The sequence below is a fragment of the Balaenoptera musculus genome, chromosome 14 (assembly GCF_009873245.2).
Source record: "Balaenoptera musculus isolate JJ_BM4_2016_0621 chromosome 14, mBalMus1.pri.v3, whole genome shotgun sequence".
Lineage (NCBI taxonomy): Eukaryota > Metazoa > Chordata > Mammalia > Artiodactyla > Balaenopteridae > Balaenoptera > Balaenoptera musculus.
In genome coordinates this window covers 15,214,329-15,336,224 of record NC_045798.1, presented here as the reverse complement: position 1 = coordinate 15,336,224, position 121,896 = coordinate 15,214,329, and the positions used below count along the sequence as shown (strand labels likewise).

The window sequence follows — 121,896 nt, the reverse complement described above, 5'->3', positions numbered from 1 at the left end:
TGAAGGATAATGTCTTTTCTCTTATATGACCACCTGCAGTTTTTAGGGTCGATGCGTCTCGATGTCTTCAATGAACTCTCAAATGGTTGAGCAAAATTACATATAAGTATGAAGAGACAGCTAATAAAATGTGACAAAATATTAGCAATTGATGACAGGCATATGGACATTTATTATACTTTACTATTCTTGCAACTTTTCTTGAGGTTCAAACTTTTGAAAAATAAAAAGCTGAGAGGAAGTGTGTCATTGCAAGGTTTGAGCAGGCTGACGAGGGCGCCGGGCCCCTTTAAGATGGCCCTGTGCCTTACGTCCCGCCCCCAGGCCCCGCCCACCCGGAAGGGCTTGGCCCAAGCCCCGCCCCTCCACCGCCTACGGCCTTTTCTTTCCAGCCCCGGCCCGGCCCGCCGCAGCGGAGTGCAGTCACGTGAGCCGGGCTGCGGCGCCCCGCTCCGCACCGTCATGGTGGACCCGATGTATGGAGCCCCGGGCGGCCGCCTAGCCCGGGCGCTGACGCGGGCGCTGGCGCTGGCCCTGGTGCTGGCCCTGCTGGTCGGGCTGTTCCTGAGCGGCCTGACCGGCGCAATCCCGACCCCGAGGGGTCACCGGGGACCGGGAAGGCCGGTCCCACCCGCCTCCCGCTGCCGTTCGGCGCTCCTGGACCCTGAGACGGGCCAGCTGCGCCTGGTGGATGGCCGCCACCCTGACGCCGTGGCCTGGGCCAACCTTACCAACGCCATCCGCGAGACCGGGTAAGGGTTGGCCCGGTCTCGCGCGGACCAGCCGGGGGAGGGAGTTGCGTGGGCGCCGGACCTCGCCTGCCCCTAGGACCGGCCTCTTGCCGGTGACAGAGTCCCATCCTTGTCTCCCTGGGGGTCAGTGTCCCACCTCTGAGGCTGCTGCACCGTAGTTGGGTGGGGCTGATGCAGCATCCCTCAGCTCATGGGGACCAGTCCTTTGCCTTCAGCCAGGGATGACAGTACCTCTGTCTCCCTAGTGATACAGTAACTCTTATCCCCACGTAGGCCGGCACTCCCCCTCAACCCTCATCTCACCCCCATGACCAGAGGGGTGGTAATGGCTCTCCAGGAGAAATTCTCACTTCCTTGGTTTTAGCTTACCCCGTGGGTGCCAGCCCCCCTGCCTTCTTTCCAGAACCAGAGCAGCAGGACTGAGCTTGGATTCCAGGCCAGTCTGAAAACAGAGGATCCCTAAATTCACAAAGACCCAGACTGTATCATTGCTTGGCCTCTGCTCCTTGCTTCCCTCCTCTCTCCTGGTCCAGGGGGAAGTCACTTGGCCAGATACTTAGTATGGGGCCAAGCACTCCATCTTTGGCAGTCACCGTCACTATCCTTATCACTGGGACCCAGGCTGTCATTCTGTTGTATGGCTCTTACCTAACTCCTCTGCCTGTCTGGGCTCTCATTTCCCCATCTGTGGCTTGGATTTTGATGATGTGCTCTGGCTGGGAAGTTGGGTGGTGTCCCTCTCAGGCCTTGTACCAGGGCTGGTGCCCATTCATTCATTCACTCACCTGGTGCTCTTGGCTATGGGGACACAGAGCTGAGGGGGTCCCCATTCAGTCAGGGAGACAGTGCCAGGAGGGAAAATCCTGGGTGTGGGGAACATCTGCCTCAAAGCCTTGTCAGCAAGGCCCAGACCCTGGAGCCATGCTGTGTTGGGGAATCTTGGGGAACCCTGTGTCCCCCACTCCCCCCCCCCACCTGCACTGTCCCATCCTGGGGTCATCCCAGTGCTTAGAATACGTTACCCCCTCCAGCAGGCACGGCTTCTCCCACTGCTGCCCCCATCCATTTTGCTGGCTTGCATTCATTTCTGCAGGTGTTGGGGAGACATAGGACACTGTGGACACCCCCGTTCTGGTGCTTTGTGGCACTTGGGAGTGTATTAGATAGACAGACCAGAGATTGTGGGGAGAGGATTTGCTGCAGACCCAGGAGCTGGGTGCGGCTAATCTGGGAAGGCTCCCAGGGAGAGGAAGCCACAGAGTGGGCTGGCATCTGTAGAGGGAATCAGAACTCTGTGGCGACTTGACTCTGGAATCTGGTGACCCAGTCTCTGCTGACTCATATGTTTTGGGCCCCCGCTTAGCAGAGCTAAGAGAGATGACAATCTCTGGATGCTAGGGAGGGGGCACAGAGGTAAGGCTCAGCATGGGGAGGGGGCTTTGGCCCCAGCAGTTCCCCGCTAGACTGTGTTGCTGTGAATTATGGAAAACAGAGAAGTGGGGAGAGGGCTCCCCTGCTTGTGCTGGATGGAAAGTTCTTCCAGGCTCAGCTCTGGCGCTGTGTGACCTTGGGCAAATCACTTCATCTCTCTGAACCTGTTTCCTTCCCTGAAGGTGGGCCTTGAAGGGAAATTTGGGGAATCACAGAAAGCACCTCTGTTTATTTACTAAAGGAAGGAGTGAATGAAAGAGAAAGGAGCGTGTGTCTTCTGCCCCCATTTAGCAGGTGGGGAAACTGAGAAGTGAGCCCTGGTCTCTTCCACACTTCTTGCTCTCACTTCACTGTTCCAGCATCTTTTCTGTCCAGTCTGCCCCTTTCCCTGTGGGTTTGACAGCACTTGGGACTATGATGTAGGGAAAACTGTATGGGAAGCCCCCATTTTATAAGCAGGGAAACGGAGGCCCTCAAAGACACCCTCTTGAGAACTCAAGAGTGAGATGTAAGAAAGACATCTGGGGTGTCCTGGCCCCCGAGCAGTAAAACCGCTGATTTGCAGGTGACTGTCTTATTTTTTGGAGGGTGGAAATCATGGTTTGACTCTTCTGTTCACCTAGAATTGGGATCCTTCTTCCTTTCTGGCTCCCAGATTTCACCAGATCCTGGGATTGTCAGGATAACTTGCACGTCTCCTTCCCCCATAATCTTTCCGCTTACTTGTGCTGTATCTGACTCTGGACTGACACTCCCCATGGAGCCTGAAACATTTAGATTTAATGCTAGGGGATCAGAGATGCACCCAGAGGCAGCGCCTGCGCCAGCCTGGCTCTGGTCTTGGTCCTGGGGAGGCCGAACCCTCCAACCTTACCTTTTCCTCCTTTTCTGACCTGATGCCCCCCAACCTGCTGATTGACCTAAATAGCCTTCGAGTTGGGAGAGGAAGTGAATACCAATAAGAGGGAACTAACCTATTAGGAAACTGGGAAACATCCCAAATCTACCACCCAGCAGGCAGAAACCCAGCCCAGTAAAATGGATAAATACCACCCAACTGTTTCTTTTTTTTTTTCTTTTTTCCTTTATCTATTTTTTTTGTATTTTATTTTATTTATTTTTTTATACAGCAGGTTCTTATTAGTCATCCATTTTATACACATCAGTGTATACATGTCAATCCCAATCTCCCAATTCATCACACCACCACCCCCACCCCCCGCTGCTTTCCCCCCTTGGTGTCCATACGTTTGTTCTTTACATCTGTGTCTCTATTTCTGCCCTGCAAACCGGTTCATCGGTACCATTTTTCTAGGTTCCACATGTATGCGTTAATATACGATATTTGTTTTTCTCTTTCTGACTTACTTCGCTCTGTATGACAGTCTCTAGATCCATCCACGTCTCTACAAATGACCCAATTTCATTTCTTTTTATGGCTGAGTAATATTCCATTGTATATATGTACCACATCTTCTTTATCCAGTCGTCTGTCGATGGGCATTTAGGTTGCTTCCATGACCTGGCTGTTGTAAATAGTGCTGCAATGAACATTGGGGTGCGTGTGTCTTTTTGAACTATGGTTTTCTGTGGGTATATGCCCCGTAGTGGGATTGCTGGGTCATATGGTAGTTCTATTTTTAGTTTTTTAAGGAACCTCCATACTGTTCTCCATAGTGGCTATATCAATTTACATTCCCACCAACAGTGCAAGAGGGTTCCCTTTTCTCCACACCCTCTCCAGCATTTGTTGTTTGTAGATTTTCTGATGATGCCCATTCTAACTGGTGTGAGGTGATACTTCATTGTAGTTTTGATTTGCATTTCTCTAATCATTAGTGATGTTGAGCAGCTTTTCATGTGCTTCTTGGCCATCTGTATGTCTTCTTTGGAGAAATGTCTATTTAGGTCTTCTGCCCATTTTTAGATTGGGTTGTTTGTTTTTTTAATACTGAGCTGCATGAGCTGTTTATATATTTTGGAGATTAATCATTTGTCCGTTGATTTGTTTGCAAATATTTTCTCCCATTCTGAGGGTTGTCTTTTCGTCTTGTTTATGGTTTCCTTTGCTGTGCAAAAGCTTTGAAGTTTCATTAGGTCCCATTTGTTTATTTTTGTTTTTATTTCCATTACTCTAGGAGGTGGATCAAAAAATATCTTGCTGTGATTTATGTCAAAGGGTGTTCTTCCTATGTTTTCCTCTAAGAGTTTTATAGTGTCCAGTCTTACATTTAGGTCTCTAATCCATTTTAAGTTTATTTTTGTGTATGGTGTTAGGGAGTGTTCTAATTTCATTCTTTTACATGTAGCTGTCCAGTTTTCCCAGCACCACTTATTAAAGAGACTGTCTTTTCTCCATTGTATATCCTTGCCTCCTTTGTCATAAACTAGTTGACCATAGGTGTGTGGGTTTATCTCTGGGCTTTCTATCTTGTTCCATTGATCTATATTTCTGTTGTTGTGCCAGTACCATATTGTCTTGATGACTGTAGCTTTGTAGTATAGTCTGAAGTCAGGGGGTCTGATTCCTCTAGGTCCGCTTTTTTCCCCTCAAGACTGCTTTGGCTATTCGGGGTCTTTTGTGTCTCCATACAAATTTAGGATTTTTTGTTCTAGTTCTGTAAAAAATGCCATTGGTAATTTGATAGGGATTGCATTGAATCTGTAGATTGCTTTGGGTAGTATAGTCATTTTCACAATGTTGATTCTTCCAATCCAAGAACATGGTATATCTCTCCATCTGTTGGTATCATCTTTAATTTCTTTCATCAGTGTCTTATAGTTTTCTGCATACAGGTCTTTTGTCTCCCTAGGTAGGTTTATTCCTAGGTATTTTATTCTTTTTGTTGCAATGGTAAATGGGAGTGTTTCCTTAATTTCTCTTTCAGATTTTTCATCATTAGTATATAGGAATGGAGGAGATTTCTGTGCATTAATTTTGTATCCTGCAACTTTACCAAATTCATTGATTAGCTCTAATAGTTTTCTGGTGGCATCTTTAGGATTCTCTATGTATAGTATCGTGTCATCTGCAAACAGTGACAGTTTTACTTGTTCTTTTCCAATTTGTATTCCTTTTATTTCTTTTTCTTCTCTGATTGCCGTGGCTAGGACTTCCAAAACTATTTTGAATAATAGTGGTGAGAGTGGACATCCTTGTCTTGTTCCTGATCTTAGAGGAAATGCTTTCAATTTTTCACCATTGAGAATGATGTTTGCTGTGGGTTTGTTGTATATGACGTTTATTATGTTGAGGTAGGTTCCCTCTATGCCCACTTTCTGGAGAGTTTTTATCGGAAATGGATGTTGAATTTTATCAAAAGCTTTCTCTGCATCTGTTGAGATGATCATATGGTTTTTCTCCTTCAGTTTGTTAATATGGTGTATCACATTGATTGATTTGCGTATATTGAAGAATCCTTGCGTCCCTGGGATAAATCCCACTTGATCATGGTGTATGATCCTTTTAATGTGTTGTTGGATTCTGTTTGCTAGTATTTTGTTGGGGATTTTTGCATCTATATTCATCATTGATATTAGTCTGTAATTTTCTTTTTTTGTAGTGTCTTTGTCTGGTTTTGGAATCAGGGTGATGGTGGCCTCATGGAATGAGTTTGGGAGTGTTCCTTCCTCTGCAATTTTTTGGAAGAGTTTGAGAAGGATGGGTGTTAGCTCTTCTCTTCTCTCTTTAATTAAAAAAAAAAATTTTATGGGAGTATAGTTGATTTACAATGTTGTATTAGTTTCAGGTGTACAGCAAAGTGAATCAGTTATACATATATCTACATTTTTTTTTTTTTTTTAGATTCTTCTCCCACGTAGGCCATTACAGAGTATTGAGTAGAGTTCCCTGTGCTATAGAGCAGGTTCTTATTAGTTATCCAACTGTTTCTTTGAAAAGTCACAAAAGATAAACTTACACCATCAAGAATGGAAGAGGAGTGATAGCCGCAGATGCGGTGGTACATCCCGCATAGTAGCGGGTGTCCAGGGCACACTGTACACTGAAGGGACAATGAAGGTGAGGGGAGATTTGTGACCCGCTGCTCATCTCACAAGAATGGTCTGGCTTTTCCCAAACGTGGCCTCTTCATTAGATCCTGGAGTCATCTCAGAGGTATTAGCTGCCCCTGACATAAAACCACAGTGTGGCCCATACACTTTCCAGAAATAAAAAAAGTCTGGGGAAATAGATTCAGTGCAGCCGACTTTTTATTTTTGCCAAGCAATGTTTTTGCCATTAAAAACAAACCACAACAATATTTATTGATCTCTGCCCATTTCATCTAATAAAAGATCAGCTATTTTAGAACCAAACAAGCAGGAAGGACATGATCTCTGAATCACGAACAGTCTAATGGGGACATTTTGCTTTAGAAACACATTCTTTCCAGTGGTTTGTTGTTTTGTTTTGTTTTGGCCAGGGACTGGGGTAGAGTCTCCCAAAGTTGTCAGCCAGCACAGCAGTGAGGGATTCCAGAAGCCCTTTGCTGATGTCCAAGCCTTCCCGTTTTACAGATGGGGAAGCTGAGGCTGGGAGAGAGTGGAGGTGTGGTATGACGCAGGGTTTCATGTTTAACATCAGAGAGATCTAGGTTCAGATCTCTGCCCGGACACTTCCTACAGGTGGCTGTCGGCAGCTGCCTCACCCCGAAGAAAATCATTTGATTAGGGCTTAGGGCCCGAGGCAGCAGAGGGATCCTCAGAGATCAGCCAGAGGGGCTCTAGCACTGAAATTCCCTCATGAATGGGAATCTCTCTCTTTCCAGGGTATTCTGGAAAGATAGGCAGACACCTACGTAGCCAGGTTTTCTGAGAACTCAAGCAAAGTGCACAAACCCCATCCAAACCGAATCACCCCAGTTGCCCTTTGGAATAAGGCGGATCAGAGAGGAATGCAGAAGGCACTCTCTCCGACAAGGGCAGTGACTAATTCCATATTTACAGTACTGTGGCCTGGCTGGGGGGCGGGGTTCGGGGGGGAATTGTCACTCTCCACTCATCCTTTTCCTTTCTGTCCAGCTTGAAAGAGTCACACTGCTCTCTTTTAAATCTTTGTAACTGTTGCACAAGTACTTAACTTTCCATGGTAAAAAAATTCTAGCAGTTTAGAAAGGTGAGGTGGAATGTGGAAGGTAAATTGCGCTCCCCACTCTTTCTTTTTATATATAACCACTGTTCTTTCTTCTAGAATTTTCTATGCATAAACAGGCCTAAACATACATACATACATACATGTGTATACATACTGGTATGTGTGTGTGTGTAATGTTTTTGTACATGGGGTTATCCTGAGTCCACTGTTTGTCCTTCTCTAATCTTATTTTTTTTAAAAAAACTTTGTGTCTGACATCTCATCAGCACATGGCAGTCTGCCACATGGTTCTAGAAGCCCACCACATATATGGATAGATTATTGTATCAGGCCCCTAACACTGGATGTTTTGGGAGGGTCCTGTTTTCCTCAGCTCTAGTCAAAAATGCTGCTGTGAGCTCTATTTACAATAGCCAGGACATGGAAGCAACCGAAGTGTCCATCAACAGATGAATGGATAAAGAAGATGTGGCACATATATACAATGGAATATTACTCAGCCATAAAAAGAAACGAAACTGAGTTATTTGTAGTGAGGTGGATGGACCTAGAGTCTGTCATACAGAGTGAAGTAAGTCAGAAAGAGAAAAACAAATACTGTATGCTAACACATATATATGGAATCTAAAAAAAAAAAAAAAAAGGTCATGAAGAACCTAGGGGCAAGATGGGAATAAAGATGCAGACCTACTAGAGAATGGACTTGAGGATACGGGGAGGGGGAAGGGTAAACTGGGACGAAGTGAGAGAGTGGCATGGACATATATACACTACCAAACGTAACATAGATAGCTAGTGGGAAGCAGCCGCATAGCACAGGGAGATCAGCTCGGTGCTTTGTGACCACCTAGAGGGGTGGGATAGGGAGGGTGGGAGGGAGGGAGATGCAAGAGGGAAGAGATATGGGGACATATGTATATGTATAACTGATTCACTTTGTTATAAAGCAGAAACTAACACACCATTGTAAAGCAATTATACTCTAATAAAGATGTTAAAAAAAAAAAAATGCTGCTGTGAACAAGGACGCTGATACATATCCGTGGCGGCTGTGTGAGCACCGGTCACGGGGTGAGTTCCTGGCTGCGGCCTGTCTTCAGGGCCTCAGCACTGTGGCCTTGACTGAGCCTGCTCCCTGCAGAAGGAGAGCTTTCAAGCAGGCGCTGTCTGGAAGAAGGCCACTGGCCTCTCAGTTATAACCAGGACTTGGCATCTGAACAGCCTTTTTGGTTTTATGTAAGTTGTGTATGTTCTCCCTTGATTCCCCCGCTTTTTTTTTTTTTTATCACGAGGGGAACTACATTCTGTACCCTGTTTTAAATTTCTTCCCATCACCAAGTCTACTGGATTGCTCCAAACCTCCCCTCTCAGGTTCATGATGAGACACATATTTAGTGAGTATAAAACGTGAGTTCTCTTCTGGCACCTGCCATGGCAACCCTCTGAAGTGGGAATCGCTTTGCCCATTTTACAGGTGAGGAAACTGAGGCCCAGAGAGGTTAAGCAATTTGCCCAAAGGTACACAGTTGATAAGAGAGAGACCTGGGGATTCAGACGATGCCTGAGGGACCCAAAATCCCAGACTCTCTTTGTCCTCCACTCTCCTTGAAATTTAAGACCTTTATTCTAGTCTCTTCTGTTTTTCTGTCCATATCTGTGATTATATGTGAGTCATTAGCCGGAAGTTCGTGGCTCTTAGATTTGTTTGATAAGAGCTAACTCCTTCACCTTCAAGGACAAAACAATCCCCCACAAAACTCAGTTAAGGTAGAGGCTCAGGGCACATCATGCGCTGTGATGTTAGTCTCAGCTCTGTTGGGCAAGTGACTTCACCTCTCTGAGCCTCAGGTCCCACAACTGTAAATTGGGAGAATCAAACTCATGTCATAGGGTCTTTGGGAGAATTTAGAGAGAAAAGTAGACATGTGATGTGCTTAGCACTGGGGGCTATTGTTATCCACCGTAGCAGGGCCTCATTACTAGTCCCCACAGCTCCATTTTATCTTGTAGCTCAAATTCTTTGCTTTGGAACTCTCAGAGCTCAGGCTTCCTTCTTTTACTTTCCCTCTCCTCCCCCCCCACCCCCCTTCTCCCTGCAAGCTCTTACTTAAACTTCAAAACGCAGAGCAGCTGTCACCTCTTCTGTGAAGCCTTCCTAGATTTTACTCAGTAGCAGCAGGAGCGTACCTTCTCACGGTACTTTATTCCTTTTCTCGTCATAGCAGTTACATATATTCATTCTTGTATACCCTTGGCGTCTGGCACCCAGTAGGTGCTCAAAGAAGCTTGATTGCCAAAACTATTGGGTGTGAGTATTTTGATAGTCATTTCCTCTCCTGTGTCTTCTCTAGGGCAGAGCTGTGCCTGTCCTGGAGCTCTTTGGTGACTTTTTAGCCAAATTCCTGTGAGACAGTCCTGGCTGAGCCTGGCTCTCCGTGTTGTGTAGCCTCTTCAAGGTCTCATTAGTGTCTTCTGTTGCCCTCATTTTCTTAATAGAAGTTGCCTTCACAAGTGTTTTCCTTAGTTACAGAAGTCACCTGGGTGAATATTCTTTGTGTCCTTGGAGCAAGGATGAAATCCAGAACCATAAAGGAAGGACTGATAGGACAAAACTGAAAACTACCATATGGCAAAAACAAAAGCAAAAATCTATTAAAATACAGGTATTTTCAATATTAGTGACAAGCCAAGGGCTAATATGTATATAGAGAATTTCACCAATCAATAAGAAAAGGTGATGGGAATTCCCTGGTGGTCTAGTGGTTAGGATTTGGTGCTTTCACAGCCGTGGCCAAGGTTCAATCCCTGGTTGGGGAACTGAGATCCCGCAAGCCACGGTGCAGCCGAAAAATAATAATAATAATATGATGAAAAAAACCACGGTAGAGAAAAATGAGTAAAGGACATGAACCAAAGAACTATAAATGACCAATAAGAAATAAGAAAATGTATGTAACTTAACTCATTAAAGGATTATAATTACGTGATTGAATTTTTCAACTGTCACCTTAGTAAGGATGAAAAAGATTGATTTTAAGCAGGGAAGTGCACAGACAGGAGTTTGTACGTTGTAGAAATGCAGTATATATCCCAGGCATCACCTGGGAGCTAGTTAGAAATACAGAGTCTTGGGCTTTACCCCAGACCTCCTGATCAGAATCTGCTTCCTGGGAGCCAGCCTGCCTGGAATTGAATCCTAGCTTTGCCCTTTCTTAGCTCTGTGACCTTTGGTATGTGTATCAGTTAGTATTGGGCAACAGTGTTGTGTAGTAACAAACTGCCCCCAAACTCAGCGGCTTGAAATGACAACCGTTTATGCCCGTGGATCCTTGGAGCAGTTGGGGCAGCTCTGCTTCATGCTATAGTTCTGCAGACCTGGTCAGCAACATGTGTCTCTCATATTCTTGGGACCAGCGAGCTGGCCGGGCATGTTTCTCTCGTGGCCATAGCAGGGACACAAGTGGAAACACGGGAGGCCCTTTGAAGGCTAATCTCATAACTGACACAAGTCACTTCCACCGCATTCCATCGGCCAGAGCAAGTCATATGACATGACTGAGCCCAAATCAAGGGGACAGGGAAGGACATTTGGCCAGTGGTGGGAGGGATGTAAAGCCACACAGCAAAAGGCAGGGACATGGGGGGAAGAGGCTGCGATGCCATCTACCACAGCAGGTACATAACTCTGTGCTTGAACTTCCTCCCCTCCTGTACGATGGAGACAAGAACGGTGCCTGCCTTGCAGGACTGTGGGATTGTCATGAGGACTAGTACATGAGTTAATAGATATGGAAGTGACTAGAACAGTGCCTGGCTCAGAAGAAACCCTCAGTAGATATTAGCTGGTATTATCGTGGGGGAGGGGCGGAGAATGAAGGTTAGTACAGCCCTGGGGGAGGCTGTTTGTCAGTATCTATTAAAATTAAAAATACATGTGCCCTTTGACCTAGCAGTTCCTGTTTTAGGGATTTAGCCTGACACGTGCACAGAGACAGACTGACAGACATTCACGTGAATGGCAGTTCATCACTGCGTTGTTTTCTATGGTTTAAAACTGCAGACAGGTGCACGCCGAGCTGAGGGCCCATTTCACGCTCGCCCTCTCACTGACCAAGTGTCCCCTCTCCTCCCCCTGCAGGTGGGCCTTTCTGGAGCTGCACACGAACAACCACTACAACGATAGCCTGCAGGCCTACGCAGCGGGCGTGGTGGAGGCCGCCGTGTCCGAGGAGGTAAGGGCCAGATGCGGGACCCTGGGGTTCCCCCCGCCCATCAAGTGTGTTCCCCAGGGAGCTTTGGAGGGTTCTGAGGTATGTGTAGAGGGGGCTCTCCCACCCCCAGCCTTCCATCTAGTTGGGGAGAAAAGACTCACATGTATTTGTTAAAAATTTACACTGGGTGCTATTTGATGCATGTAAAAAATACACAACACATTCCAAGTTACGAAGCTTAGTAATAAAATGAACACCCAAACTAAACCCTGGACTGTTACTGAAACCACTGAAGCCCCCTCTCAACTCCGTTCCCCTGCGTCTCCTACCCCAGAGACACCCACCACACTACATGTGGTGGCTGTCATTCCCTTTCATTCATTCATTCATTCATTCATTCATTTATATTGAGATAGAATTCACATGCCATAAAATTCACCATTTTATAATGTACAGTTCAGTGGGTTTTAGTATATTCACAAGATTGCACGACCACCACCACTGTCTAATTCCAGAACCTTCTCATCAGCCCAGAAAGAAACCCCATACCTGTTAGCAGTCACCTCCCTTTTTCCCCACTCCACCCAGCCCCTGGCAATCGCTAATCTACTTTCTGTCTCTACGGATTTGCTTATTCTGAACAGTTCCTATGAAAGGAATCATCCAATATGTGGTCTTTTGTGGCTGGCTTCTTTAACTTGTCTCCAGGGTTCCTCCACATTCTAGTGTATGTTAGTACTTTATTCCTTTTTATGGCCGAATAATATTGCATTGTAGGGATAGACTATTTTATTTATCCTTTCATCAGTGGGTGGACATTTGAGTTATTTCCACTCCCTTCCTTTGGTTAAACTAGTTTTACTACATGTGATGAAACCTTAAACAACATATCATTTTGCTTTACCTGCTTTTGGGCTTTTTAAAAGTGATGATCACAGATTTCAGAAGGCAGACCGCATCAGGAGTGGGTGAGGCCGTGGTGGGCTGGCCATGCTCCCACACTGTGTGTGAAGGTGTGGCACCCACGTTGGAATGTAATTTGGCATTAACGTGTAGAGTTGAATACACACACGCCTTAGGACCCAGGGGCCCCACTCCTTCGGTGTGTATCCTAGAGGTGACCCAAGGGGTTCAAAGCAGCCCCGAGGCAAACACGCTCAAACGCCACCGGTGGGTGCACGGGTAACCGGATTGCAGTACTGTCACACAGTGCAGGATCATAGAGCAGTGAAAATGAACGAGCAGAGTGGATGGGTGTGAGATGCATGGTGGTGAGAGGGACAGAGCACATCACAGGAGACGGTGTACAGTGTGACAGCGTTTAATAAACTCCCTCTCCTCATTCTGACACCCAGCTGCAGTTTGAGATGCCCTCCTGGGACCTCGATGTCTGGGGAGGTGTCAGACACTGGGTCAGGCCACGCTGTTTTGGGTGCTTGGTGGTATCTGAGACAAGATTCCATCTCTCAACGGCCCCGTAGCCTGAGCCAGGAACACTGAGGCAAGGCCCGAAGTGGTTCTCACGTGAGGAACCCCAGACACACGTGCCAGGGGCTTTGCCCACGTTACCTCTCTGAGCTTGCACACCAGCCCCCGAGGGAGGCTCTCCGTCTGTTGGGGTGACGGGGACGATGGGCTCATATGGTCTTTCACCCCCCAGCAGGCTGGCCCAGCTTGTTCATGTGATGTCGGGGCGGGGAGGTGGGGAAGGCCTCTTGAGGGCTGGTGGAACTGGCACAGGATTCTCTTGCCGGGTTCACTGCGGTGTCCTCAGTGCTCAGGACAGGACATAGTAGGTGCTCAAAAAAAAAAAAAAAGGTAGTTGAGTGACTGAATACATGTATAGATGGGGGGGGGGGTCCCCAGTAACAGAGGAGGCGTAATCTAGGGCAGACTGTGAGTGCTGAAGGCTTTCAGAGGAGGGAGGCATCCAGAGGCATTGGGCCCTGGTGGGGGTGAGAGCTGGCTGGGTGAGAGAAGCCAGCGTGAGCAAAGGTGCAGAGGTGTCCTCACCAGAGCTCCTCGACTCTTTGGAGACCTGGATAGGGGTGAGGACTCTGAGCCCGAGTGGGGGCCAGTGGGGTCCTCAGGGAAGAGCACAGCCCCGCTGCCCCGCCCCTGTCCTCGCCCACCCCACAGCTCATCTATATGCACTGGATGAACACGGTGGTGAATTACTGCGGCCCCTTCGAGTACGAAGTCAGTTACTGCGAGAGGCTCAAGAAATTCCTGGAGGCCAACCTGGAGTGGATGCAGAAGGAGATGGAGTTGAACAATGGCTCTGCTTACTGGCACCAGGTGGGCGTGGCCCCCATGCTCAGAGGGCTGGGGCAGCAGGCTGGGTCTGCTTTGGGGACCTGCTACCACTGCGGCTGCTACTGTTCCAGCTGGCCAACCTATCTGTCCCCTGCTCCTCCTAGCCAGCCGTTTCTCCCTTCCTCCCTCCCTCCCTCATCCATCCACCCATCTACCTACCCATCCTCCCATCCATCTACTCATCCATCCACAGATCCTTCCAGTCTTCCCTCCCTCCCTCCCTCCATGTCCATCCTTCCCTTTCTCCCTCCCATACAGCCATCTATCCATCCACCCACCCACCCCTCCATCCATCTACCCGTTCATCCATCCATCTATTCATCCATCCATCCATCCATCTAGCTTTTCAGCACATTCGTCCACCCACAAGTCTATCCATCTTTCACTCTCTTCTTCCCATTTATTCATCTGTCACCAACCTGCCCATCTTAGCCTAGTTGTCAGATATTCTATCCACCCGCCTTGTTGATATACCCCATTTGGTTGCCTGTCTCTCTCTCTGTTCATCATCTACCTGTCTGTCCATCTACCCTCCCATCTACCTGCCTAGCCATCTTTCTGATGGACCACGTTCCCTGCTTCATTCCTCCTCTTCCTTCTGGCCAGAGCCTAGGCACCTCTCAGTCTGTCCATCTGTTGGTCCATCCCCTCTGCTCTGTCTCTGCTGCTCGTACATCTCACCAGGGGCTGCCCAGTTCTCCAGGGTGATGCCCACACTCCTTAATGTGGCCTCAACACCCCCCTGCACCCTCTCCCTCCCCAGCCTCGTCTACTGACCTTCTTGATCTGTGCTCCAGCCTCCCTGGCCTCCTCCCATTTCCTTGAACAAGATGTTACCTCTTCACTCAGGGCTTTAAAATGTGCTGTTCCTTCTGCCTGGAACACTTTTCCTTCTCCCCCCTCTGCCTGGCTCACCCCCACCACTCCTCACCTCCACGTCCCCTCTGTGCACTTCTTCGTAGCACTCTTGTGAGGCATTCAGGTTCTGTCTTCAACTGGACTTGGGCCCCATGAGGACAAGGCAAGGACCACATCTGCCTTGTCCACTGTGGTATCCCCAGTACCTAGCACAGGGGCTGGCACATAGTAGGTGCTTTATAAGTGAAGGTTTGTTGAGTATTTACAGATGAAGGAGTGAATCCCTCTGGTCCCGTCCATCTGCTCCAGCACCTGCCTGAACATCTGTCCTTCTTTTCACTCTCCTGTCCATCTAGATGATTGCCTTTCTCTCTCTCCTTCTCTCGTTTAACTCGGTAGCCACCATCCATCCATCCATCCATCCATCCATCCATCTGTCCTTTTGTCCATCCATCTTACGGATGCTTGCTAAGTACCTGGTGTATGCCCAGCACAGGCCAGGGCCCGGTGGGGGACACAGTGATATACTCCATGGTTACAGAACAATGACAGTGACAGTGGGGAGAAGTCAGCCACGAGACAAGTGCGCTGAGCCAGCAGCACAGCCAGTACAACTCAGAACAGGGAGCAGTCAACAGTGGGCCAAGGCAGGCTGGGAGGCTTCCTGGAGGAGGTGGGTTTGAGTTGGGTTCTTAAGTGGGGTGATTTGGGGTTGCCACAGGATGGAGACATATAGTTAAATGATGGCAGGAGGGTGCTTGGCATGGAGGGGTGGGTGGTGGTTAAGGGGGGGGTCGGGGTTGGCTGGAGCCTGGAGGGTGCACCTGAGCCTCCCTTGCTGGAGCCCCTCCCATTGCAGAAGGCATGAGCCTGGGGGAGAGGCCTCACACTCCCTCTGCCCCCTGCCCCCTGCCCCCTCCCCCTCCCCCTAGGTGCGGCTGACCCTCCTGCAGCTGAAAGGCCTAGAGGACAGCTATGAAGGCAGTGTGACCTTTCCAACTGGGAAGTTCACCATCAAACCCTTGGGGTTCCTGTAAGTGCCACCCCCAGAGTGGACAGGGCAGGGGAAAGTGCCACACACCTTATAGTCAGACAGACCTGGGTTCCAATACCAGCCCTGCCACTTCCTGGCTACATGGCCTCGGACCGGTCGCCCAACCTCCCAGTGCCTCAGCTTCCTCTTCTGTGAAATGGGTATGTAATGGCACTCCCAGCAGGCGTGGTAACCCTCCGGCACTCTGACCCTCCTCAGCCTGTTGCAGATCTCTGGGGACCTCGAAGACTTAGAGCTGGCCCTGAATAAGACCAAGACCAAGCATGCTATGGGCTCTGGCTCCTGCTCCGCCCTCATCAAGCTGCTGCCTGGCCAGAGTGACCTCCTGGTCGCCCACAACACCTGGCACTCCTACCAGTACATGCTGCGCATCATGAAAAAGTACTGGTTCCAGTTCAGAGAAGGGCCCCAAGGTGGGTAGATGTGGGTGGGTCTGTGTGTGAGCATGTATGTGGGTACACAGTGGGCATAGTACTGGGAGGTGTGGGCCTCAGCCCCGTATACACTGGGGTCACCATAAGGCCACTCTAAGAGTTCATGTTATTTTTAACATGTTTATTTCCTTTTAATTTTTATCTCACAAGGCGTATCAGTAAGCTACTGCTGCGTAACAAATCACCCCAAATTTAAAACAACAAAGGTTTAAAACATAGCCATTTATTTTTGCTCACGTGTCCGTGGGTCTGCTGGGTGGTTTTGTTATTCTGGGACAAGCCTGCTGATCGTGGCCGGGCTCACTGATGCTTCTGTAGTCAGCTGGGGTGAGCTGGCTGACCTAGAATGGCCTCGTCTGCACGTCTGGGGGTTGGCTGTCAGCTAGGATGATGTGACAGCTGGGCTACATGGTCTTTCATCCTCCCACAGGCTAGCTCAGGTTTGTTCATGTGACATCTGGGCAGGGAAGTGTGGAAGGCCTCTCGAGGGCTGATTGAAACTGGCACAGCATTCTGTTGCTCAAAGTAAGTCAAGTGACCCGTGCAGATTCAAGAAGTCGGGAAATAGACCCGACCATGTGATGTAAGGAACTGCAGAGTCACATTGCAGATGACGTGGATACAAGCATGGGGAGAGTTACAGCCATTTTTGCAAACAGCTACACAGGAATGGATGAATACGTTCTTCCTGTCAAATGTGAAAACCTTGCCCCTAAGGCCCAAGTGCCGGATAGTGTGCCCGTCATTCCTGGCCCCAGTGTTAGTCTAGAGGTAGCCACTGCCAGATGTTTGCAGTGCCTCCTTCTTGGCCAAACTTAAAAAAATTAATGTTGCCAGGAGGTGGCGAGAGGGTGGGGAAATGTATACCCTCATTCACTGCTAACGGGAGTGGGAGCTGGCACGGCCACTTTGAAGAGGAGCCCAGCTGGCGTCTAACAAAATTTAAAATCTGTCTTGCCTGTGATCCAGCAACTCTCTGGCTCATATCTGTCCCTGGAGAAACATTTCTGTTTCTGCAAGGGGATTGTGTACGTGGATGTCAGCTGCATTAGTGGTCTGGAAACAACCTAATGCCCATTAATTTAAATTTAAACTTCTAAATTGACATTTGTACAGAAAAGTGTGCTCATCATAAGTGACCAGCTGGAATTTTTGCACGTTGAACACACACCTGTGTGTGTAATATCCAGACAGAGAAACAACATTCCCAGCCCCCAGAAGCTTCCTTCCTGTCCCTTTCCAGGCACTGTCCCCAGCCCGTAGTGACTTCTCACAGCCTGGATTAGGTTTGATGGATTTGGAATGTTTTGCGAATAGAATCATGCGGCATGGGCTTGTTTGCATCTGGCTTCTTTCACTCAGTGTAACGTCTGTGAGTTTCATCCACGTTGTCCTCTGTAGCTGCAGATCTGTCGTTCCCATTGCTGTGTATCCACTATCGTCTTAATATCTGAAAAACCTATATAAGTCATACACGTATGTTATAGAAAATTGGAAAATGCGGCAAAACACACATGCACACAATGAAAGTCACTGGAACACCCCACATCCCACAAGAGATCATTTCTGCAAACACTTGGTTATGTTTTTTTAGACTTTTAAAAAACGTACCTCACTTTTCCATTTGTTTTAACTTATCAATATTTTTATTATACTATTTATATGTAAATTCACCCTCACTGCCACAGATTCCAGCAATAGAGATGAAGAAATACATCTCCCTTGATACCTTCGTCCCAAATTCCAGATCTCTCCTAAGAGGAAAGCACTGATGCCATTTTGGTTTGGATCTATCTAGATTTTGGGGGATGCATTTATATGTGTGTATATATGGACCTTTTTAAAATTAATAGACTTTATTTCTTAGAAAAATTTTACATTGACATAAATTGAGTAGACAGTACCGAGCGTTCCCATATATCACCCTTCCCACTTTCCCCTGTTACTAGCCTCTTGCATTAGTGTGGTTCATTTGTTACAATTGATGAACCAATATTGATACATTATTGTCAACTGAAGTCCATGGTTTACATTTGAGTTCACTCTTTGTAGAGTTTTATGGATTTTTGATGAACGCTCAATGACATGTATCCGCCATTACAGTATTCTACAGAATAGTTGCACAGCCCTAAAAAGTTTGCTTTCTGGGTTTTTAAAAAAAACATAAATGAGATCATGCTACATGGATTGTTTGCCACTTGTTCCTCTTGTTCCACAGCCGGCCTTGGAGAGCGTTTGATATTGCCATGTTCGGTCCACCTTTTAACAGCTGGACGTTAAATTTTAATTAGTCCCCAGTTGAGGATATGGGCCATTTCCAAGTCTTTGCTCTTCCTCCCTTCCTCCCTTCCTTCCTTCCTTCCTTCCTTCCCTCCTTCCTTCCTTCCTCCCTCCCTCCCTCCCTCCCTTCCTTCTTTCTTTTTAAAAAATATTTATTTCTTTATTTGGCTACACCATGAGGCTTGTGGGATGTGGGATCTTAGTTCCCCGACCAGGGACCGAACCTGGGCGGCCCTCACCAGTGAGAGCAGGGAGTCCCAACCACTGGACTGCCAGGGAATTCCCAGGTCTTTGCTGTTTCAAACAGTACTACAGCAAGCAAGTGGGCCCCCAGATGTGTTTCCTGGTGGAAACGCTGGGTTAAAAGATGAGTATAATTAAAATTTTAGTTTCTAGATAGATAACAGCCAAATTGCCTCAAAAAATGGTTGGGCCAATTTACACTTCCACCGCCATTCTGTGAATATGTTGTCTTTCCCCACAGCCTTGCTAGCACTGGGTATTATGGTTCATTTCAAATTTTTTTGCCATTCTGCTGGGTGATAAATGATGTCCTGGACGAAGTTTGTTCTGTTTTTTTTTTTTTAATTCACTTTATTGATGGATAGCTTAAATACACATTTAGAGCATATAATTTGATGGGTTTGGACAAACATCTGCAGTCATGTAAACACCAGTCCATGAAGATATAGAACATTTCCGTCACCCTAGAAAGTTCCCTGCGACCTTTGCAGTTAGCTTCCCCGCCTCTCCCCAGGCAACCGCTCTTCTGATTTTTTTCCCATGAGGTTAGATTTGCCTGTTCTAGAACTTCATATAAACCTGCACTAACTTTTAAAAATTTTCGAAGGGAACTCCCTGGCGGTCCAGTGGTTAGGACTCTGCCCTTCCACTGCAGGGGGCACAGGTTTGATCCCTGGTCAGGGAACTGAGATCCTGCATGCCTCACGGTGCAGCCAAAAAAAATCGTTTTTTCTAGTTTTATTTATTTATTTATTTATTTAATTGAGGTGAAATTCACATAACATAAAATTAACTATTTTCAAGTGAACAATTCAGTGGCATTTAGTGCATTCACAGTGGTGTGCAACTGCCACCTCAGTCTAGTTCCAAAACGTTTTCATCACCAAGAGAGGAAACCCTGTACCCACTGAGTAATCACTCCCTTTTCCCCCTCCTCCCAGCCCCTGGCAACCACCAATCTACTTTCTATCTCTGTAGATTTACCTGTTCTGGACATCCCATAAAAATGGAAACATACAATGGTGGTTTTCTTACGACTGGCTTCTTTCACTCAGCGTCATAATTTCAAGGCTTCTCCATGTCGTAGCAGGTGTCAGCACTTCATTCCTTTTTCTGACTGCCTAATATTTCACCGCATGGAGATACTACAGTTTGTTTATCTATCCATCTATTGATGGATATTTGGGTTATATCTTTTTGTATTCTACACTTACTTTTAATAATTAAAAAAACAAATTACTCAAGTCATACATGTTCACTGTAGAAAGTTAGAAAATAGAGCACAAAGAAGGAATAAAAATCACTTGTAACCCGCCCTGCCACCAGCCCCTGAAAAACCACCATTGGTGTTGGTTGTTTTCCCTTCCAGTTTTAGCTGTTCATTGATGGCTTTGCCCTTTTTACTTTTATCTATTTATTAGTTATATAGAAATAGCTCCTTTGGTCCATCCCCTCATCCCTAGGGGCCCTCATCCCTACCCCAGAACACTTTGTACCAGAAGTCCATCCCTTGACAAGTGCTGGTCTGGTTACGCAGTAACCTTGATTGTAGGCCTGCTGGGTACCCACTGTTATGCTAGAAACTACCTCCACGATCTTATAAATTAAATCTTTACAACTGCCCTGTGTGAGATGAAGGATTATTATTCCCAGTTTGCAGATAAGGAAACTGAGGCTCAGAAAGGCTAAGTAACTTGACATAAATCAAACAGTTGATAAGGGCCTGAACCGGGATTCTGCCCAGGTCTCCTCCCCACAAAGCCTGTGCTCTCATATGATCCATCCATCTCACTTCCAGGAAATAAAATCTTGAGGAAGTGTCTGCACTCCTATGTTCATTGCAGTATTCACAATAGCTGAGATATGGAAACAACCTAAATGTCCATCGCCAGACAAATGGATAAAGAAAATGTACACGTACACACACACACACACACATACACACACACACACACAAAATGGAGTATTATTCAACTGAAAAAAGCAGGAAATCCTGCCATTTGCGACAACATGGGTGAACCTGGAGGCCATTATGCTAAGTGAAATAAGTCATAGAAAGACAAATACTGTATGATCTCACTTTCATGTGGAATCTAAAAAAGTTGAACTCGAGGGAATTCCCTGGCGGTCCAGTGGTTAGGACTCAGCTTTCACTGCTGTGGGCCCGGGTTCAATCCCTGGTTGGAGAATTAAGATCCCGCAAGCTGCGTGGTATGGCCAAAAAAAAAAAATGTTGAACTGATATAAGCAGAGAGTAGAATGGTGGTTGCAGGGGGCTGGGGGGAGGGGGAAATGGGGAGATGCTGGTCAGAGAGTACCATCTCCCAGTTAGAAGACAAATGAATTCTGGAGTCTAAAGCACTGCATGGTGACTGTAGTTAACAACGCCGTATTGTGTACTTGAATCTTGCCAAGAGAGTAGAACTTCAGTGTTTTCACCACACACACAGCAGAGGTAACTACGTGAAGTGATGGATGTGTAAATTAGCTTGACCGTGGCCATCCTTTCACGGTGTCTACGTCTATCCAAACATCACAGTGTGCACCTTAAACACAGACAATTTTTATTTGTCAATTATACCTCAGTAAAGCAGGAGATAAACCCTCCCCCCACCCCCCCAAAAAAACCAGAGAAACAAACTCCATGCTCTCAGACTTCTGGGTATCTGCTCTGTGAATTATCTTTTTCACAATAGGTTTTTGCAATTAAAAAAAAAAAAGGAAAGCCAAAAAAAGGTACAGTAATCAAAAAAATTATATATATATATGTATATATATATATATTGCTACTAGCTTTTACACAAATGGCCTGGTTTGCTGACTCTCAGAAAGACTGGAGTAGGGGCTTCCTCTGAAGCCTGCCGTTCCACCTGGAGGCTCCCAGGTCTTGCTGGGAGGGGGGAGTGGGGTTCTCCGTATGCGCTTGTCTGACCAGGCCCCCTCCCCGCCCCCCCCCCCGCCCCCCGGGCTCACTCTCCCGCCTGCAGAGCAATCTACCCGGGCTCCCGGCAACAGGGTGACCTTCTCATCCTACCCTGGTACCATTTTCTCCTGTGATGACTTCTACATCCTGGGCAGCGGGCTGGTGAGTCATCCTCTGGTGTCACTTTTCTCCCCGGGGGCAGCTTCGCACCCAGCAGCTTAGGCACAGCAGGGGGACGCAGACAACCCCCATTCCCCCATCACCACCACCCCAGGGCTGAGGCTGTCCTCCACCAGGAAGCGCTTGTAAAATGTCGCTCCCCAGGTCACGCCCGGGCCTCCAGACCCTGCAGCCGGCCTGGGACTCTGCATTGTCCTGCAGCTCCTCAGGAATCCCTGGTTTGGGCCCTTTTGAAATATCCGTGGCCTCAGTGACCTCATTTTGTGTTTATGTATTTAGGACAAGCCATCTCTCTCCCTACCATGACTCTGCTCTTTCTCGTTCAGCCTTCCCTCTTGCTTTCCACAAAACCCCCTCTAAACCTGGCTGGGTTTTCTGAATAAATGTTGTTTACAATGTGTTGTTTTTATCGGTTTTCCTGGCTGGGCTCCAAACTCATTTAGAAATCTGTTCCTGGCACCCCTAGACGACACAGCAAGCCCTGTAGTCGCCAGGGTAACACTGCAGAGGAGAAAAAACATCACTTAAAAAAAAAAATCCTAGATGCAGAAGACGCCAGTTCCTGGGGAGGGGAGAGGAAGGGGCTCTTTTTCTTCTATTACTTTGTGAGAGGAGCGTGGGATTTAGTTCCCTTAAATGTGGGAAGAAGCATGAGAGGGGCCAGGCAGTGGGTGAGGGGACCCCCTTGCTGCGGTCTGGGGTGGGGAAAGCAGGAGTGAAGCCTGGGGAAGGACAGTTGAAATAGTTTGATCCAGTTACGAAAAGTGTCCGGGAAGGAAATTTACCTCCATCTGGGTTCTTAACTGTTTTTGTGCCACAGACTCCTTTGGCAGTTTGGGGCCGTGAACCCCTTCTCACAATAATGCTTTTAAATGCACAAGCCAACATATATGGGATTATAAAGGAAACCAGTTATATCGACATGCATTTATTGAAATATTATATAAGTAAACTTTTAATGTAATATACAAGTATACCTCGTTTTATTGAACTTAGCAGATATTGCAGTTTTTACAAATTGAAGGTTTGTAACAACCCTGCATTGGGCAAGTCTGTCAGCGCCATTTTTCTAACATTTGCTCATTTTGTGTCTCTGTGTCACATTCTGGTAATTCTCACAATATTTTAAGGTTTTCATTATTATTATATTCATTATGGTCATCTGTGGTCAGTGATCTTTGATGTGACTATTGTAATTGGTTTTTTGTTTTGTATTTTTTTTTCTATTTTTAAATTAAGGTATGTACGTTGGTTTTTAAGACATAATACTATTGCACACTTAATAGACTATAGTATAGTGGAAACATAACTCTTACATGCACTGGGAAATGAAAAAATCCATGTGACTTGCTTTCTTGTGGTATTCGCTTTATTGCAGTGGTCCGGAACAGAACCCACAATATCTCGGGTCCGCCTGTATGTGCTGCTTTATTAGCACGTTAAATAAGAAACTCCAGGGACTTCCCTGGTGGTCCAGTGGTTAAGATTCCGTGCTCCCCAGGCAGGGGGCACGGGTTCGATCCCTGGTCGGGGAACTAAGATCCCTCATGCCACAAGGTGTGGCCAAAAAAAAAAGAGAAAGAAACTCCAGTCTCAGGTGGGCTACCTGCCATAATTTAGATGTATGAGGAGCGTAAACGATATCTTGAGATGTGTGCAGTCCTGTCCTATGGTGGGAAAACATCCGTGATTTCTGTTGGTGACGATCTCAGGTACCGCTAATAACATTGTCATGTGTCACCTCATTAGCAATGGAAGGAGATGCTGCATTTCGGTTAGACATTAGTGGAGATAAAGATGTAATGTTTCCCCGCCCAAGTCTGCAGACTCCCTGAGCACTGTCCCAGGTTGAGAACAGCCCCTGGCGCAGAGAGAGGAAACTGCCCTCCAGGGCTTCTGAGGCCATGCGGGTCTGAATCCTGGCGATGACGTGGGACACTAGAGGGATGAGGAGGGTGCAGTGTGAAGGGAGTAGAGAAGCTCTTCCTACCTGGGCATCGCTATTGAGAGGCTTGCTTTGCAGATTCCTCTTTGAAACATCATATTGATGGCTACTGCTATCTCGTAGTTGTTTTCCAGCTTCGTATAAAAAAGGAAGCATGCTAATATCCTGCTGTAGGGGAGCAAGCCCCGATTTAAGAGTTGGAAATCTGAGGATCAAATCTTGGCCCAGCCACGTAGCGGCCATGACCTTTTGGCAAGTCTTTTAGCTTCTCCAGGCCTCAGTTCACCTTTCAAGAAGAAGGGGGCTTAATAGCCGTGCTGTGTTTTCCCCCGGAGGGCTGTAAGAGTTCATGGAGACTGTAGCAGTCCACCAGGCTACCAACCCCAAGCCTCCCAGCTTTCCCTGCGGAACTACAGGGAAGGGGTAGAGATGGGATGCTGTCTCTCGGGAAAGAGTTGACCCACTTGGTAGGGGGAGTGGGTCCCGTAGGAGCAGCACCCTGGGCTCTCTTAGGGGCTGTTCCCCAGGGCAAAGGTGGATGCATGATCTTGATCATGACCCGCCCTCAATGCTCATCCAAAGAACTAGTGAGGAACATGCACCTAAGCCAGGACATGAAGTTTTAAAAAACTAGTCAACAAATTTGAACCACGATTGATGCAGCGCTGCCACTTGGTGGCACCACGCCCCGGTTGTGAGTTAGGGGGCCCTTTCGTGCAGCGCCCCCTTGGCTCTCCCACAGGTGGCCCTGGAGACCACCATCGGCAACCGGAACTCGGCCCTGTGGAAGTACGTGCAGCCTGAGGGCTGTGTGCTGGAGTGGTTGCGAAATGTTGTGGCCAATCGCCTGGCCTTGGACGGGGACTCCTGGGCCGATATCTTCAAGAGGTTCAACAGTGGCACGTGAGTGGGCTTCTGGCACTGTGGCCGTCCCACCCAACCCCCCCCACTAATGCTCAGACGCTGGGAGACCTGACGTGGCACCAGGGCCACACACCCCACACCCTCTGCAGAGCCCTCTCCTTGTTTTATATGTGGGGAAACTGAGGCACGGGGAAGGAAAGGATTTGCCCCCCTCTTGCAGGCTCCTCCACCCAGGGAAAGGCTCCCAGAGGAAGGACAGGAAGACACTTGGAACTTGAGAGCTCTGGGGACAGTGGAGAGGGCCATCTGAGGAGATGGACATGGGTGGATGGGGGCCCCATGAGCCAGAGACATGGGAACTGGATAGGGCAGGGTCTTAGAACATTGCGCAGAATTGACCTTTGTTCCAGTAAGCACTAGGGAGCCATAGAGTCTTCTGGAGCAGGTAAGCAGCATGATGAGAGAAAAGTCTGAGGACGCCTGCTCAAGCTGCAGCGTCCGGGTGACGGTCGGATGGCCGGACGCGCCCAGACCACCCCGGGCCCCATGATTCCTGACTGTGTGTGGCCCTGGGGGCAGGGGGAGGCTGGGGCAGTGACCCCAGGGTCTGTTCAGCCCTCCTTCCTTGGGCACGGCAGGTACAACAACCAGTGGATGATCGTGGACTACAAGGCATTTGTCCCCGGCGGGCCCAGCCCTGGGAGAAGGGTGCTCACCATTCTGGAGCAGCTCCCGTGAGTACCCGGAAAGGGGCAGGGCATTCCAGCAGAGGGAACTGCCGAGGCAGAGGCCTGGAGGCAGCTGAATCGTGTGCGGGAGGGGAAACATCAGGAAGGCAATCCTGGAGGAGAAGGCAGCTCCTGACTGGGGCTAAAGATTGGGGACATAATCTAACCCCAGGCAGTGGGGAGCCATTGAGGGTCCTTGAGCAGGGCAGCGCCCACAGGAGCCCCCTTTCTCACCACTCCTGCCCCGTGTCCCTTCCCGGTCGCAGGGGCATGGTGGTGGTGGCCGACAGGACCTCGGAACTCTACCAGAAGACCTACTGGGCCAGCTACAATATCCCGTATGTCCCCCCTTCCTGGTATTCCCCACCCTTTGCTCAGCTCTCCGTGCTGGGGAGGGGTGCTTCCCAGGTGATTCTTTAACTCCACAAAGAAACCCACCCTACCCACTTTTCTCCAGGAAAGCCCTGATGGTTTTAGGGTACAGTTGTGAGGTCGGCATCCGTTCGGCCTCCCAGTCTGCACCCACCCACCGCAGGGTGGTAGGGGGCGGCCTGGCTCAGGTGCCGACCCCTGCCGTGGCTCTCCAGCTGGAGCTGCTTTAACTGGGCTACACAGCCAGCACCTCTTGACCCTCACTGTGCTTTACCTGGGTTATCCCCTTTGATCCGTGCAGCCACCGTGCATGGTAGCCACGGCTCCTATTCCCATTTCACAGATGATGAAACTGAGGCCTTGAGAAAGTACCTAACTCTCCCAAGGTTCCATAGGTGGCCAACAGTGAAGTCAGAATTTGAACCCGTGCCTCTTGGACCCCAGAGCCCTAGCTTGGCCACCCCACCAAGCCACCCCACAGCACAAACAAAAGACATGATTGTTGCTATCCCGACTGTCGTGGTTGTTGGTGTTAATGTCCTGGCACGACCGCCCCCTTCACCTCCCTGGCCACGGTCACGGCCGGGTGAAGTCAGTGGGGGTCGTGAGTGACCATCCTCGTTCCCAGCAGGTCCTTTGAGTCTGTGTTCAACACCAGTGGGCTGCCGGCCCTGGTGGCCCACTTTGGGGACTGGTTCTCCTACGACGGGAGCCCCCGGGCCCAGATCTTCCGGCGGAACCAGTCACTGGTACACGACCTGAACTCCATGATCCGGCTTATGAGGTACGCGAGGGACCATGAGCCCAGAGTCATGTGGTGGGGCTTTATTGTAACTCATTTCAACCTCCCAACAAGCCCGGGGGGGCGGCAGGGGGGTGGTGCAACTGTGTAGCAGCCAGGACAGCAGGACCGAGGCAGCGCTCAGCTGAGCCCTCTTGCTGTCCTCATGTCATGGGTGAGGATGACGAACAGCTGTGGAGTGACCGCCCTGTGCTGGGCTCCGTGCTTGGCACTGGGAAACGGGCACAGAACGTGTCCCCACTGTCCTTGGGGAGCACCCTGTCCTTTGGGGGATGCAGAAATCCATCCCGTATTCACACTGATGTGGACGTGTAACTAGGACCAGGAAATGGTCCTGGAGTCTGAGCTCCAGGAAATGCTATGAAGGGACAAAACGGGGTCTCTAGCCTGGCCTGGGATGGGGGCCCAGAGGGATTCCCGGAGGGAGGGAGGGGTGGCAGAGCCGAGGCTGAGTGAGGCCTGTGGAGTGACCAGCTGAAGGGGGAGGTGGTGACTGAAGCCCAGGCGGCGGCAGGGAGCCGGGCACGTTGCAAGCAGGCGGCTGGGTGAGGGGCTGCCGCTAGCAGTCTGGCCTCCCCCACTCCCCGCACCACTGATGTCTCCTCTCTTTCCGCATCCAGGTACAACGACTTCCTGCATGACCCCCTGTCACTGTGCAAAGCTTGCAACCCCAAGCCCAACGGGGAGAATGCCATCTCGGCCCGCTCTGACCTCAACCCAGCCAATGGCTCCTACCCCTTCCAGGCCCTGCACCAGCGCTCCCATGGGGGCATCGACGTGAAGGTGCCGGGCCTGGGGCTGTGGATGGGGTCAGAGTTGGGGCGGGGAGCAGCAGAGCCGCGCAGGTGGGGACAACTCAACGACCTGCCCTCCCCTCTACCCCCAGGTGACCAGCGCGGCACTGGCCAAGGCCCTGCGCCTCCTGGCGGCCAGCGGCCCCACGTGGGACCAGTTGCCCCCCTTCCGGTGGAGCACGTCGCCCTTCAGCAGCCTGCTGCGCATGGGCCAGCCCGACCTCTGGAAGTTCTCACCCATCGAGGTCTGGTGGGACTGAGGCTCCGTCTCTGCTCTGCTGCGTCTGCCCCTGCTGACCCCAGCGGGGCCACCCGACTGGCTGCCACCCTGCCCCCCTGGCTGTCCCCCCGCCCCGGTCCCCCGTGTGAGCATTGCCCCCCGCGCTGTGCCCACGTTGGGGACCTGGGTCGGCCAGGTTCACTCTCGTCTGGGTGGCCTCCTGGGTGGGGAACGGAACCCGATGGGACCCAGGACTGACTCTGTCCCCCTAAGTGGGTGATGCCATCCCTGTCTCCCTCGGCCTCTCTGCGTCTCTCTCTCTCTCCCTGCTTTTCTCTCTCTTCCAGCCTTGGGCCCCCTCCTCGTGCCGCCCCTTCCTGAGGGCAGGAGCCGGATCCTGGGACCGGGTTCTGGGGCCCCTAGGGGGGCCGGCAGGAGAGGCCTGTTCCAGTGCCTGCTTCCCAGCGCTGTTCCTGCCGGTGGCTCTGGAGCTTCAGCCCCCGAGACCCGGGCGTTGCCTCCGGTTGGCATCTCTCCTCCCAACCCCCGACCCCAGCCCCACTCTGCTCCGTTGGGAAGTAGCTCCCCTGTTTCTCCTCCTGGAGAGCCTCCTTGAGGACAGAAACTTGAAACCAAACAAGAACCAAAGTTTCTGGCCACTTGTGGCTGGAAGGGCCCGAGTGTCCTTCTCTCTCCGGGGGCAGGCAGGAGTGTCAGCCCCCTGCTCCAGCCTCGGCCCGTGCCCCCCCAAACCCAGGCCTGCCCCTGGCCTCAGGGCAGTGCCCACAGGTCCCCTGCTGCAGGAACCAAATCGCAGGCTGTGCCGCCATTAAAAAGAGAGGCCATGGCCCCTGTGCTGTGCTTCTTGGGGCAGTGGGGAAGGCTGGGTCGGCGCCCTCTCTCTTCTCAGGTTCGGGTTCTGACCATTCACCTATGCATCTCCTGTCCATCCTTCTGTCTGCCCATCTATACATTCATTCACCTGCCAACCCGCCCACCCCTCGTCCATCTACCCATTCATCCATCCATCCATATCTATCCGACCATCCGTCTATCCATATGTTTATTGAACACCTACTTTGTTCTGGGTCCTGTTCTAGGGCTCTCTTAACCACCAAGACCTTCCCAAATCCTACTGGGGGTTGAGGTGGGGGACAGATCAACACAACACAGAGTCCCTCCCCACCTGATCTTACCCAAAACCTACAGTGGAGATTTGCACAATGCGATGTGCTTAGGGAGAGGAAAGCACACAACCTGGGAGTCCGAGGCCTGGGCTTGAATCCTGTCTCCACCTCTTACTAGTTATGGAACTTAATCTCGCTGAGCCTCGGTTACCTCATCTATAAAATAGGTAACCATGTGAGCAGCATTTCCCCGTGCATGTGTGTGCACGTTTGGTGGGGGGAGGGTGAGGATTTGCTGCAAAGGTGGCTGTGACGTAGCCCACACGGGGCCTCACACACTCAACGTTCATTCATTAGCGAGAATTTATCGAATGCTTAGAACCTGCCAGGCAGTGTTATAAGGTCCTGGGGATACCTCAAAACAACAGGTATCCCCCCCCCCCAAAAAAAAAATCCCTGCTCTTGTGACGTTTACATTGGGGAGGTAGATAGATAGTGAAAATAGACATACAGTGTGTAAGATGCTGGTAAATGCTCTGGAGAAACTAAAGCACAGTTGAGGGCTGGGGATGGATTTGCTATTTTTTTTTTGACCTCGCTGTGTGGCTTGTGGGATCTTAGTTCCCTGACCAGGGATCTAACCTGTGCCCCCTGCAGTGGAAGCATGGAGTCTTAACCACTGGACCACCAGGGAAGTTTGCTTTTTCTCACCATAGCTTTACAATTCTTGTTATCTGGGAATTGACAACTTGTGGTTCTAAAAATTAACTTTTCTGCCGGTACATTTCCCAGCTCCCTTAAGAGTGTTGTCTTTCCCAGGTCTCTTGAGCTCACAACAGCCCTGTTAGGTGGGGTAGGCCGGGATGTTCACATGTGGTTAAAAGATGAGGATGCAGACTTGGAGAAGGGAAGTGACGTGCCTGAAATCTCAAGTCTTGGGCCCTTCAGAACTAGGACGGGGCCCCAGGTCTGCAGACTCTCCCATGGGACACAGCTCTCCCTCCCCATCTCCTTGTGATGGCGCAGGCCCCAGCAGAACAAAGGTCACCACCCCCCACCACTGTGCGCCAGCCACTGGGTCTTCCCAACCACTCTTGAGGCTGAGGCTTTTATGAGACCCATTTGGCAGATGAGCAATCAGAGGCTCAGGCTGGTGGAACTCAAACAGGGCCACTCTGTAGGAAGGGGCAACTCTTGTCTCTTCCCTAGAATGATTCTGGTCCCTCTTTCTGCTTTTCAGGAGTTAAGGGTAGGTGTGAAGCTAAGGTGACTGAACAGAGAATGGGGGGTCATATAGATGGTCCCCCACTGGAGCTTCAGCTGATCCAGTAAAGGCAGGACCCACCTTTGCAGGGGCAGCTTGAAAGGCAGTTTCCCTCAGCATCTTTGCACTGGGAGTTTCCCACAATCCTCAGCTTCAAGATGGCAGCCGCAGGCTCATCTGTGACTTCTGCCCTCCCCTGCAGTACAAGGGTCTGTCCAGCTGGTCGGCCCTGGCCCACAGCAGCTCCTCCTTTAGTGGGCAGAGATGTCTGCCTCCCTTCTTTGGGGGTTTTGTGCCTGATTCAGGTGGGACAGTGGAAGCTGGAGACTCCTGTTCTGGGCATGTTTCCCTGAACTGAATGCCGTTTTAGGCCCTGTCCCCCTGGGAACAATTCTGGGGCCAAGGGGCTGATGATTTCCCATCCCTGCCTGCCCTTTCCTGCTGTCCTCTCTCCTGGGTTTTTAAAGTACATGTGCTGTCCCTCCTGGCTGGAAATCAGCACGTAGGCCTGTCGCTGGGATGGGTTTTCCCTGAATTTCACAGCACCTGCTCTTGGTCAAGGTGGGTGGGGGACTGCAAGCCCACGTGGATCTGTGTGGTATCCCGAAGGGTTAGGTTGGTTCTCAAACTTCACTTTGAACTTGGGGATCCACTAGTGTCCCAGGGGCTGCTATAGGCAGTGCAGGGATGTTCTTGAGTGGCTACAGGGGGCTCCTTTCAGGACCTCCAGGCAGCCCCGGCAGTTCCTCTTCTGTCTGGTTTATCGGCTGGCTTCAGTAATGTGCTGTCCTTGGAAGAGAGGGTTTGTGTTTGAGAGGGTTTGCTTGACGTTGACCAGAGATGGATGTCCAGTGTCAGTTTACACACTCCCACGAATGGGGGGCTCACTACTCCGCTCCCAGTGGTTCTGTGATAAAATCATTCTGTTATCAGGAAGGACTTCCGATCAGAATGAGGTTGGACTCTTCGGCCTCCACTGGAGGCCCGCATCCCATCCCAAACCCCTCGTGTTCAGCACAGCTCCCCCTCGCCTTCTCCCTGCCTTGCAGGGATGCCCCCTCCCGGCACACAAGCCCAGCAGGAGTTGGGATCCTGGCCTCCAAGTGGGAGCCCAGGGTTCCCAGGGGTGGAGGATGGAACGGTGCTCAGTGCTGAGAACTGGGGGCGACAGCAGGCACGGTGGGGTGGAAGGGAGCGAGGGAGGAAGACAGCCATGATGGAGAAACTCAAAGGAGCTTCATTTCAATAAATAATGCTTTTCTTCTTCAGTGAAAGTTTGCACATTAGAAAAGTGAGTAAGGATGGACTTTGGGCTTTCTGCGAGGAGAGACAAGATGGTTCTTCCACCCTGGACTGTGGCCCTGTCCACCTTCCCAGGGAGAAAGCCTGGGTCGGGGACATCTCATCTTGAGGAGGCCCCGCTGCTGTCCCTCCTGCCCACCCTGCTCTGGGTACCAGGTCTATTCCATGTGGGCGGTTGCCACCCTAGCAGGGGTGGATAAGAGCGGGGCGCGGGGAGGGACCACAGAGCAGTCACCCAGATGCCAAAGAGTTCAGTTCACAGCCTTGCCGGCTGCTTCCCTTCCGGGCCCTCCGCACAGTGTTCGCGTGAGAATGAGGTTACCGGCTGGCCCGGGCCACAGGCTCCCAGCAGACACAAGAATAATATTTAACAACAAGTCACTGGATGAAACTCCAGCCCTTCCAGGGGTCTCCCGGGTAGGGGGAGGCGTCCTCACTGGGGCAGCCCGCTCTTCATGCCCAGCTGTTTCTTGAGCGCTGGCAGCTGGGCCAGGCTGATGTTGCTGCCCCCACAAACGATGACCACGAGGGAGGACAGTGGGGTGCAGAGCTTCCCCTCTCCTTGCAGCTTCTGAACCACGTTGCTGTAGATGGCAGCCAGGGCTGCCCCACAGGCGGGCTCCACCAGGATCTTCTCATCATCTGCCAGAGGAGGGGGATGGTGAGGGTAGAGCCAGAGTTCCGCAGGGTGCAAGGGAACAGTTGGGCCACTGGTAAAGCATGAGCCAATCAGCTCTCAGCCCTGGGCACAGACTCTGGTCCTGGACCAACCCCACCCCGCCATCATTACCCTACATTGAACTTCCAAGGTCTGAGCCAGGGCTGAGTTTCATCGTCAGTGCTAACACTGATAAAATGATTGTAATTTCCTGAGCACCGTGTGGAGGATTCTGAGGAATCATCTGAGCAAGAGTGCCAGGGTTGATTAGCCAAACTAACTGTGAGTGTAGGAGAATTAAGTGGCAGCTTAAGTGTGTGTGTGTGTGTGTGTGTGTGTGTGTCATCCCTGTCCCAGGATGAACCCAGTAAGAGTCCAACTTAGTTACAGACCCACCTCTGAATCCAACACTGAGGCCCATAATTTCCTTTTCTTACACTGGCTACCAGGAAACTCAGAGCCAACATTTTAGATACTCCGTTATTTTTCCTTGCTGTTATGTTATCAGACTTACTTCTTCATTTGTCCCTTTGGTCTTTCTATTTTTACCACCACATTGCATTAACTTCCATTAATGGGAAATTCCAGGGAGGGACGGGAGACAGAACTGTGAATGGGAGCCCTTGGCACGCCAAGTGGACAGCCACTTAGGTCCTGAATCAGCAGGTTGGGTCTTGAAAGGACTTGGCACATACCCACAAACTTCTCAACAGCGGCCACAGCCTCCTGGTCCGAGACAACTTCAGAGAAAATGGGGTGTTCCTGAAACACCTTCATAGCCTGTGCTGTCACAGTGGTCACGCCCAGGGCTTTGGCAACACTGGAGAGGCAAGGATGGAGAAGGGGGGGAAGAGATAGGAGAGAGGAGGGAGGCAGAGCACGTGACTACCTTCTGGCCAATGAGAGGTAAATGGAAATATCGTGTCTTTAAAGGGAGGGGGCATAGCTTCTGCCCTGACTTCTTCCTGCTAGGTGGAGTATGGGTGTGATAGCGGGCACTTAAGCAGCTATTTTGGGCCATAAGTCTACATGATAAGGATTATGGAGAACAAACTCAAGGATCCTGGGCCCCTGGCTTCGTGGAGTTGCCCCTGGACTGCCTACCTCCAGATTTTTTTTTATATATGAGAGGAAATAAAGTTCAATTTTGTTTAAGCCATTGTTATTTTGGGCTCCTGTATAATGTGGCCAAACCTAATCCTAATCAAACACCATCTGTCAAAGGTTTGGGGCTGGGATAAGAACTCCTTGGGAGCAGGAGCTGTGTTTATTCACCACTGTCTCCCCAGGATCAGCCAGTGTCTTGCACATATTAGGGGCTTAGTAAATGGTTGGTAAATTAGTGAGGTGTGTAAAACCCTGCCACAGAGGACACCAATTAATGATTAATATTAGACTTTTCATGCAAGGAAGTGTGATGTTCATGGTACAGAGTCACACAGACTTGGGTTTGGTCCCAGCCATACCACTCACTGGCTGTGTGACTCTGGGCAAGTGACCAAAGCCTCAGTTTCTTCACCTATAAAATGGGACTGGCATCGGGATCTGCCTCACAGCCAGCACCGAGGGGGGAGCTCCCCAACGTTCACGGAACATAGTGGCAGCACCCCTGCCTACTTACCTGGTAATCTGGGGCAGGGTGACAAGCTTGCCGGCCTTGGTGGAAGCGTGGAAGCTGTTGGCTCCGATGGTCTCCATGGTGATGATGGGCACGTCCCCCCAGCCCACCTCCACCAGCCCCTGGGCCACTCCGCACAGCAGGCCTCCACCCCCCACCGCCAGCACGATGGCCCCCGGCTTTGTGCTCATCGTCTCCTTCAGCTCCTTCACGATAGAAGAGTGGCCTTCCCTGGAGGAGGTGGGGAGGCGGGGCAGGTCAGTGCTGGGCTTCCTGGAGACCCCAGGCAGTCCTGAAGATGCCACTTACCCTCTGTATTTGCCCTCATCCCAGGCGGCTGATGGGCCTCGGGGCTGGTCCCCTCGTCCCCGACTCCACCCTGATTTCCAGCTGCATCTCTACCGGAGGGCTTTCTCTGGCCACTGGAGCACTATGACTGTGGCAGCTGGCGGTGCCAGGAGATGAAACGCCCTGGGAGCAGCCCCCAACCAACTATGGGGATTAACAATTACGGGAGCTGATGCACAGACGCCCCAGCATCAGCTTCTGCAGGTGCGGTAACTCTGGTTCATGTTCCACGCTGGCTTCCAGGGACCCCCGAGGGATTAAGCTCCAGCTGCCCACAGTGGTCACTGGCCCATCAGCGCTCTTTATTGGCTTCCCTCCTCACTCCTCTAATGAGTCACCTCCCAAGCCAACTGCTTTCCCTGAAATCTTTGTCTCGGTGTCTGATTCCGGGGGACCCAATCACACACACCTGTGTATCTGAGCCCACGTGTTCGCTCATGGTCAAGGAGAATGGGCCTTGGTGCACGTGTGTGCGGGCACCAGCTGCCATGCCTGTGTGTGTGCTTCTACATGGTGATGTGCACACACGTGTACACCGCTGTGTGTGATGGTGTGCTTCATGGCAGGTGTCTACTCAGTGGCGTAGCGGGGTGGTCACTACCCACCCCGGGTGACCCTGGGCTCCACGTACCAGATGAGGGGGTCGTCAAAGGGAGGGACGTAGATCCAGCCTGAGTTGTTTTTTGGCAGGGCCTTGGCCACCCTGACAGCCTCATCCAATGTCTGCAAGATCACAGAGGAGGCGGGAGGGGTGAGGGGCTGGGGGACCTGGCCCTGCTACCAGGTGCCCTCCATGGCCCCTGCCCCAGGTTGGCACTCACCTCACCCACCACCTTGACCATGGCGCCCTCATTCTTGAGCCGCTGGATGGTGAGGGCAGGCGTGGTGCTGGGCACGACGATCGTGGCGGGGATGCCCAGCTTCCTGGCCGCATAGGCAGCTGCCATGCCTGCGTTGCCTGCTGCCAGGGGTCGGGGGCGGATAGTGTTAGTGGGACTCCCTGACCTCCAGGCTCTGAACCCTCCCTGGGTGACCGCTGGCCTCCAGCTGGAATTCTAAATTGGGACTTCTGCAGATATTTGCAACGGCTCATTGCTGGGGAAACCAGGGCCCAGAGAGGTGGAGCCCCTGGCCCCAGGACACACAGCGGAGGACAGGAGGAGGCATGCAGGCCACTTACCCGAGGAACAGACAAAATGTTCACAGCCTCGCTCAGCCCACTGTAGAGACAAAGAGGGAGGGGATCAGGCTGTACATCTTCCCTCCCCAAAGAGACTGGCTCAGGGAAGGGTGAAGGAGAGGCAGGCCACTGATGGCTCTGGGATCAGTCCACAAGGGGACCCTCTGGACTGGCACCCCTTAACCAGAGGAGGCGTTAATAGTGGGTGCTCAGGCATTGCGGGGAGGTTGCAGGGCCTAGCCTGTAGCTCCTAGGATTTCACACCGCACTGGGCCTGGCCTGTCCAGAAGGAGGACCTGCCGCGCTCTCCCGGATGATGCAGAGCCCGTGCTGTACCGTCTTGCAGAGGTGTCCGATGCCCCGGATCTTGAAGGAGCCGGAGGGCTGGGCACTGTCCATCTTGAGATAGACGGTGGTGCCAGCCACTTTGGACAGGGTCATGCTGTCACGGACGGGGGTCTTCACGTGCAGGGGTTCTCCTGACATCATTGCTGGGAGAAAGGAAGGAAACCCAGAGGGTCAGGGGAGCTGGCCCTGGTGGCAGCTGCTGCCATTCAGTAGGCAGTGTGGCTGGGAGGGACCCTGTCCCTAACTTCCCAGGAGGCCAAGGACAAGGCCCAGATTATAGCAACATGGAGACCTGAGTTCAGATCTCAACTCGGCCACATACTTGACATGGGACAAGGAATCTCCCTTCAGCCTCAGCTGTCTCATCTGTAAAATGGGCATAAGGGTCATCTGCCCCCCCCCACCTTGCCCACCCCAAGACACACATATGCTATGCTGGGAAGCTACAAACATCAGAAATAACATCCAGGGAATTCCCTGGCGGTCCAGGGGTTAGTACTCCTCGCTCTCACTGTCGAGGGCCTGAGTTCGATCCCTGGTCGGGGAACTAAGATCCCACAAGCTGCATGGCGTGGCGAAAAAGAAAAAAAAAAAAAAAAAAAGAAATAATATCCAGACTTTGTAGCTTTTGAAGAGCACGAGGTGGAAATAGATTTGCAGGTGCTGATTCAGAATGAGCCACAAGATGGCTAAGTGGCTGAAACAGGGGCGGGATATCAGGTCTAGTCTGTGCAAAAAATGCAGGGACACACGCACACACACACAATCCACATGCTCCTGTGTGCACAGAACATCTCAGGAAACACACAAGAAACCAGTGAGGGTGGGGGCCTCTGAGGAGAACTGACACTTGGCATCCCCTTATGTACAATTTGAATGTTTTGCCATGTGCGTATATATTACTTATTTAAATATGCATTTAAAAAAATTTTTATTTTAAAATTTATTTATTTATTTATTTTTGGCTGCATTGGGTCTTCGTTGCTGCATGTGGGCTTTCTCTAGTTGCGGCGAGCCAGGGCTACTCTTCATTGTGGTGCGCGGGGCTTCTTATTATGGTGGCTTCTCTTGTTGTGGAGCACGGGCTCTAGGGCACGTGGGCTTCAGTAGTTGTGGCACGTGGGCTCAGTAGTTGTGGCTCGTGGGCTCTAGAGCGCAGGCTCAGTAGTTGTGGTGCACGGGCTTAGTTGCTCCGTGGCATGTGGGATCTTCCCAGACCAGGGATCGAACCCATGTCCCCTGCATTGGCAGGTGGATTCTTAACCACTGCGCCACCAGGGAAGTCCAAAATATGCATTTTAAAAAAAACTAACCTTCGGAAAGCCCTGTACCCAGTTAGGGGAAGCTTTTTATTATTGTTATTTTTTATAATAATTATTATATTATTTAATAATCACTTCTAAAGTGATTACCATGTGCCAGGCACTGTCTTCAGTTTTACAGATATTAACTCACTTAATCCTTTTAACAGTCCTAGGAGGTGTCATTATTCTCCAGTTCTCCTGGTGAGGAAACGGACTCTGTTTTTCAGGTTGACCACGTGTACCTCTTATGATGTGACATTGACGCTTTTCTAGATGGGAGGTGGGGTAGGGTCTATGCTTCCTCCTCTTGAACTGGGTCGGGGGTGGGAGGGGCGCTGTGGCTGCAGTGGAAGTGACACTATGTGACCTCCAAGCAGTGATGTGCTGGTGAATATTTAACTATGGCCTCTCCAAAGGAAAAGAAAGTCCTGATTTCTAGTGTGTGGCTCTAGCCCAGCGTGGCTCTCAAGGCTGGTCCATGTAAGGTGACCCAGCTTCCACCTGGTTGGTAAGCTCCCTGTCCTAACCCAGACGCCATGATGGGCGCAAGCCCAGGCCGCACGCGGAGGCCACAGGTAGGTGCCCTGCCCGACAGTTCCAGCTGAGATTCCAGCTGATGGCCAGACATGGGGTCTGACTTAGGGATGACTCTAGCCCAGCTACCATCATCACACTGCAGCCCCCAGGTGAGACCCAAGTGGGAAGTACCTGGCTGAGTCCAATCAAGCCCCAGAGTCATGACAGGTAAAGAATGTCTACTGTTGTTTTCAGTCACTCACCTTGGGGCAGTTTGTCACACAGCAATAGAGACTGGAGTATTGACTTGCCCAAGGTCACACAACTAGGGAGTAGGGGAGGCAGGATTTTTATTTTTTATTTTTGGCCGTGCCGCGTGGCTTGTGGGATCTTAGTTCCCCAACCAGGGAATGAACCTGTGCCTACGGCTGTGAAAGCATGGAATCGTAACCACTGGACTGCCAGAGAATTCCCAAGTCGGGGAGACAGGATTTGAACCAGGCAGTCTAGGCCCAGAGCCAGGCTCTCTCCAGGACACATGGGTGTGGCTCAGGCTCCCCTGTCTGCACGGATTCAGGGTGACTGAGAAACTAAGGTGGCCCAGAGTCTGACCACACCCCCGCATACACATGCAGGCTTTCCATCCTGCCTCTCCTGCTGAGTCACAGGGGAAACTGATTCTCCCCAACTTGATCGGAGCCAGAATTGATCAGCGGGTGGTTGAACAGCCTATCTGCTCCTCCCCTCCCCCCGACCCCAGAAGGCCAGGCAAGGGTGGCTACCCTCGCTCATCCCCCCACTACATTTCCAGTGACTCCACTGGTCCAGCCCCTGGACCTGGGTACTCCTGGCCCAGGCATCCCCCCTCCCGGAATGGTCCAGATATGCCTGGCTTGGAAGAAAAGTGGGGGATGGCGTTCCTGACCACCCCAGCAGCCTTAGCACCCCCCAAATATGGGCCTCCCATGTCTGTCTGAATTAACTGACATTCAGGGCCTGGGTTGGGGGGGTCCAAACACACACCACCTCTCCCCTAGATCTGCTGAATAAAAGTCAGAGACAGGAGGCACTCCAAAACAGGGGCATCCCCACATCTGCTTGAATTAACTTTTAGCTCCTGGAGGTTATTCCTCAAACAATGGCACTCCTGTTCTGGCTGACTGGACCTTAAGGTCTTATGCAGGTCTTATGCAGGGAGCCAAGTCCTGGCCTCAGGGAGCCCTCCTGGTTGGGACGGGGGGAGGCACCCACCCCTTTCAAGTGGATTTGGAACAACCCCCCCCAACCCGTCTCCCATTGTGCCATCGGATGCCCTCAGGTGAGGGGGCAGGGTCCCTCCAGCACAGTGCCCTGTGGAAAGGGGACATCTGTAAACTGCACTGGGCAGCCATTCCCACCTGCTAAGGAAGGTAAGACTTCAAAAAAGGAGGCTGAGCCAGGCGCGGAGGAGGGAGAGGGCGCGGGAAGCTGCAGTCTGCCTACCTGTCACCTGGCAGTCAGAAGTTACAGTCTCACGTGACTCACAGTAAGAGCTCAATAAAAATGAACTATTATTATACACGGACTGAACAGTTTAAGTGCACTATCTCATTTCACCCTCACAACAACCTTAAGAGGAAGGTTCTGTTATTATTACCCCCACTTTACAGATGAGGAAACTGAGGCCCAGAGCTGGCAGTGAACCTAGACAGTCTGGCTTCAAGGCATGGGTTTTTATGCTCAACTGACTCTACCTCCCCCTCTTCCCCTGGGAAAACCCAGGCTGGCCGCAGGCACTCCAGTCGCAGGGATGGAGCTGAGGATGGATGGGGCCGCTTACCGGGCAAAGGCGATGAGCTGGCGGCTGGACAAATCGTGTGAGAAAGGGAGGGATATATTGGAGATGGTCTTGATGGGTAGACGGCCCACGGACAGATGAAGTGCCGAACAGGTAGAGAGTATCTTCAGAATTGTCCCGGGGCTAACGGGTCCAGGCTTTATCCCCCCGGGCGCCTCCGGGCAGCCAATGGGGCCCCAGGACAGGCCACACCCCCGCCAGGCCCCGCCCCCTGGCCCAAGGCCGGGGGCTTCCAGGAGGGGAACCGGCAGCTAGCTGCGCCTCTCTGGCAGCTGCTTCTGTCATTTTTCCAGTCCCGCTAGCCACCTCCCCTTCCCCACCCACAACCTCACTTGCAAATGAGGACAAACACCTACTTCCCTAGGGCTTTTAGGAGGCTGCTGGAGGAGGGTGTGTGATAAAGCACTTAAAGTCGCTAGCGCGTGCTTGGCACTTAGTAGGCACCCAAGAAACTAACAGTGGAGGAAGTGGATACTATAATTATCCCCATCTTACAGAAAGGGAAACTGAGGCACACAGTAAGAGGGATGAACTGGCACTTGAACGCAGCAGTCTGACTCCCAAAACTGCAGTCTAAACACAGTTTTTTAAATTGCCGTCCCCTGTCATCCTTTATGACTCCTTTGTCCTAAAGGGGCAGACAGCCTTACGGGTAAGACCCAGGAGGGTCAGGGTTCAAATCCTGGCTCTGCCATTTACTGGGCTGCGTGGCCCTAGGCAAGTCACTTTGCCTCCTGGGGACCCTGCTCATCTGTAAAATGGGGATGATAAGGGTACCTCCCTCCTAGGATTAGATGACATGATAGCGTATGTATGTATGGAATTGAGTGTGAGTGTTCAGTAAGTGCTGGCAGCCGTCACCATCATCCTCACCATCATCTTCATCATCACAGAAGTGGAGGGTCTTGCCTCCCTGCCCCATGCCAAGCCTCGGCTCTGTCGCTGGCTGTCTGCAGGGGTCTGTATCCCCACAGGGGTGGTGCGCATGCGCGCGCGCGTGCGCGCGCGCGCGCGCACACACACACACACACACACACACACACACACACAGTCGGCTTTCTCCCTGGCCCCTTCAACAAAGGTTTCTTGTCCAACTGGCCAGGACGAGAATATCGATGAGACAGAGGGCAGAGAGGGCACAAACAGCCCACACAACCATCCCCCTCCATGCGACAAGCTGTCCCCTCTTGCTGGCCCCCTCTGACTTTCCACAGGCCATCCCGAGCCCCCCTTCCTAGTGGGACATCCACAGGTGTGTGTTGGGGATCCAGGGTGGCAGAGCTGAAGGGATGTGGGCATCAGGAAGCTCACGCGTAGCCGCAGCCTCCCGGGGTGCATCTGAGTGTATACAGCTGGCGCTCACTTTGCCCGAGCATCTGCTTGTGCCTGATTCCATGTCAAGTGTTTCCTATGTGGGTTTTCACTTAACCCTCAGATAACTAGGTGAGTGGGCATTTTGAATCTCACGTCACCTGTAAGGGAACAGGCTCAGAGATGAAGTAAAACTGCCCAAGGTCACCCAGGAGGCAGGGATGAAATGAGTCGACTGAAATAAAACCTCACAAGGTGAGAGCTGTGAGTTTCAGTTTTATTTGGGAACTTACTGAGGACAGTAGCCCTGCGGGGGGGAGACATCCTCTCAGATCGCTCTAAGGAGCTGCTCCAAAGAGGTGGGGAGGGGGGAGGTCAGTACATATAAGATTTGGTGAAGGGGGTACATGCAATCCAGCAAACATCTCGGTACAACGTTGCTGCTAGTCGCCAGGAGCAGACATCTCCGTTAATGATTTTAGTGCTTTTCTAGGTATGAGAAGATACAAGAAATTGGGTTCCTAAAAATTTTTCCTGAAAACATCCAACTGTCTGAAGGCCTGTTCTGCCAGTTTTCCCAGAGCACAGAGTGCCTCGTTCCTGATCGCAGCCCTGAACCCCTTTTGGGCAGGGTGTGTTGAAGGTCAGAGATTGCAGTGGCTAGCGACTTCATTCTTGTAGAACCAGGTGACGAGTGACATTTTTTAGTCGTCAGATGCAAAGTCAGGAATTCTGAGTCCTTCGTGGATACAAGGCTGATGGAGGGGTTGGAGGTGGGGGTCAGGGAGGGCATCTGGCCCAGCCTGGTCACAGTCAGAAGTCCCAGATTTAGGCTCTTGATGCTACCTCCACATGAGGAAGGCAGCTATTTTAAGTGCTCGATTCAGCTCCATTCCAGTGGAGCAGCACCCTGACTTGGTGGTGGGAAGCTGCAAGTGGTGGAAACAAGACGATTAATTCTTTCTTTTGACCTCTATGTATTGTTCCATTTATTTCGACAAGAATGGATCACGGCTGTGATTTGAAAAACACCAAATTAAGAAAATCAATCATATAAGAACCAACAAGAGAGAAAAAGACAAAATATATATCGTTTTTGATATCCTGTCTGGGCATTTAAAAAAAAAAAGGAACTTTACTGGGACTTCCCATGCTTCCAATGCAGGGGGCATGGGTTCCATCCCTGGTTGGGGAACTAAGATTCCACATACCATACTGCACAGTGCAGCCAAAAAAAAAAAAAAGTAACTTTACTGAGATATAATTCACAAGGCGTACAATTCACCCGTTTACAGAGTATCAGCTTTAGAACATTTTCATCATCGCACAAAGAAACCCCCTACCCAATAACAATCACTGCTCCTTTCCCCCCCTCCCTCCAGCCCCTGGCAACCACCAGTCTGCTTTCTGTCTTTATGGATTCTTCTATTCTGGACATTTCATATAAATGGGATCATATACTATGTGGCCTTTTGTGTCTGGCTTCTTTCACTGAGTATTCTGTCTTCAGGGTTCAACCACATTGTAGCATGTGTCAGTGCTTCGTTCCTTTTTATTGTTATTTATTATTTATTTATTTTAATTAAAAAAAAAATTCAAGACCCATTTATTCTCTAGTTCTGCCCACATGGAGACACCCTCCTTGAAAAGGCGTTGAATCCTTCCTTTCACTTTAACACCTTGTGCTGAAAACACGTGTTCCGAGGTTTCAACTACGAAATCCACATTCTTAAAGCACTAATTCTTAAATCTCATCTAGACTTCTCCCCTTGGATGGGGGGAGATGACCAAACACAGTGAAGAACAGCTCAGGACTGTGGGCTCTGCTCGCCCAGAAGACCTTGTAGCTTCCCTGACCACCCGGCTGGAGCCAGGATTAGGGCCCTTAGAAAAGGGGCCATCGCCATCGCCCCCAACTCCTGTCCTCTTCACTAGGCTGGCTGTCACCTCTAGTTTCCCTGGAGTTCGGGGATTCCAGACGGTCTCCGTTCACACTTCTGTATCCCGCCTGCTGCCTCAGCACTGCTGAGCCACACCAAGGGGGAAGAGCACACAGAACTGCTTTTCAGCACACCAGCGGTCCACGCCAAAGTTAAGCCTGCACGTTCTTTTTCATCAGAGGACATTCGCAAGGCCATGACTTCCCCCGGCTCCCCACTGCCCTTGCCAGCAGACTGGACATGCGTGGCCGCAGTGCTGAGTCGGGCACACCCCCTGGCTCCACTCAGGCGCGCTCTCCTGGAGGACTGCGGGCGGTGCCCTGGGCGCATCAGCAGGATCTGTCCTGAAGCCAGTCCTAGAGTGACAAGAGCCACACCTGCAGGTCTGTTCCACTGACCAGCCGCACAGGACCGAGCTGGGCCCATGGACCTTGGTCTGGACTGTGTTGGCTGGTCATTCTTGCCTAGGTTCACAGGCCAACAGCCCGTGTCCTTCCTTTCCTGCTCATCACCGCACCAGCGGCTCACTCCTACCTGCTGCCGTCACACGCCTGGCAACCTCGTGTTCCGGGGCCAGCCAAGAACTGAGACCCCAGCAGGCCCCTAGTTCCCAGCAGGCAAACTCCCCATTAAACTACCGCTGCCTAGCGGTGTTCTCGAGGCTTCAGAGCCGGGAGAGTGCAGAGAGCAGAGCAAGCCGCGGCGCCCCCAGCCCCAGACCCGCGATCCTCCGCGGAGGCACCGGAACCTCGCCGCACCCCCCACCCCCAACACAAGCGACCTCTGCGCCCGGCTTTCCCGCGGACCCGGGCGCACCTCCGACCACCGTGACCCAGGACAGAGGCGTGGGGCGCGGGGCTCGGCCGGCGGCGGGCGCTGGCGTGGGCGGGGACCTGGGTTCCGGCCCCGCCGCCCGGAAAGCTTCGTTCCTTTTTATGTCTTTATAATATTCCATTGTATGGATAGACCACATTTTTGTTATCCATTCAGCAGTTGATGGACATTTGCAGTCTGGGCATATCTTCATTTTTAAAAAATGTAAAAAAATATGTACATGTGTGGGTATATGTGTGGTTCTGTGTCCCATCACATGGATGGAAACCCGAGACCCTAACAGGGCAGGGGGCTCACCCATGGTCACCCTGGAGAGCAAATGGAGCAGAACCAGGTAGAGTGGCGGTGTGATGGGGACATTGTGACCAGTCAGCTGCTGGAGGGTCTTAGAGGGAGGCTGGCCGCTGTCATTGTACAGACCTCAGCCAGATCAGTTCATGCCCATGACTCTAGCATCCAAGGCGTGTCCGTTTCCAGATAGCAAGTGAGTCAGTTTCCTGACAGGACCAAGTTCAAATCCAACTTTTGCCATGAACTTGCTTTAACTGATAGTAGTATCCACCCCTTAGATTTGTTGTGAGGATTTAATGACTTAATTGATGTAAAGTTGTAAGGACAGTGCCCAGCATATAGCGGGCTCTTAATAGGTGATGGCTATTTTCTTTTTCTGGTACTCAAGAGGGCATTTTCATCCCTAACTCTATGTAATAGGGAACCAGGGCTTTCCTTTCCCATCTAATCCTCCCTTGAAAGGTCTTGAGAAACAGGGGAGGAAACTGAAAGTCCCCTTCCCCCATTTCACAGATGGGCAAACTGAGGCCTGGACCTATCCAATGTAGGGAGGTGAGGGCAGAGCCGGTAGTCCCAGGAGGAGGGTGGGAGTCTGGCTGTGGAATCTTGGGCAAGTTGCCTCTCTCACCTCTGCCTGCTGGCTCTGTTGCATCACACCCAGATCAGTGTTTCCTTGGCTGTGGGAAGTGGGGATGATGACGACTGTCTTCACAACCCTGAGGAGGAACAGACCGCTCTCAGTTCTGTTTCCCCTCCCTGGTAGGTGCAGCCAAGCCCCAGAGTCTCCTGATTAGTTAAGGTCTCTGGCTCCTGAGTCCATCAGACTTGGGCTGAAACTGACATCCATCTGTGTGACTTTGGGGTGGTCCCCTAACTTCCCTAAGCCTCAGTTTCCTGCCCCAAGAAATGGAAATGATGGTACCTCCTGGGTATTGCAAGACAGAGATAGTGGCAGCCCAGTGTCAGGCACCGGGTAAGGGCTGAAAGAACAGTAGCTGCTATTATGATTATCTTTGGTAGTGTTATTATTGTCCAGGACTTTCCCACCCCTCTGGTCCCCTTTTCCTGAGTCCTCCCTCCAAGCCTGGCTCCTCATTCATGTTTGTTCCCCATCAAGTCTGGGTTGGAGCCTCTTTGAGTTTCTGCAGCCTGGCAGCACCTGGAGACTCGCCCCAGAGGACCATGAGCAGCCTGAGGGCAGGTCTGTACTAACTTGTTCCCCGCTGGATTTCCCACTCTCCCCTCCATTCACTCAACGTCCTATACTGCACGGGACCGCACCCTCCACCCCCTAACAAAGAATCATCTTGCCCCAAATGTCAGGAGTGCTGAGGTTGAAAAATTCTGTTTAAGAGTAATATGGAATGAGACTCTATCCTCCCTTGTTCTATCTTCTTTACTGCTATTAATATGACCAAGTGAATTAATTAACCTCATGTGGGTGAAATGTGCTTTATCTTAAAAACTGTTGTTCAGGGAATTCCCTGGCAGTCCAGTGGTTAGGACTCTGTGCTTCCATGGCCGGGGGCCCGGGTTCGATCCCTGGTCCGGGAACAAAACTGTGGTTCTATGTCCAAATGCTACTCAATCAACCCCCAGAGAAGTTAAAAGATTTTTTTTCTTGGTGCGATTAATACAATCCAATCACGCCTCCCTTGTTTTGGATTTAATGCATTTTTTTTTTTTTTTTTTTAAATTTATTTATTTATTTATTTATTTTTGCTGTGTTGGGTCTTCGTTTCTGTGCGAGGGCTTTCTCTAGTTGTGGCGAGCGGGGGCCACTCTTCATCGCGGTGTGCGGGCCTCTCACTATCGCGGCCTCTCTTGTTGCGGAGCACAGGCTTTGGACGTGCAGGCTCAGTAGTTGTGGCTCACGGGCCCAGTTGCTCCACGGCATGTGGGATCTTCCCAGACCAGGGTTCGAACCCGTGTCCCCTGCATTAGCAGGCAGATTCTCAACCACTGTGCCACCAGGGAAGCCCGGATTTAATGCATTTAACCTCTGCGGCCCTGGCTGTACTACTGGACAGCTAGCCCTCTTTATTTTCCTTCACCTGGCTTCAACCCATCATTCAATTTGGCCAAGACCTTTTGGAACCCTCCTCGGGCCATTTGACGGTGCTGTCTGTGGTGGTGCTGCCTGGCTTTGCGTCATCCCCAAACATGGCAAACAGCCTGTTGGTGGGCCCTGTGGCTAAAACTGGCCACAGCGGGGCTTCCCCCTTGGGATTATCATCACCCATCAATCAACGTGTGAGGAGTTGACTGGGTCCAAATGGCCTAATGAGGGATTTTGTTCAAAGTTGACCAGAAAACCAAGATATTTGCAGCAGGTTTCAGTCTCAGAACACAAACCCCATGTGCAAGAAATGAAGACTTTTTTTTTTTTTTTTTTTATGCTATTCTTGTCTGCTTACATTCTTTTTTTTAATGTATGTATGTATGTATGTATGGCTGTGTTGGGTCTTCGTTTCTGTGCAAGGGCTTTCTCTAGTTGTGGCGAGCTGGGGCCACTCTTCATCGCGGTGCGCGGGCCTCTCATTGCCAAGCACAGGCTCCAGACGCGCAGGCTCAGTAATTGTGGCTCACGGGCCGAGTTGCTCCGCGGCATGTGGGATCTTCCCAGACCAGGGCTCGAACCCGTGTCCCCTGCATTGGCAGGCAGATTCTCAACCACTGCGCCACCAGGGAAGCCCCAAATGAAGACTTTTTAATTTTCCTCTAACTCGGCTTAATTTTTGTTTCAAGCAGATAAATAATTGGAGGCAATGAGGGGTTTTCCCTTCCCCCTCCCCACCAGGGGTGGCAGTGACATTCCAGGGCTGAGTCAACACAAGGTGAGGTGGGGATGCTGTCTGGTCCTCACTTGTCTGACCCCCGCCCCAGCTTGCTGGGGGGCCCTTCCTCATTCCCAGCCACGTGAATCCTTGTCCCATAGTCTGGGGGCCACGGGCAACCATTCCAGAGAAAGGTTGGAGACTCAAGGTATCTTCACTCCCCTCCCTGTTTTGGCCACTGCCTTAAACTTTCTCTTATCTCCATTCCTTGAGGCAAAGTGCACGCCCCCTCTTCCAGCAGTGGAGTGTGGAGTAGCCGCCTATCAACTGTAAATCTGCAGGAAAGTTTGAGTAAGTCGTTAAACTTTGGTAGCTTGAAACTATCCGCTGGGGGACTATTGATACCATGAAAATCAACAAATGTTACAAATGAGGACTCCTTCCTTCTTTCCTTCCTTCCTTCTTTCTTTTCCTTTCTCTTCCTTTTTCTCTCTCTTTCTCTGTTTCTCTCTGATCTGTCTCTTTGTCTCTCAATGTCTCTCTTTGTCTTTGTCTCTCTGTGTCTGTCTCTCTGTTACTCTCTGTCTCTCACTGACTGTCTCCTAACCAGGGGAGGAAAGTGAGGGGGAGGGAGTGATAAGTTAATATTCTCAAAATATTATTCTTCCATCATACATGACTCTGCTATGCATTTCCCCTGATTATGCAGAAACATAACTATGGCAAAAGGGAAAAAATTGTTACTGCTGATCCCAGACTGGCTCCTGTTCATTGCCCCCTCTTTATTTATTTATTTATTTTATTTTTTATTAAAAAAAAATTTTTTTTTAAATTATTTATTTATTTATGGCTGTGTTGGGTCTTCGTTTCTGTGCGAGGGCTTTCTCTAGTTGTGGCAAGCGGGGGCCACTCCTCATCGCGGTGCGCGGGCCTCTCACTGTCGCGGCCTCTCTTGTTGCGGAGCACAGGCTCCAGACGCGCAGGCTCAGTAGTTGTGGCTCACGGGCCTAGTTGCTCCGCGGCATGTGGGGTCCTCCCAGACCAGGGCTCGAACCTGTGTCCTCTGCATTGGCAGGCAGATTCTCAACCACTGCGCCACCAGGGAAGCCCCTGCCCCCTCTTTATTTAATGGTTGTAGTCAATATCTTTTCCAGCTTTTTCTCTGTCATCGGCTAGCTTCTCAACATCTGCATCCAAGCAGTGGGTTTGTTTCTCCCTCCATTTTAAAACATAGGACTTTAGTCAGTTAAGCTCGCTTTGAATGAGAATGAAAAAGAAAAAAAAGCACCTCATTATTTAAGCACCCTCTGAGGAGAAGCTTTCTGCAAAGCAAAGAATCCTCTTGTAAGAAATATTGTTATTTTCCGCTACTTTTGCAGGTTTGGGTATAGGGACTTAAAAAAAAGACTTTTTATTTTAGAATAGTTTTAGATTTACAGAAATGGAAGTCTAAAACTGCGTAGATAGTACAGAGTGTTCCTATATACCCCACACCCAGTTTCCCCTATTATTAATTTACATTAACACGGTACATTGGTCACAATTACTGAACCACTATCGATACATTATTATTCACTGAAGTCCATATCTTACTGAGTTCCTTAGTTTCTCCCTGACGTCATTTTTCGGTTCCAGGATCCCATCCAGGACGGCACGTTACATTGACCCATCCTGTCTCCTTCGGTTCTTCTTGGCTGTGACAGTTTCTCAGACTTCCCTTGTTTTGGATGACCTTGACAGATTTGAACAGACCTGTCGTGGATTTTATGTTTTTTCTCATGAGTGGAAGGACGGGGGTTATAGGATTTGGGGAGGAAGACCATGGAGGCGATGTTTCATCCCATCTCATTAAGACCAGGCCAACTACCAACATGACTCATCACTGTGGATGCTGACCTTGATCACCTGGCCCAGGTGCTGGTTGTCAGGTGTCCCCACTGTAACGTTCCTCTTTCTTCCAGGTGTGGAGTTTTGTTGAGTTGCGTCCATCTGTATGGTTCACAGATCCCATATTTACACGGGGGACTTCCTGTCCTTGTTTTGTGATTGCCCTTCTGTCTGCATGTCACTTGGATCTGTCTGTCTCAGTGGGGGAATCATTACACAAAGCCGAAGGACAGACTAACACGCTTCCCCCTCCCCTGGTGACAATACGCCTCTCATGTTGGGTCCACACTGTCTCCTAGACAGATCCTCTAGCTCATGCTGTCCAGTATGGTAGCCCTTGGCCACCTCTGGTTATTTACATTAAAGTAAAATTTTTATTGAAGTACAGTTGATTTACAATATTGTGTTAATTTCTGTTGTACAGCAAAGTGATTCAGTTATACATATATATACATTCTTTTTCATATTCTTTTCCATTATGGTTTATCACAGGATATTGAATATAGTTCCCTGTGCTATACAGTAGGACCTTGTTGTTTATCCATCCTAAGGTTATTTACATTTAGATTAATCAAAATTAAACAAAAGTTACAATTCAGTTCCTCAGTTGCACAATCACGATTCAAGAGCTCGGTAGGCATGGGTGGTGAGTGGCTACCATATTGCACAGCGAAGATTACGGACCATTTTCATTGTCATGTTTCCATGATGGCCCCCGCCTCCTTGCCCCACTCTGCCCTCATCCCCACCTCTCCCATTTCCCCAGGACAAATGATGTTATCAGTATTGTTTTCCATGAACCTACAGGTATTGATGCAATCATAGACTGGTGTATCAGGAACTTTTGGTTATTGTTGTCTTTTTAAAAGCAACATTGTTTGTTTAAAAAAAAAGTCATTACACCCCTGTTTGTTGAAAGCATCCTAAGAAGTTGTTTGGAAAATCTGGGATTTTTGAAGAATGCACTAATCATTCCATCTCTAGACTGCTGTTCTAATCTACAGATCCTGGACTTGAGCTGCAGCATCTAGATTTCCGGTCTCCAGCCACCCTGCTCACTTCAGACTGGCCCCCACTGCCAATCCTAATTGGCAAGAGCCAGTTCCTTAATATCTACCCTGCTGCTACTGTCTGTCTTGAATTCAGTGTGTTTTATATACTGACCGACTCCTCGGTCTCAGGTCTGAAGTCACAGGGAGCTTCTATCAGTAACCGAGGACCACTCAGTTCAGTCCTGGGTTTTTCCTCCAATCGCATGGCTTGTCCCTTTACTTGTGCTACTAAATGTATAAAAGTATATCGAGTTGTACCACCTCCTAGATTCCCTAATGGTTTAATATATTGTGCAATATTTAATACACTGCACCCTTAAAGCCATCTATCCATTTATCTTTATTTCAAAAATCTGAACATAGGGCCAGAACTGTTCCCCTTTTTCCTCTGGACCCCATTTTCCCCATCCACAATAAGGATGGCTTAGATGGCCCTGACAGATTCTTTCAGCTCAGATATCATGGCTGTGAATTTGTAAGTCTCTTGGGACAAGAACATCCATGTTGGATGTGGGATCCCTCAATGATTGGTCCCGTGGGCTACTTGCTGGGCACGTCACTTAAACTTTCTGTGCCTCAGCTTCTCCCTTAATAACTGACTCCTTTCCTTTTCAGGGCAAGAGGAGAGAGGGAGAGTTCCTCTGCACAGGGTTTCAAACTCAAAGAACTCCAGGAAACAGGCAGGAGCCTTCTGGGTGTTAGGGATGCAATAGTGAAAGATGGGTACAGTGGCAAATAGAACTATCCCTCACGGGATAGTTCTACAGAGGACAGAGTGAATCAGCTCCAGCCAGCAAAAACGTGGCCCCCTAGTTTGAGACCCTCTCTGCTCTAGAATGATTTATCATCTTGGCAAGGGTCTGAGACATTAGCTAAGATGTATTGGGTATTAGAAGATCCAGGGCAAATCCCAGCTGGGTTACTCACTAGCTAGACTGGCTGCTTGACTGCATGAACCCCAGTTCTTTTACCTGTTAATGGAACTGAACCTCTGTGGCTTGGAAAGTGTATGACGCAGAGTCCAGGGTTAAACCTGCAAATTCAGAGAGCCAATTACCTGTGTCCAAGACTCCATCCCTCCTCTTTACGCAGTTCCCTCGCCCTGGGAACAAGAAGGCCAGCTTGGGGTGAGGATGGTGAAATGAAGCTTAATGAATAATCCGGGAGACTGGCCAGGGTGTTTGGCAGCCTGAGGTGTCAGGGACACGGGCTGGCTAACAAATGTGGATCTGGGAGGGAATGGGTCAGTGACTTGGACCCCTCTCCAGCCTCATCTGCTCTCTGATGCAGCCACTCTGGCTTCCCCACTCCATCCTCTTCCAGGTCAGGAGCTCTGGGTCTAAGCCCTGGCTCTGCCCCTGCTGTGTGACCTCAGGAAAATGACTTGGCCTTTCTGAGCCAAATCTGATTCCACAATGTGGAGTTCATTACAATACTTACCTCCCCCAGGGTGTTGTAAGCGTCCTGTGATAGAACTATGTCATGTTCCCAAACTTCAGACATTCATGTGCTGCCTTTGCAATTTTTGCCACACTGTTGTGTCACATCTTTTATAATACTGATAAAGCAACACTAGCAGTGACAGCAGCAAACACAGAGTACTTCCTACTGTTCTAAATAGTTTACATCTGTTAACTTTTTTTTGTTTTTTTGTTTTTGGCCGCACTGTGCAACATGGGGGATGGTTCTCTGACCAGGGATCGAACCCGTGCCCCGTGCATTGGGAGCGCAGAGTCTTAACCACTGGACCACCAGGGAAGTCCCCATCTGTTAACTCTTTTGATCCTCACATCAACTCCACTAGGGAAGCAGTATTTTTTTTTCCTACCCGCCAAATGGAAATTCAGTATTCTAATCAAAACTTCAAAGTCTTCCTCCCATACTGCTTTAATGTAAGGAAAAATAGCTTTTAATTTAATTTAATTTTTGGACAGGAAAGTAGTATTTATTGGTGGGCATGAGTAAGGAGAGGACAGCGCCAAGGCTCTCATGAATGCAGGACCTGCCATTTGTCCAGGGGGCCACGATGAGGGATGTATTCGACCCCACAGCCATCCGGGATGAGCCACTTTTCTGCCACCATGTTTTCAAATTCATCTGCTTAAACTTAGTAAATCCCCACTTCTTGGAGATGTGAATCTTCTGGAGGCCAGGGAACTTGAACTCAGCCCGTGTAGGGCCTCAATCACATGCTCCTTGTTCTGCAGCTCGGTGCGGATGAACATTACGACTTGGCCAATGTGGACCCTGGCCACTGTGCCCTGGGGCTTTCCAAAGGCACCGCGCATACCTGTCTGGAGCCTAGATTGGGGACTGCATGCCAGACATGAATGTCCACCGGAAAGGGTTGTCTCCAAGGCCCCTTAGGGTAACCCATACAGGCAACAGGCTGCATACACTACTGGGGAAATAGTATTTTATCCCCATATTACACTTGAGGAACCAAGGCACAGAGAGGTTAAATAACTTACCCAAGCCACAGCCAGTAAGTGCAAAGCTGGTATTTGTACTAGAGCCTGGCTTCAGGGTCTATGTTCTAATTGTTACTGCCTCTTCATGCCAGAAACTTACTGCTACTATTTAATATTGAAAAAAGAAAAAAAACTCCATTTTTAAACTTTAATACCTGCCTTAGCTTCTTCCTAAGCAATAACATCCATAAAATTATGTATATTATTTTATATGCACACACAGAGGATATAAATACCCAACTGTTAAAAAACCTTTGGGAATCTCTCATCAACACAAAAGGGCTGGCATACAGTAGGCATGCAATAAATGCAGCTGTCATGCTTCTTGTCCAAACCTGAACTGTATGCTAAGGCCCCACTCCTCCAGGAAGCCCTCCTTGATCACACCCCACCCTCAGCTGCCCTATGGGGACCTTCTGCTCTCTGTTCTCCTAGGGGGTGTTAGCGTTGTCACTGAATTAGTGACTTCCTCTCCCCTCCAGGCTGGGGGCCACCTCAGGGCATGAACTGGGTTTTATCACCTCTGTGTCCCCAGTGCCCAGACCAGGACAGGACACCTGACAAGGATGGTGTTTGTTTAATGTGAGGATGGGGATGAAACTGCTAAAGTCCTCATCAAGGATCATGACCAAGCAGTTCCACTTGACCCCAAGTGGCCAGGAGTTAATCATCAAACCCGGGGAGGTCACAAGCAGGTCAAGAAGGGCACAGACCATCTGGGCTGCCAGGTGCTTCCTGGACCTCACTTCCCATTTGATATATAGGGAAACTGAGGCCCCCCAAATGGATGTGACCAGCTCAGATTCACCCAGTGAGATGCTGATAGAGACAAGACATGAATGTGATCACGTCATTCCCCTGCCTAAAGCCTTCCATGGCTGCCTAGTGCCCCTGGGTGAGGTCCAGACTCTGGATTGGCACAGGCATCCTGTGGACTCTGGTCCTTGCCCACCTCCCCAGCCCCAAACCCACCTGCTGTCCCATCCTTGCCTTTTCTGTTCCAGTCCTCTTGCACATGTCTCCGTTCCTGGAACACCCCATGTTTTTCAGTTTCAGACCTTTGCTTTCCCTGTTCCCGATTCCTGGCTCCTCTCAGTCTCCTCTTCCAGGAAGCCTTCCCAGCCCTCAAGGGCCAGGTGAGGTACCTGCTCTGGGCACCTGCAGCCCTGCCCCACCTCTTTCTCCCAACATCTGATAGCATTGATCAGAGCTGCTCTTCAGTGGTATCTTGGGGCTTCTTGAGGGCAGGGGACATGTTGTCTTGCTTGAGGCTAAAGGTCCCAGGACTTGACACATAGTTGTTGTCCAATAAATATTCTTTGAATGAATGAATCGGTTGTCAGAGTCATTCATTTGAACAATAAATAATTGTTTGGGTCCCAATGTTGGGTATAAAATATCAGAGGTGAGGAGCAGCTTCAGAAGAAAACATGCCTTTCTCATGTGACAGATAATAATTGTTTCTTTATCCTTGTTTTCTCGTCTCAGACCTAAGTTGACCTTGACAGTGGTCCAGGGGAAGTGGCTTGGCATTCGGGACAAGCACTGGACTTGGAGGTGTCTGTGTCACAACAAAGGTGGTCCAGGGTGAGAGTTAAAGGGTGCCCCTCGCTGGCTGGGTGGCCTTGGCCGAGTGAGTCCCCCTCTCTGGGCCTCAGTTTCTTCATCTGTGAAATGGGACCAGGTAATCACATGTCTCGGACAGCAAACCGGGAGGCAGTGAAGGCTGATCTTGTCCCCTTTCTCCTCCAGTGGGGAGCTGTCCCTTTAACACAGGAGGAGGGGTCAAGGCCACAGGAAGCTGCAGGAAGCTGGCAGAGCCAGTGCCCAGGCACGCTGGTGGGCAGCAGGCTGGGGCTGAGCTGGTCTGGGGACTGTTGAGAAGGAAGGTAAGGGGTTCTGGGGCCCAAATAGAGCCCTGGGGCTCTGTGTACATTTGTGAATGTGAGTAGAGGCTAGTCTGGAAAGTTCTGGGGCCAAGTCCCAGCTGAGTGGACAGAAAGTGGGAGGGTGAGATGGTCCGAAGTCCTCCCAGGAACATGGGTTCAGCTCAGGGTGCTTGTGGCCCGTCTGCCTTGGAGTAGAAGGCTAGGGGTCTGGGACCCTGAGGATCGGGGGGCACGTCCTGATCCCAGGGGGGTGGGGCTGACATTCTGCCAGCCAAGGGGTGGCTGAGGGTTCCCAGCCCTGGCACCAGAGATTTGACTGTTGAGCGTCACCCAGGTGGCCTCTGGGGAAAAGCGTGAGGGACAAGGGAGGTGGAAAAGGTATTCAGTTGGTCTTTACCCCAATTCATAGATGTAGCAGGTGTCCTCCTGGGCATCTGGGCTCGATAAGGCTGTTGGAAACTTGGGGTTCATTTATTTGACTGATGCCTGCTGTCCTCTTCTGGGCAGTCGGTATAACCAAGAGGGCTGGGGGAGCCTGGGGACTGAGGCAGGAGCATTTAGCTCCTAAGGACAACTGGCAGTTAGGTGCTAAATGCTCACACCTTTAATGATAATAATGCTAATATAAAAGAGAAAGTAAAGCATGGTGGGTAAGAACACAGATGCCAAAGTGCACTGTCTGAGTTTGAATCCTGGCCATGCCATTTCTAGCTGTGTGATCTTGGACAAGTTACTTAACCTCTCTGGGCCTCAGTTTCATTGTCTATAAAGTGCAGTTAATAATTGAACCTATCTCAGGGTCGTTGTAATGATTATATGAGATAAAATATAAGGTGGTTGGTATAGTGCCTGGCTCAAAGTAAGTCCCATATAATTATTAGCTATTATTATATGTGAAGCAGAGTTGATGCCTTTACTTTATGGTCTCACTTAATCATCACAATGATCCTGTGATGCACAAGCTCTTCTCCCAGTTTGTTGTGTGGCTGGTTCCTTTTCATTTTTCAGGTCTCAGTTTTAATGGTCACCTCCTCCAAAAGGCCTTTCCTGACCTCCTGACCCAAAGTAGGTCCCCTGTTCTTCTCTTCAAGACTCCATATATGCCTGTTTCCCTTTTAGCAGTTCTCACCATTTCTGATTATTTTGTTTGTCTATACAGTTATTTGTTGCATGTCGATCCCCTTCTGAGATTATAAGTCACCTCCAGGAGTAGATGTCTGTCTGGTTCACCATGGTATCCCCAGTTCCTAGGTCAGGGCCTACACCTTGTAATCATTCTAGAGTAACAGTGAGCCTACCAGCACTGTTAGAAGACCCCAGTGAGATAACGCCTCCAAAAGACTCAGTCAATTTCTGGTAATTGGATTCAACAAAGGATAGCTATTATTATTATTATTAATCTGCACCAAAACCTGTGAGTTGGGATGTTATTATTCCCATTTTACAGAAGGGGAAATAGGCACACAGAGGTTGAGACACTTGTCTGGGTCACACAGCCAAGAAGTCATAGCTAGTTTCTAACTTTGGTCTCTGATTGACCCCAAAGCTCACATGCTTGGGCTCTGGGGCTGAGGTGAGGCCCAGGGCTGGGTATGCGGGATTTGTGTGACCCATGGGCTACCCTCCCCCAGTGCCATGCCCTGCTTAAGAATTGTCCTGGATGGAACTGGGTGGAGGTGGTTCAGGCTTTGCCATGCATGGGGAACCCCAGGGCCATCCCAACAAAGGCCCAGAGTCAAATCCAGGGACAGGAGACCTGGAAACCTCTGAAGGGGGGAGCCCAGCTCTTGACTAAGCAGGGGTGACAAGAAGCTTGGGCTTGTGGTGGGCGGGGGAGGGCGCAGCGCTCCTCCTAGTGGCAAATAATGGAACTGCAGCCCCACTATTGGGCGGCCCAATGCCTTTCTGCTCCAGAAAAAAAAAAAGGGGGGGAGGCGGTGGGAGGGCACAGCGTTTGCTCCTTAAAAAAAATCCTTCTAATTTTCTCCCTTCTAATTTCCTCCCTCTCTGCTTCTCGCCCTTACACACTGGTTCATTCACTCACTCAGTCATCCGCACTTTGGCTTAAAACCTCCCAGCGGCTTCCCATAGCAAGTAGAATTAGAATAATATCCCAACTCTTCACCGTGGGCTGGAACGCCCTCCCCTGCATCCCTGACCACCTCTCCTTGCTCGCCTCCTACTCTCACCTCCACCAGTCCCTTCTCTCAGCACCAGGAACGCTCTGAGTTCATTTCCCTCGAGGCGGTGGTTCTACCTGCTGTTCCCTCTGCAGAACGCTTTTCCCTTGCTTCTCTTCTTGTCATTCATCTCAAAGTTCCCCCTGTGAGAACTTGCAGGTCAACAGAAAAGTAAGTTACCTCTCAACCAACCAAAAATGCACAGCTCCGATCTGCCTCCCAATTCAAGCTGTTAAAAACTCTAAACCATCGCCAAAAGCAAGACGGGTGGTTTATTACATTTAATGAGATGACTGGAAATTTGAACACTTAGCAGATATTTGATGATATTAAGAAATCATTTTAATATTTTTAGACGTGATAATGGCATTGTGATTGCATTTTAAAAAATAAACATCAGTGAGGTATAATTTCCATAAAATAAAATTAGCTTACTCAAGGTTAGAATTTGAAGAGTTTGGACAAATGTATACTGTTCTGAAACTGTGGCTACAATGTTTAAAAAGAGTTCTTTGCTTTTAGAGCTACATGCTGAAATATTTACAGAAGAAATAATATGGGAGGAAAGTTATAATAATAATAAAGGGGGAAGAAATAATAATACAGGAAGGAGGATTAGGCGTAGATATGGAGAAAACAAGGCAGGCCGTGCGTTGATGATTGTTGAAACTAAGTGATGGCTACACGGGAGCTTCGTCAGACAGTTCTTGACACTTTTGCTGTGTTTAAAATTTCCATAATACAAGTTTAAAAAAAAGTTTCTTTCCTGGGAGACGTCTTTGCTGACCACCCTTGCTAAAATAATACCCTCCCCTCTAGGTCACTCCTGTTTGAAATTCTGTGATTCTGTCTCCCCAGCTAGACCATGAGCTCCGGCAAAGCAGGGGCTGCCTCTGACGTGTCCCCTCCTGGGTCCCAAAACCTGGAACTGCCTGGCACATAGTAGGTGCCTCAGTAATGTCTTTTGAATAAATGAATGAATAATGAATGATGAATGAATGAATTCTCCCACTCTCATTCATTTATCACCACTATTGGCCACGTTCTCCATCCCCAGCGCCACAGTTACAGAAGAAAAGGGCCCCTAGTCCAAACGTCCTTGTCCAGCTGGTGAAACTGAGGCCCAGAGAGGCCCAGACACTTCCCTGGAGCCTCACAGCTTGGCAGCCATAGGGCACTAAGGGAGCCAAGCGGAGGAGCTTCTCCCTCTCCCCGTCCCCTGTTCTGGTCACAGGGACTCTTGGCTGGAGCTGCCGGGGCTAGGACGTTTGTGCCCTCCTGCAGGCCCTCTAGGTGGTTGCTGGGATGGAGCGCCCTCTGGCGGAGTGTGCCAAGGGTGAGCACTTCCACATCGTCACACCTCTGCTGGAGAGCTGGGCACTGTCCCAGGTGGTGGGCATGCCTGTCTTCCTCAAGTATGAGAATGTGCAGCCGACTGGCTCCTTCAAGATCCGTGGCATTGGACATTTCTGCCAGGAGGTGAGGGTGTGTGGGCAGGAGGGGAGAGTGAGGTTGTACAGATGGAAGGGGACAGCTGTGGGCAGGACGAGGGGTGGGGAGAGTTGCAGTGGGAGGGTCTAACTCCATCCCACACATGCCTCCATGACACCTGCTTGGGTCAGCCCTCACCCACATACCTTGTCTTCCCAGGTGGCCAAAAAGGGATGCAGACACCTGGTGTGCTCCTCAGGTGAGCCCACCCCTTTCTACTTCATGAGGGTCCTCAGGGCTGGGTTGGGGGAGGAGGAGCCGGCTGGAGCAGCAGTAGATGTCCAGGGCTTGGCCTCTTTTTTTTTTTAAATAAATTTATTTATTTATTTGTTTGTTTTATTGTGGCTGCACGTGGGCTTTCTCTAGTTGCGGCGAGCGGGGGCTACTTTTTGTTGTGGTGCGCGGGCTTCTCATTGCGGTGGCTTCTCTTGTCGCAGAGCATGGGCTCTAGGCGCCCAGGCTCCCGTAGTTGTGGCACGTGGGCCTCAGTAGTTGCAGTACGTGGGCTCAGTAGTTGCGGCTCGCGGGCTCTAGAGCACAGTCTCAGTAGTTGTGGCGCACGGGCTTAGCTGCTCTGCGGCATGTGGGATCTTCCCGAACCAGGGCTCGAACCCATGTCCCCTGCATTGGCAGGCGGATTCTTAACCACTGCGCCATCAGGGAAGTCCTTGGCCTCTTCTTAAAGGTCCAGTCTCATCAAGGTCATGGTCAGATGGCTGCTTTGTATGTCCTTTCCCAGCCCCCTTCCCATCATTCAAGCCTCCTGGTAGTAAGTGATAAAAACCCAATCATACGGGTTTAAGTTACAGGCTCCAAGAATTGAAGAATTCTTGGGATAATTGGCTTTCAGGCACAGCTGGATCCAGGAGCTCTCCTCTGTACCTCTCCTTTTCTTGGCTTGTCTTTCCTCTGTACTAACTTTACTCTCATATAGACCACATGGTAACAAGATGGCCATCAGGAGTTTTAGGCTTGCCTCCTACCATCCTACCAACCCTGGTGAAAAGGGAGTACCCTTTCCCAATGGCCTCATCAATCCATGAATTGGTCTTTTTGGCCCAGCTTGTCCCATGTACTCATCCCTGAACCAATCATGGTTCAGGTGATTGCGTTCTCTGATTGGCTCCACATAGATCACGTGTCCACCTCTGGGGCCAATGGTGGGGCATATAAGTGTCGGGAAGGAGTGACTCCCAAAGGGGAATGGAGGGGGTGGGAGAACAGTGTGTCAACAGGCTAATGCAAATGCCCACAGCACCCCCTTCTCCTGCCTCCACAGGGGGTAACGCGGGCATCGCTGCTGCTTACGCTGCTCGGAAGCTGGGCATCCCAGCCACCATTGTGCTCCCCGAGGGCACCTCTCCGCAGGTGGTGAGGAGGCTGCATGGGGAGGGGGCCGAAGTTCAGCTGACTGGAAAGGTAAAGACCTCAAGACGGGGAAACCAGCTGAAGGGGGCCGTTCCCCCTTTACTCCCACCTCACCCCCAAGAGATCATGTTTCCTTTTCCTTTCTGTGAACTATGCCTGGGACCCAGTCATCCCCGAGGATGGCTGAGCTGAGGGGTGAGTGAGATGTGTTGTATATTAAGGGCTGGGATCTGTCAACTTGCCTCTCCCCACCTTGAGAAGACTTTTCCTGTGTGAACCCAAGAGAAGCGGGAAGCTGGTGGTTACCAGGAGTGTATCTGTCTCCCTGCGTCCTCACTAACACTTGGTACTATCCACTTTAAATTTTTGCCATTCAATAAGACAAAAAGTGTAAAAAAAGATGATGACAGCATCATCCCCCATTCTGAGGCCACCCCGAAATGAAAGGATATTCATCTGATAAGGATATCATTGGTTCACTTTGTTACCCAAGAAACAGAGACCCAAACATGTCATCCTTCTCCCCTGCTGGGAAGAAGAAGAAAAAAAAATCCATCCATCCATCCATCCATCCATCATCCCTGGAAAACAGGCTTTTAAAAACCATCAAAGTTAAAACTAAAAGCCATATCATGGTACCCAAACTGTATACTTAGTGTATACAGTTTCCTTCCTTCCTGCCTGCTTTTCTGTCTCCCTTTCTCCTTCCTTCCTTCATATATTCATCCATTCATTCGTTCACTCACTCACTCATTCATTCATTCATTCAACATCCTTCTGTCCATCACCCTTTCTCCCTCCCTCTGCCTTCTTTCCCACCCCTCCATCCATCCATCATCCATCCAACAGATATTCATTGAGCACATACTATGTGCCTGCTCTATGTTAGGCAGTGCTAAGAATACAGAGGTAATAAGACGTGGTCTCTACTCTTACAAAGCTCCAAGTATTGTTGGGGAGACTCGCAGGTAACCAGGTGATGAGAATAGAACACGATGGGTCCTGCCTGGATTGTAGAAAGCACATGGCATCCATTGTCCACTTGGAAGCCTCTGCCTTTGTCCCAGGAGGCTGCTGGGTCCACACCAGCTCTGGTCTCACCGTCAGGGGTCTCCTCAGCCCACTGGCCCCTGGAGCCATCCAGGAGACCTCAGGCTCTGCTCCAACCTCCATAGCCGTCTGACTCCTGTCTTCTGAGGGCCTCGGTTTCTCTTTAGGTCTGGGACGAGGCCAATCTGAGGGCGCAAGAGTTGGCCAAGAAGGACGGCTGGGTGAACATCCACCCGTTTGACCACCCCCTGATATGGTAAGGCTGGTGCCCTTCTCCCCATGGAACTCAGCACTGAGAGACCCTCATTGAGTCAGGGTCCTCCCACTGGACAGAGGGGAAACTGAGGCCCAAAGAGGAGAAGAGGCTTGGAAGCCAGGCACATGGAGGTCCAGACCCCACCTCTGCCACTTGTGATTTGTGTGACTCTGCAAAGCATCTCACCACCCATGCCTCAGTTTCCACGTGTGTAAAATGGAAATGCTAATAATAAATCCCCTTGACTGAGTGTGTACTTTGGGACACATTTAATCCGTTTAGTCTTCCCCAAAGCCCTAGAGATGGTTTTTCTAATGCCCATTTTACAGGTGAGGAAACTGAGGCACAGAGAGGTCAAGCTACTTGCTGAAGATCACACAGCTAGTAAGTGGCAGAGACCTTGAGTCCCAGGCCCAGGACTCGAGTTGGGCTGGTTCCAAGTGTTACTCTGGTCTCCTCTTAACCAGACACAAGAACGCTGCCTCTTTCCAGCGTTGTGGAATGGATTAAATGGATTGAGCATGTGCCTGGGAGGTTGATGAAAGGGGGAAAGAATGAGTGAATGAATAAACTGAGTGGATGAAAGCTGAGTGAACTGTGGCAGGGTCTCCCTCCACGTGCCATGGGTGGGGAGGTGGATGGCGACGCGGGGAGTTTGTGTGGATGTGAGCCTGTGGGGCTGGGGCCTCCCTCACCCCTGCTCCTCTCTCCTGCTCCCTCATCCTGCAGGGAAGGCCACGGGAGCCTGGTGCGGGAGCTGAAGGCAGTGCTGGGGACCCCACCGGGTGCCCTGGTGCTGGCAGTGGGGGGCGGAGGCCTCCTGGCCGGGGTGTCGGCTGGTCTGGCAGAGGTGGGCTGGCAGCACGTGCCCATAATTGCCATGGAGACGCAAGGGGCACACAGTTTCAATGCGGCCATCAAGGCAGGCAGGCTGGTGACACTGCCGGACATCACCAGGTAGGCATAGGCTGGGGGCATTTGTGGGGCGCTAAGCTGCCCTAGGACCTCCCAGTCCCACTTAGTGGAAGCGGGGCACTCAAGGGGGGGGCGGTCACCTTTTTTTTTAATTAAAAAAAGATTTTTTTTTTGCCACACCATGGCATGCGGGATCTTAGTTCCCAAACCAGGGATCGAACCCAGGACCCCTGCAGTGGAAGCACAGAGTCTTAACCACTGGACCACCAGGGAAGTCCCCTCAAGGGGGTCTCCTTAATCCTGCATGGCTGATCTATAGGACTTTTCATTCCTCGCTTAAACCCATCAGTGTGTTCCCCAAGCTCTCAGGCCCAAATCAGACTCCTCCCCATTCCACTTCCGCCACTGGCCTGTCTTCCTGTCCCTTGAATGGGTCATGTTCTTTCCTCCCTCCGCGCCTTTGCACGGGCTGTGTCCTCTGCCCAGAAGTCCTAGGGTTCCCTCTTCTTCTTTTGGCTGTTTTCTCTCCCCCTCAGAGAGATTCTCCCCTCAACCCTGTCATCGGAGGTTCCCCTCCCAAGTTCTCCCTCATAGTGTCTACCTACAGTGGGTATTTATTTACTTGTTCTTGTGTTTCCTTACTCACTGCTGTCTCCCCTCCCAGACTTGGTGCTTGGTAACAGCAATAACAATAATCGCAACCAACGCTTCTGTAGAACTCACTATCTGTCAGGCTCTATTCTAAGCACTTGAAATGTTTTAACTCATTCTCTACGACAACGTCGTGAGCCAGCTATTGTTATTATCCCAGTTTTTCAGATGAGGAAACTGAGGCTCAGGGAGGTGAAGTGACTTTTCCAAGGTCACACAGCTAGTTTAGAGCCAAGGTTTGAAACCAGGCAGCCTGGCACCAGAGTCCATACTCTGGGCCACTTAGGGCTCAGAGCCAGTTCTTATGAGCTCAGCAAAGCCTCTCCCGGGCCTGAAACACTGCCCAGCTCAGGAAAATACCAGCAGGTAGGTGATCCCAAGCACGGAGGTAAAGAGCATGGACTCTGGAGCCAGACTACCTGAATTTGAACCCACATTCTGCTATTGACTAGCTGTGTGGCCTTGAGCAAGTTACTCAACCTCTGTGAACTTCAGTTTCCTAACCTATAAAATGGAACTCATAAATTTCTAACTCCAAGGGAGAGCATAAGGATTAAAACAGAAAATCCAGGGACTTCCCTGGCGGTTCAGTGGTTACAACTCCGTGCTGCCACTGCAGGGGGCGCAGGTTCGATCCCTGGTTGGGGAGCTAAGATCCCACATGCTGCACGGCGCAGCCAAACAAACAAACCCCTTGTCAGAAAATCCAAGCATCCAGCACCTTGTAAACATTCAATGAATATTAGCTATAGTATAGACATGGCAAATGTTTATTAATGAATAAAATGAAAAAAAGATCATTTTCTAGGCTTGGCTTTCTGGGGTCTGTGCAAGAACAACACAATCATGGCTGTAGAGTCAGAGGGGGTGATGTGCATTCATCAGCCATTCTTGGGACACACAATTTTTGAGTGCTTCCTCTGAGCCAGGCGCTGCTTGAGATTCTTGAAATGCTGGGCCCCCGGCCCATTGCAGGATGGGCGGGGGGCCCGGGGCTGGGGAGGGCTGGCGCTGTGCGGGGAGGAGACTTGATTCCCCAGCTCCTCTCCGCACCCCTGCCCTCCCTGCCCCACCTGCCCGCTCCTACAGTGTAGCCAAGTGCCTGGGTGCCAGGACGGTGGCTGCACAGGCCCTGGCGTGTACGAAGGAGTTCAAGGTCTTCTCTGAGGTGGTGGAGGATTCTGAGGCCGTGAGCGCCGTGCAGCGGTTCCTGGGTGAGTAAGCACTGCCCCCCACCCAGGCTCAGAAACTGGCAAAGTCCCTGGATCCCCTGGAGAGAGTGTGCTCCCTCTTGTCTGTATCCTCAGTGCCTATCGCAGGGCAGGGTATACAGTAATCATATAGTAAGTGCACGTTGAGTGGATGGAAAGGGTGGGGGTGAAGAAGGGGTGTGTCCTGCTGTCTCTAGCCTCCGGACTTCTGTACCCACTCTTCTTCCCTCTGCCTGCCCATCCTGGCCCTCCTCCCTATTGGTTTCGTGTAACTAAGGGCTACTCAGCTATCATGACACCTCCTCCAGGAAGTCCCCTCTGATCTCTCACCCCGACCCCACCTGGGTTGAAGACTTCCTATGCACCAATCCCAATAGTCTCATAACTGCCAGATTCTTATCCAACTACATCACTAGACTGTGAACTCTATGAGGGCGGGGGCTGGTGTGTCTCATTCATTGTTGTGTCCCCAGGGCCTTCCTAGCACTGGGCCTGGCAGGGAGGGGGTGCTCAATAAATATTTGTTGAGTGAATGGATGAGTGTATGAGTGAGTGGAAAGGTGGATAATGAATAGGTGGATGGGTGGGTGGATAGACGGATGGATTGATGGGCAGTGGATTGACAAATGACGTGGATGAAATGGATGGAAGGATGGGTGGACACATTGATTAATGGACACATTGATGGATGGACAGACAGACAGTCAAATGATGGATAGGGGCTGAATGGATGGATGGATGAATGGATGGATGGATGGATGGATGGATAAAACAATGATTGATAGATACACTGATAGATGGACAGACAGTCTAATGATGGATAGAGGGAGGGCTGGGTGGATGGCTAGATGAAAGGCAGACGGATGGAGGGATAATGGTCAGATTGATGGATGGAGAGAGAGTCAGACAAATGATGGATTGTGAGATGGATGCCTGGATGGCTGGCTTCATGGAACTGCGGTGCCCAGAGCCTGCTGAGCCCTAACTGGTTTTTCCTCCCTTTCCTCGCCTCCACCCCCGTTCCCCTACTCTGGGCAGATGATGAGCGAACGTTGGTGGAGCCTGCCTGCGGGGCAGCCTTAGCTGTCATCTACTCAGGCCTCCTGGGGAGGCTCCAGGCTGAGGGCCGCCTGCACCCTTCCCCGGCCTCGGTCGTGGTCATCGTGTGTGGAGGCAACAACATTGACAGTGGAGAGCTACAGGCTCTGAAAGCCCAGCTGGGCCAGGGCTGAGGGAACCTGGTTTAGGAGGGCCGGCTGGGCCCCAGTGATCCCCAAGAGGCTCCTGGACACCCCTGGAGGGGGTTGCTGGCTGAGGGGCCTCTGTGCTCATGGATGGCAGTGGCAGCTGCCCTGTGTTGCTACGCTGGCTGCCTCCTACAGGAAGCCCTCCTGAACTGCTCCCTTTGGCTTCCCTGCAGCTCTGGCCAATAAACCCTTTCTGAGTTGGGCCTGTAACTCCAGCAGGTCCATTTTTTCCACCTCCATGAACTCAGAGAAGGCACACAGCAACCTGATGCCAGCACTCTGATGAAGCGACTCTTTTCACATCACACGGCTTGTGCAACAAAGCCAAGAATTCAGAACTCCGGTTCCTAAGGGAATCTGGCCATGCTGAGCTTCTAACTGGGCTTCCCTTACCTGGCAGACCTGCTCAGGAAGGGGAGGGGGACATTCTGTCACTTCTCAGGCCTGGGCTGGTAGGACAATATTGCCAGTCTTTATCAAGTGCTTGTCATGTGCCAGAAATGCTTCTAAGAACTTTCTATTCATTGTCCTCTTTAACGTTCACAAAGGCACTATGAAGTAGAAACCATTATTATCGTCCCTGTTCTACAGATGGGGACACTGAGGCATGGAAAGGTGACATAACTCGCTCGAGGTCACACAGGCTGGAATGTAGCCCAGCCAGTTTCAAACCCTGTGATTTTCGACATGACTCTGTATTTCTTGGACCTCCACCTTCTTTGTGTGGTGGGACATTGGAGAAGGAGGTAGGGCCTCCAGGTCGGTCTGGACACACCTGTGGGTCACAAGGAGGGTGGACACTGGTCCTGAAACTGGACACCTGCAGCCCCTGGAAAGGATCTCTTCGGAAACCGAGAGAAAAATTAGAATCCTTTGTGGCCACCAGGGGGCAGCAAATTGTCTCCAATGGGGAAGCCCCCGGCTCCAGGCAGGTGAGACCTGCCCCAGGGTCTTCCTTGACTCTACCCAGCCGGGGGGTGCTGAGGTCCCAGAGGCGAATGGGCCCACACAGTCTTGGCATGGGGGGAGCCCTATCCAACCCCTCCCAGTGCTGCAGGAAACAAGGCTCAGAGAGGGTGGGGGCCACCCTGTAGACATCGACCTCGGTTGCCAAGGTTGTCCCTCCAGAAGCCTCCAGGACCCAGCTCTATGTCCTTGTGGGTTCCTAGAATAGACACTGAGTGCTCCAGAGCGGGACACAGCCAGGCTTGAGCCTGAACTTTGTTCCTACTCACTACTCCAGTGACCTTGAGTAAATGATGCTCTGGTTCAGTACCTCAGTGTTCTAATCAGTAAAATGGTTTGTTTGAAGATTACTACTAGGACCCGGCATAGGTATAGTCCTTCAATAATTGCTAGTTCTTACCACCTCCTGAGTGTTCCTCCTGCAACAATGAGGGGTGTGGAGGAACTAGTAGTTATTCTTGTGTTGAGCACCTACTGTGTGCTTCGGGTCTTAGCAGTCATTTCATTTAATCCTGCAATAACCTATGTGGTAGATAGTATTATAATCTTCATTTTTGCAAATGAGGAAACCGAGGCACAGAGCAGTCAAGCACTTACTCCGAGTCACACAGCTGAACTGGAATGCTACTATGTAAACACCTGGGCTTGTGCCTCTAACCACGACTGCTCTCCTACCTCCTTTCCTTTGCTTAAGCCATGCCCCCTGCATGCCATGCCCTCTACGATTCTAAATCCTACACATTCTTCGAAGGCCAGTGTAAGGGCAGCCTCCTCCCTGAAGCCCCTGGGATTGCTTCAGCCAGAGACCATCTCCCCAACCCCGCACTCCTCCAGGTGAGCGGCAGAGCCCGTCTCCACTCCAGGTGCTCTGTCTCCCACTCCGGCTCCTGTCCTTGGCTGCACTCATGGGAGACTTGTCAGCTGCCGTTTGCTCCTCTCCTGGTCTCGGCAAGCTTGAGATAAGAACCCGAGGGGCCTGTTGACCCTGTCCAGATAACACACGTCAATTACCTTGGAGGAGCCCTTCCTGGCTGGCACCCAAGGAATGCCAAGGGCAGGGCAGAGGCACAGGGCGAGAGCAGGACGTGGACGGTTGAAGCTGAGGTGATGGTGTTATGACCTGATGTAGCAGGCTGGGCACTGGGGCTGAGAAACTATTGCCATTCTGCCTTTGCCCTCCTGGACCACTCAGTGGGGGAAGTGGGGAGCCTACAAGGAGGGTCCTGGGAGCAGGAGATTTTCTATATTGGTCCAGGGCTCTGTGGAGAGCACTGAACACTGGGTCACCAGGTGTGTGTACCTGCCTGAGATACACCCAGCTTCCCCATCCCAGCTGGGGCCCCTCTCCTGGGAGGGGGGCCCTTTGGTTCCCTGTGGGTTCTGTCGGCCGAGGTTCCCTCTGTCTTCTCATCAGCGGGACTCTAAAACCCCTGCCTCCATCTAGTCCTTCACTCCAGCCTTAAGCCAAGGTGATGGTTGAAATCCAGCCTTTGGTTGGCAAAGGAGGTGTTTTTACCCCAGAGCTGGCCCCAGGCATGGCAGGGGCATGGGAAGGCGGACCAGGGTCATGCCGCTGCTGCCCCCCTTTCTCCAGCCTGGGCAAGAGCCCAGTACAAAGCGGGTACGTGCTCCAGTACCTTCAGAGAAGGGTCTGACCCTCAGTTGTGGACACGATGGCTCAGACTGGCTTTATATCTCAAGTCATCTGTGCATGGCTGTGTGCTTTTGTAATTGTAGGCATGCATGTATGTTTGTGTCCATGTGTGGGAGAGTGCATGCACTCGTGTATTTATGAGGCAACACTTGCAATTCATTGAAGGGTTTCCCTCAAACTGTGTAGAGCTTCACATTTTTGCACTTGGGACTTATAATCCAGTCACTAGCCAGGCATCAAACTTAGATGTATACGATGAAGCAGGTCAGGGGCTAGACATTAGGGAGTGGTGGGGATTGGAGCAAACTGGAAAGCTCATATTCTGCCTAAAGGAGGTGGCCACTGCTCAAGTTTATCCAATAGCAGGTCCAGCAGAACAGATCTCCCAATTTCTTAGTGTTAGCTCAAATTCAAAGCAATTTAGGAAACGCCATGTGGTCTGTTTGCCTGCATATTTATAAAAAGGTCCTGCAGGAAAGGAGGAGGAACATGTGACCCCAACCTCAGCCAATCCAAGCACTGTATTTTGTCTGGCCATGGTGACTGGTTCAAGGGCAGGCCCAGGAGCCAAACTTTCCAATCAGAGCAGCTCTCAGGATGTGAGCTGGGGATTGTTTGGCAAATTCTGGAGACATGTTTGATTGCCACAACTGGGTTGGGGGAGCGTGCCCCCGGCACTTAGTGGATGAGGTCCAGGGAAGCTGCCCGACACCCTACAATGCACAGCATGGCCCCCACGGCAAGGAGTAACTGGACCTTAGAGTAGTAGAGCCGAGGTTGGGAAACCCTGTGTTAGGCAAATCTCATCTCTTCTGGGCCTTGTTTTTGCGGGGGTGGGGAGGTGTCTCTGGATTATTTCTATTTGTGTATTCCTGGGAGATGGCATGCTGTTTTTAATTGTTATCACTTTATCAAGCAACTACTCAGTGCCTGGGAGGATTCCCTGTCTTACACATGAAGAAAGGGATGCTGAGAGAGAGGTAGAGCCCAGACCCACTCCAGAGTCAAGGACCCTATTTACCATAACAGCCAGAGTAGCCAGGGGTTCCACAGTGGAGGAAAGGAGGCAGGTAGAAGCACGGCCCGCCCCCTGTAGGACCTGGTTCGCTGAGCTGTGATGACGGGCAGGTAGTGAACCCAATGAGGCAACGCATCTCACCAAGTCCCTAAACCCACTGGACTGCTTTTTTAAAAAAAATATTTATTTGTTTTTTTATTTATTTGGCAAGCCGGGTCTTAGCTGCGGCTTGCCAGCTCCTTAGTTGTGGCAGGCAGGCTCCTTAATTGTGGCATGTGAACTCTTAGTTGTGGCATGTGGGATCTACTTCCCTGACCAGGGATTGAACCCGGGCCCCCTGCATTGGGAGCGTGGAGTCTTAACCACTGTGCCACCAGGGAAGTCCCTGGACTGCTTTGAAGAAGAAACTTCTGGAAAATTTAAATGATCCCACCAACACCTCACCAGGATAGTGGCTGAATTTACGGAATCCATTTACGGAAGCTCTTTATATGAAGGTGGGGTTATTGATCCTAGTTTATAGCAGAAGAAACAGGTTTAGAGAAGCAGCTCCAGGAGCCTCCAGTCACACAGTGGGTTGATCTGTTCCTTAAGTGTCTTAATCTTTTGGTTAGTTGAGATAGGCTGGTTAAAGAAAGCTTCTTTGAAAAGGTGACACTTGAGCTGAGGACTGAAGGGAATGAAGGAGTATGTGGGGGTGTATGGGGGAAGAGCAGAGGGAACAGCATGTGCAAAGGTCCTGAGGTGGGAACCTGTGAGGAGGCCACTGTGACTGCAGAGGGAAAGGCAAGGGAGAGAAAGTAGATGACGGTGGAAGATGGACAGAGAGGCAAGGAGTGTGCATGGGTGGAGGGAAGGGGCACCAGATCATGAAGAGCCTTGCAGGCTGTGGTCAGTACTTTGGTTTTTACTCTGAGGATGATGGAGAGCCCTAGGAGAGTGGAGCATGAGACCATATCCCTGCCTCCCGTCTCCCTCCGCTCTGTCCCCAGCCTCGATCTTCTTCTCCTGTCCTGAGAAACCTTTGCACACGACTGGTGCTCACCCCACTGCCGACTCGAATCTCCTGGATCAGGTGGGTGCAGCCATGCCCCCCAGCTGCTGAGTGTTGGCTGCTGACGGCCCACAGCTGCCCCCTTCTCCAGAGAACAGCCAGTGGGAGCCACTGTGTTTAGAGATGCAGCCTGTCTTGCAACCTCAGGGTGGGGGCAGCTCTGTGGTCCCATCCACAGAGCAGAACTCCCCATGGGATCAGGCTGAGACCCGCCTCCGCCTGAGCCCTCCCCTCCTCCTGTTCACCTCCCATCCCCTTCTACTCGCGATAAATCACGTGCCAAGAACCCCCATCTCAGGCTCTGCTGGTGGAAAACCCAACCTAAATGGACCCTCTCCCCCTGTCCCCATCCCACTGGCTTCTCTCTTCCCCAGTGTTTGTGCTTTTAAAACTCCACCAAAAATGTCACGTGCAGGTTTCTTGCCTGGTTTCCAAACTCCCTGATAAATTCCACTGGCTGGGCAACCCCAGGAGAGATTTCTGGAGCAAGGAACCCCATAAATCACCCTGCTGCCATTCCGGCGTGGGCAATATCTTATGTAAAAAGGTGTTTCCTGGGAGCGCCACGGGCAGGAGAATCCTATTACAAGCCGCCCCATTAATTATAAAGAGTCAAGTCGACCCTTTGCTGTGATTTTTTATCTTAAGTCCGAAAACTGATTACCTTCACCAATCCTTCCCCTTCCAAAAAAACCCTAAAGAATAAAATAAATGTTTGAAGAATAAATACCAAAGTTTCTCCTTTTAGGGGAGAACCAGCAGAGAGACAGAGAGAGAGAGAGAGGGAGAGAGAAAGTGGTGGGAAAGGGTCTTTTTTTTTCCTTTTAAGGTAAAAGTCATTGAGCACTCAGCCTGTGCAGGGCATATTCAATTCTCCGGACTCCTTCACCACAGGAAGTGGGTGCTATAATTCGTCCCATGTTACAGATGAGGGAAACTGAGGCTTGCCTGAAGTTACATGCTAGCCCTTTCTTCTGAGGTGGTAAGGTGGGCAGAGAATGGGCCAGGCTGGGTATTTGAAGACTTGGGTTCGAATCCCACCTCCGCTTCTTACTAGCTAGGACCCTGAGCAGATGAATTAACCTCTCTGAGCCTCAAAATTCTTCTCCTGCAAAATGAGGAATAAAAGCATCCCGGGAAGGCTTCCAGGGAGAAGACATGCGACAGCAAACACAGAGGGCAGAAGCTGGGCATGTCCCTTGCCTGGGTGACTAACAGCCTTCCCACTGGCCTTCCTGCCACCAGTTTTGAGGCTGCCCTCACTCCCATCCCCAATCTATTTCGCACTCAGCAGCCAGAATAGTTTTTTTTTGTTTTTTTTTCTGGGTTTTTTTCAGCCGCACCGTGCAGCATGTGGGATCTTAGTTCCCCAACCAGGGATCGAACACATGCCCCCTGCAGTGGAAGCTCAGAGTCCTAACCACTGGACCACCAGAATAGTCTTAAACAAGCCCAAGGCAGAGCGTCACCCCTTCTGCTGAAACCCTCCCGTGCCCCTGGCTGCATTTCAGATAAAGGTCTGATCCCTCACCTAGGCCCACAGGGCCCCGTGTCATCTGGCTTTTGCGGACCTTTGGGGTCTCAGCCCCTCCTTCTTTCCCCCAGCCCCAGACTCCCTGAATTGCAGGCACACCAGCGTTTTTCTCTTCCTAGAACTCACCAAGCTTGATCCTGTCTCAGGGCCATTATCAGCGCTGTTCCCTTTGCCTGCCACACCCTTCCAGAGCTCAGCAAGGTTGGCAACTTCTCATTCAGGACTCGGCTCAAGTGTCACCTCCTCAGAGAGGCCCTCCTGACCCATTGCCTGCCACTCAGGGCCAGGACTAGGGTGAGGCGAGCAAGGTACTCACTTTGGGAGGAAAATGTAAGGGGTGCCACAAAACTCGAAATCAATTTAAAAAAAAAAAGAAAAAAACCTCAGAAATCAAGAAAAAGATTGTAATAAAACAACTTTAAAATGAAAATTAATGCAACAGAGATTCATGGTGAAAAACATAGGGGCATTTTACATAAAGATAGGATCTCACCTTGCACTTGGATGTCTCATCTCCCCTGAATGGCAGATCCGTCAGATCCTGTCTTTATTTAAAATGTTGCCGTTTTGTTCATTACGGATTATTTTGCATTAATTTTGAGTTTTCAAAAATATTATATAGAAGTACGATTTATCTTGATTTCTAAGTTTTTGGTGTGCACCTCCTTTAAATTTTGCACCCAACATGAGTACCCCACTTGCCTCACCCTAGACCAGCCTGGCTGACTGCCTGTTTTAACACCCAGTTATTCCCAATCTCACCACCTTCTTTTCTTACCACTATTTGGAATGACCAATTATTTTTTCCCTTGGTTACTGTCTGTCTCCCCCACTAAAATATCAGCTCAGTGAGGGCTGGGATCAAGTCTGTCCTATTCACATCTGTACCCCAGAGCCCAGAAGAGTGCCCAGTGCATACTATTTCAACAAATATTTGCTGAATGACCTAGTGAATGAATGAATGAATGAAGAACAGATTCAGGAAGGCAGGTAGAGGTCTGGACAACTTGATTGCAGGGTCTTCAGTCCACCTCCCATCCCCATTTTTCAGACGAGGAGGCTGAGGTCCAGAGAGGGTAAGTAACCTAATCATAGTCACACAGCACAGCCACATCAAAGCTGGTCCAAAACTGAAAATCCCATGGGACTGTGAGTTCATCAGAGAGAAGTCTCCAGTGACCTGGAGTGGCCTTTAGGGACCAGCTCTCTCTGAGTGAACACATTCCTGAAATATCATCCCCAGACCCATCTTGCCACCTAGGGTTGTGCCAGATCCATGCATCATCTTTACTATTACCTAATTCACAAGTTTCTTGAAACCTTAAATGCTGTTTAGAAAGAGAACAGTTATCACCACTCTAAATGGAGAAACAGTATCACTTCCCAGAATTAGATACATGTAGCAATATATAAAAGGATAAACAAAACGATGCCATTACATCCTAGCTAGCTTCTGTCCTGCGGAGACTCCAAGCCTGCCTGCGTAAGCCAGGGTTAGCAAGCTAGCACCAGAGACTCTCCCTAAAACAATCAGAAGGGCTGACAAAGAACTGAAAAGACAGTGACTTGTTCATGAGGCATCAGGCACCTGTGAAAAATGCCTGGTTCCTCCCGTGGGTCCGTGTCCCACACTGTTGGTTAAATAATAGCGTGGCAGCATCGCACAATGATACTGATTTTGGTCTCAGGGACCCGTAAAGGCATGTGAGGCAAACTCTTCCTCCAGCAATTTCTGCCATTGAGAAGCAGCAACAGCCCGAGAGCCTGCAGCAGGTATGAGCAGAGGTTCCCAAGCTCTCCGTTAGGTACCAGGTACCTCCCTTCCCCCCAGTCCCTGGCAACCACCAATCTGCTTTCTGTCTCTATGGACTTACCTGTTCTGGACATTTCATACAAATGGAATCAGACAATATATGGTCCTTTTGCAACTGGCTTCTTTCACTTAGCATCATGTTTTCAAGGTTCACCCATGTCTTAACCTATACCAGTACTTCATTCCTTTTTATGGCTGAATAATATTCCATGTAGGGACATGCCGCATTTTCTCTTTTCATCCGTTGGTGGTACATTTCTTTTTAAAGAGATTGCCAGGGAATTCCCTGGCAGTCTAGTGGTTAGGACTCCACGCTCTCACTGCCGAGGGCCCAGGTTCAATCCTTGGTCAGAGAACTAAGATCCCATATCCCACAAGCCACGCAGTGTGGCCAAAAAATAAAAAGAAACAGATTGCCAAATTATTCTTCATTAGACCTTGATCTCTTACTATTCTTATCTTTACAAGCCCTATAATTTTCCATTAGATAACATTGATATCTTGAAGTATGTTGTGGAAAGTAATAAATTGCATCTCTGTCCAAATAGGCTGTGAAGTTAGTCCTGGTTTTAGAAAACGTTTTAAGCATTTCTTCAAAGAAGAAAATGGGATAATGATAACAGTAGCTACAGCATCCGATACACAGCCATTGTTATTATTCCGGTATTATTATTATTTCATTCAGTGTTTATTAGTCAATGGTCTGCTCCGTGCCAAGCACTGTGTTTAGACCATAACATATGAAGACTTATTTAACCCTTGTGATGACTCTTTTTTTTTTAATATTTGTTTATATGGCTGTGCTGGGTCTTAGTTGCGGCATGTGGGCTCTTAGTTGCAGCATGTGAACTCTTAGTTGTGGCATGTGGGACCTAGTTCCCTGACCAGGGATCGAACCCAGGCCCCCTGCATTCAGAGCACGGAACTTTAGCCACTGGACCACCAGGGAAGTGCCAACTCTTGTGATGACTCTTGAAGTTAGATCTTATTGTGCCCTTTTTATAGATGGCAAAGCTGAGGCTCAGAGAGGTAGAGTGGCCGAAATCAAGTCACATACATTTCCTGGTCTCAAGTTGCTCACAGCCTGGGGATCAGGACACAGACACAGTGTGGGTCGAGGTGTTATAATGGAAGAAGCAGTGGACACAGTGCTACGGGTGCCTAGGTGGGTGACACTGCTTTGGCCAGCTGCTTCAACTTCACGTGGTATGACCGTGGAAGCGGGGTCCCTGCTGCTTCTGAGCAAGGAGAATTTACACCATAAGGTTTTCCTCCAGTGAAAACAGGATTATTGAGAACCTGCGTGTGTTTCTAAGCTAATGCTTTGAAAAACCGAATGTGCACCCTCATCTCCTGGGGCTTGTGCACTCTTTGGCTCTGAAGTTCTGGGGTGGGGCCTGAGATTCCGCATTTCGCTGCTCTTGATCCACGGACCATACTTTGAGTATCAAGGGGCTGGAAGATTTGAATTCAGATCCCAACTTTTGCTGTAAACTTTCTCTGGGAACTTAGGCTAGTCTTTTGCCATCTCTGAGCCTCAGTTTCTATCTCTGGTCAATGGGGGCATTGCCCTCCATCTGGAACATTCTCTGAGGCATAAAAAAATGAGTGGTATTATCACTTTCTGCTTGCTTGCCTGAAAGCATGGACACCTGCTGGGGTGAGAGGTTTCCTCCCAGACCCCCTGGAGCCCATCAGCAGGTGCTGGGGGTGGTCCTGAGCCCCGGCACAAAGTGCAGAAAGAGGAGGCCAGAGGCGGCAAGGCCCCAGAGAAGCAGTGGGAGAGGTTTCCGTTCATCACAGAAATGGCCCATTTGCAATGATCGGTTACCCAGGTGTTAATAACGCTAATGGCATAGGAAGGGTAAACTCGGTCACTTGGCTGAACAGAAGAAATATGCAGAGAAGTGCTCGGGTTTCCATAAATCAGCCGGATGCAGCACTATGAGGGAGACAGGACTTAAAATTCCGGTCAGGAGATGGGTATTCTCATAATCCGAGCTAGAGAGGTAATTTATTCTGTTTATATCTTTTTACTGCACGACAAGGCTTGGGAGCAGGAGCCCTCCAGAGCCATTCTGCATTTTAAATATTAGTCCTAAGCACAGTGGGTCAGATCTCACGCTCGGGCTCCGTGGGGTGTTCATTTCAGGGCAGGAGGACAGAGATGGGGGCGGGGCAGAGCATGCACGCCGAGGGCTGGAATACATGTGGCTTCACCGTCCAGCGCTGGCCAGAATTACAGCCTCGGGGCAGCAAGGGAGAGGCGATGTCCCCCTTTTCCCAGAGCTGGAAGGCGCAGCCAGGGGCTGGCTAACCTCCTTACCTGCACAGCTCGCAGTATTTCTTGTCCTCTCGGAGATCTTTTATTTTTAAATGATAATAAATACAGGCGATGAGGAGATAGAGGAGATGAACAGATACATTAATGTAGGAGGAAAGGGACGAGGACGGGGGAGAGAGAAAGAAACAAGGACAAACGTGGAGAAGCTGGAAGTCCTCTGTCTTTCGACCTTGGCAATTTTCACTGAGCCCTTTGCCCTTCTGACTGGCTTTGTTTAACCCCGGAAGGGCTTTTAAACCAAATCCAGTGAGGTTGCTACCAGTAAGAATTAGCATTCATTAGAGTCTTTCTTGAAGCTCTTTTTACGGCAGCTGGAGCACATTCATTTCATTTCATTCATTCATTCATTCATTCATGTAGTTGTTAGACACAGAATGAGGTCTTACCTGTGCCGAGCAACGTCCTGGGTCCAGGGACAATGTGGGCTCTGGAAGCAGAAGCTCTTGATTCAAAACTACTCCATGTCTGTGTGACCCCAGGCGGCTCATGAGTCTCAGTCTCCTCATCTGTAAAATGGAGATAACAACGCTCATCCTGAAGGGGCGTTATGAGGATCATATTAGACTCTGGACAAGACTATTTCAGGCAGAGATCCTGCAAGTTTGGGAGACTTCAGAAGCAACGGGAGAGCTTGACAAATGTGAAGCGTCTTGGGCACCACGCCAGAGAGCAATTCCAGCCATGAGCCAGGGGGCCCAGGGATACGTATTTTTAGCAAGCTTCGTCTTCTGATCACACTTTGAGAAAATGGTTGTGGGTGTGTAGGGACAAATGTCCCTTTCCAACTCTCTTCCTTCTCCACCCAGCCTTCCTTAGGAACTGCCTCCTTAATTAAGTGCACCCAAGACCATGATAGTGACACCTGCAGGGTCACTGCTGCAGGGTGGAGTGGGGGTGGGATTTCTCCTCCCAGAGCCCCTGGGCCCAGCAGGCACTAGGGGAGCTGAAATGAGCTCACAGGAGTGGGGGTGGATTTGAGCTGATTTTGACAAGCGTCCCCTTCTCTCTCCCCTTGTCATCATCCAAGGAAGGTGGTGTGTGTGTGTGTGTGTGTGTGTGTGTGTGTGTGTATGTGTGTGTTTGGCAGAGGATGGGGATGAGGATTGAATCCAAGACCTATATTTCCTAAACCTTGGGCTCGGGTTAAATTGCATCTCTCCAATGTGGATGAAATGCCATTGTGAGCCCATTTCATGGTGGAGCAAACTGAGGCTCAAAAAGGTGATGCAGTGACCAGCCAGATAGTCTCCCAGACACCAGGGCCCTTGTTCTGTTCTTCCCTCATCCCACTCCTAGGTGACCTCTGCTCCCAAACCTCCTAACTAACAAACACTCAGAGGAAGAGCCCCTGGGGAATTAGTCTCAAGTCCAGAACGTGACGCCAGAGATCACATCCCTCCTGGACTCTGGTTTCCGAAGCCACCCTCTGAGATCTTGATGGGGCCACCCCAGGGTTATTCAAGGATCCCCTGACACAAGAGTGGGCCTCTCCCACGCCTGGTGCTCCCAGAGTTGTGAGCATGCCAAGGGCAAGTCTATGCTCTGTGTCTATGTGTGCACCATCTCTAGTCTCAAAAAGAAAGAAAAAAAAAAAAAAACTGGAAGGAAATGCATCAACTACTTTACTTGAGATTCTGGGTGACTGCCTTTTCTTCCTTTTGTTTATCTGAAATTTCTAGATTTTCCACAATGAGCAAGTAGCATTTGTCTGATAAAGATAAATGTGCTATAAGGAAAGAAAAGAAAAAGTCAGGTCACCTCGACTTAATTCTTGTGATGTCCACATAAAAGAAGGACAGATGAGGAGAACTCTTAGCATGTGCCCATTGGTGGTTCGCTACCCACCAGCTCCCTGTCTCCCTCTTTTTCCTGCCGCTGCTAAAATGGGCACGCTCCCCCCACCCTAAGTTTGGGGGAAAAGGCATCCAAATGCGGGACCCTCTTCCATCTATTCTTCTCTCCTCATCTGCTTTTCTCATCTTACACTGTTAGAGCAGAAAGGAAATGAGGCATAGGAAGCGCTCCTCCAGTCCCCACTTTTGAAAGTAGGGAAACTGAGGCAGAGAGAGGGAGGGACGTGTCTTTAGGGAGTGGCCTCAGGCCCATTAAGTCTCCTGGAGGACTCCCTTCCATCATGCTGGTTTACGGAAGGGCACAAGCAGGCACTGCGTAAGAACTGCAGGACAAACAGCCTTGCTCTCCCTGGGGGCACTTTCTGTCCTAATACAGCCTTGCAGGTAACTAGCACTGGGTCTACCAGCCTGTTTTTTTGTTTGTTTGGTTTTGTTTCTGCCACCTGGAATTACATGGGGGTGTAATTAGGAGTGAAGCTAGAATTCTTCTGGGGACAAACAAATCACACATCCATTCAGTCATCAAATATATTGAAGGCCTACTATGTGCCAGGCTGGTGTGTGTTAGATCGGGGTATTACGTAAAGCAGGGGGAGATACTATTGGTGCATAGTAGCAGTCCAAAAAAAAAGAAAAGAAAAAACATGACAGGCACCTTCCTTACCTGGTAATTGCCAAAAGACCCCTCTTCCACCCCTCTAGATGAGGAGAGGTCTTTGCACCCATCAAGTCTGTGTTATGTCAGAAACAAGAACCAGAATAGTTCCATTCACTCTGAGTGACTGAAGACAGGGGCACAACAAACAAACAAACAAAACAAGGAAAGAAAGAAAGAAAACCACACAGCACGGAGGGAAAAAGAATTTTTTTATTAATCTTTCTTTTTAAAAAAGTTGATTTTTTGTGGTTTTTTTTGTGGTTTTTTTGTGTGTTTTTTTTAGGTAAACCTCTTTCTGCCTCCCCTCCCTCGCTCTGACCACCCTCCTCTTAAAAATATAAAATGTCCAACCCCAGATAACTAGTGTACAATAAATAAACAGTAAACACAAAAACATACTTTATTTGTTTCTTCTTTATACAAAATAAGGAAACTAGAAGCGTTCAACTTCCAAAAAATTATAATACTGTACATCCTGACCGCCCAGCCTCCAGGACCCGGGCACGGAGGGTGGTCTGTGGGCCAGAGCCCAAGAAATCTTGGCGCCTTGCCCAGGGGGAGCGCAGGGTGGGCGAGTGTTTGAGTCTGGCCTGGACCCCCGGGCTCAGAATAAATGTCAAAGGAAGGAAGAGGTGGGGGTCTGGACCTGGGCCGCCAATGTCCGGACCGCCCCCCGCCCCTTCCTAGAGAAGCTGACCGTGATCCTCAAGATTGGCCACCAGGGGGCGCCAACGCGCAGGTGGCTCTGTCTTCCTCCCAGTGACACCCCCATCCAAGCGTGTTTCTCACTCTCTCTCTCCATCTTTTCTCTCTCTCTGGCTGGCGCTCTCTCCATCTTCTCTCTAACTCATTTTGCTCCCTTTCCTCTCTTCGATCTCTCTTTTTCTTATCTTTTTTTTTTAAAGACGGGAAAGCAGAGTGAGAAATAAGATTACAAAATGGCACTCGGATTGCAAGGAGGGGGAAAAAAATTGTCTCTGTCCCTTGGCTTCAGCCCTCTCTTGGTCCAAAGAGGTGCGGGGTGGTGGTGGGGGGTCGGGGGAAGTCTAGAGCGTGCTTGAAATCTCTTGACCCTCCGGAGTATTCACTTTGGTCCCAAGAAATTGCTCGCGGCTGCCGGGGAGCGCTGGCGGAGGGCGGGGGGTTCCCGGAGAGTCCGGGGGGTTCCCGGAGAGTCCGAGGGGTGGATGCAGATGCGGGGGTCGGTACCCCTCCGCGCCCAGCCGAGAAGCAGCTGCCGGTTGAGTTCGGACTCGAGAGAGAGCCCCCGAGGGCGCCCCGCGCCGCGGCCGCGTCGGGCGCTTTGGTTTCGGGAGGCTGTGTCCCGGGCGCGGGGGGTTGGGGTGGGGTGGGGACGGCCGGGCGGGGCCCCAGGGCCGAGCGCGGGGGGCGGGGGGCGGCCCGGCCCGACGGCCTTACCACACGGCGGCCTCGTTGAGCTCGGGGTTGGGGTGCGACAGGGGTCCGCTGTAGCCGCTGGTGCCGCTCATGGGGAAGGGTGGGCTGGGGCCGCCGCTGAACACCTCGCCGGGCATGGGGTGCAGCGCGCCCGGCAGGCCCGGCTCGGGGCTCGGCGTGTCCGGGTGTGAGATCATGTCGGTGAACCTGGGGTTGTCGGCAGCGTGCGGGCCGGCGAGCGGCGGCTCCAGCGCGCCCAGCGGCGTCGAGCCGGGCCCCGAGGCGGCCAGGAAGCTCGAGTCGGCCGGGGACTGCGCCTGCGACGGCGGGCCGTGCGCGAAGAAGTCGTAGTTGCCTCCCGGCGCGTAGTAATCGCCCTGGTAGTCTGCGGAGGGGACGGGGCGGGAGAGGGGAGAGTGAGAGATGCGAGGTCGCCGAGGGACTCGAGGGACCCGGCGGAAGAGACCCGGGGGAGGGAACCCGGGGAGACGAAGGCCAGAGACGTGGGACGTGGTGGGGGCCACCGGGACAGGACGTTAACGGGAGACCGCGCGACACTGACTCGAGGTTAGAGAAAGACCCGTGGAGAGGCCTGCGGAGACCAAGGGAGGCCGGAGGGGCGGAGGACCAGCCCCGGAGCTCGTGCTGGGCAGAGGGACAACTGGAAGTACGGAAAGCCTACACTCAGGGGCCGGGAGAGGCTCAGAGACGATGAGGAACACGCAGAGAGGTTCCTTGACAAAGAGAGACGGAGGGGAGACAGCGGTGGCGGGAGGCGCAACAGACAGTGACGATTCCTGACAGTGTCTTAGAGTTGGTGAGAGATACACAGAGAGCGAGAGTCACGGCGACTGCCAGATAAGGAGACAGGGAGAGATCGGCAGAGGACAGGGTGAAGGGGAGCGGACAGGGGATGCAGCAGGGAGCCCCCAGACTCAGAGCCGGTGTCAAGGCAAGAAAAGAGCCTCAGTCACCGAACCCACGGCTGAGACGGAGACCCGGCTTTATTCGACTAAGGCAGAGACAGTCTAGGGGACGCAAAGAGAAAGATGAGACGGCCGTGTGGTTAGAGACACGGGGAAAACCCGGCAAGAGACCCAGGAACGAGACGGAAGGTCGGGAGAGACAGAGGCGCCCAGAGACGCACGAGATGAGTCAGACAGACGGCCAGAGACGCTGGGGCTGAGAGGCCGGGGAGAGGAGTAGGGCGGGGATGCAGGGGCGGCGGACGGAGACCAGGACGCGAAGTGACTGAGATCGGCCCGCGACCCCGCCGGGGAGAAGCGCGGCCGGAGCGCCTAAGGGCTGGCGAGTTGGGCCCCGGCCGCGGAACCCTGGACTCGGAGCGCGCAAGGCGGCCTCAGCGCCCGCTCCTTCGCCCCCTGCGCCCCGCCTACCCGGCGCGGCCCTGTGCCCCGCGTCCGTCCCCGTGAATGTGGGACTCCGACCGTTTGTCCCGGCCTCACCTGGCCTGGAACGGAGAAAGTTGAGGCCCAGAGACTTGGGAGAGGGGGAGGAGGATGAGAACGCTCGCCGGGCCGTGTCTAGAGTTCCGTGTGCCTGCGGTCCTCCAGGCTGACCCCAGGCGGGTTTGCCAGGACCCCAGGGTTTTGGAGTATTTGGGGACATTGAGCGCTTTTGATAAACTGATGATAGCTATGGGCTCTCTCTCCGGAAAAATGCACAAAGGCGAATTTTGCCCACAAATTCAGGGAGCACAGGGGCTCCAGATGACACGCTCGCCCATTCTCAGCAAAGTGTTTCTGCACCAACCGTGTGACCTCCCCCTAGAGCCCCCTTTCCTAAAGTCCTTCCGCACAGCCTCTTCCCCTCCCCCCGGGTGGGCCCCGAAGGAGTGGGGTGTGGGAACCCAGGAAAGGAACACCGTGTAGCCCGCACTCGTGACAATAACCCGCTTTGTACGGCGGGAAAACCGGCGCGCCCGGAAGCCGGGTCTCCTCTGCAAACCCACGCCTCCCGCTTAGTGTTGGGGGTCTGTCACCCGGGCGAGTTCTGGACGCCCCTGCCGCCCCCTTCCCCCTCCAACCCCCCCCCCCGACATCAGTCCAAATGGGGAGTGTCTGGAGGCGGGCTTGGAGACGGTTTAGGCGACAGCTAAAACGGTCGCCAATTACTTTTTAAAAACCACTCATTCCATTCTCCCCGTAAGTGAAGAGAAAGGTTGGAAGCGGCGAATTTGGGGCCCCTAAGGGACGGGGATGGGGGACGGCCACGGCGCGTAGCGAGCCGGCTAGCCAGGGAGGGCCTCGGCCCCCGCGCGGAGCGCGCCGCCTCCGCCCATATGGCGGCCGGGCCGGAGGTAATTGGAACAAACGCCGTCTGAAAAGGGCACAAAAGCCGCAGCTGGGGCTTTGTCCGCGCTCCCACGGGGAGCCGCCGGCCCCGCCGCCCGGCCCCTTTCTCGCCCGCTGCCGGCCGCCGACGCCGGGATCTCCCAGCACGGATTAGGCGGGGCTGCCTCGCTGGGATTGGGGGGTCCCCACCCCCCCGATTCCGGGGAAAGAGGGGCCCGCGTGTCCAGGCCGTCACCCCATCTAGCAGACACGCGGGTAGAGGAGGCGGTGGGATTGGTGAGAGGCACACTGGTCCTGGGGGAAACCTTGGTTAATTACCCAGGCGGGGAAAAATTCCGGACTGGTACCTCCCCGCCAGCCTCCCTGCGCCGGGCGGAGATTTTGCGCTCAAGGAGCCAAAGATAGGTGAAGAGAGTTGGTGAGTAGAGGCCCCAGGACAAGTCCACAATCCCGGCTGCCTCTGGTGTCTGTAGCCCCCTCAACCTGGGCCCTGCCATCTCAGTCGCTCCCGGAAAAGCACATCACCACATTTCATCCACAATTTCTGGGGCCCCTGGCCAGGCCAGAAGATCTAACCTCCCAGGCCTGAGGATGTACCAAAGCTGGTTATAGGGTTCTCTTATTTTCCCTTCTGGGTCTGCCTGGGCACCAGGCTCCTGGCCATCCACATTGCCACCTCTCCCCAAACTGGGCTACTAGTCTCTGCCCCTCCTCCCCCAGGCTGGGTGGCACTGAGCACAGATTCCGCTCAGGCAGAGGCATTCCTGGGGGCTCCCCAAGTCCAGAGACTCGGGAATAGAAGGGGAAGGTGCCTTCCTAGAGTCCACAAGTCTGAAATGCGTAGGACGGTGAGTCAGTGCAGTAGTGCCCCAAAACAACTGGGTCTCAAAAAAACCAAAAACCAAAAAACCAGTAACAACAAAAAACAAAAAGCGGAGGTGAGGGAGTCAGAAGAGGTCATCCAGGAAGGAGAGCGAAGTAAGTTAACATAGTGGGGTGAAGGGAGGAGAGAGGAGGGAAGGAGGAAGGGAAGGGGTGACCAAGAGGAGAGTTCGCCCAGGCCTGAGCCTGGTAACACCAGCCATGAAATTCCTCTGTGCAAAGTGGGCTCCTCGCCCTCTGCAGCCCCCAGGACAGAGAGTGCATAACTGGGTTGGCTCAATCCTTGCCCACCCCAGCCCTGATGAACCCTGGTGTGCTTGAAGCCAGAGGGTGGGCGGGAGTCCTAGTCCAGAGCAACTGCCAGCCTCTGGGCTAACCGGGCCAGATGCTGTGTACACAGTCCCCGAAGCCCAACAGGCGATGCAGACTTGGAAGATAGCAAGGGGGCAACCCCAGATGAATCCTGACCCCTCCATCCCTACTGCCGGTGTTGCCCTCCAGTGCCTGCTTTCCTGCTGGTGCCAAATACACCAGGCCGTGGGCCAGGGCGGCAAAGGCTGTGTGTCAGGTTGGGATGGGATGCATGCAGAAGTGCCTGACTTGGTATGTTGCGTAAGAGTGCCAGTATATCTAGGGGGTGGGGTATACCTGTGTTGGTTGCGGGTGATCATGTGTCTAGATGCGTGTCCCTGAGGTCTCTGAACTCATGTGGTCCTGCATGGGTGTGTCCCTGCTTTTCTCATGTGTTTATCTGTTGGTACCACTGCATGGTTGAGTGAACCCATGTGTCTGATTTTCTGTCCAGGAAGTATCTGTGGGTGAGTGTACCTGTGTTGATGCGTGTCTCTTAAGGTGTGCTCATGATTGTGTACGTCTTGCATGGGTAGAAGGGAGGGAGGGGTCCCGGGGCAGCCTGAGATCACGGCTATCCGGCCCTGCACCCTCAACCAGCATTGACCTAGGTGTGGGGCACCGCGTCCAAGGAGGTTGCTTACCTCCATAGTAGGTGTACGGAGTGGACCCCAACATCTCAGACTCGTCCAAGCGGCCTCCCAACGGGCGCATGCGCCTCGGACTCCGGAAGAAGGCGTGTCTCCGGGCGCCCAGGGCGCTCAGCTGTTTCATCCGGCGTTCTTTGGACCGTCGGTTCTGGAACCACACCTGCGACAGAGGAAGGGGTTGTGAACTCTGTTCCGGGTCCCCTTCTCTCCCTGCCCGGGCCACCCCCGCTGGGTCCTAGCGCCTCCTGCGCACCAAGAATGCCCTGAGCCGGGGCCGGGCCGGATTAGACCAAAGGGGTGGAGAGGGGCCTCGGCGAACCAGCCAAGGGTAAAGGATTTCGCGGACCCGTGGGGCGACTCATAAAGACTTGGGCTTCCTGGTCCTCGGCCCATCCGCGGCCTGACGGCTTTATAAAGGCCTGCCGCCCGGCACGGCTCTGGTCTCGGCCCCGCGACTCCCCAGCCGGGCTCTGGCCGTTTGTCTGTCTGCTCGCGCGTCGGGCGCAGGGAAGGAGCACGTGAAGAACATCGCCTCTTTCTCTGCTCAGAGGATGGGAGGACAGGAAAGGTCCCGTACTCCAGCGAGGCTTAAAACCTTCCCTGAAAGGGGCGGGGGTGGGATTCAGAGACGTGAAGTGACCCGCCCAAGATGACACGGCCGGAAGACAGCAGGGCTAGGCTGAATCGTTTGGCTAGGAGTCTGACCAGCTGGCCCCGATCTCCGGCGCACCGTCTGCCCCTAGACCGGACTCGGCGCGCTCTTAGCCAAGGAGGCTGGGTGGGAGGCTCCGCCGAGCTTCGCAGCTCGCGGAGGCAGCGGGGCTGGGGAGGGGTGACCCGAGCAGCCCCGACCCGGGCCGCACCTGGATGACGCGCATGTTGAGGCCGGTCTCCTGCGCCAACTGCTCGCGGATGTGGCGCGTGGGCTTGGGTGTGGCGGCGAAGGCGGCCTTGAGCGTCTCCAGCTGCTTGGCTTTGATGGTGGTGCGCGGGCCGCGCCGCTTCGTGCCCGAGTTCTGCTCCTCGTTCTCGTTGTTGGCCGTCTCCTTGTCCGACGACGTCGAGTTGTCCGTCTCCTTGGGATCGTCCTGGAGTGGGTCCTGGAGGTCCGGGGACAAACTGCGGTCCGTACAGGATGACACTGCGAGAGGACGGAGCGGGAAGGGGGCAGGGCGTCAGCGGCGGCCCGAGACCTCTCCAGTCGGGTAGCCGGTTCCTGCAGGCTCAGGCCACCACCAACCCCGGCGGGTTCCCTCCCAAACCCGGCGACAGCCCCTCCCCCAGGGGCCCGGCGCCCGCCCACTCCCTCCAGGCGGGGCTGGGCCTTCGGAAGCGCCCTTCTCAAGCCCTCGCAGCACTTTTCAGCTAGTGCTTGGGAAAGGGGGAGTCGCGCTCTCTGGAGAGCCCGGCCTTCTAGGAGAGGGGACGGGAGGAGGGTACAGATGCCCTCCGGGCCTGGGACCTTCCTCTCCCTCCTCTCCTTCCTCGAGACCTCAATTAGTGTCCTCCCAGTGCGGCTAGAAATTACCAGGAGCTGAAAAGACTCGGAAAGGGGAAATTGTGCGGTTCCAAACTGGGGGAGGAGGGCAGCTTGGAAAAGGCTCCTGAATTGGAGGCGGGCGGGGAAGAGCTGGCAGTGTAGGCAACCTGGAAGGCTGGCTCCAAACGCTGACTCTCTTTCCCAGCCCCCGCACCTCCCCGTGCCTTGACCTGCCCGGTGCGAGTGGAGAGCTCTGAGCCGTGCACCGCAGGCACGCAGGGGGCAAAGGAGGGAGCGCAGGCAGGCCTTGGCTGGAGGGCGCTGGGGCCTGGCCTGGGGAGGGGCAGGGGGCCTCCTACCTGAGTTGAGGCTACCCTCCTTGAGGCTGGACGAGCTCAGGTAGTCGTCCTTGCACACGAACTTGTTCTCGTCGATGACGTAGAGCTCCTCGCCCGTGGACAGCTGCTTGTTGCAGACCATGCAGGTGAAGCAGTTGAGGTGGAAGACTTTGCTGCGGGCCTTGCGCACCAGGTCACTGGGCGAGATGCCTTGCGCACAGCCTGCACACTTAGTGCCGAAGCGCCTGCAGACACAACACGGCCTGTCACCCGGGGCCAGCCCAGGGTCCCATCCTCCTGAGGCCCTGACCTCTTCCCACCCTGCCCTAGCTTCTGAAAAGCCTCCATTTCCACATCTGTCAAATGAGATCCCAATCCCGTCCTCCCTGGCCAGAATGCAAGACGTGAGACAAATATCCAGGTCTGTTCTTGAGACTGGGACTGTCACCTGTCACGCCTCGGTCAGGTTTATTTGGACTCTGCTGGGCTTCCAGCAATGGGCGCAGCCTTCAGCCCAGCGGAAGGCCCAGAGCACCTCAAGTCGCGCCCCGCCCCCACCCCACATCCCTACCGGATCGGCCTGGGCTGCTCCTGGCAAACTCTGCTCTGGAGGTCGTGAAGCATTTTAAGCCAGGCAGGCCGGCTTTGGACCACTTCTCGGCTTTGCCTCCTGGATCCTTAACAGTCTGCTGGGGTCCAGGTAGGGCCAATGAGCCTGGCTGTCGGGTCCTAGCAATGGAGCTGGCGGGAGCCCCTCTTCTGAGCTGAACCTTAGCAGGAAGGAGGGAACTTTCTGCTGATCCTCAGCACCACCAGCACTGGACACTTTCCAGTCCCTGCTCTGGGCCCCGCCTGAGCAAGTCAGGGGCCTGTGGACTCTGAAGGGCAGGGACTGAATCTCCAGGTCCCCAAATCTCAGGCCCTGGCAGGCAGTGGGAAAATGTGACCAGAAGGCAATCCAAAACCTGCATGGCCAGAACACGGGCTCTCTCCAATGCCACCTTTTCTGCGTTCCTGGTCTAAATCCTTTTCTTTCTTCTTTGAGCGCTGGGAGAAGGCTGGCCTCCCCCGAAATGGATGGTGCAGACCGGCACTGGGAGGGGTCAGGTGCCGGTGGAGGGGGAGGGCGAGGGCCCAGGACTCTGGGGCCCCACGTCTACTTGTACCCACGTCTCTAAACAGGGCGAATTTGGGTGACGTTGATGTAGTGAGGGCATTAGAAGCCATAAGTCACTTTTGGCCTTATCCGGCAGCATAATTGGCCATATGCACCTTATCAAAAATCATTAGGTGCTTTGCAAGCACCACCACATTAGGGGACTTGGGCCTCTGGGGCCGAGGAGTTTACACGTGTAAAGGCACGTCTGACATTTTCTCCTATTCACGTTCCCTAGTGCCAGGTACTGGGTTCGCGAGCAGCCTTTCTCCAGGGCGTTAATCACGCACCCCCTCTTCCCTCCAGGCAGTTGGCACTCACAAAGCTGGGGGAAGCAGGCAGGGCTGAGCTGCCAAAAACCCCACAGCCTTCCAGGCCGACCTTCGGCATTTCTCAGCTGGGAAAGTGAGGCTCAGAGAAGTGATGTGCTGTGACCTGCCTGAGGGCTCCCGTGGGCAGCAAGGCTGGACTCTGGAGGTCCTGATTCCAGCTTCCATTTCATTTGTACTTTCAACAGAGGAGAAAATGTTTAAGGAGTTGATGGGGGGAGTGAGGAGAAGATTCCCTGCCCCATCACCAGGGGAGGCCTTTCTGGCTGAGCCCCCTCAGGAGCTGGGAAGTTTCTGTTTGTCCAGAAGCACTCTGGGGGTCCCACCTGCCTGGAGCCCAGCTTCTGGACTCCCGAACTCTGCCTGGTGGAAGAAGCCCTCAGCTGCCCCTAACTTCGCAAAAATCCGTAGTCTCTCCGAGCCTGGCTGGAAGCTTCCACCCTTGGGGTGGCCTCAGCTAGCAAGAGGCAGAGACGGAGGGGCAGCAAGTTTGTCAGGCTTCCTCCCCCTGGCCCAGCACCGATCCAAGCCGGCCTGGAAAAGCCAAGCTACAAGCAGCCAAGCAGTGTTCTCGTCACTGCCTGGGTTCAGGCCCTTGCTGGACCGAGGACAGGAGGGGAGTGGTGGGCTCCCCGGCTCCCCATTGAATCTGGTGGGCCTGGGAGGCTGGGATGGGTTTCGTGGTGTCCCCTTCCCTGGCGCCCCAGCGGAGCGCCTGCAGGGCGGGCGCTCGGGCAGCAGGGCGGCGCGGCTTCTTACCTGAAGAAGTCATTTTTGCAGTAGAGCTTGCCCTCGCGCGAGAAGCACTTCTCCGAGAGGTTGGTCTTACACTCGCAGCACTGAACGCATTTGATGTGCCACGCGCGGTCCAGCACGTTCAGCAGAAAGCGGTCGAGGATGGGCCGCTCGCAGCCAGCACAGTGCACCATCATAGCCCCGCGCCCCGGCGGCTCGGGCCGCCTTGCCCTCCCTTTGGGCCCCCGGCCCTCGGGCCCCCTGGCCCCGCCGCTGCTCTCCGCCTCTTCTCTTGGCCGCCGCCGGGCGAGTCCGGTCCGAACCAAGACTCAGCCGGTCAAGTCCTTGGGTGATTGCGGGCCTGGCGCTGGGCTGCCCTGGGCGGGGTGGGGAGTAGTGGCGTTCACAGCCTCATGCCCCGGGCCGCGCGCCCCAGTGTATCTTGGGTGGCCGCTGGCTTCGCCTCTGCCGAGCGGCTTTCCCCGGTGGCGGAGGCGCCGGCACTTTCCCCCAGTTTCAAGCGGTCCCGATCCTCATCTTTGTCTGGCCGCCGCCTAATTCGCGCATCCTTATTCAGATTTGGTGACGTGGCGAGGCACGTAGGGGGCCCGGCGGCCAATGGGTACGCGGTGGCCATGGCAACCTCTTAAATTTATAGCATATCTAAATTGGCTACAGCGTTGCGGTCCGGACAGAGCAAAAAAAACAAGGCATCAGTATTGTTGAGTATTAGCTTGTACCTGGTTCGGAGGCTAAGTAAGTATTTACCTTCCAGTTTGGGGCTGGGGGCTGGGGGCCGCGCGATCTGAAAACTGCGTCTCTCTTCTCTCTCTTCACACATATTTGGGGGGCTGGGGTTCGAAGGCCTAGTGGGAGGGGGACCTCTGCCCCCTTCACAATCCACGGAACTTGCAGAAGTTGCCCGAGGCCGGGATCGCGCTCTACGTCTGCCTCCTCTTCCCCAGCCCAGCCCGTCGTTTTGGACTCCCCCATCCGCGCGCCCCTGGGGTCAGCGCCCTGGAGCTGCGGCCGCGAGGTTCTCGGGACTCCCGGAGGCGGCTTCCTTTGTCATATGCGGGGGCTGGGGCCCAGCCCGTCCTTTCTCGGGGAGAGGGAGAGAGAGAGAGAGAGAGAGAGAGAGAGAGAGAGAAAGGCCGAGCAAGCCCAGACCCAGGTTCGCGGGGAATGTCCTCTGGCCCGGTCTCAGACCGCGGAGTTGTTTCCAGCCAGAGCGCGCTGGCCACGGGGCTCGGGGGAGATGTGGGGAGGGGGAGATCCAGGATGCACCGGCCTTCCTGAAGCCAGCTCTGAAGTGATGTTCACCGCGTCTCCGCTTTCCTCGCTGCACCTTCCAGATCCCGGGTCAGCCAGTCGGGGCGCCGCGGTGAGTGGGTAGCGCGGCCGAGGCGGGCACGCTGGAGATTGCGCGGGGCGGTGTTTGCACACGCTGGGCGTCCGGGCGGAGTGTGCAAGTTCGAGCCATCATAGGAGGCAGGAAGTGCCATTCCACGGGGCTCGGAGGGTGTGTGGGGCATTCGCAGGTGTGTGTGGAGGGGGAATGTGACTCTGGTGGGGGGAGGGAGAGGGCCATGCCTCCTTTCTTAAAGCGCCAACCCAGCGACTGACCGGGGTGCTCTAAGTTAGGGAGGCCAGGCAGGCAAAGTGGGATTTTCCCTTCCCGTTCCAGGAAAGAGGGCTAATGGGGTCTGTAGGGCCTGGGCCCGCAGGCTGGGAGCCAGAGGAGCATCTGTGTGCGCTGAGGCTTGGCTGTGGATGTGTGTTTGGGTGCATTTGCTGAGTTTGTTATTATACATTTGCTGTTTGAGAATCTTGTTTTTGCCTCTCTTTAGAGTTACTCATGAATCAATCATGTGAATACATTTTGGCACGTGTATTTTTTGTGTGTTTATATCTGTGCATAGTTCTGCTAATATTTGTGTGTATTAGTCTGTGTGCTCCTGTTTTTGTTGGTCAGTGTGTGTGTATATATATATATATGTATATATGTGCATACGTTATCTGCAGTCACATGAATGTGATGGTGTTTGCCTGTGTGAGTGTGCATCTGTGTAAGATTATTTGTATAGGTGTGTGGTAACATTGCTGTGAAAGTGGACTTTGAAACATCTGAATCGCGTGCAGGTGAGTGTGCGTGTATGTGACTGAGCTGGGCTGGCTGTGTCTGTGAGTGCAGAATTTTTTGGATCTGTGTATGTGGACCAGTCATCATGTGTGTGTGTCTGCGTGTATGTATTTCTGCAGATAGCAGTCTTTTTGTTTATGTGACTCCTGTAGTGTTTATTTTTCTGGGGGGGGGGAGGTGTATGTTTGTGTGTGCACTTCTAGTGTGCTTGCCTTTGTGGATTTGAATGGGAGCAGGATTTGTGAATGCCTGTATTGGGGCAGTTGGTGGAGGCACAGAGATGTTCACTTTCCCCCCTGGATCCTGTCCAGACCTCCAGCTTCCCCCCCACAGTCCACAGTTTCTATGTGAAGTGATCTGGCTTCTGACAGGGAATTGACAGGTGCTGGTCACTGGGTGGGGCACTGACCCAGAAGCTGGGCTTCTGAAAAGAAGCCCCTAAACTGGGCAGCTTTTGCTGTTACTCCATCCTCCAGCTTGCCGAGCAAGGGACAGGTGTGGCTGGACGGAGCTCAGCTCAGCCAGGAACAAGCAGGCCGGATCTTGCCTGGTCTCCCAGGCCTGGCTGGGAGAGCTCCAGGAGCCCCAAATGAAATTGCAGTTTCTGGCAGTGCCTGGCCCTGCCCTCCTGGGGTATGAAGGGTCCTTGAGCTCAGACAGGGCAGGGACAGAGAAACAAGAACCTGAGAGGAGAGAGGCACCCAGGCTGCAAGTGGAGGCGAATTGCGCTGCCTACTTGGTCTTTGTCTCACTGGGGCTTCTCCCTCTCTCCTGAGTTCTCTTCACTTCATTTCCTTTCTATCTCTCTTTCTTATGTTCAGCCTCTGTTCTTTTTCTGTTTCCCTTACCCTCTGTTGCCCCATCACTTTCTTTTTCGGTTTCTCTGTTTTTATTTCTCTGCCTCTGCCTCTCTGCTGGGCATCCAAATCCAGCATCTGGCTCAAAGGCTGCGATGAAAGATTCTCATTGTGTTCCATGCGGGTTTTGGGGTGTGTGTGGGGAACTACTATACAGTCATTAAAAGCCACCATCTAGATGGGAGCCTTTTCCCTTGCCCTGGACTAGGTGCGCTGAGCCTAGCCGCCACCTCCACCCCCAAGTGGGTACCTGAAGAGCCGGGTCTGCTGTGTCTTTCTAGCCCCAGCTCTGCCCACCACGCTGGCTGCTGGGTGCCTGTGTGCCAGGCTCCGTCTAGGACAAATCCACCCACCCTCACCTCCTGGATGTGCTTAAATGCCAGTGCACAGCCAGGCCCCAGCAGCTGCGGTGCCAGGCCGGGGAGGTAGGAGGAATGTGGGCAGTCTCAGAGAACAGCTCTGGCCCCTCCACCCCCCGGAGCCTGGATGCGGGTGAGTCACCCGGGGCTGGATGCCCGGTGGCAGGAGATGAGGGCTCTGCTTACAGAAGCCCCGGCCTGGCCTTCTCCCTCTAGTAGCTGAGTTTACCCATCCTGTCTAGGTCACAGCCCCTTGGAATTGCCCTGGGAGCCTCAGCACAGCCCACCCTCAGTCCAGAACCCCCTCGCTCCAGCCCAGTCGCAGGGGATCCTGCTTGGCCCTTGTCAGCCCTCCACCTTCCAGGGCGCACAGCCTCTGAAAAACGCCAGCAGACCAACTATTAAACGAATTATCCCGCCCTAACAGCGCTAACAGATGGCGACCAGGCAGCGAAATCCCCTCCTATATGTAACTAATAAACCGCTTGTGTCTTAACAGGGTAATGCATGGAGACGCAATGTCACTTATACAAGATGTTGATGGAATTTACTATATAAAAATCTTCCTCCTAGAGTAAAGAGTATCAACATTACAACTCGACAGACGGCAGCGGGATAAGTAAAACAGACAAAAGACAAACAAGATAATAATCTGTTTCCAATCACTTAAGCCCTGTAGAGTTAGTAATATGCGGTTTGCATATTCCCCCTTGAGTTCGGTAATTAATTACCGGCGCGGAGGCACACAGCCGCTCGGGGTGGGAGTTTCGAGGCGCGCTGAGCTGGGGATTGGGGCGGGGTGCGCCTTTCCCGACTTCTGCAGCCTGGGACACGGGGCAGCGGCCGCAATGGGGACTCTTCTGGGCGTTTGGAGCCGACCTTCCCGCAGGTCGTAGAACACCTCCCTGCTTCTCACCGGAAACTCTCCAGCCTGGGGAGATTCTGCAGCCGAGCAGAAACGGGGGCTTTTCTGGCGGCCAGAGTATCTCCCTTCGCCCCATCTGAAGACAGCCCCTCCCTTTGAACGGACTGGGGTGGCCTGCTTTCTCGGGGAGCGCGCGCGTTGGGGGGACCCGGGAAGCGCGCCCCTCGTCCTCGTCTCCCCGTTGTCTCTTGGGCGACTCAGCCCATCCTCTCCCGACTTCCATCATTACCGCCCCCCACCCAACACGCACACTCCCCCCCACCCCCGCCCTTGCTGGAGCCAGCGCGGCTTTAACATTAAACAAACGCAGCGAGCGCCTCAGAGCTGCGCTCTCGGCCGGGTCTGCGCGGCGGCGGCGTTACAAATTGTAAATTTAAATTGCTCGCCGGATTCATTACCTCCCCTCTTTGATTTCAGCCAGCCGTGAAAAATTATACTGGTGTACCACTGAGAAACTGTTTTGCCGCAAAGAGCCCGCGCCTAATCACTGGATTTCTCCCTCCGACAAAAGTGTAATTATTTTGTTTGGGGTGTAAATATAGGTCGCGCTGCGCACACATTCTCAGCGTCCCGCCGCGCCGCCGCGAGGAACCGGCCCCCGAGTAGGAGCGGGCGTGGAGGCTGGGCCCTACCGCCCGGAGGCCGGAGAAGAGCGGCTGGCTTGGCGCTCCGGAGAGACCCAGAGAGCCGAGCCGCCAGGTGCAGTCCACGGTCCCCGCCCTCGGGAGTTCGGGTTTGCCCGATGATCCCCGGACCGTGTGCGCCCAGGCTGGCCTGCGTGGACGTCCACCGGGTGCGTTGCGTGGATCAGGGCGAGGGCTTAGGCCTAGGCATCCGGGCAAGGGATGCAGAAGGGGTTGGTGGGGGAATGGGAGTGAGGTGGCAGTGGATGAGCTTTCTGGGATACCCGCGGGGGCGGCCAGCTGGGGGCAGCCCCGAGTCCAGGCTGGGAGAGTGTGCGGGCCTGGGCGTCCCCAAGAGGGCAGGACATAGGCTGAACCCTGGAAGTCAGGGGCGACGAGGCCAGTGTGTCCCCTCGCACTCTGCTGTGGACTGCTTGGTTTCCAGAACATCTCTGCGGGGCGCAGGGCCTTCCTGTCAGTTGAATCGTGCGCGGCTTAATTAACGGTCTCGTTAACTGGGCTGGCCCGACCTGGAACGTTTAATCAAAAAGGCAGGGAATCCCTCCCCTCCCTCCCTCCCTCCCTTCCTTCCTTCCTCCCTCCCTTCCTCCCTCTTCTTTCCTTCATCTATTTATTCATCCATCAACAATGGCAAAGCTTCTCCCCTCCTTAAACACCCCCTCCCAGCGCTGGGGAGCGAGGCTCTGAGTCCCCAGTCCAATATCTGGGGCGGGACTTTAAGGGGCCTGAGGGGCGTGAGCGGTGGCAGGAGTTGGGCAACACTGTTGTGTTCAGTGGCTTTGGGACAGGCACTGGGGCCAGAAGGCCGTGGTCAGCTTTATGGGGCAGGCTGGTGGAAGTCTGCTGAGGAGCCCTACAAGCCACCAGGGGCAGGCCCGGCCGGTATTTCTGAGTGGGAGCAGGTTGGAGGCCAGCGGCTGCTCGCACTTGGCCGTTCGGGGAGATCCAGCTCCAAAGTGAATAGGTGTGTGTGTGAGCGCTGGCCAGCTTAGAGACCTGGCTGGTTGGGGCCAGGGTAGGGTGGAGCATGGTGTCCCCTCTCTCCTTCCAGCAAGACACCCCCTCCTGGAATGCATCTCTCAGAGGCCCCACCCATCAGGCTGCCCTGCCAGCTCCCGCAGGCTACATCGCTCTCTTTGGCGCTGCAACCCAGGGCCCAACTTAGGCAGCAGTCGCAGGGAGGGTGCAGACTGGAGCTGATCACTGGGGGCCCGAGGGGGGCCTGGGGAGGACAGAAGGAAAGGTGCGAGCCAGTCCTCCAACTTGTGGGGGGCAACGCTGACTCTTTGTTCAGAGAGGGAAAGCCCCATACTTTGTGCAGAGCTGGAGGCTGCCCCGACAACTGCCCAGTGAGGCGCAGATCCTAGGTGGCCAGACTAGCCGAAGGTTTGAGCTGAGAGCCGCTGGCATCTTCTGCATTCTCGCCGTGGCGGTTTAGCCTGGAGGGCCGCCCCAGCCCGTTGATGTCCGAGAGCAGGCAGCGCTGGGGCGCGTGGGGTTGTGGTCATGGCCTCTCTGGCCCCGTTGAGGTAACCGACGGTGGAGGCCATCACCGGAGCTCCGGGAGCTGTTTTTAAGTAGATGCTTGCAACTCTGCTGCATCTCTGGAGCCCAAATGGGGAGCGCTAACCTCCAAATTCAGCATCCTGCACACTTTCTAATTATCCTCCCTCGACTAGCTAGCTAGTCTGAGTTGGAGTCTGTATCTCGCTTCCCCTTTCTTTTATCTTGGTCTTTTTCGTGGTCTCGATAGCATTTCTCTCTCTCTCTCTCTCTCCCTTTCCGGCTCTGGCACTCTACCTCCTTCTCCTCCTCCTCCTTTCCCCATTCTCTCCCACCTCCTCTCCCCGCCCCTCCATATCCCACCTCCTTTTTGTTAGCCTAATATGGGCTCCTTTAGAAATCGCCCAACTTTGGCAGCCCGCGTGCGCTGTGTTTGTGCGTGTGTGTGTGTGTGTGTGTGTGTGTGTGTGTGTGCGCGCGCGTGAGTGTGTGTATTTCTCGGCTGCTAATGACTGTGTGTTGATAGAGCAACGCAGTGGCCTCATTAGCCTTTGTTTAGAAGGTGTTAAAAGGGAAATCTGCATCGGAAAGCCGCGGTTTACACCGCAGCCTGGCTGAACAACGCGCTGGAGCCGGCTGGGGGGTGGAGGGGCTGCCCACCGCCCTTGGACCCCGGGAGGGGGGAAGGGCCCAGGGAAGGCGACCCCCAGCACCTTCCTCCCAAGACGAATATGTTTACCCTGCTGCGCGCCCCTCTGTTCCTCGGGGACCACAGCGGGGATCGCGCTTTCTCTAAAACTCCTTTGAGCTGCCCAACAGTGCGCGGTGGCCTTTCTCCTCCGTTTCTTGGGGGAAGAGGAGGGGAAGGGCAGAATGCCGTTCCGAAAAAAAAAATTCCAGGGATTTTTTGAGGCGGGGGGTGGTGAGAGGTCTTATTTTGGAGGTGAATACCAATCAGTCCGCGGCTGCTGGAGCTGGGCTCCGGGTCTTTGGCTGGTTGGTTTGTGGCAATATCCCTGTGGCCTGGACGCAGGTGTGGAGGCCCCAGGCATTAGAAAGTCTGCAAGAGTTCTCTTTCTTTCCTCCCAACAAATTGGCTGACGGACTGAGGAAGAGTCTTCCTCGCGTGGTTAGGCTCATTCCTAAACTTCCCCTGTGTACCCCTACCCTAGGGCTCCTTTAGGGAACGAATTCCGTGAAGAGTACATCGTAGCTTGGCTGGCCGACTTCTCTGAAGGTTGGCGGACGCGCATAACTTTATTGACCATGGGCTGGAGTGTGTGTGTGTGTGTGTGTTTATGTATGTGGATGTAGGATTTGGAGAATGACCCTCACACGCGCGGCATTTCCCACTCCCTCGGGGAAGCAAGGTTTCAGGCAGAGGAGAACGTGAGAAGAAATTCTTTTTTTTCTGGGTTCTATGAAGGGACCCAGAAAAAAAAAAAACAAACATTTTGAGCCGCCTCTGTGGGTGAAGCTTGTTGAACTCGGAGAAAGACGCCTTTCCTGGCAAAAGGGAGAAAAAACTCTGCGGCATTCCAGCGGCGGGATGTACGGTCTCCGATCAGAGCGTAATTCATTCCTTTTTGCTGGGCCTCGGTTGCATCGGAATCAACCCTTTCTCATCTTTCTGGCTTCCCTCTCTGAGTTTCGGTTTTCCCTCCCTTGGATTTGATGCTGCGGGTCTTGGGGTCTGGGTGGCCTTGCGTGTTCGCAGCCCCGTATACCCACGGCAAAGCGTTAGACGTCGCTTTTTTCCCCCTCTTTGGTCGAAGGCTAGGCTAGGCGTTGTCTGGGGACAGATTGTGGGCGGCTAGGGCCTGGGGCAGTGACAGTGAAACGAATTCCAAACCTAATCTGAACTCGACACGTGGACTTCCCTGGCCCCCAACGCTGTGTAGACAGAAGCAAGGTTCCGCGTGAAACCAAGTTAAAATCGACCGCCGTAATGCAGTGGGATGGGATCAGGGCCGAGTTCGGACGATGCGGGGAGAGGACGAGAAAACCTCTACCTGTCCGCTCTGGTCTTTCTCTCTTTTTTCCCGAAGCAGGTTTGGCGGAGAAGGCAGCGGGTGCGCCCCCGGTCGCAGCCTGGCTACGCGCGGGCGCGGGAGTTTGGACCAAGACAAAGACGGGAGCTGTCCGCGGTGCTGAACCTGACGCGCCGCCGCGAGGGCAAATGGGCTCCTGTAACCTGCCCTCTCCTCCTTTACGCCCTCGTTCTAGCTCTCCTTCACTCTGTGATTCTTGCCCTCTCCTGCGTTTATTTCCCCCTTTTGTCTTTCCTTAGAACTCGCGTCCTGTACACAGGTGTGTGTGTGTGTGTGTGTGTGTGTGTGTGTGTGTGTGTGTATAATCAAAGAACAAAACAATTGATTAAAAACGGTGTCTTCTCCTTTCTTCCCAAATAAATGATGAAAGAAAGGTTTATTTAAAATGTACTCTAAAACAGATATAAACAGCTATCCCGACCCCCAAAGAAGTGGAAATTCATGCTTAAAACAATAGAACTAAGCATATACAAATATCATGAATCTGTCCTTTGATTTATTCTGAAGAAGAGGTAAGGGGTTTAGAATATTTAATTCCAGGAGTATCATATCCTTGGCATCTTAACTTCTTGAGTGGGAAAATATAAGAGCTGAGAGGATTGGTGGTCACATATGAAGGTGGACAGGCTAAGGAGCTTGACTGTGAGTCAATAGATGGCTTATGAGGGTGAAAGCGATGGACATTAAGTTGCCTTAACCCTTTGAGGAAAAGATGAGTTCTGTAAGGATAACAATCTTCTGGATTATTAACAGGTAAATGATTCCATTTGAAAGTTTGGGTACAAAAGTGTTAGTCTGGTTCTTCATTTTCTAAATGTGCGTGGTGTTATCTAGACTTCTGGCATGGTGTATAACCAAGTATTGATTCCTCTGCTCAAATTTGTATGCAGCGCTTGTCTAAAGAAGTTTGTGCAGGGGAGAAAAAAATTACATACTCCCTCGAAGGGGGGCACACCCATTTTAGCGCACACAGAAGGATACACAATCCCTCTGGCATCTCATAGATACACTGCCTCCCAGAGAGCCCAGATGCCCTGGGGCCACCTGTTCATTTGGTCTTCTCAGCACCCTCCAAGCCTCCCCACCAGCTAAGCCCAGTTGTCACCTAAGCTCAGTTGTTAGTATCACCAAACCTATGGAGAGGGGTCCTTGAGAATTCAATGGAATAGATTCATTCCGTTCCCCACCTGGACATTCTAGAGATAATTTGCCCACAAAAGCAGAGGAACTAGAATTCTCAAACGAGAGTGATTTGTAATAAGAGGTTGCATTTTGGGACTGAGGTAATGGCACCCCAGTTCTTCCACACCCTGACTGTTATCTTCTCACCAAAACACTCAGAGATCTTTTATTAAGGCCAAAGCAGTCATCCTTTTGGATCATATACCTTTCAACCTCTTGGAATGCAGAACCTCATTGTGCCAGGAGAGAAACCCTGCCCTTGGGTGGGTGAAGGAGAAATGAAAAAAAAAAAAAAAAGCCACTTATTGAATGACCATTATGTACATCTGATTCCTTGATCTTCATTGCAACTCTGAAAAGTGATAGATATTTATCATGGCTTCATTTTACAGATGATGAAATAGAGGCTCAGAGATGTTCATTAAGTTGGTTATGGTTACACAGTGAAGACCTGTGATTTTAACCCAGGTCTCATTGGTTATGGGGCCTGTGCTTGCTCTAGGGGGTCACACTGACAGTTATACGGGGGATATTCCAGTGGTTACTCTGCTAAATTTCTTTAGTACAATCCCTTTGGATTTCCAGGCCATTATGGCCCATGGTCTGGATTTGGAAGTTGGTTTAAACCCTAAATGTGAATGCAAGAAATTAGAATGAAGAGGAAACAGGACTCTCCCTTCATGTGGGTTGGGTGGGTGTTTCACAAAATAAGAATAGTTTTCTGTGAAAAGAGTCCTGGACCACCTCCTAAACCCACACCTAAGAGTCATTCTTGATTCCCCCTTTCTCTCCTGCCTCGTATCCAATCCAACAGCAAGTTCAGTTAACTCTGCCTCCAAATACATTCCAACCCATCTACTTCTCATCTTATTCCCTGTTATCACCCTAGTCTAAGCCACCATCATCTCATCTGTTTTATAGCAGTAGCCTCCTGACTGGCCTCCCTGTTTCTTCTGTCCTTGCCCTCCTCTGCAATCCATTCTCTACTCTATAACTAAAGTTATGTTTTAAAATCATAAGTCAGATCTTGTCATTCTCCTGCTTTTAACTCTCCAATGACTCCCCAATGCACTTAGAATAAAATCCATATTCCTCACCGTGATCTGCAGGGGCCTTTGTGATTGGCTCCTGCCCACCTTTTGTAACACCCCCCTCCCCTTCAGTGCCCCACCTTGTTTAGCCTCACACACACCTAGTTTTTCTCACCTAAAGACCTCTGCACTTGGTTTGTCCTTTTGCCTTCAGATCCTTACAAGATTGGCTCCTTATTGTCACTGAGGTCTCAGCTCAAATGTCAACTTCTCAAAGAAGTCTTTCCTGACCATCTTATCTAAAAGCACCCCATCCCCAGTGACTCTTTAGTCCACCTCTCTGTCTGTTTTCTTTGTAGCCCTCATCAATACCCAGAATTATCCTATTTATATGTTTAGGTGCATATTGTCTATCTTCCTTAATAAAATATCAGTTCCATGAGGGCAGAGACTGTGTTTGTCTTGTTCACTGTTGAATCCCCAGCGCCCAGCTCAGTAACTGGAACATAGCTGTTCAATACGTATTTGTTGACTGAATGAATAATGAAGGAGTACACAGACGACGAGAGAGCTACAGAAATGAATGGAGATGGATGGGCAAAGCTGAGAAGGGACTGAACTTTATTTGCCTATCTTCTGGGCTCTGCAAATGGAACTGCTGGCTGGCTGGGTTCCCAGTTTGGAAAAAGGAAGTAAGAAAAGTTTGCCCAAGGACCCCAAGGGGGTGTAGTCTTTGCAGACTAGATATCAAGTCAGGATGGAGAAATGGATCTTTGACCTTGGAGAGTGATTTTTATTTGTTCTTGTTGGGTCTGAAACCTTCACTTGGTTACAAACAAAAGGGTGATAATGGAAAAACACAGTAAACCAAGAATTTGTCTAAGTTACAAAATCTTTTTCTTTCTTTCTTTTTTAAAAAAGTCTAACCAGTCCTACTTGCAGGGAAAGTAATACAGTGTTGTGTTATCAGTTCAGAATCTGGAGCCCAATTCCCCAGGGTTAGAATCTGGCTCCACCGCTTACAGGCTGTGTGATATAGGGCAAGTCATTTAGCCTCTCTGTTCCTCAGTTTCCTCATCTGTGGAATAAGGATAAAAGAGTATACCTGTCTCAGAGAGTGGCCATGTAGGATTGTTTTAGTCTGTTTTACTTGTGTCAGAGCTTGGTATAGGAGAGGCAAAGGGGAGCAGAGCATGTTTGGGGATGTGGGTTTGGGGAGGCGATGGGGCAAAGAGACTGAGTTACAAAGGGAAAAAGATGAGACTCACCTTCAAAAATCTCATTTTCTTCTTCAAGAGCTCTTCTCTTGTCTGTCAAGGTAGAAGAGGGTCTGAAATTAGAGGGCTTGGCTGAGTCCTAACTCCAATGTTGAGCAGCTCAGTCATGGCAGGTAGGAACTCTCAGCTTCTCTAAGCCTCAGTCTGCTCATCTGTAAAGTGGGGCAATAATTGTGCCTGCCTCATAGGGTTTCCTGGAGCATTTGGGGAGATGTTTGGGAAACTAGAAAGCAGTAGACGGCTGCTATTACTGGGCCCTATTCGGGGAGGGGGAGCTAATTTCTTTATTCTTTACAAAGTGTCTCCTTGAGCTGGTAAAAGTGAGTGAATCCATTTTGTTGGGCCCTGGAATAGATAGAGTAGGAGGTGAGGGTTATCTTCTTGGAGAAAGGGGTAAATAATTATGTGCTTGGAGTCATTAAAGGGCCTTCCAATATCCAATCCCAGGGCTGGAGCTGGCCCTGCTTCAGACAGAGCTGGTTCCCAGAGGCATTACCTGGACCACTATGGTCACTGTCACCCTTCAGGGGGAACCATCCTTTACATGATAGAAGTGCTCTACAAGATGTGTCTCCATCCCATGATGGCCAATGTCACTAGATGTTAATCGCGCTACTGGAATGTGACTTTAAGGTAATTCTCCTGGCCAATAATCCTTTTGTTAAGTTAATGATCACTCCTTAATCTGTAAGCATTAAAAAGTCATTGAACCTTTTTAGGTGCCTGATATTTTGCTATGCAGTGAGGTGATTCATAGAAAACACAGCATCTTTTGGCATTCTCAGAACAGTGCTAGGACCGAGGGGCTGTTATTAGCCCCATTTTACAGATGAAGAAAGGAAGAGAGGGTAGTCACACAGCTAGTAAGTGTAAGAGCCTGCCCAGATTTGTTCCTGGATCTGATGACTGACCATGATGTAAATGTACCTTTCCTTTTTTTTTTTTTTTGTAATAGTTTTAAACAGAAACTGTCACAATATAGTATGGACTGTCTGTAAAAGCCTTCTGTAGAGGGATGCAAAAATATTAGTTGTGAATAGAGCAGAAATACTTAAACTGGGGCCCAACTCTGAAAGCCATACTTCTTTCAGTGTGGTTCCCCTGTTGGTGTACCTCACAGACACATAGTTGAAAAGATCACATAATGATGACACTAAAGTGGGACGGTGTCTCCCTTTCTCAGAGTACCTTCCAAGGCAGTTTTCCTTCTTCTTCTTGGGTTCTTCTGTCTTTGGCTGACTGCATACACCTCCCATTTTTCACTCAGCATTCTCGTGTTGCCCATCCTTACTGGAGACCCCAGGAGCTGGTAAGCTTGGTGGGGGGCCGGGGTTGAGGCTGAACCATATTCATCCCTGTCTCTCCCTTACCCACTCCTTCTCATGGTTGTCTTATATCAGAAGATATCGATAAAGGTGTTCTGAATGAGTGAATGAATAGCCAGATGACCCTATAGCATTTTCCCCCTAACATTTGTAACGACCCCGCATCATAATTCATCTGCTGATACATATAGATCAGGGTTTATCCACCTTGGCACTCTGTACATTTGGGGCTGGGTAATTCTTCATTGGGTGGGGGACTGTCCTGTGCATAGGAAGATGCTTAGTGGTATCCCCAGCCTCTACCCACCAGATGCCACTAGTGCTTCCCCCTGCAAGTTATGACAACCAAAGGTGTCTTTAGATATGTCCTCTGGGGTACAAAAATCACCCCTGCTTTGAGAACCTCTGATCTCAAACCAGATCTGCCAGACTTCCTCAAGCCCCAGGATTCCAGAACCTACCCTTTTTCTCCTTGAACAAAACACAGTGATACTGAGCCTCTACTATGGACCAGACCTGTCCTGGGTCTGGGTGGTGGTGTTTATAAAGGTAAATTTGATGTATGCAAAGAGCCTTCCTTCATTCGCTCATTTGATAAACATGTGTTGGACTCATACTGTGCCAGAGGCTGCAGTTACCATGTGAACGAGTACCCCTTTCCCCTGGCTCCTAAACTTCTCTCAACCTATCAGGGGAATTTCCATACGATGTCTACATGTGACTATGGACACATAGGAAGAGTAAGAGCTCTGCTGCCTGTTCGTTAGTTTGTTTGTTCATTCATTCATTCATTCATTCATTTCCCACAAAGTGTATCAAACTGGGTGCTTTGGGCTTAGTTACTTAATCTCTCTGAGGTTCACTTTTCTTATTTGCAAACCAGGAAAAATAATAATGATAAAAGAAATGAATAAGTTCATGAAGTTGTTGTGAGGATTGGATGAGATGATAAATGTAACGTGCTTAGTACAGTGCCTGGCACAAGGCAAGGGCCCAAAGAAATATTAAGTAATAAGAAGAACAGTACAGATTTGTTGAATAATTGTTTGGAATGAATGCGTGAGAGTGCCTTGTCTACAAAAAGCAATCAATAAATACTTACAGAATAGAATCATGCCCCCTTTTAAGAAGAATAAGGAGTGATCTCTCAGAGTAAAAGAAGAGGGTGTAAGGTCTCTTACCTGGACCAGATCCCTGGGGCTACTAGATGCGATCTGTTAGGGATCAAGTCCCCCCACCCCCCCCTTTTTTTTTTTTCCTAAAGCCAGCAGGTATCTCTGCTCTTCCTTTCTTTTCTCTCTTTCTACCCATCACTGTTAACCTGGGTGTCTGTTTCTCCCTCCTCTTCTGGGAAGCCCCCTTTACATCAATGGTTCTCAATTGGGGGTGATTTTGTCTCCCAAGGGACATTTGGCACTATCTGGAGACATGTTTGGCTGACGCAACTGGATGGAATTTGCTAGTAGTGGGCGGAGGCCAGGGTTGCTGCTACACATCCTACAATGCCCAGGGCCGTCTCCTCCAACCCCAGAATTATTCGGCTGAAAGTCTCAATAGTGTGGAGGTGGAGAAACTCTGCCTTACATTCTGAGGCTGGCAGGAAGCCCCCATTCCTCTGCCAAGGGTTACGGCCCTGATGCCCCAATCCCTGCACTAAAGGCCCCCACTGGGGGAGGGGTGTCATGCTCAGCCAGGCTCCGCCCACTCCCTCCTGAGCCAGTGGGGAGCCCCCCGCTGGTCAAGGTCTCAGGGCCAATGCATGGGCTTCTCCGGAGGCTTCTCCTGGTAAGCAAGTGTTTACGGAAACTTCTCAGAGCCTCTTTGCCTTTCTCCTTCCCTCCAGGAGGCTTTGACATGTTTGAGGTCTCATGAAACCAGACCTGAGAAGGCTGTTTTTAAAGATGCTGTTGGGTCCCTCTCTGGAGGGAGCTGATCCAGCGGTTGCACGTGGCTCCCAGCCACACTATGTCCCTGTGGAATCTTGCAGGAGAGGTCAGGGCAGAGGTGGCCAGGTGGTCTGGGAACAGATGCCTGTGAGTTTTAAGGGGCACCAGAAGTCTTGTGGTCTAAAAGATCTCCCAGGGACCTGGGTTCGATCCCTGGTAGGGGAACTAAGATCCCACAAGCTGTGGGTGGGGGGCGGGGGGGGCGGCCAAAAATAAATAAATAAATAAATAAATAAATAAATAAATAAAAACCTCTGGAGTTCCCTAGCGGTCCAGTGGTTAGGACCCAGTGCTTTCACTGCCAGGGGCCTGGGTTGGATCCCTGGTCGGGGAGCTAAGATCCCACAAGCCACACAGCACGGAAAAAGGAAAAAACAACCCCCCCCCAAAAAACAACCCCCCCCCCAAAAAAAACAACCAACCAACCAAACAAAAAATCCCAAAACCGAAAACCAAACAAACAAAAAAACTGTAAAAGATCTCCCAGCCTTGTCCGTTTCAGTGCAAGGCATTCCCACCATTATCATTATTCCTCCAGGGCCTTTTGAGAAATAAACAGTGGCAACAATTTATCTGGAGACGGCATGTGCTGGGAACTGTGCAAAGCACTTCATGTGTGTCTTCAGGGTAGGTGCTATTATTCCACCCATTTCGCAGATGGGGAAACTGAGGCACAGAGAGGTTAAGCAGCTTCTTCAGGATTTTATGACCTGTAACTTGCAAAGCCAAGATCGAATCTCAAGATGTCTGAGGCTAACTCACCAAGACACTTTTCCAACAGAGATGCTTTTATTTGATTAATCTCATGCTGCCTGACTCTGCCACTCCCTTGCTGTGTGAGCTTGGGGGAATCATTCTACCTCTCCGGGCATGAGTCTGTGAGGTGTAGCCGGTGAGTCAACCACCCCGAACCCACATGGACTTGACTGGGGTGTTTTTATTTGAATTGATCATTCTCCACTGTAGACAGTGGCAGCCCTTTCTGGGCTCTGATCTCAACAACGTTTGAAGAGGAGAGAGTAGAAAATTGGCAGTGTCCTGCCCCTCTTGGTGATGGCAGTGATTCTTTTCAAGTGAATTCTGACTGCTTAAATTTCAAGCCCTTCCTTCTATTGTTACTACAGTTTTATAGACATCCAAGGCCTGGAGCAAACAGCTGCCTTGGTATTTCCCACATGGTGGCAAAGAGGGCAGGGATAGAAACCCAGATTTCCAAAGGGAAATTCAGGGTTGTGGGCATTATTCAGTCAGTGGTTTGTTTCTCCCCTCCTCCAACAATTTCTCCTTTTGCACCTCATTGAAGGATCAAAATGAATCAGCAGACATTTACTGAGCTTCCTCCGAGGTCGAGGCACTTTGTGAGGGGCTGGGGAACAGGAAGATGAATCAGACCCAGCTCTTGCCCCAGGAGTTCAGTGAAGAAGGTTAAATATGAAACCAGGAAAAGATACAAAGTGCCCCGGGAAGGAAGAGTTTGCGGTGACCAGGCTCATCGGTGTAGATAAATAGAGTGATTGCTGACTGTACATGTTCCCTGAAGAAACTGAGAAGTGAGGGAGAATAGGAATTTCAGTTTCTGCTCCAATTAAGAGGCGCCCTGCCCTTTGCTAGTTGTGAGACTGTGGGCAAGTCTCTTTACCCTTCTACACTCTTCATGGCTTTTCTAATCTGAGACCCTCAAGGGTCCTCAGAGGCAAACTTTGGAGAGTGTAGGCAGAGGGAAGATTGGCCAGTGTTGAGGACAAGCCACACAGCATCGGGAGGCCTGATTCTGCCTTTGGATTTGCTACGTGGCCTTAGGAAAGTTACGGAACCTCTCTGTTGCACCCCTCAGTCTTTGAATTGGAAGTCGTGTGTCCCCAGCCTAATTTGCATAGACTGGAGCTTCCTGGAGAACTATGTTGGAGCTGTCTGCAGCGTGATGATTAATATTCGGCAGACACAGAGTTCTGTTTCCTTCTGAGAGCAAATTGATTATGGACAGGGGGAGGCTGACCAGAAACCCACTCTTTCCCAGGAATGGGGAGCCCGGGTGGGGGTCATGGGGAGGGCTTGGTGCAGTTGGCCCATGGGAATTTATTTTTGTCCTCCATCATTGCTGTCACCTAGGGCTTGTCCCCGGGAAAGATGGAAGCCTCACCAACAAATATATAGTTGTCCTCTGAGCCTGGGTTTATGAGTACAAGTCTGGAGAGAGAACTCAGCAATGAGTCAATCAACAAGCATCTGTTAGGAGAAAATGATGTGTCAGGCATTGAGTGCTGTTTGTCGTGGATGCAAAGATCTTCAAGGATCTCATAGCTTCTTCCAGGATCTCATAACTTAAGGAGAGGACTCCAAGATCTGCACGGGGCTCCCGAATGTCAGCCCCGTCTACTCAACTATCCTCAAACTCCCTCCCTGCCATGCCTGCTGCCTCTCTGGGCACTGCATCCGTCCAGCTCCCTGAGCCAGAAATCATGCTGGCACCTTCTCTCTCACTCCCCTTCTAATCTCTCCCAGATCCTGCTTATTCTCTTTCTTTCACGTCTCTCCTACTCACGGCCAGACCTTAGTTCAGGCCAGAACCTTCTCTTTCCGGGACACGCTGCCCCCATCCCATCTCCTCCAATTCATTCTCCATGTCCCAGCCAGAGCAATTTTGTTGTAGAACAAAATTGACCAGGTTACTCCCATGCTTAAAACCTTCCAGGTGGGGCTTCCCTGGTGGCGCAGTGGTTAAGAATCCACCTGCCAATGCAGGGCACACGGGTTCGAGCCCTGGTCCGGGAAGATCCCACATGCCGCGGAGCATCTAAGCCCGTGCGCCATGACTACTGAGCCTGCGCTCTAGAGCCCATGCTCCGCAACAAAAGAAGCCACCGCAATGAGAAGCCCGCGCACCGCAATGAAGAGTAGCCCCCGCTCTCCACAACTAGAGAAAGCCGCGCACAGCAATGAAGACCCAATGCAGCCAAAAATAAATAAATAAAATAAATAAATTACAAAACAAAAACAAAAAAACCCTTCCAGGTGCTCCCTCATTGCTGCCAGGACAAAACCCAAATGCTCTGGTTGGTTTCCAAGCCCCTGGCACCCTGTCTGCCTCACCTCTTCCCTCCTCCCTCCCTACATTCCACCTGTCCTGAGCTTTGACTGGATTTGCCAGCATGCTCTCTCCCTTCTGAGCCTTTTATTTTGACTGCTCTTCCTTCCCCACTGACACCTGCCTATCTCACCCTTCGCGTCCTCCTGGACGTGTTTCTTTCCAGGAATCTTTATACTCCCACAACCCCCTTATCTGTTTCCCCACAGGGCTCTGAGCTCACTGTGGGCTGGGGATTGTCCATAGCATTCAGTCCAGTGTGTGGCTCATAGTAGGTGCTCAATTAATAGTTACTGAATGAATGAATGCCAAAGTGCCAACAACCAGTGATCAGGCATTGTTGGGAGGTGGGGAATCTGAAGATTTTGTGGGGAATTGGGTTTTTTGTTTGTTTAGCTTTCTTTAAATCAATGTGTAATGAACTGCACATGTTTAAAATGTACAATTTGATGAGTTTTGACGTATGTATACACCACTGAAGCCATCACCACAACCAAGATAGTGAACATATCCAACATTCTGAAAGTCACCTCACGTCCCCTGGTAATCCGTTCTTCCTCCTCTTCCCCTCCTCCCTATCCCTAGGTAACCACGGATCTGCTTTCGGTCACCACTGATAAGTTTGCATTAAAATTTTTTTTTATATAAATAGAATCATACAGTATGCATTCTTTTGTATCTGGCTTCTTTCATTTGGCATAAAGGAGGAATTGGTTTTGAGTTGTGCTATGAAGGATGGAGCTATGACTTAGAGAGGAAGCAGAGAGAAGAAACTAGTGTGAAGAAAAATTCAAAGGTAGAAAAATGCAAGGTACCTAGACTGGGCTGGATCAAGGGTCACTCACTCATTCATTCATCCAATATTTGTTGAGCTCCAACTATGTACTACTAAGCACTGTGCTAAGTGCAGAGCTAGAATGTGTGTGTGGGGGGTCTTCTTGCTCCTCTGGATTCATTCTCCATCCTTCTCCGCCTGCTCTGGGTTCCAGGAGGCTGACCCCTGTGGACACAGCATCCCTGGGATCTCTTCCCTCTGACTTCAGGTTGGGCTTGGCCAGGGGGATCTCTGGCAGGAGGTCAGAGGGAGGCTGGGCAGCTATTCCTCTGGCCTCCACTCTGGAGCCACAGCTCCCGAGGGCGACTGTCTCTACTGCCTGACAAGCCAACACTCCAGTTGTTTCTCTGGCATGTTGACAAAAGCTGATGCTCACCTCTTGAAATCTTGGTAAAAAAAGCTCTAGAAAATGGTCTGGGGGTAGGGGTGGGTTGTTTTCCAGAGTCCTCACACCTTAGCATCCTGGGAGTCTCCTTGGATGACACTAGACTTGTGGCCTCCCAGGGAGAACTTGATGTAACTTCCAAACCTAACTCACTCCAAGACCTTCCCACAGCGGTTTCTGGGAACTGAGGTCCTAGTCTCACCCGCATGAACAATTTCCAAATAGTCAGAAAGATATTTCTGAATTTGCACCCAGCCCTGTTTTGATTAACACGCTCTTCCTAACAACACAGCTAGGACTTGGTGCTGAAAATTCCTGAATTGGAAGCAACAGTCCTTTACTCTGTCTTTTACAGAACCAAACGTTTGATTGGTCGAGCTGACCTGAGGTTTGTCATAAAGACGGTCTGTGACCCCCTGAGTGGACTTCACAGACAAGGACACACATTTTCTTTTCTTCTTTGGAACCAGACTAGCATCTTGAAGAAAGATCCTTTCATCCCTGCATTTTCTGTGACTTTCACTTCTCATGACTTATTATCCTTCTAGACCATAAAGAAATGTGTTTTCAGTTTTAGGGGTGGTGTGATGTGGGAGGAGAGAGATCGCCCATAAATGCCTGTTAGTTTGAATAGGGTTGTTTCTTGAATACTTTTCTCCCTGATTGTGGAAGGAATCCAAGTTCATGGTGGAACATTTTGGAGATGAAGCCAGATGTCAAAGAATAATAAATGGGAAGTGTCTAATCCAGAACAGGCTTACTTCAACTAAATCTTAGTCCTCCCTCAGGAGAAGGGAAACTTAGAAATGGGACTTGTTGAGGAGTCTTGGGAGGTGAAGGTTTTTGAGGGGCTATGGTTTGATGGATGAATTGGGTCTGTTCAGAGGGGACTTGAGGGTTGGATAAGGGCCGGTGGGTGGAAGTAATGGGGAGGCAGATTTAGTATCCATAGAAGGTCAATCCTGCCAACTGTTAGGTCTGTTGAAAGAAGAAATGAGTCTCTCCATCATGGAGGGTGTGCAAGAAAAGGTTGACAGGATGTAGAGGGGATTCCAACAGTGACCAAACCAGACTGCTGGCTCCCAAACACCCACAGACTGGACACATCAGAATCACTGGGGCATTTGCTGAAAACCCAGACTCATTCATTCATGTATGCAATTGATGTTTATTGAGCACCTACTATGTGCCAGGGACTGGGCTTGGCAGTGAGGCCACTATAGTGACAGGACAGAAGAGATCCTGGCTCCCACGTAGCTCCCATTCTAGTCGGGGACGCAGGCCATAAGACATAAATAAGGTACCTTCTTTGTGTTGTGATCAGTGCTCCAAAGTTAACCAACTCAGGTCATTGATGGAGAGCAACAGGGGCGGCAGACCCGCTTTATATTTAGGCTTCATGTGTTGACATTTAAGCTGAGACAAATGAGCCAGCCTTGGGGCGATCCAGGGAGAGCGTTCCTGACAGAAGAGACGAGCGCTGAGGTAGGGGCTGGATAAGAGGTTGTTAGCAGGGGATGGTGTGGGCACGGGCCAGATGGCGTGGCGTCCTTCGAGGAGTCTGGATTTTATCTACCTGCAGTGGAGTCATCAGAAACCCCCTGGAGGTGGTGGGGCTGGAGAACCCACTTTTTCAATCTGTTTTCCTGGTGATTTTGATATGCACTCAGTTTACTCTTGTCTCCAGACAACAGGACCTTTGAGGCATCTCCTTATGCCAACTGTCTTTCTCTTCCTCACTACCCCTGCCCCCAAGGTACCCAGCATCTCTGGAAGGAGCTACAGGGAATCTGGAGTAATGTCCTTGTTTCTTCTCACCCCCCACCCCCTGCTTTCTCTGTTCTTCCAGAGAAGACTTTTAAAATAGGGAATGCGCCATGAAATCGGAAATGAATAGGACTTGGGGCGACCTACTGTGTCCAGCTCCTTCTGGCTGGGAGTTCTAGGAAGAACTTTCTAGAACTTTCCTGCAAACCAGAGATGGGCAAAATGGTACTCTTCTTGGGTGAGGGTCTGGACAGGCGGGTGGCAGGACCAGCTGGTGCAAAATGGAAATGAGGGACCCCTTGCTCAACAATTATTAAGAATTTCATGATGGCGACAGCAGAGCATCAAATCAAGTGCGGGGCCCTGCGGGACTTCACAGGTTGCCTGCCCATGAAGCCCATCCGGGAGGGAGGAGATAAAAGGAGGAGGAAATGAGAAAAGAAGAAGAAAGTGGGAGAGAGGTGAGGGAAAGAGGAGCAGGGAGCAAAAGGGAGAAGGAAGGAGGGAATCCGGGGCTGGTGATCCGTGGCCTGGCACAGTGACCCCTGCTCACTAGTGTTTATGGAGGACTTTCTGCTACCAGGCAGCAGACAAACCTTTACTTACCTTACGCCAAGGAATCCTCCCAACAACCCCTGAAGTAGGTGTTATTATGATTCCCACTCAACAGATGAGACAAGTGAGGCCCAGAGAGGTAAGGTCACGAACCCAAGGTCACACACTGGGAGGGGCAGACCTGGAATCTGAACACAGGTTCCCAGAACTGGAACCCACACTCTTAGCCACTGCTCTACTCCTGAAGTCCCCGAGGCCAGAAGTTTCTGGCACAGGGAAGGGTGTGGGGGGCAAAGACCTGGGTTTGAGCCCTGGTTCTAATAGGGTTGCTGAGACTGGTCACTACAGTCTTTCGCTTGGACAAAGGCGGTAGCCTTCACACTGCCATCTTTGCCCCTTTCATTCTCTACCCAAAAGTGTTTTTTATTTATTTATTTTGGCTGCTCCGCGTGGCCTGCGGGATCTTAGTTCCTCAACCAGGGATAGAACCCTAACCCCCTGCAGCAGAAGCGTGGAGTCTTAACCACTGGACCGCCATGGAAGTCCCCAAAAGTGTTTTTTTAAAAAATTGCTATTATTATTAAAACTTGCCATTTTAACCATTTTTCAGGGTACAATTCAGTGTCATTGATGTTATGCCATCATCATGAGTATCTGTTTTCAATACTTCATCACTCCAAACGCGAAGTCTGTTCCCTTTAAGCAGTGACTCCCCCCGCCCCCGCCCTCCCCCAGCTCCTGGTAACCTCTGTTCTCCTCTTTGTCTCTGTGGATTTGACTGTTGTAGATACTTCGTGTAAGTGGGATCATACAACATCTGTCCTTTGTGTCTGGCTTCTTTCACTTAGCGTCATGTTTCTGAGGTTCATCCAGGTTGTAGCCTGTGTCAGTGCTTCACCCCTTTTTATGGCTCCATGTTATTCCATTGTCTGGCCCGACTACATCTGTTTATTCATTTGTTGATGGACACTTAGGTTGTTGCCACCTTTTGGTGACTGTGAATAGGGCTGCAACGAACATTTACGTTCAAGTATCTGTTTGAATCCCTGCTTTCAGTTCTTTTGAACATATACCCAGGAGATGGTGATGTTTCTAGTGTAAGTCAGATCCTATCACTTCCCTTCTGGGAGCTGTCGGTGATGGCGGCTCCCATCACACTTGAATAAAATAATAAAATCCAAGCTGCCTATGTGACCGGTCTCCTCCCTGCCCACTGCCCTCATTCCCCATCCCTCTCCTCCCACCCCTTCTGCTTCTGCCACTCCCATCTCCATGCTGCCCATCACACTCCTGCACATTTCTGGCTCTGGGCCTTTGCACTGGCTGTTACCTCTGCTTTTTTTTTTTTTTTTTTTTTTTTTTTTTTGGTGGCGTTGGGTCTTCATTGCTGTGTGCGGAATTTCTCTAGTTGTGGCCAGCGGAGGCTACTCTTCGTTGAGGTGCGCGGGCTTCTCATTGCGGTGGCTTCTCTTGTTGCAGCGCGAGGGCGCTAGGGCGTGTGGGCTTCAGTAGTTGTGGCTCGTGGGCTCTAGAGCGGAGGCTCAGTAGTTGTGGCACACGTGCTTAGTTGCTCAGCGGCATGTGGGATCTCCCTGGACCAGGGGTGGAATCCGTGTACGCTGCATTGGCAGGCAGATTCTTAACCACTGAGCCACCAGGGAAGTCCCTCCCTCTGCTTTTAAATCCACTAGCCCCAGGGACTTCCCAGTGGCTAAGACTCCACGCTCCCAATGCAGGGGGCCCGGGTTCGACCCTGTGTCAGGGAACTAGATCTCATATGCTGCAACAAAGAGTTTGCATGCCCCAACTAAAGATTCTGCATGCCGCAACGAAGATCCTGAGTGCCGCAACTAAGACCCAGTGCTGCCAAAAAAAAAAAAAAAAAAATCCACTAACCCTAGATACTCACGGGGCTCAGCCCTGCTTCAGTTAGACCTTGGCTCAAATGTCACCTTTCCAGAGAGGTCCTCCCTGATCCTTGTCTAGAGCAGCTCCCACCCCTTCCTATCACACCTCATCCCCTTGCCCTGCGCTCTTTACAGCACCTGCTACTACTTACAAGTCCACACCCTTATCTCACCTACTACAGTGTCGGTTCCAGGTCCATCTCTGTATCTCCAGGCCTAGCCTGGTATCCGGCACGAGGGACCCACTCATTGGATATTAGGATGCACCGTTTGAATTTGCTGATATTTGACTACTGTTGACCTTGCAAAACCGGCAATTCCAAGTGGGTCCACCTAATCTTGAATGAATGAATGAACAAATGCATTTCTCCTCTCCGAGCCTCCACCTTCTCATCTGTAAAGTGGGGGCAGTAATCACTGAGTGGGGGGGGGACAGGATTTGAGTCCAGCCCCCCCAGGAGTGGCTGTGGCTACCCCACCACGCGGAAGGGGTCGGCGTCCATGGGAGGCCCTGCGGCTGGAGATACAGGCATGATGAACGGATCGTGGAACAGGTCCCAGGAGCGGACCGAAAGGATGGGAATGACACTATTAGCTGAGGAATGACCTCCTGACACGCTTCAAATAAATGCAGCCTTGTTATAGAGATGGGGAGGCAGCTGCTTCTGTGGCTGCTGCCTCTGATTCTGGCATAAGAGAATAGAAGGGACTGGAATTGCGTGCGCGTGCACGTGCGCGTGCAGGCATGTGCACGGGAGAGTGTTCCTGTGTGCGTCAATCTGTGTGTCCATGTGTATCTATGTGTGTCTCTGTGTGTCTGTCTTGTGTGTCTGTATGTCTTTGCGTGTGTGCATGAGTACTTGTCTGTATTGTGTGTGTCTTTATGTGTCTGTCTTTCTGTGTTTCTGTATGTCTTTGTGTGTGTGTGTATAAATGTGTCTATCGGTGTGTGTCTTTGCGTGTGTGTGTGTGTCTCCGTGTGAGTGTGCAAGTGAAGGTGAGAACTGCCTGGATACCTGAAGGAAGCTTCTCTGCATCCCCTGAGCTGTTTACTTTCCAATTTAATTAAAAATGCATTGGCTGACCGTCTGCTATGTTCCAGGCACCGTGTTGCTGGGAGTGACCTGAGAGTAAAACCAAAACCTAAACATCTGGTTAGCAAAGAGCGTGCCCCTTGGAGTCTGACCAGCAACAGTGAGTTGTGAACACAACAGTTAGTAATCAACCACTAACTGGGTGTCTCAAGTACTTTATGTGGATGTTTTAAAATCGCGTTTCTACTCCTACGAAGTGGAACTATCAACATTCCTGCTTTGCATATGGGGAACATGAGGCACAGAGAGGGGAATTTACTTGCCCAAGGTCACACAGCAAGTGAATGGTGAGATGCGGGGGGAGGTGGTCAAACCCAAGGAGTTGGATTCTACAACTCACATTCTTTTTTATTTGCACTCAAGATCTTAACCGATTGACAGTAAGAGCAACCATTGGGGAGAATTTGTTTTTCCTGGTTTGGAAGGACAGTTAAAAACAGTCCCCCCACCACCCGCCTGTCCCCAGAACTAGGCAATAAAGTTACACACAGTTGCCCCAAGGGCTGCACAGGAGCTCACTGCTCACAGGCAGGAGTGAGGGGACCCATGGGGCTGGGGGATCTGGGGGAAGGGTCCCCATTTACTCCTTCCAGGCAACGGAGGAGCGCCAGGCGGGAGACGTCAGCGGGCCAGTCCCGAGCCAGTGCTTAGGCCAGGTGGAGGCGGGAGGGAATTTCAGCTCACACAGGACAGGGTCTCTTATAGAGTGGTCCAAAGATGACCCGTAACCATGTCACCAGGGATACAAGCTAAAGATGCAGATTCCTGGGCCCACCCCAGACCTACAGCAGCAGAGTCTCAGGGGGATGGGGCAGGAATCTGTATTTTCACAAAGGTGTCAGGTGAGTCTTACATTCACTCATATGTCAGAACCACAAACATTTGGGGTGTGGGGAGAATCTGAGGGAGGTTAGGTAGCGCCAGATCATAGATGGCCTTGAATGTTATATGACATTTGGACTTTGTCCCGAGGGCCACAGGGAGCCATTAAAGGTGTTTGAGTAGGGGAGGGCCTGGTTTATTTCTCTGGTGGCACAGTGAAGGCTGGTTGGAAAGAAATAAGGCAGCAGGCACGGAGAACTGATATAGGACATGGGTGCAACAATTCATGTGAGAAATAATAGCACCTGAACTTGGACAGGGAAGTCTGGGGAGGGGGCAGAAAGTTATTAAGCAGATTATCTATGGAGCTGGAGAAGTTGTGGAAGGTCTTGTATGGAGGTCAGGGATTTGGGGGGGGTGCAAATGCCGTGATCATCCAATATCGGGCTCTCTTCCAGTTTAGATCCACCTATTGAATGTCACCAAACCAGAGAAGACTTCCTGGAGGAGGTGATCCTACCCCCAGGCCTCAGTGAGGGGTGAATGCAGAGAGAAAAGAAAAAGGATATAAGGAGAAATGGTCCAGTGTTCAAAGCTACTCCCTCCTGAGGGGCTTCCTGCATCCCAGGCATTGAGAACTTCTCCACCAAGTGTTTCAGAGACCCCTCCTGTGTGTGTGTCTTCCATCAAGACTGGAGAAAGTTGATTAGTGTGGGCAGCAGCCAGGACTAGTGTTTCTAATTAACACGCAGGCAGGGAGAATGCCTCTTCTTCCAGAGCCTGTATTCAGCTGATTGAATATCAGGGCTGGGGCTAAAGTATGAATCGTGTGTCAAAAATAAAGCCGGCACTCTTTCTCTCGTTAAAGGAACAGCGTCCCTGTTTCCAGTCGTCTGCTGGGTTGAGGAATCTGATGGCGTGAGGCTTTGATCCCTGGAGCTGGGTGAGGGGACTAGGGGCTCTGGGCAGGGATGAGAAAGAAGGGGCACTTAGGGGGTGGGGGGCACCAGGCTTGGATTGGGAAATGCCAGAGGAATGTGGAAGAGAACCCCAGGTGGGTTTTGGGAGCTACCGGTTCAGGAGGAGAAGGAAGAGAAACGGGCCATAAAAAGAGAAAGGCGGCTCGCCGTGGCAGGGGAGAGAGAGAGAGGGGCGAGCAAACACAGGTTCATTAATCTGTAGTTCGTCTGCCTTTTCTGTTAGGAGGATGAACTTGATGAGTTAATTAAGTCGCAGTCTGTAAAACCAGTTTATTTGCATAGCAAACTCCTGGGCCAGTGTGCTGTGAGTTGAGTGTGTAGGAGCAGACAATTCGGGGGAAATTACAGCCTCATTAATATGCTAATCTGGTTGCAGGCCTGGAACGGAGTTTTGGGTTGGTGGTGCTCCGGGGTGGTGGGGGTTTGGTTGCTTAGCAACCCTTTTCTCCAGGTAACCCTTCTCTGGCTTGCCCTTGATATCCCCCAAAGGATTGCAATGTGGAAGAGGAGGTAAGCGGGGAAAGCATTCTGTTGTCACAGAACAGTGAGCAAAATAAAAGGCAAACACACACACACACATTCACACACACATCCACATTATGCCGGTGTCTTTACAAACAGGCTTGGGGAGGGGGCAGGGAAGGCTGTGTGGGTGTAACAGACAGACAGCAACTTGCAAATGCAGTGTGTGGTCTGTGGAAATAAACACAGGGGTAACACCCCCCTACACACACACACACACACACACACATACACATACACATTTTTGTGTGCAAACACAATTGTTAAATGTGTTTTGTTTAACAAATAAACTCACATAATGAGATTCTCAGTTTATGTAATAATACGTGTTCTATGTAATACCCTCCCATCATACACATATGTACACATGCATGCACACACACATGCAGCCATATCCTGTGTGCAGAATCTTTACCAATAACACAATAGATACAAATGCACTAAACACAGTGTAATATTCAGATTATGCAAATGGTAAATAATAATCGACTGTAAAATGCACACACACACACACACACTTCACAGAGCTTGTATAAATAGGCCCTGGTAAAAATGACAGGTAGGTGTGTGCCTATGTGGATGTATGGAAATGTACATGTGCCAAGTATGATGTCTACGCAAATAGACATTGAGCGTAATATACATGGGCATATACACTAGGTATACCAAGAGTCACTAGGTACACACACACACGCACAGAGACATGACACAGAGTCCCAGCCCTTTTCTCTCTCCCTTGTCACTTCTAATCTGAACAAAACCTGCTTTAAAAAAAATTTTTTTTTAATTTATTTATTTTATTTGTTTATTTTTGGCTACGTTGGGTCTTCGTTGCTGTGCTTGGGTTTTCTCTAGTTGTGGTGAGCAGGGGCTACTCTTCATTGCCGTGCATGGGCTTCTCATTGCGGTGTCTTCTCTTGCTGCAGTTGCAGAGCACAGGCTATGGGCACGTGGGCTTCAGTAGTTGTGGCACATGGGCTCAGTAGTTGTGGCTCTCGGCCTCTAGAGCGCAGGCTCAGTAGCTGTGGCACACGGGCTTGGTTGCTCCGCGGCATGTGGGATCTTCTCCGACCAGGGCTCGAACCCATGTCCCCTGCATTGGCATGCAGATTCTTAACCACTGCGCCACCAGGGAAGCCCCAAAGCCTGTTTTTATATTGTACACCATTGCTTCTCTGGATCCCAGGCTCAGTGACTACCCTTATCCCTGGTTTCCCCCTTCCCTTGTCCCTTCCTCCTCCACCCAGCAGCAACGTTATCTTCTTTGGCCCATGTGTATCTGATAGGTAGCAAGCAAGACATCCAGGCTTCCCCAGAAAGAGCAAAATATGGGATCAAGGGTGTTAAGGCCTCATCCTGCCATAAGGAAAAAAGTACCATGCCCAGATGGTTTTACAGGTGAGTTCTACAAATATTAAGAAGCAGATGCTTCTTGTATTATATGAGTTGTTCCAGAAAAAAAAAAAAGAAAAAAGGAAAGCTGCCCAGTTCACAACCTTGACAGTAAGTCTGGATAAGTGTACAAGAAAAGAATCAACAGTAATCTGAGAAACACACTAGACCTAAATGGTATGGAGTGTATTTCTATCTCATTGGTAAAAACCAGAAAGTTGAGAACATCAACAGCTGGTGAGCATGTGGGAGAACGAAATCCCTAATGCATGCTGGTGGGCAGTTTGAGGAGTAGTTTGCCAGTATTTTATGATGTTTAATGTTTGCATACATCATACTGCAGAAATCCAATTCTTGGGTATTAACCCCAGAGCACCAGTCACGCAGATATATAAGAACACCTGCGTGAGGCTGTTCATTGCAGCATTGTTAGTGTTGGCAAACAGGCAAGCTGACTGTCCTTCACTAGCTGAATGGACAGAGGAAATGAGGTGCAGGAAGGTGTGGATGATTCTGCAGCAGCCAGAAAAGCAAAGCAGAGCTACACATTAGCAACATGATGGCCATAGAATATTTTATATGAAAAAGTAAGAAACAGAGTAATATGTGTAAAGCCCTATCACTTATATAAATTAAAAAAATACCAAAGTCTCTCAACAGCTGAATGGATTAATACACTGTGGTACATTCATACAGTGGAGTACTACTCAGCAAGGAAAAGGAAATGAACTGCTGATTCAGGCCACAACATGGATGAATCTCAAAAGCATTATGCTAAATGAAGGAAGCCAGACACAAAAGACTACATGCAGTAGGATGGTTCCATTTATATGAAAGTTGAGCACAGTCAAACCTAATCTACAGAGGCAGAAAGAAAGCTGGGGGCAGGGGTGGTAGAGTTGACTCCAAAGAGGTACAAGTGAACTTTTTCTGGGATGATGAAGTGTTCTATGTCTTGATTGTGGAGGTTACACGAGTATATACATTTATTAAAATTCATCAAACTAGATAATCAAAACAAGTACCTGAATTTATTGAATGTAAATTAGTCCCACCAAAGTTTATTTAAAACAATATTTTATTGTAAATAATAAAATAAAAAGTAATACTTTAGAATTTTAATGACTATATATATATTTGTATGTATATCTTGGTGTCTTTATCTCTCTATGTGTCTATGTATGTATGTATCTATCTATCTATCTATTGGACATACATAAGAGTAGGTGCCTGTAGTAGGGAGGAAAAAGAAATTGTGAATGGGGAATTGGGGTAGATTGGATCATTATTCTCGATCCTCACTCCCTTCTGTTATAGAATTATAATTCTCCACCTTGCTATCTTCAATGTGGTAGAGCGAACTTCTCTGCCTCTTGACTTTGAATATGGTCATGTGACTTCACCAATGAAATGTTAAAAGATGTGACACAAACAATGGCTTTAAATGCACATTTGGGTTTGCCCTCTTCTCTTGCACTTCTATGATCTGCCATGATAAACTCACGCTCTAGGCAGCTGCTGCCAACTCAGTCTGGGACCCATGGAGCAGACCTTTGCCCATCAGGAAGCCTGGAGCCAACCTGACCCAGCTGGGCTCAGCCTGGATCAGCCAAATCACTGGATCAGTCAACCTGCAGCCCCTCACGTATGAAAAAAAAATTGTAAATTTGTTGTTGTAAGCCTCTGGGATTATGAGGTTGTTTGTTATGCAGCAGTATTGCTGTAGCAGGTGACTAATAACAAGAATAAAAGAAAAAATGATAATAAAATAAAAAGCAAAGGAGAGCCTTGCATGAATAAATGGTGGTAACACACCCTATGAATTGAGAATGGTCAGCTTAATTGCAACACCTGAGGTTAAGAAGAATCCAACCCACCCATTCACAAACTCCCTATATATCTGCAGGGCACCTTCACTTCTTGGCAGAGCGACCAGGCCCAGAATCTGTCTTTCCTCATCCTAAACTGGGGAAGTCCTACCTCCCTTCCTACATGCTGGATTGCCTAGTCTTATAGTCTCCAGTGGTAGGGGAGGAATTTATTTACTTACATCTGTCTGATCTCCCCCAGAAGGCTCTGCACAGCTCCTCAAAACCACTCTCCTTCACACCCTCAGGGCCTTTGCCCAGGCTGTTCCTCTTGCCTGATCTGCAGTTTCCGTGGCTGTATCCTATTTACCCTTAAGAATCAGGTCAAATAGGCACCTAGGAAATGTTTGTTATAGTAGATTTCCCCATGTGCTGTACACCGTGTAAAGTACTTCACAAATATCATCTCACTTTATCTTCCTAAGAACCTCATGAGATAGGTACTGTTGCTGTCCCCATTTTACAGATGGGAATCTGAGACCAGAGAGGTTAAGTAATTTGCCCTTGGTCACACAGCCAGCAGGCCATGGAAATCGATGAATCTGACCCCAAAGTCTAGGTTCAAAATTAAAGAACTTTGCTTCGAAATGTCTTTCAGGATTTTCCCCTTCCATTGGGTGTTTCTGTCCTAGCAAGATGGTGGCAGGAGTCAGGGAGACTGTTCCGTGACGAAAGCCTTAATGTGCTTGAACCTGAGAACATCGCCTTGGGGAAGGGCTTTGTACCTTAAGAAATTATAAATATTTCATTTTCCCCTCTTCCCTCCCGCCTTGTCAGTCCCGAGATGGAGTTATCGACAGGAGCCTGGGTGATGGACAGATTGGCGGGGTTCTGTATTGATGAGTTCATAGATCGTTGGCTATTTTTTTCATTCTCTGAAAAAAAAGAAGTCTTGACAGCTGTTTTCCCTGTTGCGGTGGTGGGTGGGAGCAGCTGCCGCAGGTGCGGACAGCAAGGCCTGGATCAGGGTGGTGCCCATCAGACAATCATGTCACCTCGACCTTCAACTTCTATCCCAAATCCCACCAGCTTCCACCCTCTCCACTGCTGCCCCTGGTCCCAGGCCCCACCGTCTCTTGGCTGGTCATCGCAGCATTCTTCTCCCTGCCTCTCAGTCCATTCTACACCCAGCAGCCGGAGCTGTTTCAGAGCATGAGCCAGATCCTGTCACTCCTCTGTCCCAAGCCCTCAGATCACCACCATCACAGCTGAAGCCCAGAGTCGTTCCTGTGGCCTCCAGTATTCTCGTCCGCACCCCTTACCTCTGTTCTCTTCCTCACTCTGCTCGAGCCACAGCCTCCTTGCTGTTCCTCAAACTCCCCAAGGATGGTCCTGTCCTGGGGTGTTCACACCTGCTGTTCCCTTTTGCCTGGTTTGCTCTTCCTGCAGCGGCCCGCCTGACTCTCACCCTCACCTCCTTCAGGTCTCTGCTCAAATGACCCCCTGCCCAGCCTTCCCTGACTGCTTTGCATAAATACCCCTGTTCCTCATCCAGTTTTATGTTTCTTCATGGCACTTATAACCTCCTGATATTATTCCTAAGTTATTTATTTGTTCATTGTTTCTCTCCCTAGAATGAAAGCTCCATGAGGGCAGGGACTTTGAATGACATGTTCACGGCTATATTTTTATTACCCGGAACAACGATGGCAGATTACAGCCTGTGGACAAAGGCAGCTTGCAGCCTGTTTTTGTAGATAAAGTTTTATTGGAACACAGTCACGCCCGTTCATCTCTGTACTGTCTGTGGCTGCTTTTGTTCTACAGCTGCAGAGTTGAGTAGTTGTAGCAGAGACGGTGGGGTGTGTGAAGCCAAAATTAATTACTATCTGGCCCAAACAGAAAAAGTTTGCTGATCCCTGACTTAGAATACAACCTGTCACACAATAGGTGTTGAAGATTTATTTGCAGAACTAATGAATACGAGACAATCTTTTTAAGGTTAAGTAACTGGGCATTATAGCCATGTGCAATCCTTGCCTTGGGGAAATGAATCCCTCATATTATCTTCCTAAAGGACTTCCATGTCCTCCAGAACTTTCTTGGTTGCAAGTAACAGGAAATCCAACCTGATTAACTTGATCCAAAATAGGACATTTGTTAGCTCATGCACTGAGAAGTTGAAGGTAGACTCCTTCAGGCACAGTTGGATCCAGGGGCTCATCCTCCTACGTTCAAGGTCAGAGAGAGGGAGAGTCTCTACTTTTCCTGGGAGAGTGATCTTGGATAAGTTGATTACCTTTCAGAACCTCAGTTTTTTCATCTGTAAAATGGGGACTAGTATGTCTCCCTCATAAGGTAGCTGCAATGGTGAAGTGAGTCAAACCAATTATGGCAGGCTAAAGGAAAAAGTTGTCCACGTTCTAATCCCTGCAAACCGTTAACTGATACGGCCAAAGGGACTCTGCAGATGTGATTTAGTTAACAGTTTTGAGATGGAGAGATTATCCTGGGTTATATGTGTGGGCCCAATGGAATCACCAAGGTCCTTATAAGACTGAGGCAGAAGGATCAGAGTCAGAGAAGGAGATGTGAGGATGGAAGTAGAGATCAGAGAGAGAGAGAGGAGAGAAGACGCTGCACTGCTGACTTTCAAAGAGGAGGAGGGGCTACAAGCCAAGGAAAGCAGGTGGCATCTAGAAGCTGGAAGAAGTAAGGAGCGGATTCTCCCCTAGAGCTTCCAGAATGAAACCCCTTCCCTGTCAACACCTTGATTTTATTCATGAGCCCCGTGTCACTCTTCTGACCTACAGAATTATAAGATAATACATTTTGTGTTGCTTTAAGCCACGGGGTTGCGGTCCTTTATAGCAGCTCTAGGGAACTCATGCTCCAGGTAAATCCCCTATCACAGTGCCTGGCACAGAGTAAGCCCTTGGTAGATGGGAGTTGCTATTGTTATTGGTCAAATGTTAGCATTCTCCCCACCTTTACCATTAAGGCTCCTGTTGGATCAGCCCAGCTGTTTCAGACAAAGCCCCCAGGGTAACTCCCAGTCCCTGAAACCCATCCCGGCAGATGCCAGGATTGGGGTGAGAGAGCCCCAAAGCCTCATCTAGGAGCCACAGCTGACCCAGATCTGCACGAGGTCTAAAAGCTGCCTCCTGACTCCCCAGCCGGCGAGATTTCCTTCCACCAAGCATCCCTGTCACCGCTCCCCCCTCCCTCCCACGCTGTCTCCTTTAATCCCCTCCCCACGAAGCTATTTTTAAACCACTCCCCTTCCCACTCCCTATTGATCGTCAGCCTGTTACTCCCTGAAAGCACTTTGTGGCAGGGGCCCAATAAATGAGTCAGATCTTTTGTCACCATCTGTCCCTTTGCTCATTGAGGTCAGCAGCAGGAGCCCAGGCTGGAGAAGGTATAATCTCTGGGTCCTCCAAGCAAAAGCTTTCAGGGGTTCCACTTCCTGATGGTGGAATGCATTCCCCCTTCAGTGCGCAGGAACCATCCTTCTGGCATTACGGCTGAAGGCTGGCGCCAGAAATGGCCCGTGAAGTCCTGTGTCCTCATGCTGATGGGCTGGGGGCAGCGGGCAGCTTCTGTTCAGAGGGCAGGTGTTTGAGCCTCAGCAGAGGAGGAGGCTGCTGGCAGGGGCTGCCTGAAGGAGATGCAGTATATGTATTTATTTATTTAGAATTATAAATTTATTTATTTCACATTTACTCGTATGGCATTTACTTTGTACCAGGCACTATATTTTAAGTGCTATCCAAATATTAACTTATTTAATTTTCACAGCAACATTGTGGGGTCAGTGCAATTACAGTAGTCTCTCCATCTTCAGATGGGGAAATGGAGGCACAGAAAGGTTAAGTAACTTTCCCAAGGTCACACAGCCAGTCAGGGGTGGAGCTGGAATTTGAACTCAGGCAGGATGTGTGTTTCACCACTACAGTCTGTGCATCTCCATCAGTGGTAACGAAAGTTCTTCTTTTCTTCTTGAGGTGTGACTCTCATTTCTAGTTCTCCTCCTCTTCCCTACTTATGATTACCCTGACACGTCTGTCCTGGATGGGTTTCCATAAACCTCCAGTCTAGGGCCAGCTGCCCGGAACTTGCCTGGTGCTCCCCAACCTTCCCTATCATGGTCATTGGCATTTTACAACTTGCCACTGATGGGCTGATCTTCCCAATGACCCCGGGAAGCAGGTGCTGTGATCATCACCCCCATGTCTCAAATGGGGAAACCAAGGTTCAGAGTGGTGAGGCTATTGCTTGCGCAAGGTCATCCAGTTAGGAAGTGGCTGAACCAGGACTTGAATGCTGGCATTCCGGCTCTGAAGCCGGGATCTGGGCTATGGCGTCCCTCATACTCCAGGATGGCCACTGTGTTAGTTGCCTAGGGCTGCTGTAACAAAGTACCACAAACTGGGTGGCTTAGAAAAACAAAAATTTATTGTCTCACAGTTCTGGAGGCTGGCAGTCCAAAATCCAGGTGTTGGCAGGATTCTGTTCCCTCTGAAACCTGTAGAGGAGAATCTTCCTTCTCTATTCCAGCTTCTGGTGGTTGCCGGCAATCTCTGGCATTCCCCTGCTTGTAGATGAACTGAAGTCATCTGTGTTCACATGACATTCTTCTGCGTGGGTCTGTCTCTCTGTCCAAATTTCCAGTCATCCTGGATTAGGGACCACCCTAATGATCTCATTTTAACTTGAATACCTCTGTAAAGATCCTATTTCCTGGGCTTCCCTGGTGGCGCAGTGGTTGAGAATCTGCCTGCCAATGCAAGGGACACGGGTTCAAGCCCTGGTCTGGGAAGATCCCACTAGCCGCGGAGCAACTAGGCCCATGAGCCACAACTACTGAGCCTGCGTGTCTGGAGCCTGTGCGCCGCAACAAGAGAGGCCGCGATAGTGAGAGGCCCGCGCGCCGTGATGAAGAGTGGCCCCCGCTTGCCGCAACTGGAGAAAGCCCTCACAGAAACGAAGACCCAACACAGCCAAAAATAAATAAATAAATAAATAAATAAATAAATAAATAAAAATAAAGGAATTCCTTTAAAAAAAAAAGAATGTGAAGATTCAAAAAAAAAAAAAAAAGATCCTGTTTCCTAATAAGGTCACAATCGGAGGTAAGGGTTAGGG

General features: G+C 50.9%; 4 protein-coding genes, 1 long non-coding RNA gene and 1 pseudogene across 11 annotated transcripts; 3 read left to right on the top strand and 3 right to left on the bottom strand.

The window, feature by feature from the left end:
• Positions 1-371: 371 nt before the first annotated feature.
• PLBD2 (phospholipase B domain containing 2) lies at positions 372-29,195 on the top strand. Of its 3 annotated transcripts, none has more exons than XM_036874845.1 (12): positions 372-752; positions 11,417-11,510; positions 13,629-13,787; positions 15,596-15,696; positions 15,916-16,130; positions 21,662-21,759; positions 24,465-24,625; positions 25,225-25,320; positions 25,581-25,652; positions 26,315-26,470; positions 27,109-27,271; positions 27,375-29,195. In XM_036874845.1, the coding sequence occupies exons 1-12, from the start codon at positions 463-465 to the stop codon at positions 27,540-27,542; spliced, it is 1,773 nt and encodes a 590-aa protein (XP_036730740.1). In that variant the 5' UTR covers positions 372-462; the 3' UTR covers positions 27,543-29,195. The 3 variants fall into 3 exon arrangements, with proteins under 3 accessions (XP_036730740.1, XP_036730742.1, XP_036730741.1); XM_036874846.1 differs by having other exon boundaries at positions 373-752; positions 26,318-26,470; XM_036874847.1 differs by lacking the exon at positions 25,581-25,652 and having other exon boundaries at positions 26,318-26,470.
• A 1,915-nt stretch (positions 29,196-31,110) lies between these two features.
• Positions 31,111-39,128, bottom strand: SDS (serine dehydratase). 2 transcript variants are annotated; one of them, XM_036874848.1, is made up of 8 exons: positions 38,987-39,128; positions 35,336-35,490; positions 35,000-35,039; positions 34,641-34,780; positions 34,451-34,542; positions 33,475-33,702; positions 32,549-32,673; positions 31,111-31,837 (listed from the first exon to the last, which is right to left on the bottom strand). In XM_036874848.1, exons 2-8 carry the CDS (start codon positions 35,486-35,488, stop codon positions 31,629-31,631), a joined length of 987 nt encoding a protein of 328 aa, XP_036730743.1. In that variant the 5' UTR covers positions 35,489-35,490; positions 38,987-39,128; the 3' UTR covers positions 31,111-31,628. The 2 variants fall into 2 exon arrangements, with proteins under 2 accessions (XP_036730743.1, XP_036730744.1); XM_036874849.1 differs by having other exon boundaries at positions 34,641-34,777.
• Positions 39,129-51,441: 12,313 nt separating this feature from the next.
• Positions 51,442-51,568, bottom strand: LOC118880458 (annotated as a pseudogene).
• Positions 51,569-53,023: 1,455 nt separating this feature from the next.
• SDSL (serine dehydratase like) lies at positions 53,024-66,214 on the top strand. 4 transcript variants are annotated; one of them, XM_036823778.1, is made up of 10 exons: positions 53,025-53,154; positions 53,320-53,456; positions 56,495-56,578; positions 56,871-57,115; positions 57,287-57,326; positions 58,407-58,546; positions 59,713-59,801; positions 60,531-60,758; positions 62,457-62,581; positions 63,617-66,214. In XM_036823778.1, the coding sequence occupies exons 4-10, from the start codon at positions 56,942-56,944 to the stop codon at positions 63,808-63,810; spliced, it is 990 nt and encodes a 329-aa protein (XP_036679673.1). In that variant the 5' UTR covers positions 53,025-53,154; positions 53,320-53,456; positions 56,495-56,578; positions 56,871-56,941; the 3' UTR covers positions 63,811-66,214. The 4 variants fall into 4 exon arrangements, with proteins under 4 accessions (XP_036679676.1, XP_036679673.1, XP_036679674.1 ...); XM_036823779.1 differs by having other exon boundaries at positions 56,921-57,115; positions 63,617-66,213; XM_036823781.1 differs by lacking the exon at positions 56,495-56,578 and having other exon boundaries at positions 53,024-53,154; positions 56,921-57,115; positions 63,617-64,026.
• An 11,407-nt stretch (positions 66,215-77,621) lies between these two features.
• LHX5 (LIM homeobox 5) lies at positions 77,622-86,897 on the bottom strand. The gene is made up of 5 exons (XM_036823455.1): positions 86,378-86,897; positions 84,155-84,378; positions 83,179-83,456; positions 82,310-82,475; positions 77,622-78,502 (listed from the first exon to the last, which is right to left on the bottom strand). The coding sequence occupies exons 1-5, from the start codon at positions 86,548-86,550 to the stop codon at positions 78,135-78,137; spliced, it is 1,209 nt and encodes a 402-aa protein (XP_036679350.1). The 5' UTR covers positions 86,551-86,897; the 3' UTR covers positions 77,622-78,134.
• A 26,031-nt stretch (positions 86,898-112,928) lies between these two features.
• LOC118880397 lies at positions 112,929-116,627 on the top strand. The gene is made up of 4 exons (XR_005016280.1): positions 112,929-112,989; positions 113,478-113,536; positions 114,835-114,946; positions 116,452-116,627. It is a non-coding gene; the product is annotated as an uncharacterized LOC118880397 (long non-coding RNA).
• Positions 116,628-121,896: the final 5,269 nt, after the last annotated feature.

Coding starts and splice junctions, on each gene's coding strand:
- PLBD2 (XM_036874845.1), top strand. CDS start 463: ATGGTGGACCCGATGTATGGAGCCCCGGGCGGCCGCCTAGCCCGGGCG. Junction 753..11,416: donor AACGCCATCCGCGAGACCGG/GTAAGGGTTGGC, acceptor CTCCCCCTGCAG/GTGGGCCTTTCTGGAGCTGC. Junction 16,131..21,661: donor GTTCAGAGAAGGGCCCCAAG/GTGGGTAGATGT, acceptor TCCCGCCTGCAG/AGCAATCTACCCGGGCTCCC.
- SDS (XM_036874848.1), bottom strand. CDS start 35,488: ATGATGTCAGGAGAACCCCTGCACGTGAAGACCCCCGTCCGTGACAGC. Junction 34,781..34,999: donor ACATTTTGTCTGTTCCTCGG/GTAAGTGGCCTG, acceptor GACCCCTGGCAG/CAGGCAACGCAGGCATGGCA. Junction 34,543..34,640: donor TGGTCAAGGTGGTGGGTGAG/GTGAGTGCCAAC, acceptor GTGATCTTGCAG/ACATTGGATGAGGCTGTCAG.
- SDSL (XM_036823780.1), top strand. CDS start 56,942: ATGGAGCGCCCTCTGGCGGAGTGTGCCAAGGGTGAGCACTTCCACATC. Junction 58,547..59,712: donor AAGTTCAGCTGACTGGAAAG/GTAAAGACCTCA, acceptor GTTTCTCTTTAG/GTCTGGGACGAGGCCAATCT. Junction 59,802..60,530: donor TTTGACCACCCCCTGATATG/GTAAGGCTGGTG, acceptor CTCATCCTGCAG/GGAAGGCCACGGGAGCCTGG.
- LHX5 (XM_036823455.1), bottom strand. CDS start 86,550: ATGATGGTGCACTGTGCTGGCTGCGAGCGGCCCATCCTCGACCGCTTT. Junction 84,379..86,377: donor TGCAAAAATGACTTCTTCAG/GTAAGAAGCCGC, acceptor TTGTGTCTGCAG/GCGCTTCGGCACTAAGTGTG. Junction 82,476..83,178: donor TCAACATGCGCGTCATCCAG/GTGCGGCCCGGG, acceptor CCTCTGTCGCAG/GTGTGGTTCCAGAACCGACG.